Genomic DNA, 144,179 nt, shown 5'->3' on the forward strand with positions numbered 1-144,179 from the left:
CCCACTCCAGTATTCTTGCCTGGAGAATCCTAGGGATGGGGGAGCCTGGTGGGCTGCCGTCTATGGGGTTGCACAGAGTCGGACACGACTGAAGTGACTTAGCAGCAGCAGCAAAGGGCCTAAATGTAATGTATGCAACTCCATTCATTCTTATATAATTGCATTTTGTAGATTTTGGGGGCTCTGTTTCATGGCTTTTTGTTTCCAAGAAAAATTTTTTTCCCATATTTCCAATCAGGTCTTGACTGAATTAGAGAAAAAAAAAATTTTTTTAATTTTAATTTTTAAAATTTAAAAATAGTGTGATAGAGCTTATCCAACTTACTCTTGTTCCCTACCCTGAGCAGCCAGGCTCTTGGATGCAAAGATAACTAAACGTTGAGAACCTGGGCTTCTGCTGGATTATTTCTTTACATTTTTCCAGACAGAGAAAGCTACTTGACTTCTCTATGTGGCATCTCTGTGTGGCTATGAGATACTCAGAATGTATGACTGTGGATTTATTTAAAATCCATTGTCATAGAACTCTCTCATATAGTTTATGTGAGTCTGAACTTCTAAGAAGCATGTTTCTTATGGTCCAGGCCCCTGGGCTCCAGTCCACTAGTGGTATGTCTGAAGTGTTTGCATTCCCAGCAAGAGTCGGAAAAGATATGAAGGATTAGATGTCCCTGATGGCTCAGACGGTAAAGTGTCTGTCTACAATGCGGGAGACCCGGGTTCAATCCCTGGGTTGGGAAGATCCCCTGGAGAAGGAAATGGCAATCCACTCCAGTGCTATTGCCTGTAAAATCCCATGGACAGAGGAGCCTGGCAGGCTGCAGTCCATGGGATTGCAAACAGTCGGACACGACTGAGCGAATTCACTTCACTTCACTTCAAGGCAGTCAGCAAATCAGGCTTCTGGGCCTTAATACTTGTAGTCTGAGCCAATATTAGAAACTGAAAAGAGGAAGTTTTCAGAGTTGAGGTTGAACAGAGAAAGAAGTATAGCCACTATCTCCTCATCCTTGTATCTGCTTGACTTTTCACTCACCTCATCTCGAAATGCAATCTTAACTTCTTAGTAAATCCTTAGGTTAAACACATTCACTAATTCTAATTCAGCGTCTTTTGAGAGAAAATAATGAAATGATTTTAAAGGGAAGTTGATCATATTTCTCTCACTAGGTTTGATGTTCAGAGATCTTTTTGTATACGTAGTAAGGTCGCTAGTGCAAAGAGGAATTCTAAATACTTGTAGCTAATTTGCTTATTAATTGCTTGGTTTGTTCCCTGAAGGATTCAAAATCACTTATACATACAGGAAAAATACATAAAAAATTAAATTAAAATAAAAATTCAGGCTACCGGAAACACAAAGATACAAAAGAAATATGGAGTTACGAGTGAAGTAGGCAGGCAAGGCATATAGAGTACAATCTTGCATGTAGGGTTGATCCTCTTTATTCATGGATTTTATATTTGTGAATTCACCTACTTGTTAAAATTTATTTGTAACTTCAAATCCATACTGACAGTGATCCTGAAGTCATTTGTGGCCATGGACAGGGCAGTGAAAAATTGGAGTCTCCCAATGCAGTCGTGAAGAGATACCCCACACCCAAGGTAAGAGAAACCCAAGTAAGACGGTAGGTGTTGCAAGAGGGCATCAGAGGGCAAACACACTGAAACCATACTCACAGAAAACTAGTCAATCTAATCACACTAGGACCACAGCCTTGTCTAACTCAATGAAACTAAGACATGCCCGTGGGGCAACCCAAGATGGGTGGGTCATGGTGGAGAGATCTGACAGAATGTGGTCCACTGGAGAAGGGAATGGCAAACCACTTCAGTATTCTTGCCTTGAGAACCCCATGAACAGTATGATAAGGCAAAATGATAGGATACTGAAAGAGAAACTCCCCAGGTCATTAGGTGCCCAATATACTCTCATTGGAAAAGACTCTGATGCTGGAAGGGATTGGGGGCAGGAGGAGAAGGGGACGACAGAGGATGAGATGGCTGGATGGCATCACTGACTCGATGGACGTGAGTCTCAGTGAACTCCGGGAGTTGGTGATGGACAGGGAGGCCTGGCGTGCTGCGATTCATGGGGTCACAAGGAGTCGGACACGACTGAGCGACTGATCTGATCTGATCTGATCTGAATGCCCACATTTTCAATCAGTTGGAGCTGAAGAAGCTGACTTCTTGCTCAAGCTCTCCTACTGCAAACAATCCTTTATACATCTAGTTAAGTGTCTTTTTTTTTTTTTTCGGTTAGTCTTATTTGGGATTTAGTTCCCGCACCAGGGATGGAACCTGCAACCCCCTGCATTGGAAGCGTGGAGTCTTTAACCATTGGACCACCAGGGAAGTCCCAGTGCTGAGTTCTTTTGCATTTTTTGCTTTTTGTTGGCTATTTCACTGTTTAAAGTGGCCCCCAGGCATACTGCTTAAGTGCTGTTTAGTGTTCCTAAGTGCAAAAAGGCTGTCATGTGCCTTCCTAAAGAAAATGCACATATTGGATAAGTCTCTTTTATGTATGGGTTATAATGCTCTTGATTGTAAGTTCAGTGATAATCAACAAGATACATTAAGTAATGTGTCTTTAAATGAAAATACACATATAACAAGGTTATGTATTGATCTGCCGATAAAAACCTTGTGAGCAGAGGCTTGCAGGAAAATAATCTTGAATTTTCCTTAGGAGCCATGGTTCAAAAATAATTAAGACAGGTGACTTTTTGAACCTTACCATGAACAATGAAAATCAACTATACTTGCAGGTATGGGTCCGTATTGTACTCTAAGCTTTCTAGCAGCTAACACAAAGAGAAATCAACATGATTAGTTACATGACTCAGACTGCCCATAAAATTATCCTTATACTTTTTACCAGAGCATTTGCTCAAATTTCACTTATTCATTTTTAAATTAAGTCCAGTTCTCTAACTTCTATATAATCAAAACCGACCTTGCTCTGGCTTCAGTTTATCTTTCTAGGCTAAGCAGCTCTTTTGATTCACAAATTTTGCAGGGTCACAGATTGGTGACATTAAAATCAGAGAGACAGTTCTCCCATGGGTTCACACAAAGAGGACACTGTAATTAATACACAACACTAGACAATATTCTTTAGTGAAAAGTGATAAATTTCATAAGGATCTTTCTTTTGTTAAAGATGAAGATAAATTTTAAAGCTCACAAAAAAGAAAACAGAAATTCTCAGAGAATAAGAATGAAAAATAGTCTCATAAAATATTTTTTAACATTTGGAATCCCATTAGAAAGTCATAATGACAACTATTAACTCTGAAAAGTGTAAGATCAGAATGTTATATCCTCATGACTCAATTATAAATTCCCTATAATAAGCAAATGTTCTTTAAAAAATTATTTTATTGAAGGATAGTTGATTTATAATGTGCTAAATTCTGCTGTACAGCAAAGTGATTCGTTACACATATATGTACATTACTTTTCACTATGGTTTATCACAGGATGTGCTATACAGCAGGACCTTTATCTGTTCTATATACGATAACTTGCATCTACTAATCCCCAACTTGCAATCCATCCCTCCCACCGCCACCTCTTGGCAATCACAAGTCTGTTCTCTATGTTTGTGAGTTTGTTTCTGAATAAACACCTGTTCTTGAGTAGGAGAGTAAAGGTTTGTACCTCCTTTAGCCAAAATTTTATCACTAGCAGAGTCGCTGTCTCAAGGAAAATAACTATACTCACATAAGTTTTAGGAACTAAGGTTTCTTGAGGCAGTTGGGTGCCCATCAGGACACAGTAAGCAGCTAAAATATGTTATTAGTATTAATCAGACAAAGAAGGCATGACACGCTCCTAGAATTCATTCTTATCAATAAATAAAGCGTAAGGTCTCTGTTTTTATGATGTAATATGCCATTTATGGGCTTCCCTGGTGGCTCAGACGGTAAAGAATCTGCCTGCAATGCGGAAGACTGGGTTTGATCCCTGGGTTGGGAAGATCTCCTGGAGAAGGGAATGGCAACCCACTCTAGTATTCTTGCCTGGAGAATCCTATGGACAGAGGATCCTGGGGTGCTACAGTCCATGGGGTCACAAAGAGTCGGACATGACTGAGCGGCTAGCGCAGCACACACCATTTATAATACAATAGTGAATGTTTGTTAAGGAGGAAATGAACTTTTTACAGTACTTGTAATCCAATACTACTGATTATATTTCAGATGATAGGTTTTCTGTTTAGAGGGATTCCTGTCTGTTTCTCTAGTGTGCCCATGTCACAGTGTAAATAATTTTATATTTTGTAGGGCTTTTTTTTCCCTTCATATCAAAACTTAAGAGAGCAAAGAAACAAAAGCACCCTCAAACCCCAAAACAACAGCAAGAAATTATCTTTTCCTGTAAACTTAGTTTGGTCTACCTATACAATGTTGAATTTCATCTCTCCTCTTTCTGTGTCTCCCATTTCTGCTTGTAGTTATAACCAGTGAGTCGATACTTGTTATTTTAATGAATAAATGCTTACCTAATGTTGAGAGTTCAGTCTGGAACTGAAGTCTTAAACTGTGTGGCAATGCAGTGTCTCCTTCTCCGTCCAAGGCTGGTTAATTCTTCAACCCTACCTTCCCTAATTAGTTCTACGCGGAAAGAGGAGGGCAAGAGGAAGACAGGGTATCCACAACGGGAGGAAGGGAGGAGTTTATGACATCAGGTGAAAAAAATAACCACGAGTATTTTCATTCCTCCTCTTTCTACCGCATTAAGTTTTATGGTGTAAAAGCACTGAATACTCATTTTGATTGAGAGATGGACGTTTTCTAGACACAAAATCTATCTTTCTGACAGGATACAATGGAAAAGAATAAAGAGGAATGGGACCCAGACAAATAGGATACAATAGGAAGACATTACTGACTGTTTATATATTTTTATCTATTCTGAAGAAAATGATTTTGCTGCTCTAAACTTCCAAGTCTGAAAGAGCGTGATCTCTAAGGAGGCCCCTCATGGAACAGAGTGTTTTTTGAGAATTTTACTTCCTTTGCCTTGGTCTTTCAAATGAAAATTCATTCAGAATTTACTTGGCTCCACTGGGTGCAATTTCAAGCACCATGGGCATCTCAGCACACAATACCTGAGCCTCAGGATAATAAACAGTACGAATGTCTCAGCGGTTTAGAGAGAGAACATCAATGCGGTCACTTGAGAGGATACTGTTTACCATGTTTAAGTCTGACAAAGTCAAGATCAAACCTAGAGATGTTAGGGCATTCTTATTTGAAGATGTTGGTTAAAGTAATAAAATGGGTAGTTGGTAGTTGAAAGTGACCAGAGGAAATTGTTTTAGAGGACAATTACTGGATGTCAAAGTAAGAGCATTTTTGATCCTGGTATACTGATAACTTTAAAAAACAATGTTACCCAGGGCAACCTATACCCATGCATGGTCTTAAGGGACCTATATAAATCTAATCTTTCCTGTACATTATTCGAGGAAAATGGATTTTAAAAAATGAACAGAAGCTGTTATACAACAGAAACTAATTTAGGTATGAAGTATAGTATCAGAGAAAACCTTAAAAAGTCAGGGGTCAAGTTATTTATGGACTTGGAGGGACATATACCTGTCTTCCCAGGTTTAGAGTACGTGTTCCAGAACAGAAACTTCTATTCTTTTTACAAAGTTCTTTGCTCTCTATTAAACATATGAACTAACTAGAATAGTAGCTTTTTGCCATAGGAAAAATAGCTAAAAAGGAAAAATATATCTTTTCCAGGAAAACTGCATTGGATGAAGATAATCAAACTTGAAATAAGTTCATCAAGTTAACCTAAACTTTTTTTTTTTTTACTTTATTTCTGTACAGTCATTAAGCAAGTAGAACATTAAAGACAAATTTTAATGCAGGTTATCTGAAGCAGAAGCTAAGTGATGCAATCAGAAACAAGAATGGGTAGAATAAGACAAAAAAAATCAAAATGAAACATTGATCACAAAATCCCACAAAATGTGAGAATTTGGGTAAATATATATATATGTGTGTGTGTGTGTGTGTGTGTGTATATATATATTTGGGTGTAAAGAAAATTTTTTTCAAATACATTTAATTCTACAGTGGAATGATAGGTTACCAAATATCCATTGCCAAGTGAAATAAATTTTTTTAGATTAATTGGAGGATTATTACTTTACAATATTGTAATGGTTCTTGCCATACACTGACATGAATCAGTCATGGGTGCACATGTGTCCCCTCATCCTGAAACCCCGACCCACCCTAACCTAAACTTTTGACTCTTGAAATTAAAAGGAAAAAAAGAAAAAAAGGGGGGAGAAGGTTTCTAATGTAAATTTAAGATTTTCTTCTAGAAATCCAACTGAACAAATTCATAATACATATTATCAAATATTTGTACATTGCTGTATTAGGATTCACTCACTAGCTTCAGAACTACCTTTTATTTGTAGCTTATCAGCAAATTCCTAAGAAGTCAAAATTAAAATTTTTTTTCACGTTCTAGCTCTATCACTTACTATTTGAGTGATCTCAGTTACTTAGCTTCCTTTGCCTCAGATTATGCAGGATGTGAATAATGCTGATTACTATGGGGTTTGATCCCCATCAGATCAGATTAGATCAGATCAGTTGCTCAGTCATGTCCGACTCTTTGCAACCCCATGAATCACAGGACGCCAGGCCTCCCTGTCCATCACCAACTCCCGGAGTTCACTCAGACTCACGTCCATCGAGTCAGTGATGCCATCCAGCCATTTCATCCTCTGTTGTCCCCTTCTCCTCTTGCCCCCAATCCTTCCCAGCATTAGAGTCTTTTCCAATGAGTCAACTCTTCGCATGAGGTGGCCAAAGTACTGGAGTTTCAGCTTTAGCATCATTCCTTCCAAAGAAATCCCAGGGCTGATCTCCTTCAGAATGGACTGGTTGGATCTCCTTGCAGTCCAAGGGACTCTCAAGAGTCTTCTCCAATACCACAGTTCAAAAGCATCAATTCTTCGGCACTCAGCCTTCTTCACAGTCCAACTCTCACATCCATACATGACCACAGGAAAAACCATAGCCTTGACTAGACAAACCTTTGTTGGCAAAGTAATGTCTCTGCTTTTGAATATGCTATCTAGGTTGGTCATAACTTTCCTTCCAAGGAGCAAGCGTCTTTTAATTTCATGGCTGCAGTCACCATCTGCAGTGATTTTGGAGCCCAAAAAAATAAAGTCTGACACTGTTTCCACTGTTTCCCCATCTATTTCCCAAGAAGTGATGGGACCGGATGCCATGATCTTCATTTTCTGAATGTTGAGCTTTAAGCCAACTTTTTCACCCTCCTCTTTCACTTTAATCAAGAGGCTTTTTAGTTCCTCTTCACTTTCTGCCATAAGAGTAGTGTCATCTGCATATCTGAGGTTATTGATATTTCTCGTGGCAATCTTGATTCCAGCTTGTGTTTCTTCCAGTCCAGCGTTTCTCATGATGTACTCTGCATATAAGTTAAATAAATAGGGTGACAACATTGGTATAAATACATGTATACATGTAATGGGCTTACAACAGTGCCTGGCATGTAGCACAGATCAATAAATATCAGCCACTTTATCACTGTTATTTTTGTTATATAGCTTTCATTCCATTTGAAAATCTACCTTAATTTTAAGGAACTCCTTAGGGGTGGAAATGCTTAAAACTGATTTTAAGGCACATTTGTTTCTATTAGTTAAGAAAAGTTCATTAAAAAAAAAACCCATAATAGTTTTATTGTTTTTTTTTTTGGCCTCGCCATGCAGCTTGTGGTAGCTTAAACCCGAGATGTGGGATGGAGTCTGGGCCCTTGGCTGTGAAAGCACCAAGTCTTAACCATTGGACTACCAAGGAATTCCCACTTTGTTGTATTTGGAAAATGTCCCTCTATCTTCCTCTGTCCAGTTTTAACAAATATGACCAGTGTTTGGATATGGTTTCTACAAGCAGCAGCCACTTTAATGAAAGTGGTGTGGTGGTGAATGGCAAGAAATACATTCAAGGACAGCAACTTTTTGATGTTTTAATTTTTATTGGGGTATAGTTGCTTTGCAATGTTGTGTTAGTTTTTCCTGTATGACAAACTGAATCAATCAGCTATATGTATACATATATCCCCTCTCTTCTGCATTTCCTTCCCATTTTGGTCGCCACAGAGCACACCCTGAGGTTCACTGCATTACTATTTACAATAGCCAGAACATGGAAGCAATCTGAACATCCATCAACAGAAGAATGGGTAAAGAAGATGTCATACATATATACAATGGAATATCACTCAGCCACGAAAAGGAACGAAATTGGGTCATTTGTAAAGATGTGGATGGACCCAGAGACTGTCCTACAGAGTGAAGTTACTCAGAAAGAAAGGGCAGCAACTCTTAACAAGAAAACTAGTTAGCAGGGGAAAATATATCAGTCACTTTAGAAAGAATAAAGTGCACGTGGGAAATGTAAATTTCTCTGTTTTTGCTTTCCTTCTTTCTTCCTTAAAGCTGAATATTTCTTGACAGTGAATGAAATCTGAGAGGATTTAGGAGACTTCTGTTTGGAAACTACACCAAATTAATACTTGAATGACTCAAGTATTAATTTTGACAGGTGCACCTGCATTTATTTTCAGTAAACAATGCCAAGATATTCTATCTGACCAAATAAAAGAAAGCAAATACTTTAATTTTAGGTCACTGAGCAGGTGTCTCATATTTAGGCAAAACCTGTTTGTTAAACATATGCCCAACTAAAAGTTGTGAGAATGGATGAATTAATATAAAATAATGACTTTAAATGACTGACAGTAAACTGTGTTTCTGTTAACGTATCTGTACAGGTTGCACTCTCCCCGGCCCCTACCAAATGACATCATTTGCCCTCCTTCCTTCAGCAGCAATACTGGGTATCCATTTTCCTATATGTTTGGCAACTTTCCTTTTCAGTCTTTTTCAATCTTTTCCAACCCAATAGTTGAAAAGTTTTGTCTTCATTTGCATTTACATGATTTTTAAGGTTGAAAAATCTTCCAAGTATTGATACTTATTGACTACTTATTTCCTTTGAGAATTGCCCATTTTCCTATTGGTATTTAACCTGTTACTGGATTTTAGAGCTTTATGAATAAAAATACTATGTTTTATATATGTTGCAGATATTTTTCAGTCTGTGTTGTCCCTTTGGCTTATTTTTTAAAAAAATTTATCTTAAAAAGTTCAAAGTCTTATGTAGTGACCTACTGATTTTTTTTCCTTTATGGTTTTATCTTTGTTTATATGCATAATACAGCTGCTGCTAAGCCTCTAAGTCACTTCAGTCGTGTCCGACTCTGTGCGACCCCATAGACGGCAGCCCACCAGGCTCCCCTGTCCCTGGGATTCTCCAGGCAAGAGTACTGGAGTGGGTTGCCATTTCCTTCTCCAATGCAGGAAAGTGAAAAGTAAAAGTGAAGTCGCTCAGTTGTGTCCGACTCTTAGCGAACCCATGGACTGCAGCCTACCAGGCTCCTCCATCCATGGGATTTTCCAGGCAAGAATACTGGAGTGGGGTGCCATTGCCTTCTCCGTGCATAATACAGGCATACCTCATAGATTCTGCAAGCTCAGTTCCAGATCACTACAATAAAGCAAATCTCACCACAAAGTCACACCAATTTACTTTACAGCGAATATAAAAGTTCCATTTGCAGTATACTATAAGTCTATTAACTGTACAACAGTATTATATCTTAAAAAACAATGTAGACATCTTAATTTAAAAATAACGGTGTTCAGAAAATGGCATCAATATTGCTCGATACAGGATGGCCACAAACGTTTGTAAAAAATGCAGTATCTGCAAAATGCAATAAAGTACTACAAGAGGAGTATGTCTGTAGGGGTTTAGACATACTAACATCACTTATTCATTCATAAATCCTTTTTAGTTTCTATTTTTTCATTTAATTTTATTTACTTTGAATCTATTCTGTCATAAAGTAGGAATATTTACCACCCCCTGGGCTTTCCAGGTGGTGCTAGTGGTAAAGAATCCCTGACCCCCCGTCAATGCAGGAGATGTAAAGAGACATGGGTTCGATCCCTGGGTCGAGAAGATCCCCTGAAGGAGGGCAAGGCAACCACCCCAGTATTCTTGCCTGAAGAATCCTTTGACAGAGGAGTCTGATGGGCTACAGACCATATGTTGCAGTCAGACACAACTGAAGTGACTTAGTACGTATGCACCCATGCTCCAGCTCTCTCCCCAGTGGCGTTGGCTAGTTTCTTCAAGATCATTTACTGAATATTTTCTCTACATTTTATTTGATATGCTATCTTTATCACAAGCTATATTTTTATACCATATATCCTTTGTTCCAAAATATTTATCTTTTAGAATTTAAAGTTTCTGCCATTGGTACTCATCAGTCACTGAAGAGAACGTGTATCATAGTTGGCATGGCATTTGTATGTGAGAATTTAGACAGATAAGAATATTTCAAGAGGATGACCATCTGCATTACTGGGACCTTGTGTAGCTGAATTTCAATTTTACTTGGGTCTGTTACTAACTCTTAAATTCTTCACAAGAGTACACACCAAAATTCAGCCTTTGAAGAAAATATTGTATATTTTGCCTACCTGCCAGAAGATACTGTAGATATCTCAAAATTAGATCATGTACTTTTTTAAGCTATGCATACATGCACGCAAACTAGCTTCAGTCATGTCTGGCCCTGTGCGACCCCATAGACAGCAGCCCACCATGCTCCTCTGTCCCTGGGATTCTCCAGGGAAGAATACTGGAGTGGGTTGCCATTTCCTTCTCCAGTGCATGCATGCATGCTAAGTCGCCTCAGTCGTGTCCGACCCTGTGCGACACCATAGATGGCAGCCCACCAAGTTCCTCTGTCCACAGGATTCTCTAGGCAAGAATACTGGAGTGAGTTGCCATTTCCTTCTCCATTTCTAAGCTATAAGAGGGTAATCTAGTCAAGGCTATGGTTTTTCCAGTGGTCATGTATGGATGTGAGATTTGGACTGTGAAGAAAGCTGAGTGCCGAAGAATTGATGCTTTTAAACTGTGGTGTTGGAGAAGACTCTTGAGAGTCCCTTGGACTGCAGAGATCCAACCAGTCCATTCTAAAGGAGATCAGTCCTGAGTGTTCTTTGGAAGGACTGATGCTAAAGCTGAAACTCCAGTACTTTGGCCATCTCATGCGAAGAGCTGACTCACTGGAAAAGACTCTGATGCTGGGAGGGATTGGGGGCAGAAGGAGAAGGGGATGACAGAGGATGAGATGGCTGGATGGCATCACGGACTCAATGGACATGATTTTGGGTGAACTCTGGGAGTTGGTGATAGACAGGGAGGCCTGGCGTGCTGTGATTCATGGGGTCGCAAAGAGTTGGACACGACTGAGTGACTGAACTGAACTGACTGAAGACCAGTTTATGTGTGATAAAGAACTACCCCTTAGCAACACTGGTGAACTGAAATTCTTGTTGACTTTCAATCACCTGTTAAACAGACATTCTGACAGAACAGTAGACTTAGTAACTCCTTCATCCCATCAAAAACTATTATAAACATCATGACTATGACAAAAATCAGTGAGTTGGGGCTCTCCTAGCATTCTAAGAAACACAAGATTATTTCCCAGGTTTTTGAAATTTTAAGACATTTTGTAAAATCTTTTAGTTGCTTTTCCTAGCACGTAGTAGACAGTCCAAAGCATATACAATCATGTTCTCTTTAAATGCTGCACTACAGGTTTCCTTTCTCGAAGACCTTCCTTCCCTTAAAATCTATTAATGTCCTTCTTGACCATTATTTCCTAAGAGGATATTGCTTCTGACCCTTTTGCTGAGCTGTCCAAGGTTCCCAATGACTACAGGGAGCACTAAATCCAACCTGTTTAACCCAAGCTGTCTTCCTGGTGGTCTCAGCCTGGAGGGCATTACCAGAATTATTGCACCTTCTAAATTAACTGACTAAACATCCTAGGTTAGACAGAAAAGTAATTAAATGAGTTATTTTATTCTACAAATAATTAAAAGCAACCCAGACGATATCCTGTGATTGGTTAAAAATTATTTTTAATGTATTTAAGTGATAATTTCTTCACATGTATATGCTTATTATCATGAGGAAAGGTTTAGAAAGAAGGGATTTTTGTTGTTGTTGTTGTTTGTTTTGGCATTTATTTTAAGGGAGTAAATGAGCTTGGGTTTCTTTTTAACAATTTTGTGAAGTAAAGGTATGCTCTGATGAGAGTAGAAAATAAATATTCAGCATCTATTCACTAACCTAAACAAAGAAACAAAACTTTCATGCTGCCTTTAAAGTTAAACACACCTGGCAAATGATAATGATGCCACAAAAATTCTAGGGTGTTATGTAAAAGAGCAAAGGCATTTGGGGATGTTGTGAGTTCCACATGACCGGACAGAAAATGCAAGTCATCAGCTAAAGAACAATAAGGATAGCAAATGCTTATGTTTTTATGTGCTAGGCACTAAAAACAATTTACATATATTAAATCATAGTATCATACTTGCTTTGTATTAAACAATAAACAAGCTCTATCCAACCATTATAAACCATCAGATTGTGGCTATTCTCACTTTATGGTTATGGGCACATAACTGGAGATATAGTAACATAAATGTGAGTTCCTAGACTGGTGAACTAATAAAAACAGTCTTTAAGGCCTATATTAGATGCTAATGGTAGATCTATAGAGGTTAATTTTAAAGTGCGTATCTGAAGAAGCCTCAGCCTCTGCAATATCACATAGATTAATATTTTTACAAGTTCACAAACATTAAATTAATATGGGACAATATACAAAAAAACAAAAACAAAAACAGCTCTTTAAGAGGCATCCAGTCTTTTATAGACTTCTTCAATGAAGGTGAACATGTGCTTCATCTGGGATGAATTATGGAGAACTTCCAAGTCCTTCAGAAGCCCGTTCTGATTTGGAATTAGCGTCAGAATTTCTCTCTGTGGGCATGACAGAATAATTTATTTTTTAAATTTTATTTTTTTTTATTGATATGTAATTGACATGAACATTATATTAGCTTCAGGCATACAACATAATGATTTGATATTTGTATACACTGCAAAATGATCACCACAGTAAGTCTAGTTAACATTTATCACCAAACATGTTACAATTTTTTTTTCCTTGTGATGAGAACTTTCAGATCTACTTTCTTAGCAACTTCCAAATATACAATACAGTATTAACTCTAGTCACCAGCTTATACATTACCTCCCCATGACGTATTTATAAGTAACTGGAAGTGTGTGCCTTTTGACTTTACCCATGTAATTAGTTTTTAACCTTTCACTATGAAAAATGTTATATGTATTGATATGTTATTTAGAGAGAATGATATAATAATAATCTTATATAATCACTCAACTGCAATCATCAACTAATTGCTATTCTTCTTTTAAATCTATGTTATTCTGTTTCCTCTCTGCCCATTCCCATTCCTCTCATCCTACATAGATTTTAGATAGGAAAATTTTTGTTACTTTTTGAGAAAACATACAGACTTTCTACCAGGGTAAACAGTGACATTACAGTATCTATTGGGGTCCTTTGAAAAAAGATAAGTTATCAGTGTGCAGCCTACTACAAACAGGACATAGTATACTATTTTAGGAAAAGTTACATGCAATTATTAGAAGCATAAACAAAGCAACTGTCAGAATTTACTTCCAGAAATCTATCCTACAGCCATGACTATACAAATGTGTAATAATGCATATACAAAGGTGTACATAGCATTACCTGTACTAGAAAAATTATTTATTTCCAAAATCTCCACAAATTATATTATGGCACATCTATATAATGGAATGTTATACAGCAACTGACAGGCATGAGATGTTCAAACTATACCATCATATGAGAAAAATAATTTTCCCTTATAGTTTATATCATAGATTTCATTTGTTTAAAATAAGTAGCATATAATGTGTTTATATATATGAAATTTATAACTGGTGATGCAATTAATATGGTAAATTGTAAGTACTTACCTGAAGGATGGGTGCTCTGAGACTCTTTTGAGAAAGTTCAGGAAGAGAGAGTACCCCATTATCTATTTGAAACATCTAAAGTAGAAAAATAAAGCTATAGATTATTTTGTAAAGCTAGACTGTTTCAAAAAGTTGATTTCTTTTATTACACTCAAAAGCTGTCTGGGTAAAATCTAATAATGAAAAATTATATCCAGATTCTAGTAGTAACTGTTTTTTTTTTTTTTTTGGAACAATTACCTGTTTTATCTTCTTTTCTTCTTCTTCTACCTCACTTGTCAGAACATGAACTTTGTTCTTTAGGCTGTGAATATCCCCAGTCATTGATTCTATAGTTGCTACCATTTTATCTGTTTCTTCCTGCATCAGAAAGAGAAAGCTAATGTTTTAAATTAAATATACTATTAAGTAAAAACATCTTACATACTGAAATACTTCTGGAAGAAACTGGTAATTTTCATTTTTCTTTCAAAAAAGTCTCCCTAGAGATTGATTTACCAATGGAACAAAGATGTACATGAACCTTTCCTCAAAAACTTACCAAAGCCGCTGGCATCAGAGATCCTGGAAGACCTGCGTGAATTTAGCAGAACCAAGGATTCACAGCAGCAGGTACAGCAGCATTCCTTAAGCAGTATGTAATAGCAGAGAAACTCTAACTTAGGAACAGCTGAGTGCTATTTTCATTTGCCAAAAGATAAAAGTGCTGAACATTAGGGCAAAGATAATAACAGAAAATGAGTGGCAGTTTCTCACATAGAAAGAACATAAAACGTACGGAGGAAAACAAAAGAGAAAATAAGTGAATGAAATAAATACGGGATTGCCAGGGGTGTACTGACTGCAGGCCACATATAGAGTTAGCCAGCTTCTGGGTTTCTAAATGGTATTAAGTACTGCATTGCTTTCAAATCTAGTCCTAGCAACAGCAAAGGACAGCGCGGCCTCTGGGGATCAGGGAACAAGTAAATAAGCCACACAGAAGCCACACGAAAGTAAGGAAGTAATAACTTTGAAATCCTGATGAGCAATACGGTTGGTATTTACATTTAACATCATTTTCCAAATACTGAAAGCAGAATTGTTACTGTCAATTATAGTAATCTTCCTTAACAAATATATTATGGCTTCTAGAAACCATTAGAAAGGGCACCTGCAGAGGTTTGCAACTGCTCATGGGCTGTTTTTGATTGGTTCAAGAGCTATGAATGATTTTCACATTTCTAAAGGATGTTAAAAAAAAAAAAAAGATCATGCAATGAAAACCAATGTGACTCATAAAGAGCAAAATGTTTATCATCTGATCCTTACAGAAAGGTGCTGATTCCTGAGTACCCAAAACTCTAGGTCTGTGAGCTCAATTTACTAGGCCAAACAAGGTCATAGGATCTGATACAAAACATGGAGAACAATGTATTATATAACTGAAATCTGTATTATATAATTGAAAGTAGAACTTAAATGTCCTTACCAAAAAAAAAACAAAAAAAAAACCAGTGAGGTGACAGATGCATTAATTAATAAGATGGGGGGAAATCCTTTCACAATGTATATATACATTAAATCACCATGATGTATACTTTAGATATCTTACCATTTTGCTACTTATATCTCAAACAAAGCTGAAATTAAAAAAAAAAAAGCCATATTATGCTGCCCAACTGTTCATTAAGTGGGGGAGCTAGTGACAGTACTGAAATATACTCTTGCAAAGTAGCACTGTAATGAAAGTTAAATATAATCTCACACTATGAAGAAAGTGAGAAAACCACTAAAAAATACCACTCTATAAATTTACAGTAGTCATGTATGGATGTGAAAGTGGGCAATAAAGAAGGCAGAGCTTTTGAACTGTGGTGTTGGAGAAGACTCTTGAGAGTCCCTTGGAAAGCAAGGAGATCAAACGAAATCAACCTTGAATACTTTTCGGAAGGACTGATGCTGAAACTGAAGCTTCAGTATTTGGCCGCCTGACGCAAACAGCTGACTCACTGGAAAAGACTGTGGTGCTGGGAAAGACTGAAGGCAGAAGGAGAGGAATGAGATGGTTGATGGTATCACCGGGCAAATTCCGGGAGACGGTGAGGGACAGGGAAGCCTGGCATGCTACAGTCCATGAGGTCTCTAAGAGTCAGACATGACTTGGCGACTGAACAACAACAACGTAAATTTACAATATATATAAATTTACAAAATATATTAAGTTTACAATATATTTACAGTATATAAATTTATAAATCTGAAATTTATAGATCTACAAGTAGATCTGCTGCTTACAAATAAACCCTTCCATTTTTATTCTCAATCACATGGAAAAGCTAGAATGACCTATTTGTGAATGCTGACTCATTGGGGATGCAACCCCTGTTTAAATTACCACCACCTTGCAACAGATTAACAGACTTATTACTTTACAAAGTTGAACTGCTGACAAAGACCAGATCTACAAGCTACTTCAAAACAGCAAAGGGATATATGGTCCAATCTGTTTTAGTTTTAATAATTATCTAATAAGCCCCTTAAGATTGCTTTTCTTAATTGCTAAAGTATCCACTAATTAAAAGCCTGTTGTTCATCCTAACAGCATATATTATCTCTCACTACCTTCCACAGGATAAAGATAAAAAAATCACATGCCCTAAAGTTGGACTAATACGATTGCATCACAACTGTGAGCAGTTTGTCTAAGGTTCAGCTAAAAGTGCCAATATTTCTCTTTTTCACATTTATAAAACATGAAATATAGCACAAGCCTCTTTAAGTCATTAAGGGCTATAATTGTAAAGTGCTTAGAACAGTGACTAGAAGAACATAGAAGGCTCTTGTTACATGTTATCTATAATGATTATAAAAATAATGATGATGATTGTGTTCTTCTTGTCAATAAAGTAGCACTGAAGGACAGAAAAACTCATGTTTTGAAATGCTACAGCATTTAGTGATGAATTCCTATAACTTGCTAATCAAAAATAAAGACAGTTCACTATATTTAAAGTCTGATAAAAAAAATAAGGCTGCTACTTAATTACAAATGTATTAGAAATAGTCTTAACTTTAAAGGACCAAAATTGAAAGGTTTTGCTTTGATTAAAAAAAAAAAAAAGTTAATAAAAAACCTTGTCCAAGATGTAGTACTAGTTACTAGAAGAATAACATAATTTTTAAAACTTTAAATTAAATTAAATCTCTTCCCCTTTCCCCTAATAATGAATTCCCTTTTCAAACTTCATACCTGCAATGATGCCAGACCTTCCTCATTAGCTCTGTGCTGTGCCCTTTCCATTTTCAGTAGACTTGACACACGAGATAAATCTTGCAGCTTTTTGGGAGGGACTTTCAGGGTTTCACACAGTTGCAGCAATCTTTGGGAGAGAATAAAAATATAACTGCTTATTTTTGAGTACCATTAGTATTGTTTCTGATTTGAAATACTGTAGTCCCCTTTTTCTTTCCCTCATATTTCTAAAGGCTGAAATATTCTTTTATTAACAGCAGCTAATCTTAGCAGTAAGCCTCCCCCCCACCAAAAGCCCTGACAAGTCCTCATTAAGGCTTTTGATTGATTAAGATTTACCACAAATCATGGGGTACCTAGGTTGCTTTATAAAAGGAAAAGTTTCTATTTTATACATTTAACAATTGATTATTTATACACGGTTTAAAATAAACTAAAAATTTCCTTGTATCTTCTGAATATGTTTCGTGAACTATTACAGTACATAAGTCTATCATCTAATGTGAATTTCTGGTTAAGAGATGAAACATTATTCTGTTAGTCTTAACTATGACTCTGAACTTTAAATCTCAGTTGTTTCACAGAATGTGACCAATAAAAGAGAATGCCTGTATCAGTTACTCTAAGTTAATGATTTTTTCCTAACTAAAAAAAAAAAACCCCTTCAAATCTTACGACTAACCTCACTTCCAGCAGACAGCAATACAGTTTTCCCAGGTTTGCTTCTTGAGTTCCATGAGGAAGAAATCAAGAAGCAAAATCTAAATTTGGTTCCTTCTGTCTAATAACAGTGTATCTGGATCCTAAAAAAATCCTGCTACTTGAGATTTGCAGGCAATTAGGAGAAGGCAATGGCAACCCACTCCAGTACTCTTGCCTGGAAAATCCCATGGACGGAAGGGCCTGGTGGACTGCAGTCCATGGGGTTGCTAGGAGTCAGACACGACTGAGCAACTTCACTTTCACTTTTCACTTCCATGCATTGCAGAAGGAAATGGCAACCCACTCCAGTGTTCTTGCCTGGAGAATCCCAGGGACTGGGGAGCCTGGTGGGCTGCCATCTATGGGGTCGCACAGGGTCGGACACGACTGAAGCGACTTAGCAGCAGCAGCAGAACAGTGAAACCCAAGATTTGTCTTCCCGGGATATTACTCAAAATATTAATTTTTATAAAGAAAAAAGTAGGTTGTTTAAACTCTATCAATCATACTTTTCATTAAACTGTCAGGATAGACTTCAGCTATTCCCCAAATCATCATTAGCCCATAAGCACAAAACCTGTCTGAATTTTTGGTTTAAGTAAAATAAAGATTCCCTTTATAAACAGTTTTTTTCTAAAACTTTATCAAATCTGTTTTGCAGAAAGGTCATTCACCATTCCAAATGTTCTAAATTTGTAGGTTATTCTACAAAATCTTATTAAACTAAAAATATAACCAGTGTTTATCATGTTACAATATACCTATCATAATACTATGTCAACAACATCTAAGCACCATTTACAACACTGTATACCTTTAAGTCAGAATTCCCTAAAATATGTTCCTCTAGCAACTCTATTGTTTCATGACAAGGAAAAGCATATATGATTCAATCTATATCAATCATAACAGCTCTTGCCACAAAATCAGTACAATGAGAGGCAAATCACCCAAGCCAATCAGAATCCATCACCCAGAATATTGTAACTGAAGCTCAGAGGCTAAGAGCTTTCTTTTGCCTCTTTCTAAACAGGAAGCTATCTATATATACAGTTCTAATCTACTGAGGACAACTTGTCTAAAAGAATGAAGACAACATGCAGACAGAAGCAGAGACGAGACTAATTATAAAATAAAGAGTTCCTGTGGTAAACACAACTTGGAAGATGCTGGGTTGGGAAGATCCTCTGGAGAAGGAAATGGCAACCTACTCCAGTATTCTTGTCTGGGAAATCCCATGGACAGAGAAACCTGGCGGGCTATAGTATATAGGGTCTCAAGAGTTGGACATGACTTAGTGACTAAACCTCTACCACCAGGTTAAACAAAATGAAACAGATTTATTTACTGTAGGATTTTAATATGTAATATACCAGGAAACATAATTCTCTATCACTGTTATTCACAAAGTATCTCTAAGCACAAGTGTTCCAACTATATTTGGAGACATGCTGTGCTGTGCCTAGTTGCTCAGTCGTATCCAACTCTTGGAGACCTCGTGGACTGTAGCCCCTGCCAGGCTCCTCTGTCCATGGGGATTCTCCAGGCAAGAATACTGGAGTGGGTTGTCATGCCCTCCTCCAGGGGATCTTCCCAACCCAGGGCTAGAACTGGGGTCTCCTGCATTGCAGGTGGATTCTTTACCAGCTGAGCTACCAGGGAAGCCCACAGAAATGGTGTTAGAGGAAAATTTGTTCAGATTCTAATTAGAATCAATTTGCTAAGGCTACACTCTGTCACATCAGTGGAAGGGAAAGTATCTTGAGTAGTGTTACTTTGGGAACTAAAGAAAGTGAGCTGTGAAAGCAAAAATGAGGAGACAATAAGCAGTCTTTGAAATATGTATCTCCACGGCTGCTGTATTGTGAAAAAACAGGTTATCTGTTGAACAGAATTTAATCTTTTCTGATGATCCAGTGTGATCACTGTGAAGAATAGCTATTACATACTAAAATATTCTCATTCATACACACCAAACATGGCTACCTGCCCCATATTAAAAAGATCATAAATAGCTACACTTTATTTATTTTTGCTACACTTTTATCTATTAAATTTTTAGTCACTGCTTCTTTACTAACAGGTTGTCATTCCTGTAAACAGTTTACAAGTTCACTACTAGTTGTCTTTCTTTAATCTCTTCAACCTGTCTCCACAAACTCTCATACCATCCACTCCATCCCATCTTACCCTTTCTATTTTCTTACTATTAATATCATTGAGAATTATGAATTAAAAAAGCAGTATTTGTGTTCATGCTTCCCAAGAATAAAGTACTAGGTCACAAACATTTCCAGGCAAACCTGAGGAAACGAAGATGCAGAACATTCTTCTATAAAAAGAAAGCTGGAAGTAGGTGATTTTGATTTTTAGATTCTTTATAAATTCTCTTAAGTTTAACTTATTTCAAAACTTCATGCAGCAGCAGCTTAGGGCAGATAGTAGGAAAAAAGAAGTCACTGAAAATTCTTGGCAGTGGTGACTTTAAAGGACACTTGGGGGCTTCCCTGGTGGCTTAGTGGTAAAGAATCTGCCTGACAATGCTGGAAACGCAGGTTTGACCCTGATGGGGAAGATTCCACATGTTTCGGGGCAACTTAGCTCCTGTGCCACAACTACTGAGAACGTGCTCTACAGCCTGGGAGCTGCAACTACTAAAGCCTGGTGCCTTAGAGCTTGAGCTCTGCAACAGAGAAGCCACCACAATAAGAAGCCCATGTCCTGCAGCTAGAGAGTAGCCCCCACTTGCCACGGCTAGAGAAAAGCCCACACAGCAACGAAGACGCAGTACAGCGTAGCCATAAATAAACAAATAAAATTACTTAAACAAAACAAAACACACTTGAAAAGAAACCTCCATCTGTGACCTGCCAGAAATAAAGAGCAATAGTATCCTGGAAAATTATACTTGTTACAAATAATGCTATATAATATGAAGTGAAGAGAAAACAGGGCAATAGGGTAAGTATCAAATGAGAGTGATGAACTGTTAACTTGCAATTATTTAAAATGAAATTGAAAGGAGTTACAGTTGACAATTTTTTTTTTCAAACCTCAACACAGAAAAGGGAACTTTGGAAGTAGGTGCTTTGATTTTCAGATTCTTTAGAAATTCTCTTAAATTTAACTTACTTCAGAATTCCATGCAGCAGCAGCTTAGGGTAGAATACATATTCCCAAACCATTCATCTTCTTAAAACGACAACAACAAAAGAATAAAAACCCCAAATAAAAAACCTTTATAGTCCATAAATATCTGTTCTGGTAACACAAGAACAGACTGGATTTTTACCAGTTGTGTTTCAACTGTTTTTTTAATTGTGTAACTATATTACCTTTTCTTTAGGAAATTCAGATGATATTGAATTTGTTTATTTTCTCTAATACTGTTACTCAGAATTGATCTAGAAAAGAAAAATAGGGATTGAATAAATATTAGTTTGAAACATTACTAATAAAATCTTTTTACTTTTTCTAATTTCTTTCAAGTGCCCCTTCTTACTAACCAGGCAGAATCAATCACTTTATTTTAGGTCAAAGACATTTAAAGCAGAGGAATAATCTAAGTGAACTAAGATGGACTGGAATGGATGAATTTAACTCAGATGACCATTATATCTACTACTGTGGGTAGGAATCCCTTAGAAGAAATGGAGTAGCCATCATAGTCAACGAAAGAGTCCGAAATGCAGTACTTGGATGCAATCTCAAAAATGACAGAATGATCTCTGTTCATTTCCAAGGCAAACCATTTAATATCACGGTAATCCAAGTCTATGCCCCAACCTGTAACATTGAAGAAGCTGAAGCTGAACGGTTCTATGAAGACCTATAAGACCTTCTAGAACTAACACCCAAAAAAGATGTCCTTTTCATTATAGGGGACTGGAATGCAAAAGTAGGAAGTCAAGATACACCTGGAGTAATAGGCATATTTGGCCTGGGAGTATAGAATGAAGCAGGGCAAAGAGTTCTGCCAAGAGAACACACTGGTCATAGCAAACACCCTCCTCCAACAACAGAAGAGAAGACACTACACATGGACATCACCAGATAGTCAACACCGAAATCAGACTGATTATATTCCTTGCAGCCAAAGATGGAGAAGCTCTATACAGTCAGCAAAAACAAGACCGGGAGCTGACTGTGGCTTGGATCATGAATTCCTTACTGCCAAATTCAGACTGAAATTGAAGAAAGTGGAGAAAACCACTAGACCATTCAGGTATGACCTAAATCAAATCCCTTATGACTATACAGTGGAAGTGAGAAATAAATTTAAGGGACTAGATCTGCTAGACAGAGTACTCGATGAACTATCGATGGAGGTTTGTGACATTGTACAGGGACAGAATCAAGACTGTCCACAAGAAAAAGAAATGCAAAAAAGCAAAATGGCTGTCTCAGGAGGCCTTACAAATAGCTGTGAAAAGAAGGGAAGCAAAAAGCAAAGGGGAAAAGGAAAGATATACCCATTTGAATGCAGAGTTCCAAAGAATAGCAGGGAGAGATAAGAAAGCTTTCCTCAAGTGATCAATGCAAAGAAATAGAGGAAAATAATAGAATGGGAAAGACTAGAGATTTCTTCAAGAAAATTAGAGATACCAAGGGAACATTTCACGCAAAGATGGGCAGAATAAAGGACAGAAAAGGTAGGGACCTAACAGAAGCAGAAGATATTAAGAAGAGGTGGCAAGAATACACAAAAAAACTATACAAAAAGATCTTCATGACTCAGATAATCATGATGGTGTGATCACTCGCCTAGAGCCAGACATCCTGGAATGTGAAGTCAAGTGGGCCTTAGGAAGTATCACTACGAACAAAGCTAGTGGAGGTGATGGAATAACAGTTGAGCTATTTCAAATCCTGAAAGATGATGCTGTGAACGTGCTGCCCTCAACATGCCAGCAAATTTGGAAAACTCAGCAGTGGCCACAGGACTGGAAAAGGTCAGTTTTCATTCCAATCCCAAAGAAAGGCAATGCCAAAGAATGCTCAAACTACCGCACACTTGCACTCATCTCACACGCTAGTAATGTTTAAAATTCTCCAAGCCAGGCTTCAGCAACATGTGAACTGTGAACTTCCTGATGTTCAAGCTGGTTTTAGAAAAGGCAGAGGAACCAGAGATCAAATTGCCAACATCCGCTGGATCATGGAAAAAGTAAGAGAGTTCTAGAAAAACATCTATTTCTGCTTTATTGACTATGCCAAAGCCTTTGACTGTGTGGATCACAATAAACTGTGGAAAATTGTGAAAGAGATGGTAATAGCAGACCACCTGACCCGCCTTTTGAGAAATCAGTATGCAGGTCAGGAAGCAATAGTTAGAACTGGACATGGAACAACAGACTGGTTCCAAATAGGAAAAGGAGTGTCAAGGCTGTATATTGTCACCCTGCTTATTTAACTTCTATGCAGAGTACATGATGAGAAACACTGGGCTGGATGAAGCACAAGCTGGAATCAAGATTGCCGGGAGAAATATCAATAACCTCAGATATGCAGATGATACCATCCTTATGGCAGAAAGTGAAGAACTAAATAAAGAGCCTCTTGATGAAAATGAAAGAGGAGAGGGAAAAGGTGGCTCAAAGCTCAACATTCAGAAAACTAAGATCATGGCATCCAGTCCCATCACTTCATGGCAAATAGTTGGGAAACAGTGGAAACAGTGGTTGACTTTAGTTTTGGGGGCTCCAAAATCACTGCAGATGGTGATTGCAGCCATGAAATTAAAGGACACTTACTCCTTGGAAGGAAAATTATGACCAACCTAGACAGCATATTAAAAAGCAGAGACATTACTTTGCCAACAAAGGTCCATCTAGTCAAGGCTATGGTTTTTCCAGTGATCATGTATGGATGTGAGAGTTGGACTATAAAGAAAGGTGAGCGCCGAAGAATTGATGCTTTTGAACTGTGGTGTTGGAGAAGACTCTTGAGAGTCCCTTGGACTGCAAGGAGATCCAACCAGTCCATCCTAAAGGAGATTAATCCTAGGTGTTCATTGGAAGGACTGATGTTGAAGCTGAAACTCCAATACTTTGACCACCTGATGCGAAGAGCTGACTCATCTGAAAATACCCTGAATCTGGATAAGATTGAGGGCAGGAGGAGAAGGGGACGACAAAGGATGAGATGGTTGGATGGCATCACCAACTCGATGGACATGGGTTTGGGTGAACTCGAGGAGCTGGTGATGGACAGGGAGGCCTGCCGTGCTGCGGTTCATGGCGTTGCAAAGAGTCATACACGACTGAGCGACTGAACTGAACTGAATAATCTAAGTTCTTTTTATCACATTGTATCATTGTAACTAATTTATATGCCTCTTTTCATGGATTTCAGCGCCTTGATGGCCGAGTCCTATCTCTGTATTCCTGCTAGCACTGCTTCCATATAAAGTATCAATTTGAGCAAACCTCTTCCTGAAGTATCCCTCTTGATAGAAAAAAGTTTTAAATTTACAGAGAGCAGATTAGGCCATGTAGATTTCATTTTTATTTCAGCGATAAAATTCCAAGTTTCTGACATTAATAAAGGCTTTTTTTAACTGAAGGCTTAGGCTATCAAAAGACATTAGAAAAACCTTCTTGCGAAAGAGAAAAACACCATATCACCATAAAATAGACAACAATATTTAAAAAGATACTGTTTGTAGGAAACATAAGTAGAAATGAAAACAGTGAAATGGAAAATATTTCATACTCACATTACTACAGATTCCATCATAGTTTGCAAATGTTCTCTGCTACTCTTCGAAAGGGGTTGCCAGGTTTTTCTCTTGTTGGATGCTATCCTTATCTGTTTTAGAGTAGTATGCTTTGCTTGTCTTGTCACTGGTCAAAGAAGAGACTGTGGTTAATCTAGAAAGGTGTATATTTTATTTATAAAGTGATTCAAGGATAAGTTTATCTAAAAAGAGCCAATGGAATTATGAGAACCACAAAACTCTAAAGCTGTATCAGTTGTTTAATTTCTTTTTTTACTGCACAGTCATAAAATGCCAGGTGTTGAATATGTTGTTATTGTGTTAACTTAAATTCTATTAGCTGATATTGCAGACAAAAACGCAAGAGAATTTTAAATGAAGAACCAAGCTGCAATTATTAGGATTCAGCATAAAAGTCTGGTTCTCAGAAATGACCTGAATTAAAGGACTTATTGAGAAGACTAGGAAAATGCTTTTTGCTATATGTTGGATGGCAACTGGAACAAAGGCAATTAACCAAACCAAGAATAGATACTGAGTGTCTAGTAGGTTACTGACATTGTTCTGCTTATAATAAATAAACAAAGGAGATACACTATTGACTTACATGAAAATTCATTTTGGAGAGAAGGGAGATTAAATAATTATAGTTACAGGTATGCAAAGCATTACGAAAGAAAAAGCACTGTTCATTATGTAAGTATAAAACCAGAGGACCTAACCTGTTCCTGGGTAAGGAGGTAGAAAATTCTTCCATGATGAAGTGTAAAGATGATCACTCCAAATTAATTTACTCTAGACAAACTTAGCTCCAATCTAATCTAAACAGTGGTAGCAGAAGAGGGTATTTGAAAGAGAAATCAGTAGGTGTGTCTCCATATCACAAATCAGAATAAGTCAGACTGTTGTATACTTTGAATTTCTCTAGTTCCTTTCAAATTTAGAAATCCACACAGCATTTTGCTAGTGGTGGTAAGTAAAATTTTAGCTGACCTAGGTATCTGACTAACCAGCACTACATATTCTTGCAAAAATGAGAATGCTACCATTTATTACTATGTTTTGCTTATGCAGAATTCATAAACAAGATGCTGAGAACTTTTTCATAAATAGATATAGCTTGAGAAAGATACAGTGAAACAAAACATAGAAAAGAAATACCTTCAGAAGACAGATGTTTTGGATGATTTTTATTTTTTTTCACTGTGTTTCTAACCTAGAGAGAAAAATACACAAACATGCACACACAATTAAGCACTAGATAAAAGATACTGCTTTTGCAATAGATTTGTCATGCATGTTGGAGTGAATTCATACACCTTCCGGAAAGATGAAAAAAAGTATATTGCTACTTCCACAGCAAAAGGTGTGTATTTATCACAAGTGGAGGATATACTAAAGCAACTCCTGAACAATGGTGATAATGTATAACAGAATTTCATATGGTGCTAAAGAATGTTTTAAAGAAATCATTACTTATTTTGCCTGGGAAACAGTGTTAAATACTTTTCCTGCAAAACAAAAAAATATAGGCATTACCTAATACAGAGAAAAAAATGCTGATTATTTCTTTTATAAGAGAGGGACAAAATTATGGCAGGAAGAAGCTAATTCCTCTCCGACTAATTTTTCTCTATGTTAATAAAAATCTCTTCCACCAACTGACAGATTCTCTTGTCTTTTAATATATGAATGCCATATTCACTTTATTACACTTTATTACCAGTATTCCCATTTGAACACCTTAGCAATGTCCCACAGCATCTTCCCCAAAGAATTTTCTGATTAATATTTTAGAAAAGAAGTAAAAAATCTTTATCTGAAAGTTTTTATAAATCATGTTGCAGCAGCTCCCACATAACCATATATATGGAATATAAATTACTATAATTTGTAGTAAAGTTGACCTTTAGTTTTCACATACTCCTTTATACAGAACAGATGATATTTTTACCAGAGTCCTGAATGATAAACTCTTTGAATAAGTCCTGAATGATTACCTTTTTCCCTGGTAATTCTGCTTCTTCATCATCAATTTTTCTTTTTGGATTTCTTTTTAACTGTTGAGACTTTTTCTTGGAAGCATTTGCTTTGCTAGACATCTTGATTTAAACAGAACAATTGTAACAGTTTTTCAAATCTGTAAAGATGAAAAGGACACAGAAAAATGCTTAAGACTTGTTTTATTACAAATACTTTGTTAAAAGGACTACCTATAAATGTTTCAAGTTTGCCTTTAAAAATCAGAATGAAAGTTTTGGGATAGTATTGTGTGTTTTTAAAGCATTTAAACATATTTTAAAATAAATAATGATGCTGCTGCTAAGTCATTTCAGTCGTGTCCGACTCTATGTGACCCCATAGACGGAAGCCCACCAGGCTCCCCCGTCCCTGGGATTCTCCAGGCAAGAACACTGGAGTGGGTTGCCATTTCCTTCTCCGATGCATGAAAGTGAAAAGTGAAAGTGAAGTCGCTCAGTCGTGTCCGACTCTTTGCAACCCCATGGACTGCATCCTACCAGGCTCCTCCGTCCATGGGATTTTCCAGGCAAGAGTACTGGAGTGGGGTGCCATTGCCTTCTCCAAATAATGCTGGTTCTCATTAAAGATGTCTAATTCAATTTCATTAAAAAATTTCTGCCATTTGTATGGCCTTAAAAAGTCATATAAAACCACTTTCACATGTCTTACTTTATACTCCCCCATACAGTAATGTTATCTCCATGCTTAAATCCAAGAAAAGGGAAATAAAAAGTGCTGAATTGTTTTTTTCTGGTCACAGATAATGTCAACTCAGAGTAACATTCAGGTCTTCTTACTTTAGGCTTAACGGATTCATCATTCTATGTAACTCAGCACACACACAGACAGATTTATGCCAAAGATGGGAGGAGATAACTTTTAGGATTATACCATGAGTCTACACTGTAGAAATTCATGTGGTAAATTCCCTCTTAAGGATTTAGGCTATAATTCTTGCTAGGTTGCAAGAATTATAACAAAGATTCTTCGCACCAAACTCACCTCTGCTAAAAGAAACAGAGGAATAAAATACTCATTTCTGCATTAGACCATAAGGAGTAGACAGTTTAGAGTTAGGTACAGTATGTGGACATGCACACACATACCCCCCCTAAATATGTGCGGTATGTACATTACATACACACATACAATTAGATATATAAATAAATCAGTCACAATTTCTTTTCTAAAAATTCAAAGTTAATTACATTAATACAGTTATATATGCAGATTTAGAGACAGACAAAGAAGGTACTCTAAATAAATCAATTCCCTCAAATTTTAAAAGGAAAAGTTCAAGCTTTCCCCCGACCCCCAAAATGGTGGGAAAGAATCAACTGAAAGATCATGAACTATACTTAGGGACTACATGTCAAATCGGGCTTCCTTGGTGGCTCAGAGGTTAAAGTGTCTGCCTCCAATGCGGGAGACCCAGGTTCGATCCCTGGGTCAGGAAGATCCCATGGAGAAGGAAATGGTAACCCACTCTAGTACTCTTGCCTGGAGAATCCCATGGACAGAGGAGCCTGGTAGGCTACAGTCCACGGGGTCGCAAAGAGTCGGACATGACTGAGCGACTTCACTCACTCACTCACTCACTCACATGTCAAATCAGTTACAAAATACAGTTGTTCAGTTGCTCAGTCGTGTCCGACTCTTTGTGACCCCATGGACTGCAGAATGCCAGGCTTCCCTGTCCTTCACCATCTCCTGGAGCTTGCTGAAACTCACGTCCATTGAGTCGGTGATGCCATCCAAGCATCTCGTCCTCTGTTGTGCTCTTCTCCTTCTGCCTTCAACCTTTCCCAGTATCAGGTCTTATACAATGAGTCAGCTCTTTGCATCAGGTGACCAAAGTATTAGAGCTTCAGACTCAGCATCAGTCTCTCCAATGAATACTCAGGATTGATTTCCTTTAGGATTGACTGGTTTGATCTCTCTGCAGGCCAAGGGACTCTCAAGAGTCTTCTACAACACCACAGTTCAAAAGCATCAACACTTCGGCGCTCAGCCTTCATTATGGTCCAACTCTCACATTCAAAAAACACAGTGGAAGCTAAAATACACTTTAACTCTGCTTTTGAACAATGTGGTACCTTATACTATACCAGTCTCCTCTGCTTCATTCTTGAAATGTCTAATTCTCTTAACTGAACACTCATGCCCTTTACTTCCCCTACTTAGAAACCAATCCATATGAGAGCTTTGCTTGTGGACCTCTCCTGGAAGGGCTGCCATGTACAGGAGTTCAGGCTGTTCACTGGAGAAAAGCCTCCAGGTGAAGGAACCATTGAGGGCTAAGATTTACTTCTCATTCCATTCAGGAGACTAAAAATGGTACAAATTCCTTCTCACTCCTATTATTGAGAGGTGTAGTCTATGTCCCCTTGTCTTCAATCTCATAGATCCTGCAGCAGTTTAAGTAGTAGAATATGGTGGGAATGATTCTGTACCAGTTTCCTGGCCAAACATGAACAGATTAGTAGCTGCCACTACCCCTTGCTTGGAATATTTGCTCTTGAAACCCAGCTAACACTCTATGAGGAAAGTCAACATGGAGAGGAACTGAGGACCTACCCAAAACCCAAAGCTGAATTTCCAACCAATAGCTAGCATCAACTTGCCAGCCTTGTGCATGTACCTGAGCCAACAGGCTGCAGCTGATACTGCATGGAAAAGTAAAAAATCAACCATACTAGCTGTTTCCAATTCTAAATTCAGGAAGAAAATAAGTGATTTTTTTTTAATTAAAAAATAAAAACCCTTAAATAATATCCACCTCATAATACCCAAACTCTTTACCATGACATTTGCAGTCCTCAACAATCTAGCCTTGCCAAGCTTTCCATACTTCTCTCCCACGACTCCTCAAATGAATCTCCCTCTCCAGCTAGACTTGATTTTCTGAACACACTGTGAGTAATGCACTAGTTCTACCTGAGCTCCATTCTCCTGTCTGTGCCCACCCTCCTCTCAGATTGTGGGCCATCTGCTTCTGAAAACCTTCCTAACCACCTTCCCTCATTGCTCTCTAAAAGCCTGTGGGCTCTTATGGTCTCTCTCATTTGGCACTTATTTATAGTTTGGTTTTGTTAATCATTTTTCTTGATATTCTTTATTCAACAACATGTAATTTAGTGCTGCAGTCTTTTTAAGTACAGAAATTAAAAATATTTATTTAGAAACTTTTATAGCAACTTGACAACAATTTTAAGAATGTTATGTCTGGTCAAAAAATAACTGGCTTTATTTTTTTAAAGTTTAATTTTTCTGGTAATTTATTTAAAAAGAGACTTTTTAAGATAAGTTTTAGAGAAATTAAGCAGAATTTGAATATAAAATTTGAATATATCCACCCCATCTTCCCTACTATCAATACCCCTTACCAGAGCAGTGCATTTACTACAATCCATGAACCTACAATGGCATATCATATCACCCCAAATTTATGGCTTACACTGGGGTTCTTCCTTGTATGTTTCGTGGATTTGACTAGTAATTTTTTTTTTATTGTATTTTACAAAAGTAGTAGTTGTGGTGACTGATTAAAAATTAAAGCAACAATAACAAAAAAATTGGTCCTTTACCACAGACCATCTGAAAAGCTCTATTTTCATTGATACATACTTGAAGCAATAAGCCATACAGCAAAGAAACTAAAGAGCTTTCTGATGAGGATAAAAGAGGAGAGTGAAAAAGTTGGTTTGAAATGCAACATACAAAAAACTAAGATCATGGCTTCCAGTCCCATCACTTTATGGCAAACAGAGGGAAAAAATGGAAGCAGTGACAGATTTTACTTTCTTGGGCTTCAAAATCACTGAGGATGATGTCTCCAGCCACGACGTTAAAAGATGCTTGCTCGTTGGAAGAAAAGCTATGATAAACCTACACAGCCTATTAAAAAGCAGAGACATCACTTTGCTGACAATGGTCCGTACAGTCAAGCTATGGTTTTTCCAGTAGTCACATATGGATGTGAGAGTTGGACCATAAAAAAGGTTGAGCACTGAAGAATTGATGCTTTTGAACTGTGGTGTTGGAGAAGACTTTAGAGAGTCCCTTGAATTGCAAGATTAAACCAGTCAATGCTAAAGAAAATCAACCCTAATATTCATTGGAAGGACTGATGCTGAAGCTAAAGCTCCAGTACTGTGGCCACCTGATGTGAAGAGCTGATTCACTGGAAAAGACCCTGAAGCTGGGCAAGACTGAAGGCAAAAGAAGTAGGGGGAGGCAGAGGATGAGACGGTTGGATAGCATCACTGACTCAACAGACACGAATTTGAGCAAACTCCAGGAGACAGTGAAGGACAGGGGAGCCTGGTGTGCTGCAGTCCATGGGGCATCAAAGAATCGGATGGTCACGACTTAGTGACCAAATAACAACCACAAGTGGTAGTAGGCAGAGACAGATATGAAAACAGTTTCCGTGTATGGTCAATTATACACAGTGCCACTAATGTTAGACGAGTGCATATCTCAAACTGGCGTGTGCATGGCGGGGATATACGGTACTCAGAGAAAAAAGTAGTATATGAATTACATTTTGAAATATTTAGCCAGAAGAAAGGGAAGTAAAGTATCTGAGAGGAAAAAAGGCCCATTGGCAGGACAGCTCAAAAGAAGTCAGTCTGTTCAGGGAAAATTCAGAGAGGCTTTGACATGTGCAGAGGCAACGGGCAGAAGAAAGACTCGAACTGTAGTCTGTGGCCAGACTACGTACTGCAGTAAAGAATGTATTCTTTACCCTGTAGGAAACAGGGAAGCATTCTAGGTTGTCTTGTTTTTCTTTGTCAGCTTGCTGAAACTCGTGGAAACCACCAACTTAATTCTCTATGTGGGTACAATAGGTGAACACGACGTCTGCCAAAACTTGCAAATACGCAGTGTTTACTTTTTGCAACTGATGCCTCGGGGTAGCGACGCTGCCAACCGCAGTTTCCTTAAGGCTCAAAGGCACTCATCACTAACGCTGCACTTCGCTCCACGACTGACTGCGGGAAAGAGTAAAGAAGCAGGACGAAGATGATGATTCGGGGAAGGGAGGGTGGAAACATGCGTGGCTTCACTCCCTGTTTGCGAATCAAACAGTACTTTGTTTATCCCTGGCTGCGAAAGGCAAACCTGTTCGGATCTCCCACTCTCCTTTTGGAAAACCACCTGAAACTCCTCAAATACAACCCGCCAAGTTTGCCGCAAACGTGTTGGCCGCAAAACTTATCCCCCAAACTGGAGCCACCGGCGAGCGAAGCGCTTTGACTACTCACCAAAAACTGATTCTTGAATCCTTTCAAGAGCTGTGCTCAGAGCATTTCGCGCCCAAACCATCCAAAACTGCGGAAGCCCGGAAGTGAGCACATAGAAACCGGAAACGCCTGAGGGGAGTGGCGGGCATCTGTCCACGCCCCTAACGTCATCAGGAGCGCGCCCACGAGAGCGTGACGGGATTGGTTGGAAAGAGGGCGGTCGGCCGACGCCCCCATTCCATCCCATCCCGTTGGCCTTTGCACTTGCTTGGTCCTGGACCCTGCTTTGGGGACTTTTGACTTGCAGAGCTCCGGGTGCCTAGGTCTAGCCGTCTTCTTCCAAGGCTTCGGTCTGAGACAGGCCGACCCGTGAGTAAGACCGTGCACCTTGAGGTACGTCTGCCTTTCAGATCCCTCCATTCTTCAGGCTCCTCCCCACCCTTAGTTGTTCCCGGAGAAAGTTGTCCTTTCTCTCTTCCCAACTCCCAACTTCCTCCTTCTTTACTGCTGAGAAGGGATCCCACGCTGCTCTATCCTCTTCTTAGGTTTAGATGCTCCACTGTCCTCTCTCTTTCAGTGAGGTCCGTGAAAGTTCGGAGGTACTGCAGAAAAGAAGGTGCTTTTGATGTCCCAGAGGCCATATTGCCGTCTTCCCTGGTTACCCAGGAACCCCGGAGTTCCTCTGGGCAGAGAGCGATTGTAGGGTTCTAGAGGGATATGCTCTCTCCAGAGCTGCCTCTTTCGAGGCCGCGGTGGTTGTGAGGGTTTTTTTTTTTTTTTTTTTTGTGAGAGGTGGCGGAATTGGAAGTTTCTTTCAGTGTACAGATAGATGTAGGTGATGGTGAGAAGTGGAAAGACAGGTCTAAACGTACATGAAAGTGTAAATTGCTAACTTGTTCTCGTTTTTATCTGGAAAGAGAGCAATCTTTTATATGCACCAAACTCTGAGTAATATATTTGTGTGAGTCAAATTTTAAATCACTTGTTGATTTTTCTCCCAGTATTTTATGTTTAAAGACTTATTTATGCTGATACTAAATTTAATTTGCATGCTCTGTGTTGTCCTCTCTCACCTAAGTTGGCCGAACATTGTAGGCGGCTAGCTTTTAAAGTAGAATCACGTGTAAACAAATTTGAAAGGGATTTGATTCAGATCTGTATGTAGGTGTTTTACCCGTATTTTTTTGAGGGTGTGGCAGATGTTGCTTCATCATTAGGGCAAATGTTGCTTCATTGTTGCTCTTTCACACATTTTAGTCACTCATAACTTATTGTATTTGCTTTGCATATTATTTCTTTGGTTGCTGAAAGTGTCTGTTGATGGATCTTTTGAGAAAATTTCAGAAATCCTGTTTCCATCAGCCGAAGTTGTGTTCTTATCTAAAAATGATGTCTATTTCCAGTTTTTACCAATTTGCCATGCAATTTTCAGGAACTCACCTACATAGGGCTGTTTCCTATCATTTATCCAGGTTTAGGAAAGCCCTACCTGCATTTTGTAAAGCCCTACCTGCAACAGTGTAAAGAGCAATACTGCATAGAAACCTGGAATGTTAGGTCCATGAATCAAGGTAAATTCAGCTCTGTTCAGTTCAGTCACTCAGTCGTGTCCGACTCCTTGTGACCCCATGAATTGCAGCATGCCAGGCCTCCCTGTCCATCACCAACTCCAGGAGTTTACTCAAACTCCTGTCCATCAAGTCGATGATGCCATCCAGCCATCTCATCCTCCGTCGTCCCCTTCTCCTTCCGCCTTCAATCTTTCCCAGCATCAAGGTCTTTTCCAATGAGTCAACTCTTCCCATGAGGTGGCCAAAGTATTGGAGTTTCAGCTTTAGCATTAGTCCTTCCAATGAACACCCAGGACTGATTTCCTTTAGGCTGGACTGGTTGTAAATTGGAAGTGGTCAAAAAGGAGATGGCAAGAGTGAACATCGACATTTTAGGAATCAGTGAACTAAAATGGACTGGAATGGGTGAACTTAACTCAGATGACCACTGTATCTACTACTGTGGGCGAGAATCCCTTAGAAGAAATGGAGTAGCCATCATCGTCAACAAAAGAGTCTGAAATGCAGTACTTGGACGCAATCTCAAAAACGACAGAATGATCTCTTATTCATTTCCAAGGCAAACCATTCAGTATCACAGTGATCCAAGTCTATGCTCCAACCAATAAGCTGAAGAAGGTGAAGCTGAATGGTTCTATGAAGACCTATAAGACCTTCTAGAACTAACACCCCAGAAAGATGTCCTTTTCATTATAGGGGACTGGAATGCAAAAGTAGGAAGTCAAGAAATACCTGGAGTAATGGGCAAATTTGGCCCTGGAGTACAGAATGAAGCAGGGCAAAGGCTAACAGAGTTTTGCCAAGAGAACGCACTGATCATAGCAAACACCCTCTTCCAACAATACAAGGGAAGACACTACACATGGACATCACCAGATGGTCAACACTGAAATTAGATTGATTATATTCTTCGCAGCCAAAGATGGAGAAGCTCTATACAGTAAGCAAAAACAAGACCAGGAGCTGACTGTGGCTCAAATCATGAACTCCTTATTGCCAAATTCAGACTTAAATTGAAGAAAGTAGGGAAAACCATTAGACCATTCAAATCAAATCCCTTACAGTGGAAGTGACAAATAGATTCAAGGGATTAGATCTGATAGACCAAGAGTTGCCTGAAGGACTATGGCTGGAGGTTCGGAGGTTTGTGACATTGTACAGGAGACAATGATCAAGACCATCCCCCCAAAAAAGAAATGCAAAAATGCAAAATGATTGTCTGAGGAGGGCTTACAAACAGCTATGAAAAGAAGAGAAGCTAAAGGCAAAGGAGAAAAGGAAAGATATACCCATTTGAATGCAGAGTTCCAAAGAATAGCAAGGAGAGATAAGAAAGCCTTCCTCAAGTGATCAATGCAAAGAAATAGAGGAAAACAATAGAATGGGAAAGACTAGAGATCTCTTCAAGAAAATTAGAGATACCAAGGAAACATTTCATGCAAAGATGGGCACAATAAAGCACAGAAATGGTAGGGACTTAACAGAAGCAGAAGATATTAAGAAGAGGTGGCAAGAAGAAGAACTACACAGAAGAACTACACAAAAAAGATCTTCTTGACCCAGATAACCACAATGGTGTGATCACTCACTTAGAGCCAGACATCCTGGAATGTGAAGTCAAGTGGGCCTTAGGAAGCATCACTACGAACAAAGCTAGTGGAGGTGATGGAATTCCAGTTGAGCTATTTAAAATCCTAAAAAATGATGCTACTACTGCACTCAATATGCCAGCAAATTTGGAAAACACAGTAGTGGCCACAGGACTGGAAAAGATCAGTTTTCATTCCAATCCCAAAGAAAGGCAATGCCAAAGAATGCTCAAACTACTGCACAGATCAGATCAGATCAGTCGCTCAGTCGTTGCACTCATCTCACACGCATGCAAAGTAATGCTCAAAATTCTCCAGGCCAGGCTTCAACAGTATGTGAACTGTGAACTTCCATATATTCAAGCTGGATTGAGAAAAGGCAGAGGAGCCAGGTATCAAATTGCCAACATCCACTGGATCATCGAAAAAGCAAGAGAGTTCCAGAAAAACATCTGCCTCTGCTTTATTGACTATGCCAAAGCCTTTAACTGTGTGGATCACAACAAACGGCGGAAAATTCTTCAAGAGATGGGAATACCAGACCACCTGACCTGCCTCCTGAGTAATCTATATGCAGGTCAGGAAGCAACAGTTAGAACTGGACATAGGACAACAGACTGGTTCCAAATCAGGAAAGGAGTACGTCGAGGCTGTATATTGTCACCCTGCTTATTTAACTTATATACAGAATACATCATGAGAAACACTGGGCTGGAAGAAGCACAAGCTGGAATCAAGATTGCTGGGAGAAATATCAATAACCTCAGATATGCAGATGATACCACCCTTAAGGCAGAAAGTGAAGAAGAACTAAAGAGCTTCTTGATGAAAGTGCAAGAGGAGAGTGAAAAAGTTGGCTTAAAACTCAACATTCAGAAAACTAAGATCATGGCATCCAGTCCCATCACTTCATGACAAATAGATGGGGCAACAGTGGAAACAGTGACAGACTTTATTTTTTTGGGCTCCAAAATCACTGCAGATGGTGACTTCAGCCATGAAATTAAGAGATGCTTGCTCCTTGGAAGAAAAGTTATGACCAACCTAGACAGCTTTTAAAAAGCAGAGACATTACTTTGCCAACAAAGGTCCGTCTAGTCAAAGCAGTGGTTTTTTCCAGTAGTCGTGTATGGATGTGAGAGTTGGACTATAAAGAAAGCTGAGCATCGAAAAATTGATGCTTTTGAACTGTGGTGTTGGAGAAGACTCTCAAAGAGTCCCTTGGACAGCAAGGAGATCCAACCAGTCCATCCTAAGGGAAATCAGTCCTGAATATTCATTGGAAGGACTGATGCTGAATCTGAAATTTCAATACTTTGGCCACCTGTTGCGAAGAAGTGACTCATTTGAAGAGACCCTGATGCTGGGAAAGATTGAAGGCTGGAGGAGAAGGAGACGACAGAGGATGAGATTGGATGGCATCACTGACTCAATGGACATGAGTTTGAGTAAACTCTGGGAGTTGGTGATGGACAGGGAGTCCTGGAGAGCTGTAGTCCATGGGGTCGCAAAGAGTTGGACACAACTAAGCAACTGAACTGAACCTGCATTTTGTATGAAATGATTGTGATATTATCTTCTGCAACGTACTCTCAGGCAGTTTTCAGATTACTCTTTTTAAAATGTATTTTTTATTGAAGTATAGTTGAATTACACTGTTATGTTAATTACTGTGTACTCTGCCTGTGTGCTCAGTCATATCCTACTATTTGGGATGCCATGGACTGTTGCCCACCAGGCTCCTCTGTCCATGGGATTTCCCAGACAAGAATACTGGAGTGGGTTCCATTTCCTCCAGGGATCAAACCCACATTTCTGTGTCTCCCACACTGGCAGGCAGATTTTTTACCACTAGAGTTACCCTGAGTGTTAATTACTGCTGTACAGTGAAGCCTCTCAGTTATACATACATGTACATTTTTTCATGTTCTTTTCATTATGGTTTATCACAGAATATTGAATATAGTCCCACGTGCTATACAGTAGGAGCTTGTTTTTTATCCATTCTATTAGATTACTTTTTATAACATTACTATCCTAGTAGTTCAGTTATAAATTATTTCTTCTCATCCACCTTTTAAGCTAGTACCTGTAGTTTATGGCTCAGAAGAAGATGGATGTCTAGGACCCCATGAATTTAACAGAATAAAAGGCATACGAGTTTAAAAAAATAGGAATTGTTTTTGTTGTATTTCTGTTTAGACTTTGTTCTATGCAATTTTTACCTAGGACACATTTTTTTATCTTTTAATGCTTCTTGAACCTATCTCCTTTTTAAAGACACTGTGCATAACATATTAAATTTTAACTTATGTATAATATGTTATATATAATATACTTATAGGTAAGTGCACATATCATATTTGTAATTGATGAATTATATTTGTAATTTGATGAATTTCCACAAACTGAACACATGTGTGTAATAGGAATTTAGATCAAGACCATCACCCTAGAGCTCCTTTCTTTCTTCCTTTCTCAACTAGTCACCACACATAACCACTCTTCTGACTTCTGACATCAAAGATTAGTTTTGCCTAATTCCTAAACATATTTTTACAGCTACATAAAATTCTATAATTTTTAAATACTGAACTTATTTCTTCATTAATGATGTTTCTAAGTTTTCCTAACTATAAGTAAAACTACTAGGGAATGTGTATTTTGTCTAATAATTTTTCCAGGAGTAATGATCCTCAGTGGAATGGCATGATCATTTCAGAGATTGTGCATGTTACCAATTTGCTTTTTTAAATAGTTAATCTCAGTTAATACTCCCACCAATTGGATTCCTTTTTGTTTTATAATTCCCTAACAAATGTTGGGTATTCTTATTTTTGTTTAAAATTCACTAAATTGATAGATGAGAAATGGTATGGAAAATAGAATTTTGAATTCACTTTACTTGTCTTATGTATTGTAGGGAATCATGAATATATTAATAAAAATTTCCACTCAAAACCCTTTTAAATACTAGGCTCTACATGTTGAGACTGTATGACTCTGATAAGCATTAAATAGAACTTTCAGTTCTGCTTTTCTGTGTGGAATTTTGATAAGCTACTTTATTTCTGTATTTCTTTGGACTTTAATTTCTACATCTGTAAAATGATGAAATTGGACTTAGTTATGTAGTATAAGGCTCTGGGTAATTATCAGGAATATATAGCTCTGATATTAGATCAGTTTATGGAATAGAAGAGAATGTATACATATATGAAATTTTATATACATATATTTTGTATAAACAAAACATATAAAGAAATATATCTTATATGAAGATAAAAAGCAGTGTTCTAATCTATTGAAGTGTGGGAGATGATAGATTTATAAAGAGGGAAACAGAGCTCTGTGGTATGGCATACTGAAGAGGCCATTTAATCCAGCTTGTAGTTTCAGGGACAGGGTGTGAATGTATTAGTTAAATGCTTTGCTTTCCAGGATTAAATACTAGCTCTTCTGTGCCTGAGTTTCCTCATCTGTAAAATGGGGATAATATTAGTATAAATTCCTATTTCTTGGTGGTGTTTTGAGGATTAACATTGCTGCTCTACATAAAGTCCTTAAACAGTACCTGTCACATAGAAAGCCCTGCATACCAGAGGTTATGCCTTAGCCAAAGTAGTGCATTCTAGGTCAATGGAAGAGCAAGGGCAAGTCACGGAACTTTGACATATGCAGGGCACTGTAGGTAATCCAGAATTTCTAGAATACGAAATGTGTAGAGGTCAAAGGAGTGAAGTGAAGTCAGTCAGTCATGTCTGACTCTTTGCGACCCCATGGACTGTAGCCCACCATGCTCCTCCATCCATGGAATTTTCTAGGCAAGAGTACTGGAGTGGGTCAAAGGCAGAGGTAATTCTGAGAGATAAGCAGGGATCAGGGCATAGGGGGCTTAAATGTCTGTTTTATTCACCCCTTTTTTCTCCAGCATCCAGTAAAATGCCTGTCATAATATAGATGTTAAATAAAAACCTTCTGAGTGAAAAATTAATTAGGAGGCTATGCTGCATCCTCTACATGATGCATAGCCTTTGAAAAATCTTCAAAGAAGTGTGACATGATCATCTCTGCTTTGGTGTCAGTGTGCAGAATGGATGAGAGGGGCCTAAGACTGGTCAACACAACCACCTGAGAGGCTCTTGAGGAAGAGGACTAGACTAGAACAATGATAGTAGTTGTGGACACGAGGGACAAAAGTTATAAAATATTACGTGTAGGGAACAGAAAAGGAGAAGAGATGAAATCATACTTATATACTCTTTTCTCTCTTTTTCTTTCTCACCAGTAAGCTCCTGTTTTGCCAGTCTTGCAAATACATATGCACTGTGCTTCTTTTTCTAGGTCAGTTCTTGTTCTTGTTTGGCGTGTTCCATGTTCCATCATGTTGAGGGCTAAGACTCGGCTTTTTTTGCTTTCACCTCATCACCTGAGGCAGCTGAAAGGGTCATCAGGCTCCAGGCTTATCTGGCAACGACTTCTGCATCAGCAACAGCCCCTTCATCCAGAATGGGCTGCCCTGGCTAAAAAGCAGTTGAAAGGCAAAAACCCAGAAGAACTAATATGGCACACCCCAGAGGGGATCTCCATAAAGCCCTTATATTCCAGCCGGGATACCAAGGACTTCCCTGAAGAACTTCCAGGCATGAAGCCGTTCACGCGCGGACCGTATCCCACCATGTACACGTTCAGGCCCTGGACCATCCGCCAGTATGCTGGTTTCAGTACTGTGGAAGAGAGCAACAAGTTCTATAAGGACAATATCAAGGGTGAGATTTTAATGTGATTCATAATATTTATGGTCAAACATCTTGGCTTTTTGAAGGGAGGCTAGTTAATCTCTATAGAGCTAATAGTCACTTTATAATCTAGTAGTCAAGGCTATATTCTCAAAGAAAAAAATGAATGTTTTTCAATTTACATGGTCAAAAAAATAGATAACCCAGAATAAAGTGCTCAGTTCTTGAAAGAAAACAATACCTAAATGCACATTGTATAAAAGGACGTGAAGTTATATGAAGAAAATTCTGAGACATTGCCTTTGCCTTTGAAAAGCTTTTAATTAAAACTGTCAGGATAGGAATGGGAGGGGAAAATGGCTTATGAGACGACCAAAGAAAGGAATAAACAAATAATGTGGTACAGATTTTAGTTTTTTGAGTGGTTTTTATAATTCTATTTCCCATTAAATTTCAATGGCCAAGACAAGCAAAAATAAATGAGCGTACAAGTCTAAATAATGTTAACTGTATATAAACAGCCATATCTTCCCATGAATCTTAAAAATATTTCTATCAAAAATTGTTAAGATAAAAAAATCCTCAGATAGACATGAGATCAATATGTTTTATTCCTTCTATTCTTTATTATAGTGAAGTCTGGAATTCACTTTGTGCATTTTTTTAGTACATGGGAAACAACAGACTCTTAGGAAATAAAGTCTCTTTATATAAGTTTGTTTTGAGCATAAAGATTGTTTATTATCAAAGTAGACTGTGATGAGATGAATCAGTACTTTCAGTAGTGTTAAAATCAGTTTACTTTGATGCCAGACTGTTTAATCCTACCTTATTTTTCTTTATATATTTAGCTGGTCAACAAGGATTATCAGTTGCCTTTGATCTGGCAACACATCGTGGCTATGATTCAGACAACCCTCGAGTTCGTGGTGATGTTGGAATGGCTGGAGTTGCTATTGACACTGTGGAAGACACCAAAATTCTTTTTGATGGAATTCCTTTAGAAAAAATGTCAGTTTCCATGACCATGAATGGAGCAGTTATTCCAGTTCTTGCAACTTTTATAGTAACTGGAGAAGAGCAAGGCGTACCTAAAGAGAAACTTACTGGTACAATCCAAAATGATATACTAAAGGAATTTATGGTCAGAAATACTTATATTTTTCCTCCAGAACCATCCATGAAAATTATTGCTGACATCTTCCAATATACAGCAAAGGTATCCTTTGTTATTATAGGTTTTACTATAGTTCTTAGAATGTAGGAATTTTTATAAAATGCCATAACTTAATTTGAATTTGGTAATTGAGTCTGAGTAGTAGTTATAGTATAGTCAGGATGTGGGATTTGTGTTTGTATGTATATTGTTAATTTTTATCTTTTAGTCTTTAATGTACTAGTTTTATGGTCTGTCATTACCTATAGGAGTCTGAACAGTAGGCCTTTATTGTATTTTCTTTATTGTTAAAATTTTTATTCTCTGATAATTGTTAGAATCAGGGAGGGCTCATTATTTACACTTCTTTATTTCTCTCCAGATTTCAGAATCAATTGTGAATAGACACTGGTGTCAGATAGATGAGAATCAAAATAGCAACTTTGTTTCTGCAAGAAAACGGGATTAGAAGATATCACTTGTATCTTCAACCACAATAAGATCCCTAATATTTCACCCCTGAAGTAGGTTCATTTTCCCCAGAGTGGTAGGAAAAGAAGGTTCTTATAGTATTTCTATATTAGCAGCAAACCTTCAACAGGGAAACATAAAGCTTCTTCATTTCCTCTAAGTAATTCATTTATACTTTCCCCCATCATTCACACTTTACTTTTTGCTGACAATGCTCTTTTCTTATCTACCTTAAAATTAGACCATTATTTCACAGTAAAGGGCAAATCATTATGTCATCAAATCTTTTTTATTTAAATCTCTTTACCTCTTATAATTGCCATTCTCTCAGTACTCTTGCTAGTATTGCCTACTCTCCTCATTTGATATTTAGCCTTTACACTTTTCCATTTTATTTTTTTTTCCATAGATTCCATCTGCCCATGTGAATTGTTTAGAATTATACATGCCTATCACCTTTTTCAATTTCACAGACATGCATAGGAGGATTTAGTTGAGCAGTATATGAAACACACACACACAAATAGCAGTATCTTTAAGTAAATGAAGATACTAAGAGAAGTTCTCTTTCATCTAAGAGAAGTTGGAAGGTAGGCTGCCAAGGTCTTGGTTATATGGAAGCTCCACAGCCATAAGGATTCCAGTCTCCTTTCATTTGGCTTTCTCTATTTTTAGTGTGCCAACTCATGATTAAGGAAGTAGGGAGGTGGACTTTGTTTGGGGAGAGGGACTCCACCCTCTAGTTAAAGGTGAACTTCCAGAAGGAAAAAACCAAACTTCTACTTACATCTCAGTGGACACACAGAGAGGAGATTGGAAATGTAGAACACATTGGCACTCTGAATGCATGGTTCATATACAAGAGGAGAGTGGAGAATGGTTCTTGGGGTAGATAGTAGCAATCTGCTATCATGGACTTGGACTTTTAACCTTTTGAAAGACTCTAATGTCACCTGCAAGTTCAAAATTGTTTTATATAATTCTTCATGTAAGTGATAAATGTGCTAGTTTCAGATATTGATGAAATATGTTATATTGAAGTACTTTGTAAACTTTTATGTTATTCCTTTAAAAAAATTTACTTGTGGCAAAACTATCAGTCATTTCCAAATAAACCATTCAGTGGCTTTTAAGTCCGTTCACTTTATTGTGTAACCATCACCATCATCCATCTCCAGGATTGTTTTCATCTCGCAAAAGTGAATCTCTGTGTCTGTTAAATACTTTCCATTCTCCCCTCCCTTTGGCCCCTGGCAAACACCATTCTACTTTCTGTTTGTACTTATAAGCGAAATCATAGAGTATTTATCTTTTTTTTGTCTGGCTTATTTCACTTAGCATAATGTCCTCCAGGTTCATCTACATTGTAGCTTGTGTCAGAGTTTGTTTCCTTTTTAAGACTGAATTATATTCCAGTATTCTAGTATTTCTGTTATTCTTAAAGAAATTCTGTTAAACTGCTCTCAGTAGGGAAGCACCTGTTTGTTTCCTTGCTGCTTTCTTTGTAACTCTAAATATACTCAAGTAGTCTGTCAAGGCCATGTAATTCAGTCCCCTTATTACTTTGTGATGAATGTTTTTTCAAGAGCTGTTGGTTATAAAAAGTATTTGCAAGTATAAAATACAGATAATCCATACCATACCAACAACTAACTTTTTTTGAATACTTTATATATAGGCATAATACTAAGTGGTTTTGGTGAGTCATTTCTTTTAATCCTACAACTCCATGAGAAAGGTAGAATTATGGTATCTATTTTATACTTTAGGAAGGCACAGGATAACAAGGTTGAGAAACTAGCTTACAGTCCTCTGGCTAGTTAAGTGATATGACTAGAATTTGAGTACTCTGACTTGAGTTCACATTCTGAACCCACTGTAATGAGTGTCTGTGATTTAGTATTTATTATTTATTTTTGATTAATTCTTGGAAGGATAATAGTTTTTTTTTTTTTGGTTCTGCAGGTTCTGTGTGATATGTACCCTATCTAACATGACATTTTAGGGGAATAGTGGATTAGAGATTGTGGTAGAAGGAACCTGTCTGAGATATCCTAAGCATTAAATGTCATAGTAAATCAAACTGAAATCTTTGAATTTTAAGTCACGCGTTTTTCCTGTTTAGTTTTCATATACAGTACTAGCACCGGATCGTTTTCTTTTTTCCCCCCACTGTGTACTTATTCATGTTCAGATAAGATAATTATAACTAGTTAACAATAATTAAATTTATACATCTTCAGCACATATGCCCAAAGACTTGAGGTCTTAGGACCTCATATGAGGTCAGAGGCATCAATTTCTAATTAAAGATGTTATCATTCCCAAAGGTTACATTCCTAATCTCAACCAACTAATTCAATGTTTAACTTTTGGTGCTGATCAATGGTTGATGATTCCTTTTCACTAGGAAATAAAACAGGTACATGTAGTCCTTTGTGGTTCATTGGATGAGCCATTTAAATTGAAAAATGAATGTAACTAAACATTAAATAATTTCAGTTAATATTATATCTAAATTGAACATTATTTTCAAGTAGTATTGTCTCATAGAAAATAAATTTAATAGAACCTTTTTATATTTATATTTAAAGTTGTGTTTTTTATTATTTTATATAGCACATGCCAAAATTTAATTCAATTTCAATTAGTGGATACCATATGCAGGAAGCAGGGGCTGATGCCATTCTGGAACTGGCCTATACTATAGCAGATGGTTTGGAGTACTGCAGAACTGGACTCCAAGCTGGCTTGACCATTGATGAATTTGCACCAAGGTGAGTAAATTAAACTCAAATATTACCTCAACATTAAAAAGTTTATAGGACTATTTTATGAGTGTATAGCAAAATATATTGATAAAATGAATTTGTGTGTATAAATATACCAGATTCTTTTAGGGAATAAGCCAGTACTCTTTAAAATTATTAATAAAATTCAGAGTTAAGTTTGACCATGCTGCTGCTGCTGCTAAGTTGCTTCAGTCGTGTCCGACTCTGTGAGACCCCATAGACGGCAGCCCACCAGCCTTCCCCGTCCCTGGCATTCTCCAGGCAAGAACACTGGAGTGGGTTGCCATTTCCTTCTCCAATGCATGAAAGTGAAAAGTGAAAGTGAAGTCGCTCAGTCGTGTCCAACTCTAGCGACTCCATGGACTGCAGCCTACCAGGCTCCTCCGTCCATGGGATTTTCTAGGCAAAATTACTGGAGTGGGGTGCCATACTTCTTTGTAAATTAGAGGAATTTTGTTCTCTGCTATTCTGAAGATAATTAACTGACACATTTTGAAAAATAATTTAAAAATGTAAATATAATTTTCAAGACAGATTTGTCTTTGTTCTTTTAAAAGACAAGTCCTCTATTATAGGTTTAAGGTTATTGAAGTATATATGCTTTGATTTTAATTCAAATTAAGTTATTTGAAATTAAAAATCTGAGCTTTTGTGTATGTCTGTGTGATGCATTTAGTTTTATTTTCCATTTTATAATCAGATTTTGGACTTAACATTACTATTTTAGGTTGTCTTTCTTCTGGGGAATTGGAATGAACTTTTATATGGAAATAGCAAAAATGAGAGCTGGGAGAAGACTCTGGGCTCACTTAATAGAGAAAATGTTTCAGCCTAAAAACTCTAAATCTCTTCTCCTAAGAGCACATTGTCAGACGTCAGGATGGTCACTCACTGAGCAAGTATGTATGAATTTTAAGAAGTCATTTATTTTCTTCTAAGCAACTTGGCCCAGGCAAGAAATGCATTTAAGAACTTTTCTGCTAATATTTGAAAAATCACAATTGTTCTGAAGTGAAAGTGAAGTCGCTCAGTTGTGTCCAACTCTTAGTGACCCCATGGACTGCAGCCTACCAGGGTCCTCTGTCCATGATTTTCCAGGCAAGAATACTGGAGTGGGGTGCCATTGCCTTCTCCATAAGACCCAGCACAGCTAGCTAAATAAATAAATAAAGTGCAGTAACTAAAAACTGGTCACAATTTGTTAAGTGTCTGACTAAAGTTGAGAAGGTGACAGACACCTCCCTGTGCAGACATCATGCTGCTGCTGCTGCTAAGTCGCTTCAGTCATGTCCGACGCTGTGCGACCCCATAGACGGCAGCCCACCAGGCTCCCCCGTCCCTGGGATTCTCCAGGCAAGAACACTGGAGTAGTTTGCCATTTCCTTCTCCAATGCATGAAAGTGAAAGTGAAGTCACTCAGTTGTGTCCAACTCTTCGTCACCCCATGGACTGCAGCCTACCAGGCTCCTCCGTTCATGGGATTTTCCAGGCAAGAGTGCTGGAGTGGTGTGCCATTGCCTTCTCTGAGTTTTTCTGAAGCATAATGCATATTTAATGTTTTATACAAATTATAATAAAATTTGCTCCCTCTAGTGGTTAACAATATAAAATCATTTAAATCTTAGCTTGCTTGTATGGCTGTGTGTTTTACTTTTTTAACAATAAAAAATAAGTGATGATGAGGAAGAAGTACAGTTATAATTTAATATCATCTTAAGTAATTTTAATGATTAAAATTATTAACACAAAACTTCCTCATTAAAGTTGGTGTTATACATACTTTTTATGTATGTGTTATATGTTTAAGTAAGCATCCATGCAGATAAACCACTTAAAAACTTTTGTCACTTGGATAATCTATTTTCATTTCACTTAATTAAAAAATTATATAGTGGTGATCTTTTTAACATGCATTTTCTTAATATATTGAATTATTTTGATATATCAAAAATAAGTTATAACTTTAAAGTTACATTGCTTTTATACATTTAAAAGCAAATAAAAACTAGAAGTATCCATATTACATATGACTTCAGGTACTTATAAATGGAAAAATACAGATTTCAGTTTTGGAAGGAATTTCAGTAATCTTTTTTGCTTAATCCCCTCATTTTTACAGCTAAGTAAACTAAAGTTCTGGAGAAGGCAATGGCAACCCACTCCAGTACTCTTGCCTGGAAAATCCCATGGACAGAGGAGCCTGGTAGGCTGCAGTCCATGGGGTCGCGAAGAGTCGGACACGACTGAGCGACTTCCCTTTCATTTTTCACTTTCATGCTTTGGAGAAGGAAATGGCAACCCACTCCAGTGTTCTTGCCTGGAGAATCCCAGGGACGGGGTAGCCTGGTGGGCTGCTGTCTATGTGGTCGCACAGAGTCGGACATGACTGAAGAGACTTAGCAGCAGTAGCAGCAAACTAAAGTTCAGAAAGGTCTAGTGACTTGCCAAGATCACAGTTAGGAACAGAATAAACTAGAAGTCATATTTCCTGTCTCATAGTCCATTCTTTATCTGTTTTATTAATAAATCATCACCAGTTTTGGCCACCTCATTAGAGTAGATACTTAAGGTAATTAGGAAATAGTGAATTATGAGATGAAGGGTATTAATAATCTAAGTAGACAATGTATTGCATTCATGATGCTCGTATAGAAGATTATTTAGGCGATAAAAAATAAGCACAACAAATATTTAGTATTTCAAATGATTATAAGAGGCAGTGTTTTATTGCTTAAGCACAGACTAGGCACCTGGGCTCTTAATTCTAAGTCTAGTTTGTTTCCTAATTTGTTTGTTTGATATTCTGAAGACTAAGGCAGATTTTGGCAAAGAAAGTATGCATCAGGCACTCCTAATCGTATCATTATTTACAGCTGCAGTATATATCAATTGGCTTGTTTTGCCTTTTACTAAATGTTTTAGGATCCTTACAATAACATCATTCGTACCACAATAGAAGCAATGGCAGCGGTGTTTGGAGGTACTCAGTCTTTGCACACAAATTCTTTTGATGAAGCCCTGGGTTTGCCAACTGTGAAAAGTGCTCGAATTGCCAGGAACACACAAATCATTATTCAAGAAGAATCTGGGATTCCCAAAGTGGCTGATCCTTGGGGAGGTTCATATATGATGGAATCTCTCACAAATGATATTTATGATGCTGCCTTGAAGGTGAGTTTCTCCTCCTTGAAACTTTGCTTTCAAGATTTACAGATATATGAAGATTTATAGATTTTTGATTTATAAATGAGATCATTTATAGATTTGTATCAGAATTTATAAAGTGAGAGAAAAGGGGAATTTTAGATTTGACTTATTTAGAACTGAAATTTATTTTAAAAATATTTTTATTTATATTATTCAAAGAGTTAAAAAAACAACTAAGGTTAAAAGGCTATAATAAAATAAGCAATCCTTTGTCCTCCACTTGCTTGTTTTCATGCTTCCTTGAGTTAGCTACATTTTTTGTTTGTTTTTGTCTCCATATTTCAAAATTACACGTGTATACTGTTTGTCCTGACTCAGTCCGTTTTAGACCTTATCTATTGCTTTGCTAGTATGGTGGTGTGGTATTTTAGCTGGATCTTGCCCCTTCTTTCCCATCATACCATAATACTCATGTATTATAATTATATCTCAGTGTAAAACCTTCCTGAAGCCCTCTAAATTCTCGTTTGATTTAGACTGGTTTCTCTCTGGACCGTTACTATCCTTGGACTTCCCTTTGTCGTTACTCTGGAAATTCTTTTCACCTCTGCTATGTTGAATCTGTATCCTGAATCCTGTCTCTTTGTTGATTATCCCTTGTTGTTCTGAAGCACATCTTATGAGAACCTCCTAAAAATGGTGCATGGGAAATGAATTATTTGAAACTTTGGACGCTTGAAAATGTCTTTATTCTACTTTCATATTTGATAGTCTGGGTTTGGAATTTTTCATTTGAGAGTTTGTAAGCAAATATGTAAGTTTTCACCTACTTTTTATTCCAGCTTCCAGTATTTCTGCTCAGAAATCTGATGTCATTCTCACCCAGGCTCTTTCCTTCTGAAAGCTTTAGGGTCTCTTCTTTATTTTTGTATTGATTTATCTTTGGTGTGTGTATTTTTCCCTACATTGTCCTTGACCTTTGGTGGACATTTTTTCACCTGGCCGCTTTTTCATGTTTTCATGGCTCTGGGAAATTGTCATGTATTATTTCTTTGGTAATTGCTTTCCTGTCATTTTTCTGTGATTTCTCTTTTTTAGAACTTTAGATCATGTTCTGACATTCTTATAATGCATCTTTGAGGGTTTTTTTCCTGTTTTTTTTTGAAGAGTCCTCAGCTTTATCTTTCTACTTAAATACTTTAAAATTCACATATGTTTTTAGTTTCTAAGAGGTCACTTTTATATCCTATTTTTTCTGCTTGCATGTCATACTATTTGTTTCATTAATACAGAATCTCTTCTTCCTTTTCTGAGGATAATTATATCTTTTGGAGTCTTATAGATCCTGTGTTGTCACTGTTTCTTCAGTGCACCGTTTTGTTTGAGTTTTATTCAGAATGCAGGGTTTTGTTTCATACACATCTTATCCTTGCCTCTTCCGGTACTTGATGTTTCATAGTCCATTGCTTCTCTAGTCTAGTAAGTTTTGGTTTTCCTGACAGAAAGGGAAAAGGTAGTTACGAACTCTCAAGTAGTTTCCATCTTTTTAGCTTCCTAAAAGATTCTCGGCTTCTGTTGAATCTAATATAGGTTTCTCTTTCTTAAATTCGTCAGGGGAAAGCCAGTTTGACCTTGCTCCTTTCTGAAAAGTCATATCCCATTCCACCATCCATCTTCCACTATCTCATGTATATATGAGGCTGTGATCGAAGGTTTAGATGTTTCTTGATGTCAGTAAAGATAGAATTATATCATTACTCTATTCCTCAAATCAAAAATAAAATGGCATTTTGAAATTGTTTTTTAGAGTCTTTATTTATGTAACCAAGGAGATTTTATTTATATAACTAAAATTAAAGACTACACAATTAGTATTATCTTTAGTTGGCTTCTAAAACAAGTGAGAGGTGTTGTGTTTTCCAAAATGGACTTGTTAGTTCTTCTGGACTTGTTAGTTCTTCTGTTGTCTTTTTTGTTTTGTTTTTTTCTTGATTTTGTTTTTGTTTTGTTTTTTTAAATTAATTAATTTATTTTAATTGAAGGCTAATTACAATATTGTGGTGGTTTTTGCCATACACTGACATGAATCAGCCATGGGTGTACATGTGTCCCCCATCCTGAACCCCCTCCCATCTCCTTCCCCATCCCATCCCTCTAGGTTGTCCCAGTGCACCAGCTTTGAGTACCCTGTTTCACGCATCAAACTTGGACTGGTCATCTATTTCACATATGGTAATATACATGTTTCAAAGTTATTCTCTCAAATCATCCCACCCTCTCCTTCTCCCAAAAGGTCCAAAAGTCTGTTCTTTATATCTGTGTCTCTTTTGCTGTCTCACATATAGGGTTATCGTTACCATCTTTCTAAATATCATATATATATATGCTAATACTGTATTGATGTTTTTCTTTCTGACTTACTTCACTCTGTATAATAGGCTCCAGTTTCATCCACCTCATTAGAACTGATTCAAATGCATGCTTTTTTAATAGCTGAGTAATATTCCATTGTGTATATGTACCACAGATTTCTTAACCATTTGTCTGCTGATGGACATCTAGGTTGCTTCCATGTTCTGCTGCTGCTGCTGCTAAGTCGCTTCAGTCATGTCCGGCTTCTGTGTCCTAGCTATTGTAAACATTGCTATAATGAACATTGGGGTACACGTGTCTCTTTCAATTCTGGTTTCCTGAGTGTGTATGCCCAGCAGTGGGATGGCTGAGTCATATGGCAGTTCTGTTTCCAGTTTTTTAAGGAATCTCCACACTGTTCTCCATAGTGGCTGTACTAGTTTGCATTCTCACCAACAGTGTAAGAGGGTTCCCCTTTTCTCCAACCCTCTCCAGTGTTTATCGTTTGTAGACTTTGATAGCAGCCATTGCTGACTGGCATGAGATGGTACCTCATTGTGGTTTTGATTTGCATTTCTCTGATAAGGAATGATGCTGAGCATCTTTTCATGTGTTTGTTAGCCATCTGTATGTCTTCTTGGGACAAATATCTGTTTAGTTCTTTGGCCCATTTTTTGATTGGGTCATTATTTTTCTGGTATTGAGCTACATGAGCTGCTTTTGTATTTTTGCGATTAGTTCTTGTCAGTTGCTTCATTTGCTATTATTTTCTCCCATTCTGAAGGCTGTCTTTTCACCTTGCTTATAGTTTCCTTCATTATGCAAAAGCTTTTAAGTTTAATTAGGTCTCATTTGTTTATTTTTGCTTTTATTTCCATTACTCTGGGAGGTGGGTCATAGAGGATCTTCCTGTGATTTATGTCAGAGAGTGTTTTGCCTATGTTTTATTCTAGGAGTTATATAGTTTCTGGTCTTACATTTAGGTCTTTAAGTTAATTTTTGTGTTAATTAACTTAACATTTTGAGTTAATTTTTGTGTATGGTGTTAGAAAGTGTTCTAGTTTCATTCTTTTACAGGTGGTTGACCAGTTTTCCCAGCACCACTTGTTAAAGAGATTATCTTTTCTCCATTGTATGTTTTTGTCTCCTTTGTCAAAGATAAAGTGTCCATAGGTGCGTGGATTTATTTATGGGCTTTCTATTTTGTTCCATTGGTCTATATTTCTGTCTTTGTGCCAGTACCATACTATCTTGATGACTGTTGCTTTGTAGTAGAGCCTAAAGTCAGGCAGGTTGATTCCTCCAGTTCCATTCTTCTTTCGCAAAATTGCTTCGGCTATTTGAGATTTGTTTTGTATTTCCATACAAATTGTGAAATTATTTGTTCTAGTTCTGTGAAAAATGCCATTGGTAGCTTGATAGGGATTGCACTGAATCGATAGATTGCTTTGGGTAGTATACTCGTTTTCATTATGTTGATTCTTCTGATCCATAAACATGGTATATTTCTCCATCTATTTGTGTCATCTTTGATTTCTTTCATCAGTGTTTTGTAGTTTTTTATATATAGGTCTTTTGTTTCTTTAGGTAGGTTTATTCCTAAGTATTTTATTCTTTTTATTGCAATGGTGAATGGGATTGTTTCCTTAATTTCTGTTTCTGTTTTCTCATTGTTAGTGTATAGGAGTGCAAGGGATTTCTGTGTATTAATTTCATATCCTGCAACTTTACTATATTCATTGATTATCTCTAGTAATTTTCTGGTGGTGTCTTTAGGGTTTTCTATGTAGAGGATCATGTCATCTGCAAACAGTGAGAATTTTACTTCTTTTTTTTCCCTATGGATTCCTTTTATTTCTTTTTCTTCTCTGATTGCTATAGCTAGGACTTGCAAAACTGTGTTGAATAGTAGGGAGAGTGGGCACCCTTGTCTTGTTCCTGACTTTAGGGGAAATGCTTTCAATTTTTTGCCATTGTGGATAATATTTGCTGTGGGTTTATCATATATGGCTTTTATTATGTTGAGGTATGTTCCTTCTATGCCTGCTTTCTGAAGAGTTTTTTTTTTAATCATAAATGGGTACTGAATTTTGTCAAAGGCTTTCTCTGCATCTGTTGAGATAACCATATGTTTTTTATCATTCAATTTGTTCATATGGTGTATCCCATTGATTGATTTGCAAATATTGAAGAAACCTTGCATCCCTGGGATAAAGCCCACTTGGTCATGATGAAATGATCTTTTTAATATGTTGTTGGATTCTATTTGCTAGAATTTTGTTGAGGATTTTTGCATCTATCTTCATCAGTGATATTGGCCTATAGTTTTCTTTTTTTGTGGCATCTTTTCTGATTTTGGTATTAGGGTGATGGTGGCCTCATCGAATGAGTTTGGGAGTTTATCTTTTTCTGCAGTTTTCTGGAAGAGTTTAAGTAGGATGGGTGTTAACTCTCCTCTAAATTTTTGGTAGAATTCACCTGTGAAGCCATCTGGTCCTGGGCTTTTGTTTGTTGGAAGATTTTTGATTAGTTTCAATTTCCATATTTGTGATGGGTCTGTTAAGATTTTCTGTTTCTTCCTGGTTCAGTTTTGGAAGGTTTTACTTTTCTAAGAATTCGTCCATGTCTTCCAAGTTGTCCATTTTATTGGCGTATAGTTGCTGATAGTAGTCTCTTAGGATCCTTTGTATTTCTGTGTTGTCTGTTGTGATTTCTCCATTTTCATTTCTAATTTTGTGATTTGATTCTTCTCCCTTTGTTTCTTGATGAATCTGGCTAATGGTTTGTTTATTTTATTTATCTTTTCAAACAACCAGCTTTTAGTTTTGTTGATTTTTGCTAAAGCCTCCTTTGTTTCTTTTTCATTTATTTCTGCTCTAATTTTTATGATTCCTTTCCTTCTACTAACCCTGGGGTTCTTCATTTCTTCTTTTTCTATTTGCTTTAGGTGTAAAGTTAGGTTATTTATTTGATTTTTCTTTTGTTTCTTGAAGTAAGCTTGTATTGCTATGAACCTTCCCCTTAGCATTGCTTTTACTGAATCCCATAGGTTTTGGGTTGCCGTGTTTTCATTTTTGTTTGTTTCTATGCATATTTTGATTTCCTTTTTTATTTCTTCTGTGATTTGTTGGTTATTCAGAAGCATGTTGTTTAGCCTCCATATGTTTGTATTTTTAATAGTTTTTTTTTTTTTCCTGTAGTTGACATCTAATCTTACCACATTGTGATCAGAAAAGATGCTTGAAATGATTTCAATTTTTTTGAATTTACCAAGGCTAGATTTATAGGCCAGGATGTGGTCTATACTGGAGAATGTTTCGTGTGTACTTGAGAAAAAGGTGAAATTTATTGTTTTGGGGTGAAATGTCCTATAGATATCAATTAGGTCTAACTGGCCCTTTATATCATTTAAAGTTTATGTTTCCTTGCTGATTTTATGTTTGGTTGATCTATCCTTCAGTGTGAGTGGGATATGCTGCTAAGTCGCTTCAGTCGTGTCTGACTCTGTACGACCCCATAGAAGGCAGCCCACCAGGCTCCCCCGTCCCTGGGATTCCAGGCAAGAACACTGGAGTGGGTTGCCATTTCCTTCTCCAATACATGAAAGTGAAAAGTGAAAGGGAAGTCGCTCAGTCGTATCCGACTCCTAGCGACCCCATGGACTGCAGCCTACCAGGCTCCTCCATCCATGGAATTTTCCAGGCAAGAGTACTGGAGTGGGGTGCCATTGCCTTCTCTGGAGTGGGATATAGTCTCCCATTATTATTGTGTTACTGTTAATTTCCCCTTTCATACTTGTTAACATTTGCCTTACATATTGAGGTGCTCCTATGTTGGATGCATATATATTTATAATTGTTATATCTTCTTGGATTGATCCTTTGATCATTATGTAGTGTCCTTCTTTTCATGGCCTTTATTTCAAAGTCTGTTTTATCTGATATGAGTATTGCTACTCCTGCTTTCTTTTGGTCTCCATTTGCATTAAATATCTTTTTCCAGCCCTTCCCTTTCAGTCTGTATGTGTCCCTTGGTTTCAGGTGGGTCTCTTGTAGACAGCATATATAGGGGTCTTGTTTTTGTATCCATTCAGCCAGTCTTTGTCTTTTGGTTGGGGCATTCAGCCCATTTACATTCAAGGTAATTATTGATAAGTAGATCCCATTGCCATTTACTTTGTTGTTTTGGGTTCAAGTTTATAAACCTTTTCTGTGTTTTCTGTCTAGAGAAGGTCTTTTAGCATTTGTTGAAGAATTGGTTTGGTGGTGCTGCATTCTCTCAGCTTTTGCTTGTCTGTAAAGCTTTTGATTTCTCCTTTATATTTGAATGGGATCATTGCTGGGTATAGTAATCTAGGTTGTAGATTTTTCTCTCTCATTACTTTAAATATGTCCTGCCATTCCCTTATGGCCTGAAGAGTTTCTATTGAGAGATCAGCTGTTATCCTTATGGGGATCCCCTTGTGTGTTATTGTGCTTTTCCTTTGCTGCTTTTAATATTTGCTCTTTCTGTTTGATCTTCGTTAGTTTGATTAATGTGTGTCTTGGGGTGTTTCACCTTGGGTTTATCCTGTTTGGGACTCTTTGGGTTTCTTGGACTTAGGAGGCTATTTTCTTCGCCATTTTAGGGACATTTTCAACTATTATCTCAAGTGTTTTCTCATGCCCTTTCTTTTTGTCTATTTCTTCTGGGACTCCTATGATTCAAATATTGGGGCATTTAACATTGTCCCAGAGGTCTCTGAGGTTGTTCTCACTTCTTTTAATTCTTTTTTTCTTTTTCCCTCTCTCCTTCATTTATTTCCAACATTGTATCTTCCACCTCACTTATCCTATCTTCTGCCTCAGTTATTCTACTGTTGGTTCCTGCCAGACTGCTTTTGATCTCAGTTATTGCATTATTCTTTATCAATCAACTCTTCTTTATTTCTTCTAGGTCCTTGTTAAACATTTCTTGCATCTTCTCAATCCTTGTCTCTAGTCTATTTATTTGTAACTCCATTTTGTTTTTAAGATTTTGCATCATCTTTACTATCATTATTCTGAATTATTTTTCAGGTAGACTCCTTGTCTCTTCTTTGGTTTGGTTTGGTGGGCATTTATCATGTTCCTTTACCTGCTGAATATTTCTCTGCCTTTTCATTTTGTTTAGATTGCTGTGTTTGTGGTGCCCTTTCTGTAGGCTGGAAGTGTGTGGTTCCTTTTTATTGTGGAGCCTGCTCCCTGTGGGTGGGGTTGGACTAGTGGCTTGTCAAGGTTTCCTGGTTAGGGGAGCTTGTGTCTGTGTTCTGGTGGGTAGGGCTGGATCTCTTCTCTCTGAAGTGCAATGAAGTGTCCAGTAGTGAGTTTTGGAGTGTCTATGGGTTTGGTGTGACTTTGGGCAGCCTGTATATTAATGCTCAGGGCTATGTTCCTGTGTTGCTGGAGAATTAGTGTGGTATGTCTTGCTCTGGAATTGTTGGCTCTTGGGTGGAGTTTGGTTTCAGTGTAGGTATGGAGGCTTTTGGGTGAGTTCTTGTCTATTAATATTCCCTGGAGTCAGAAGTTCTCTGATGTTGTCAGTTTTGGATTTAAGCCTCCTGCCTCTGGCTTTCAGTCTTATTCTTACAGTAGCCTCAAGATGTCTCTATCCATACAGCACATGATAAAACATCCTAGATGATAGAACATCTTCGTTGATGGTGAAACAATTCTCCACAGTGAGGGACACCCAGAGAAGTTCACAGAGTTACATGGAGAACAGAGGAGGGAGGAGGGAGATAGAGGTGACCAGGAGGAGAAGAGGGGGAGTTAAAAGGGGAGAGAGCAAGCTAGCCAGTAATCAGCTCCCTAAGTGTTCTCCACAGTCTGGAGCACCTGGAGAGATTCACAGAGTTACATAGAGAAGAGAAGAGGGAGGAGGGAGATAGAGGTGACCAGGAGGAGAAAGGGGGAGTCAAAAGGGGAGAGAGCAATCTAGCCAGTAAGCAGTTCCCTAAGTGTTCTCCACAGCCCAGAACACCCAGAGAGATTCATGGAGTTAAGAATAGAAGAGAAGGGGAAGGGAGGAGATAGATGTGACCTGGGGGAGAAAAGGTAGAGTTAAAAGGGGAGAGAGCAGTCAAGCCAGTAATCACACCTCTAAGTGAAAATGGGTACTGAAGATTAGATTCTTAAAGGTACAAAACTGATAACAAATACCAAAAAGCAACGATTAAAACTCTAGAGTAGAGATTAGATTCTCAAAATACGTATTAAAAATACAAAACAAAACCAATCATAAAAATTATAAAATATATATGTATGAAATTTGCTTTAAAAATAGGGTCTTTTTATTTTTTTGCAAGGTAATTGTAGGTTATAAAAATGAAAATTAGAGGAGTAATAAATAATTAAAAAAATTAAAAAGTGATCATAGTAAAAATATATCTAGGAATTTCTTTGGAGCTGTTGTGAGCAGCGTGGGGTCAGTTCAGTTTCAGATAGTTCCTTGTTCCAGCTTGTACTTGTTCTCAAGTTCTATAGGCTGCCTGCAATGCTTAGTAAATGTTAACTACAGGGTTTTAATCTGTTTCACCTGTCACTTCCAGAGCGGTTCCCTTTTGTTTATTTTGGCTTCCTCTGTTTGCAAGTTTCTTCAGTGTCTAAATTCCATCCTGACACAAGGGTGCAAAGGTGGTCACTTATTTAGGCTCACTTGTTCAGTTGTGTTATGGGGCGGGGAGGGATACTGCAAGCAAACATTGCTGGCATGTGTGGGGAGTGCTTGCCGTGTATGGACCACACTGGGTTTGCTCCAGCTCAAGGCAGTGTGTGCTTCCCAGGGCTAAGCCGCTCAGGTTCTGGGGTACTCTCCAAGTGCCCAGACTTGGTTGGGCATGTGTTTTGTGCCCTTCCCACGTCTGAGCAGATCAGGCGACCAGGTGCTTGACGAGTGCATTGTCCCAGGTGGGCCGTGCGTCTTAATCATCTCCCTGGTCTTGGCTGCTTGGTTTCCTGGGTGCGCCAGGAGAGCATTATCTCAGGTGTGCTGTGTGTCTCCCTGGGGAGCTGATCTCAGGCTGTGACCCTCTTGGCAGATGTCAACCATTCCAGGATCCCAGGAAGATGTGGTTAGCAGCTGGGAGCCTGTTCACAGTTTGGTGGAGAATGCCGGTCTCTGGGGCCGAGATTGCAGCAGCCCCTTGCCTTCTGGTTCAGGCTGTCACAGGCCTGCCTCTCTGCATCTGGCGAGGGCTAGGGGCCTGTATGCAGCTGACTAGCTAGCCTTTGGTATTCGCTCAATCCTTTGCTGTGTGAACGGGCCAGTCTGCACATTAGAGCCTTTCGCAGTAAAGCTCTCTTTTTTTTTTTTCCTCTCTGGCTATCCCACAGTTTGGGTTGCTATCTCATGTTAGCTCCCTCAGATTGTCCTCAGGGCATTCATGTCCGGTCCTTAACCTAAGCACCAATTATGCAGCCCATGCCTCCCTGTCCAGCCCCCACTTGCTGGTGGCAGATGCAAGTGTCTGGGCTACCTCTCCACTGGCAGTTGCGGTTAGGTGCGTATTCTGTGGGCTTTTTTTTTTCTTCTCCCTGTTATGTTGCCCTCTGAGATTCCAAAACTCCCCACAGACCCGCCTGTGAGAGAGTTTCTTACTGTTTGGAAATTTCTCCTTCATGCCACCTCCCCAGGACGGGTCTCCGTCCCTAACTCTTGTCTCCCTTTTTGTCCTTTATATTTTGTCCTACCTCCTTTCGAAGAGAATGGGCTGCCTTTCTGGGTGCCTGGTGTCCTCTGCCAGCATTCAGAAGTTGTTTTGTGGAAGTTGCTCAGCGTTCAAATGATCTTTTGATGAATTTGTGAGGGAGCAAGTGGCCTCCCCGTCCTCTGCCATCTTGGGTCCTCTCTTCCCTTCTGTTGTCTTTTTAAATGATTTTAAACACAGAATGTCCTTTTTAATTGATGTAATTTGCATATTTACATTGTGTTAGTTTAAAATGTACAGTGTAAGGTTTTAATATTTGTATATATTGTTAAAAAATTATCTGAATAAGTTTGGTTAACATCCATTACTACACATAGTTACAGATAGTTTTGCTTGTGATGAGAACTTTTAAGATCTACGCTGTTCTGAAGTGAAGTCACTCAGTCATGTCCGACTCTTTGCGACCCCATGGATGGAGTAGCCTGCACCAGGCTACTCCATCCATGCGATTTTCTAGGCAAGAGTACTAGAGTGGGTTGCCATTTCCTTCTCCAGGGAATCTTCCCGGCCCAGAGATTAAATCCAGGTCTCCCGGATTGTAGACAGACTCTTTACCGTCTGAGCCACCCATCACACAGTATTGTTAGCTCTGCAGAATTTCTAATCAATGCTCTTATTACTTCTTTTCTCAAGAAACATTAAATTTACCACTAAAATAATTTATAATTTTATTAACTTTAGTATTTACATAGCATAACATGTTTGTACTATTTATTAAAATATTTTCATATTCTCTTCTAGTTTTATTAATGTATTTTTCTTATTAGCTCATTAATGAAATTGAGGAGATGGGTGGAATGGCCAAAGCTGTAGCAGAGGGAATACCTAAGCTTCGAATTGAAGAATGTGCTGCCCGAAGACAAGCTAGAATAGATTCTGGTAAGACAAAGTAGAAAAGGTTTTATGTGAAATGAAGTATTTAAAAAGAAATATTAATTTCTATTTGAAGGTAGCGCATATAGTGAATAGAACAAAAGTTATGGATAAGTGAAACTTGGATAAAATGTTTCTCATGAATCTATATGTATCTATCTCTGTGTTGTATTTTTGCATGCCTGGATACACATGGGAAAACATGTATAAAGTATATTTGGAGGCATTATAAAGCAGAGTTTGTAATTCTAGTTTATCATTTATAAATTTTAAAGGCTTTTTTGTTGTTGTTGTTTAAAAGTGGTTGGCTGTAAGGGAATTAAACTACTAGAAAAGCTCTTGCACATTTATCTTCTACCTTATAAATCTTAGATGGTAGCTGCTGCTACAGTCTTAATTTTGTAGTGTTAGAAGAGAGTTTATCAGAAGCTCTGGGAAAGTGAGAGAATAATAAAAGCCCTCCCTTTCAGATATTTTGATATATACTTGTCTTTTCCCCTTCTACCCCTATTCCATATTGGTATTTGCTGATCTTTATTGATGTCTATTAAGAGTTAAGAATACTACTTAAAAATATCAAACTTATAAGAAAAGTATGTGGTGATCAGAGCATTACTGTTAGACAATTATGTGTGAATAGAATATACATATTATTTTCCTCTGGGAAATTGACAGGTTCTGAAGTAATTGTTGGAGTAAATAAGTACCAGTTGGAAAAAGAAGAATCTGTGGATGTTTTGGCAATTGATAATACTTCAGTGCGTAATAAGCAGATTGAAAAACTTAAGAAGGTAATAACAGGTATCATATTTTGAGTGTTTTTCTTGGTATGCTGGGCACTGTCCAAGCCCTCATGTGTCCTGCTCTCTTGTTACAACAACCATGTGAGGTATGTATTATTTTCCAACATTTTAGAGATAAAGAAACTAAAGATAAGGGAGATTGAGAAACTTGCCTGGGATAAATAATTAAGCAAGACTCAAATCTAAGTCTGTTGATATTAAACATTTACCTTTTTAATCATAATGTCTGCCTCTGTGAAACTTGTATGTTCTTATTAGAAACTGCTCCATAATAATAATAAATTTATTGATTTGAAGTAAGGCTTAGATGGTTATACAGCTCAAAGTTAAAAACAAGATTAAATTCAGAGTCCATGTTTGAACCCAGGTCTTCTCACTGTAATTTATTTTTGTGTTCCTGATACTACTATGAAATAATTATTTGCTTTCATTTTTTTTTTTAAAAATTAAAATATATTTGAATAGTGTTTCAGTAAGATATAATTTAGAATGAAAGATGTTTATTTTGATTGAAACTAGAGTACTGGTATAATTTTTTATTTCCAGTTTCTTACTGAGAGGAACCAAAGTATACAAAGTACTAAAATAGATAAAACATATTAATTCTTATTGTTGTAACTATATATTTCTATTATATGGAGCTACTTTGTCTCATAATCTCTGGCTTTAGTAATTACTGCTATTTCTAAGGCAGGAAAGTTGAAGTTCCTTAATGGTTTTCTCTGTTTACTATCCTTGTGATTAAGATAGGACTTTCCCCCCCTCAGTTTAAGTATTCTTTTAAGAATCTAATAGACTTTGTCCAGTTAGACTATATGCACAACATTCATCTTCCATTTGTTTTTTCTATTAGAGTTAATGGCAGATGTTTAATGATATTATTTCTTTTTACACCCTCATTCAGGAGTTAATTGTTCCTCTCCCACATTTTTGCCTTTTTTTAAAAAGAGTTTTATTTAGGATGTAGCATTATATTTCTAGTGACCACAAAAGTCTCAATATTTATTATATTTGGAAAACTCCTTGTTTCCTCTCTTTTACTTAAACTTTCTTAAACTTACAGCTTGAGGGCACACAGTTACCATAAATGATAATATAACTTATTTTTAGATAAGAGAGAAATTCAGTAATGATAATGGATGTGGTTTGTTCTTTGCCTTTAATTTGAATTTCCTAATCCCCCTCTGCTTATAAATATGATAAAATTTTAGTGGCATCTTCAGATCAGATCAGATCAGATCAGTCGCTCAGTCGTGTCCGACTCTTTGCGACCCCATGAATCGCAGCATGCCAGGCCTCCCTGTCCATCACCAACTCCTGGAGTTCACTCAGACTCACGTCCATCGAGTCAGTGATGCCATCCAGCCATCTCATCCTCTGTCGTCCCCTTCTCCTCCTGCCCCCAATCCCTCCCAGCATCAGAGTCTTTTCCAATGAGTCAGCTCTTTGCATGAGGTGGCCAAAGTACTGGAGTTTCAGCTTCAGCATCATTCCTTCCAAAGAAATCCCAGGGCTGATCTCCTTCAGAATGGACTGGTTGGATCTCCTTGCAGTCCAAGGGACTCTCAAGAGTCTTCTCCAACACCATAGTTCAAAAGCATCAATTCTTCGGTGCTCAGCCTTCTTCACAGTCCAACTCTCATATCCATACATGACCACAGGAAAAACCATAGCCTTGACTAGACGGACCTTTGTTGGCAAAGTAATGTTTTTGCTTTTGAATATGCCATCTAGGTTGGTCATAACTTTCCTTCCAAGGAGTAAGTGTCTTTTAATTTCATGGCTGCACTCACCATCCGTAGTGATTTTGGAGCCCAGAAAAATAAAGTCTGACACTGTTTCCACTGTTTCCCCATCTATTTCCCATGAAGTGGTGGGACCAGATGCCATGATCTTCATTTTCTGAATGTTGAGCTTTAAGCCAACTTTTTCACTCTCCACTTTCACTTTCATCAAGAGGCTTTTGAGTTCCTCTTCACTTTCTGCCATAAGGGTGGTGTCATCTGCATGTCTGAGGTTATTGATATTTCTCCTGGCAATCTTGATTCCAGCTTGTGTTTCTTCCAGCCCAGCATTTCTCATGATGTACTCTGCATAGAAGTTAAATAAACAGGGTGACAATATACAGCCTTGACGAACTCCTTTTCCTATTTGGAACCAGTCTGTTGTTCCATGTCCAGTTCTAACTGTTGTTTCCTGACCTGCATACTTAAGCAGCATCATATTTTAGACTCATACAGATATGAAAATTTTTAAAAAGTTGAATTTAGGTAACTTTGTTTAGGCATGTGGTTGGGTCCAGAGCTAATAAAGTATTATATAACTAAGATATTTCTAAGTTTGATCTCTTAAGTACTTGGGAGGGTCAGCACTGTTATTGCCCTGCTTGTTTGTGAATTATCAGTGTTATATAGAATTTGGCATTACTTTAGGAAGTTCTTAAGCGTTGAGGGAGTGAATAAATGAAATGAATACCAAATGTAGGATATATGTTATCTCTTTCTCTCTTTTTTTTTTTTGCTTTTGCTTTTTTTCTTTTGCTTTTAAAGTTAGGATTTTGGAACAGTTTCCATATGAAACATGTGTATATATATATATGTGTGTGTGTGTGTGTGTGTATAATCTGATCTCTATTTTATTTTCTAATCACACAAACTGTCCCTTTCCTTACCTGTTTCTGTAAGGTCAAATCCACTAGGGATCAGGCTTTGGCTGAACGGTGTCTGGATGCTCTGACTGCATGTGCTGCCAGTGGAGATGGGAATATTCTCGCTCTTGCTGTAGATGCAACTCGAGCAAGGTAAAGGATATATAAGTTTGAAGTTTTCCAAATACTAAAAGTTGACCAGTTTAGTTTTTCAGAATCAGTCTTAAATAAGAGATTGATTCTATAAACCATGTGAACCTCAAAGAAAATAATTGGAAACCAAAATAAAATTAATTCTTGTTTTTTGTTTTTTTTTAAAAAAATATCTGTGCTTTAAAAACATTCATCCATTTTGCATGGAGTATATTAATAGCTGTATTTCCCTGTGGCTCAGGACATTTGAAGCTCTTGTAATATCACTGATTTACAGGTTCAAATTTGATGTTCTCTCAAGTATAGGAAGACATTATTATGCTCACAGTAAGCAAACCTGCCCTTTGTCAAAGGTGGACAGTATCTCTTTCTTCCTGAGCTGTGTACTATGTAGACATCTTTGAAAAAATAGTCTAGAATAAAGGCAGTTAGTCCTTTGCCTTACAGAACATGCAGAAAAGCAAGTGATCCGCAAAATCTTTTCTCCCAATATATGATAATGTCACTAAAGAAATTGGTTTTGCTTTTATTGTTTATTGCTTAATATAATTAATATAATGAACTTTTAAGTTGTTTCAGCTGCTTAAGGGATAGAATGAATAGTATGTTACTTTTTTGTTTGTTTTTCAGTTTTAATTTCTTAAAAGAAATAAGATGACTTCTCTGCTTAAAATCCTTCGATGTTTTCCCATTTCTTTTAAATTAAAACCTAATCTTACTATGATTTATATGACGGCTGAATGTAACTCTTGCCTACTTCTCTGACCTTGTCTTATCCTGTTTCCTTTATTAGTGTCCCCAATTTCCTTCTTCCTATTTTTAGCACATAAAATATATTTTCCTACTTCTCAGAGTCATTCATTTGGCATTTCCTTTTTCAAACACTTTTCCCTCTTATGTTCCCTTAAGTTTCTCTTTCTCATCATTTAGATCTTAGTTCAAAAGCTGTATCTTCATGTCTTCAACTGCTTTAAAACAGCTTTCCCAAGCACCTCATTCTATTTTTCCTATTTTAATGTCTTCAGAGTACTTATTACCATATGAAATTGATTTATTTGTTTGTTAGTGTACTGTGTGTATATTCTGACTGGATGATATGCTCTGCAAGGGTCAGTCAGTCAGTCAGTTCAGTCGCTCAGTCATGTCTGACTCTTTGTGACCCCATGAATCGCAGCACGCCAGGCCTCCCTGTCCATCACCAGCTCCTGGAGTTCACTCAGACTCACGTCCATCGAGTCAGTGATGCCATCCAGCGGTTTTTTGTTGTTTTTTTTTTTGGTTGTATTTATCACTACATCCTAGCACTTACCAGTGCTTGCCCCATATTAGGCACTCAGTACATGTTGAATGAATTAATAAACAAAAATGGAATATGCTATTAATAAAAGATTTACTTTTTGTCAAGAAAATCACACTGGGAATATTGCTCTTTGCCCATTTATATTGCTAAGCAGTGAATTGCTCAGTAATCTTTAGATACTTGTCTATTAGTAGTTTTTAGGTCATTCGGTCATTTTTCAGTTGACAAATGTTGAAAGAGATCACATTGTATAAAGGCATCCAGAGTATTTTTTTTTTTATAAGTATCCTGAGGAAAGATGCAGTCATGAATGCAGTAAAGAGCATTCAGATTTAGGTTTTTGACAGCCTATTTTTGACAGAGGTAATAAAATATGTCTAAGTATATTGAATATTAAGATAAATATTATATCCCAAATAGTGATATTATCAGAACCTCCATTTAATATTTTAGATGTACAGTTGGAGAAATCACATATGCCATGAAAAAGGTATTTGGTGAACATAAAGCTAATGACCGTATGGTGAGTGGAGCCTATCGCCAGGAATTTGGAGAAAGTAAAGAGATAGCATTTGCTATCAAAAGGTAATGTGTGAGATTTCTTAAACCAGAATGTCATCTTTTCTGTTAACACAATCCTCATGTATCTACTGTGGGCTTAATTTTCTCACATACAACTGGAAGATACTGATATTTGACTTATACTTTGCTCCTTAATCTGTAGCTTTAATAATATTTTGAACTTTGACCATAGTCCCCTTTCAGAGTTTCTCATTTAAAGCAAATGTTTGTTTAATGTTGATATTGCTTCACATCCTCCAGGGACTTAGATTTCAATCTCCTTAAGATGGTACACTTTTATATTTGCTTAAATTTTATTTATATTGTTTAGTCACTCAAATAATTATAAAATCTTTACTTTTCCTATTTGAAAGTAAATATTTGGTTGCCATCTATGAATAAGTTAAAATCAGTCATTGCTGAACTGATAGTAAGTAACACGGTCCAACATGAGTTGGAAATACGAATTAATATAAATTGATCATGTTTCTGTAGTGTGAGTAGTGCCTTCCTGATGATTGGTTTTCTCAACCTCTGTAATAAATTTTCCACAGTTATGTCTCTACTCATATATGAGATAAATATCAAAACAACCAAGGTGAAAGTCATCAAAATGGCACGTGTTTTTTTATTTTAACAAAAGTAAATTTGTTTCTTAGTGCTTTTTCATCTGGGGCATACATTTATTGACTTAAGCAAGAAACTATTTTGATTATACATTATCATAAGATATCACATTGAGGCCACTTGGAGGAGTTCACGCTTGTGAGTGGTAAGTGAGATATGGACAGTCCAAAACAGCTAGTGAGTCAAGTATATGTACAAATAATTCTGAAGGCATTTTTTAGTTACTATTTTACTATTTCTGCATATTGTACTCTGGAGACTGTCTTAAGAAGTTGTAAAGTTGTTTTCTCATATTGCTTCACTGTGATGTTCTCAGTGTTACAGGCTTAGAGTCTTTCAAATTTTCTTCTAGGGTGGGAGATAGTAAACATACTCAGGCTTTAATTGAGTTCTTGATGTAAAACAAAGATATTAATAAAATATGAATAAACAGATTAGTTGTTTTTATATAAACTTGAAAGATATGCTGCAAATAAATTATAGTTTTATATCTTACCTTTGGGCAATTATTATATAACTGTTATATTTTATTTTATTTAATTTTTTGGTATCTAATGCCTTTATTCTCATTTTTATTTGCTAGCCTCTTAAATATAACTCTTCTACAACATCATAATCTTGAAGGTCTGTGATGCTATTTCTTTACTGACTTCCTGTCCTGAAGGTTTCTTTCTAGAAGTGATACTCACACCTGCTAACACTAAACTGTCTTTTCTTTTTTTTTTTTTTAGGACTCTTAAGCCTTAAAATATATTTTAAAATGTTCCTTAGGGTTGAGAAGTTCATGGAACGTGAAGGTCGCAGACCTCGTCTTCTTGTGGCAAAAATGGGACAAGATGGACATGACAGAGGAGCCAAAGTTATTGCTACAGGATTTGCTGATCTTGGTTTTGATGTGGATATTGGTCCTCTTTTTCAGGTATTGAAAACTGTTGGGAGGAGTTTCAAGTCCTGTTGTTATATGCTGCAGATAGGCCCACTGGAATGAAGACTACAGAGTATTCATTGAATTTTTACTGGGAAAGAAGTGCACCTTACTCAAGAGACCCAGCTTTTAAGTCTCTCATTAGAGAGTTTCCCATTTGGGATTTTAAGATATTACTCAGAAAAGCTAGAAAAAATTCTTACGATAGTCCAGACTTCTGGGTATGTGTTCTTAAACTGTATTGCTAGATAAATATGTAAATGTGTTTAGAGTCTCACACATTTAAGGTGAGTTTTGTTAGGAATCTCAACTATATTTAAGATTAAATGAATCATATACAATGTATTTAGTTTGCTTTCAGTCTTTTAAGTTGAATACTTTTCCATTCTACTTTCTTACTCATAATTTGCTATCTCTTTGCTTTAGTTTGTTTGCTTATTTTAAATAGCGATCAAATATAATGCAAATATTTAGTGGTTAGCTTTTAGGAAATTTTTTTTCATAAAATAAAATAATTTTTAAAAATTGTTGTCAGTCATTGGAACCTAAAGGAATTTTACAAATAATTGAAAGTTCATTTCCCCATTAAATACCATCTCTAAAAATTTGTCTTTTAGTACCATCAGCTTTGTTACCATAATTCTGCATCATTTTTAAAAATAGTTATAGTTATCTGTGGCTGAAGGTACAATCATGTAGTACTCTGATGACTGATTTAATAAAAATAATAGATTTGATGTTTTTAAAATTGAAACATTTGATAATTTCCAGTTTGACTTATATAAACATAAGGCATGGAACTGAATTATTCAAATGGAGTTTTAATCTAATAAATTTTGGTGGCATGGATGATATGAATAACAAATCATGCTTAAATTAAATGCTTTATCTTTAAGAAATGAATAGCAAGAATATGCACATTTTTAAAAGGTTTTAATTTCATGTTAATATTTTTTGCAGACTCAAGGTTTTACCAATATATGACTTTCCTCGGGATCTTCTTAAATGTAGTTCCATTCATGAGTATAGAATCGTTTGTTTTTGCACTAAAACTATGAGTCTTAAAATCTTGCCAAACTCCAAGAAAATTCACAAATTTTTATAGTATTTTTTCTGCTTATAATTATGCAGTGGTTTCTCAGATGGCCTTATCCTTCCCAATTGTCTTGATTTACATTATATGTACCATGAGAGATATGTAGGTACTTTTTTTTAATATGAAATGATTTAAATTCATGTACATTATCAAAGCAATGTCATGAACTCATAACAAAGGAGATATGATCTTTGTTAATTCATAATTGAATGTTTGAAAACATCCTTTATAATTTTATATCCCAGTAGTAAACTAAGATAATAAATACGAGACATGGCCTCACCTGAACCATCCCTTCTCTTGTTTATGCACTTCCCTGGTTGCTATAGCTCCTTAACTAGTTTCTACAGTTCTGTTATTTTGCTCCATGAAGTGAAAATGAAATTGTCAGTTGCTCAGATGTGTCTGACTCTTTTTGACCCCATGGACTGTAGCTTGCCTGGCTCCTCTGTCCATGGAATTCTCCAGGCAAGAATACTAGAGTGAGTAGCCATTCCCTTCTCTGGGAGATCTTACTGACCCAGGGATTGAATGTGCATCTCCTGCATTGCAGGCAGATTCTTTTACTCTCTGAGCCACCAGGGAAGCCCTATTTTGCTCCATATATTACCGTTAATTTCATATTTCCATGGGAGAACAAGGTCCTGGTGCTTCGTAGTCCACCATCTTCTGTCTTCTCATTCAGTTTTAATCCTAAGGTTCACTTTTTTATGTTGCATTTTAAGTTCAGTCTTTAATTCTTTAGATCCTATCACATGTTACCTCTCTTTAATGTTGGTAATGAAGACAACAGATGTATTTTTTTAAAAATTATGATGACGAGATAATATAGTTTGCCTATATCTCCCCTTTATCTTAAAGATTTTGCAGGGAACTTCATCTTGATATAACTTAATTGGTAAATGGTAGAGCTAGAAGCAGACATAGCACTGGTGTTTATATAACAATTGGATGAGGTGGTATTTGAGAATGGTGAAATATGAAGTTATATTCACATCATGATTTTTAATGAGCACAATTTTGGAATGTCCACCGAAGTAGTTGTAACACTTTAGAAACACTTTTTGGGATTAATAATGATTTGCATCTTTACTTTGTAACTGTTCAGACTCCCCGGGAGGTGGCCCAGCAGGCTGTGGATGCAGATGTGCACACTGTGGGTGTGAGCACCCTCGCTGCTGGGCACAAGACCCTAGTTCCTGAGCTCATCAAGGAACTCAACGCGCTTGGACGGCCAGATATTCTTGTCATGTGTGGGGGAGTGATACCACCGCAGGTATTTTCATCTCCTGCATTTTCTAGTACTGTACTGGGACTGCTGAGTAACAGTAGTTTGTATGTAATTATTTAATTTACTGTATATTTTCTCTAAAAATGTGTTGCAGAGTTAGAGTCAAATTAGAACCAAATTATTTCCTAGTGCTTCTACTAAGTAAATTCTATAAAAGTGGTCAATGTTGTTTTCTCTTTAGACTGTATTGTAATTCAGTATGCATGCATGCATGCTAAGTTGCTTCAGTCGTGTCCAACTCTTTGTGACCCCATGGACTATAATCCGTCCTCTGTCTATGGGATTCTCTAGGCAAGAACACTGGAGTGGTTGCCATTACCTCCTTCAGGGAATCTTCCCAACCCAGGGATCGAACCTGTGTCTCTTAGGTCTACCTGCATTGGCAGGCGGGTTCTTCACCACTAGCATCACCTGGGAAGCCCTCAGTATGCATAATTTAATAATATATAATGCTTCTATGAGAGAGTTGCCTCCCTACAAATTAGTCACCTAGATAGAGATCTGTCTTCTTCATATTCAGTAAGCACCGATGGAAAAGGAACAGGCTGAAAGTAATAACATCTCACAACTGGAATAGAGAAGAATGGTGAACGCACAGTGAGGATATCAGCCCTCCCCAGGGACGGAGTGAACACCCCTCGTCCTGGCAGTGGAGTCAGTCCCTTAGTTGATCAGCCCGTAGCACTAGCTTCTGTTGTTTCAGAGTTGCTACCTTCTTCTTTTCCTCCATATCCCCATCCCTGAATGCTGCCCTAACTTAGCACTCTTATCAGTTACATGGTCCTATAAAACCCCCTTTTTCATGAAGCTAATTCAATTGGGATATAGTTTTCTGAGAGCCAAAAACACCTAATTCAGACATAAATGGAATAGCCTGTCCTGAAAATTATGTGAATGGAGATGTGGATTCTAGAATAAGAATGTGGATCCTCTTAGGAAAAGATAAATGGATGCTAGGTAACAATAATGTTAATTAATTTATTAAGGAGACAGGGACGCTGTCCATATATGACCTTGTGCTGTGAGGGCTTAGTTGCTTAGTCATGTCCCACTCTTTGTGACCCTATGGACTGTAGCCCACCAGACTCCTCTGTCCATGGGGATTCTCCAGGCAAGAATACTGGAGTGAGTTGCCATGTCCTCCTTCCGGGGATCTTCCCAACCCAGGGATCAAACCCAGGTCTCCCACATTGCAGGTAGATTTCTTTACCATCTGAGTCACCAGGGAAGCCTGTGAATACTGGAGGGGGTAGCCTATCCCTTTTCCAGGGGATCTTCCCAACCCAAATATATGACCTTACCAATCAGTTAAAATAGTTAAGATATAACCTGGGTCTATTTCCAATCCAGTTTTTAATGATATCAAATTGTGTTTTTACTGAGAATGGAAAAAATATAGAGTTACAAGAACTATATATGAGATTGCTCCTAAGTAAATGACCGTACGTACTACAAAGACCCCACCATTATATAGCAGGAATCTGTCAGTGAAGTGTGACCTTGTGCCCATGTTTTCAGTTTTTCTCCTTCTGTTACACTTCAGAATATAAAATAATGAATGTATACACTACTTATGAAATGAGAAAATACATATGTATGAGCTTGTGAGGTTGGTTATAATGTGGGACAGGCAACCCAGCTGTATATTACTTCTTTCTAACAACGCAGTACTTAATGTGGTATAGTCAACACAAAAGTGATTTTGTTCCCTGGTGGCTCAGATGGTAAAGGATCTGCCTCCAGTGCAGGAGACCCACCCAGGTTTAGTCCCTGGATGGGGAAGATCCCCTGGAGAAGAGAATGCCTACCCACTCTAGTATTTCTGGAGAAGAGAATGCCTACCCTCTCTAGTATTCTTGAGAATTCCATGGACAGACGAGCCTGGTGGGCACAGTCCATGGGGTCACAGAGTCAGATACGACTGAGTGACTATTTAGTTTTTATTAGTCAACACAAAACTATTTTTGTTAGCACCTTTGCCTCTTATTTTGATAAGTATAGTTTATTATTTGAGAATATAAAGGGCTTTAATTCTTTATTACTGTCTGACTATGGAACACTTGATCTGTATTGCAGTTTTAGAGCCCATAATATTAATACCTAAGCTCTTAGGCATGATATTAAAATGTAAGACTCAAAATAATTAGGCAGTACAAAGTAGTGGCATTGAAATACAAATTTATGCCAGCCTGGATGGTAGGGGTTTTGGGGGAGAATGGATATATGTATATGCATGGCTGAGTCCCTTTGCTATTCATCTGAAGCTACCACAACATTCTTAATTGGTTATACCCCAAATAGAAAACGTTTTTGATGTTAAAAAAAAAACAAATTGAGAAGAAATGCAGGCCTGTAATACAAGGGGCTGACACTTTCAAGACATATATATCATATAAGTCTCTGGATATTTAAATTACCTAGAACATCTGTGGAGAAGGCAATGGCACCCCACGCCAGTACTCTTGCTTGGAAAATCCCATGGACAGAGGAGCCTGGTAGGCTGCAGTCCATGAGGTCGCTAAGAGTTGGGCACGACTGAGCGACTTCCCTTTCACTTTCCACTTTCATGCATTGGAGAAGGAAATGGCAACTCACTTCATTATTCTTGCCTGGAGAATCCCAGGGACAGAGGAGCCTTAGTGGGCTGCCGTCTATGGGGTCACACAGAGTTGGACACGACTGAAGCGACTTAGCAGCAGCAGCAGCAGAACATCTGTAGGTGTTTGCCGTGCTTTTTCCTCTTGAGTTTAAAGACGAAGGATCATTTTTTTATAATGACACACTTGTGTGTTAATGTGGGCATCTTTTTTTAATATAATGATATCAGTTAACACCCATGCATATTTCTCATTACTTGTTTTCAGTAAATGTATAAAATGTTGCTATTATTCAGCTGAAAGTCTCTTAGCTTTTAAATTAGAGAGCACTAATGTATGGCTGTTAATCAATATGATTTAACCGTTGCCATTGTGGAGCTTATAGCAATAAGACATGTAAAGTGCCAATGCAGACTTATGGTATTATAAGAATATTACAAGGAAATAATAGAGACAGAATAGAAGTAGTTAGGGGATAATTGGCATGACCATGTAATCTATCATCTCATGTGATCAATTTTGAGAATGAAAAATGAATACTACTGAAAAGGGTGTTGCAAAAACAAATAATTCAATTAAAAACTGGGCAGAGGATCTGAATAGACATTTTTTCAAAGAAGACAAATGGTCAACAGGTACATGAAAAGATGCTCAGCATTACTAATTATCAAGGATGTGCAAATCAAAACCACAATGAGATATCACCTCATATCTATTAGAATAGCTGTCATAAGAAAACAAGAAATAACAGGTGTTGTCAAGGATATGTAGAAAAGGGGACTCTTATGTGCTGTTGGTAGGAATGTAAATTGGTGCAGCCACTATGGTGAACAGTACAGAGATTTTTCAAAAAGTTAAAAATAGAGCTACATATGATCCAGCAATCCTAATGCTGGATATTTATCTGAAGAAAACAAAAACACTAGCTTGATATATATTCACCCCCTCCCATGTTCATAGCAGCATTATTTACAGTAGCCAAGACATGGAAATAACCTAAATGTCCATCAGTAGATGAATAAATAAAGAAAATGTGACACATACACAGAGGAATATTATTCAGCCATAAAAAAATTCTTGCCATTTATGACAACATGGGTGGACCTTGAGGGCTTTATACTAAGTGAAATAAGTCAGACAGAGACATACAAATATGGCATGATCTTACTTATATGAAAGAACAGTTGCTAGAGGCAGCAGGTAGAGGGTGGGTGAAACGAGCAAAGGGGGCCAAAAGGTACCGACTTTCAGTTATAAAATAAATAAGTTCTGGGAATATATGTACAGTGTGGTGACCATGGTTAATAGTACTACTAAGTTGCTTCAGTCATGTCCGACTCTGTGCAACCCCATAGATGGCAGTGCACCAGGCTCCCCCGTCCCTGGGATTCTCCAGGCAAGAGCACTGGAGTGGGTTGCCATTTCCTTCTCCAATGCATGAAAGTGAAAAGTGTAAGTGAAGTTGCTCAGTCATGTCTGACCCTCAGCGACCCCATGGACTACAGCCTTCCAGGCTTCTCCGTTCATGGGATTTTCCAGGCAAGAGCACTGGAGTGGGGTGCCACTTCCTTCTCAGGGTTAATAGTACTGTACTGCATATTTGAAAGTTACTAAGCGAGTAGTATGTAACTAAGTAACTAAGTAGTAACTTAGAGAGGAAGGACTAAGGACATTGTTGTTGTTGTTTGGTTGCTAGGTAGCGTCCGATTCTTTTGCTACCCCAGGACTTTAGACTTCCAGGCTCCTCTGTCCATGAGATTTCTCAGGCAGGAATACTGGAGTGGGTTGCCATTTCCTTCTCCAGGAGATCTTCCTCACCCAGGGATTGAACCCACGTCTCTTGCATTGGCAGAGGGATTCTTTACCACTGAGCCACCAGGGAAATGCTTAAGGACATAGTACTAAGAAACTAAGAGAGTTACCAAGAGCTCACAGTGTTAGTCAGTTTTCAGTAAATCTTAAAAGTTCTAAACTCATATGTGCACACACAAAATTTTTTTACTTATTTATGGTAATAGATGTTAACTAGATCTACCATGGTGATCATCTTACAGTGTATACACATACTGAATCATTAGGTTGTACACCTGAAACTAATGTCAATTATAGCTAAAAAAAAAACCACAAAAAACAACAACAAAAAAAACTCATGGAAAAAAAGTATTGCAATAGAAAGCACAAGCCAGGATGTCCTGGAAATATGATCACCCTAGTGAATGAGGATTGGGGCTTTAAAGCATCTCCTCAACTTGATGATATAGCTACAAATACGCTGATGTTGAAACAGTCTAAAGCCTGGAACGGTATTTGTGACCTGGGAATCTTTTCACTCAAACTTTGTCTTTAAAACAAACAAACAGCAGCAACAACAACAGAGAATTTTTTTCAAATGAGTTAACATGAGTTTGAACAAACTCCAGGAGATAGTCAAGGATAGGGAAGCCTGACGTGCTGCAGCCCATGGGGTCACAAAGAGTTGGACACAGCTGAGTGACTGAACAACAACAACCATTTTCATTTATAGAAAATCTAATTCCAGCATGAAGCCAAATTCAAAGTACTGCCATTCCCTAACTGCAGACAAAGCACCTTGGAGGAAATAAGTAGCCTTGTAAATCTGAACCTATAATGTGATACTGAATTTAACACAAGTAATGGCAAGTGGTAAAAATTTAGTTAAGGTAATATGGTGTAGGGTCCAGAAGTTTTCAGCTGGTGGACCATGCAGCTTCCCACCACGAACAAAACACTGAGGTATTTGGAAAATGAGCAGAATGTCTTTTATTCTTTTAATATCTTGGAGGGTAAGGGTCAGGGTTAGGGCAGGCCCAGTCATGGAGGGTTTTTTCAGCCCCACATGCCAGTAGTGTATCACATAACAAAGTTTGAGGCACTGAGGATAAAGAAGAAAGGACAGCATTCATTGTCCTTTTGTTTCACTTTCTTGAAATAGAAATATTGTCTCTTCTATTAATAAAATAAATTCTTTCAACAGGATTATGAATTTCTGTTTGAAGTTGGTGTTTCCAATGTATTTGGTCCTGGGACTCGAATTCCAAAGGCTGCTGTTCAAGTGCTTGATGATATTGAAAAGTGTTTGGAAAAGAAGCAACAGTCTATATAACATCCTGTTTTGGGGTTAGCTTTTTTCTGATCTATTCTTTCAGTAATGATCAAAGAGGCCATGTTCTTCAAATTATTCAACACCTAATATGTGCTTTCCTGAAAGCTTTACATGAAAATACCTGACTTATAAGAATGCTGTCATGCTATGTATGTGTATAGTTTCACTTTAATTTTAATTTTAATAATTAAAATTATCCTTAAAAACTCTGTAATACATGCTGAATACTTTGTCAGACACTTGAGAGAAAGGTATTATTTTTAACAGTTGTGATATTTCTTTGAAATATTTCTTATAAATCTGCTTACTTTCTATTTTAAGAATTAAACAATACCTGAAGCAATCTGACTAGTCCTGTTCTTTCAGTTTAGTTCAGTTTAGTCGCTCAGTCATGTCCGACTCTTTGCGACCCCATGAACCACAGCACGCCAGGCCTCCCTGTCCATCACCAACTCCCGGAGTCCACCCAGACTCATGTCCATTGAGTCGGTGATGCCATCCAACCATCTCATCCTCTGTCATCCCCTTCTCCTCCCACCTTCAATCTTTCCTAGCAAAAGGGTCTTTTCCAATGAGTCAGCACTTCACATCAGGTGGCCAAAGTATTGGAGTTTCAGCTTCAACATCAGTCCTTCCAATGAACACCCAGGACTGATCTCCTTTAGGATGGACTGGTTGGATCTCCTTGCACTCCAAGGGACTCGCAAGAGTCTTCTCAACACCACAGTTTAAAAGCATCAATTTTTGGGCGCTCAGCTTTCTTTATAGTCCAACTCTCACATGCATACATGACTACTGGAAAAACCATAGCCTTGACTAGTCCTATTCTTTAATTTAGTTTTAACTGACTTAAACACCAGAAGATATAATCCATATGTAAATCCAGTAATTATACCTATCTTGGCAAAAATAGTAGGAGTATTTATGATGGGAATATATTGTGATTGTGGCCCTCAGTCAAATTCTACCAGAATTACATTGATACAGGTATTAAGTCAGACCCGAAGTTGGAATGGGGAGGCAGAAAAGAAATGGCAGAAATTCTTCAGGTGACTTTGCTTTTATCTTAGACATGAACATGTGACCCTGTTATTTCTGGGCTTGGCTTAAGACCCAGGAGAGTGGATCTTCATGAGTAGTCCCTAAAATGAAAGTTCTTAGGCTCTTAGGATGACTTCCTCCAGAATGACGATATGAGCTAGGAGTGTAGAAGGGCTATTGTGTATGTATCTGAAAAGACAGTGATATGATTCAGTCTGAGTCTGAAGGCTTGAGAACCAAGGGAGCCCATGGTGTAAATCTCAGTCCAAGGGCCAAAGAAGATGCAGTGTCTCAGCTCAAATTAGTGAGATGGGATAAAAGTGGTGAATTCCTTCTTTCTCTACCTTTTGTTTTTGTTCAGGTCTTTAGCAGATTTCATGGTGCTCACTCACATTGGGGAGGGCAGTCTACTTTGCCAAGTCCACTAATTCAAATGCTAATCTTATCTAGAAACACACTCACAGACACACCTAGAAATAATGTTTAATCTGGGTACCCCATTGAGTTAACATGTAAAATTAACTGTCACAGAGCCCTTTGACACTGCCGATGGAGATGCACAATTATGTAGCTACTGTAGAGGAGGAAATGGCAAATCACTCCAGTATTTTTGCCTGGAGAATCCCATGGACAGAGAAGCCTATTGGGCTACAGTCCATGGGGTTGCTAAGAGTTAGACACAACTTAGCAACTAACCACCACCATCGAAGATGACAATGCTCAAAAAAATTAAACAATTACCGTATCATCCAGCAATTCTACTTCTGGGTATATATCCAAAAGAATTCAGAGCAGGGACTCAAATAGATACTTGTACATTAATATGTGTGTATTAATGTTCATGGCAGCATTTTTACAGTAGCCAAAAGGCGGAAGCAACCAAGTGACCACTGAGAGATGAATGAATAAGCAAAATGTGATAAATACATACAATAGAATATTATTCAACCTTAAAAAGGGAATTCTGACACATAACAGATGAATCTTGAAAACATTATGCTAAATGAAATACTTCAGTCACAAAAGGACAAATACTGAATGATTTCACTTATGTATGCACGCATGCTAAATCACTTCAGTCGTGTCCAAATCTTTGCGACTCTGTGGACTATAGCCTGCCAGGCTCCCCTGTCCATGGGATTCTCCAGGCAAGAATACTGGAGTGGGTTGCCATGCCCTCTTTCAAGGGATCTTCCCGACCCAGGGATTGAACCTGTGTCTCTTATATTTCCTGCATTGGCAGGCAGGTTCTTTACCACTAGCGCCACCTGGGAAGCCCAATTTCACTTATATGAGGTATTAAACCTAGAATAGTCAAATACATACAGCCAGAAAGTAGAATGGTGCTTGCTAGGGCCTGGAGAGAACAGGAAATGGGGAATTAATGTTTAATGGGTATAGAGGTTCAGTTAAGGAAGATAAAAAAGTTCCAGAGATGAATTGTGATAATTGCACAGTATAAATGTATTTAAAGCCACAGAAATACATGCTTAAAAATGGTTAACATGGTAAACTTTATATTGTGTATGTGTGCTGCATGCTAAGTCGCTTCAGTCATGTCCAACTCTTTGTGACCCTATGGGCTGTAGCCCACCAGGCTCCTCTCTCCATGGGATTCTCCAGGCAGGAATACTGGAGTGGGTTGCCATGCCCTCCTCCAGGGGATCTTCCCAGCCCAGGGATCAAACCCACGTTGACAGGTGGGATTTTTACCACTAGTGCCACCTGGGAAGTGCTTATGTGGTATGTTTTTACCACCATTAAAAATATTTAGGACAGTCCTGGCATATGGCATCTGTTTTATAAACGTTAGGGTTATTATTTTAAAAGGAATGAATGCTAAGGCATGAAACTGGGAAGGTAGGCAGGGGCAGCGGCTTGTACAGTTAAGGGATTCAGACTTTATCCTGAAGATAAAGATAATCATATAAGGATTTTTACCAGGGAAATAATCTGATGAGATTTGAGTTTTAGCATAGCAGCTGTGTGAAGGATGCCTTTTAATGGAGGCAAGACTGGAGATAAGAATTAAGAGACTGTTACAATAATATACCAGAGAAATTTTAAGTATCTAAGCTTATCTGCTTAGGTGCTGTTCAGAGATGGAAAAGATGGAGAGGCTATGATCTTATATTGGAATATTGAATTGACAGAATCTGACTTTTATCTAAAAAAAAAAAAAAAAGGTAGGCTCTTGATCCTTAGGTATTTGCTGTGTGGAATCTGCTGTTCCATCACTCATTTTAGTTGTTCTTTTGTGGACTTTTTTAATGTGCAGTGATTTCAGAGCTGGATACACAGACCTAATGTCAACATTAGGAAAAGGTTGAATTATAGGATTTGTTTTCTAATGATTTTTTGGGTCAATATCAGAGCTTTAGAAGCTTTTCTTTCTTTGGAAGTGTGTCGGGCTTTAGAATGATGTCTAAATACTTCCCTGCAATTTAATGGAAATTTGTGTTATATAAATATTATAGTAGTAATATCAAGCAGAGGAGAGGTTTGAAGAGGAAACCTTCAAACTTTCTGATTAAAACCTGCATGGAATCAGGAAAGATAAAGTAACATGAACAAAGGACGAATTCCCCTTCTGATTTCTGTTTCAGGGAGTGGGGAGTTTTGTAATGGAGATGGGGGGAGGGTTGTGAACAGTTGTATATTCACAGACAAGACTATGTCAGATGTAACTACCACCCTCCACTAGTATCTGTAAATTCCTATCTACTTTATACTATTAAACAATCCGTTTTAAAAAACAGGTCCTGGTGGCTGGTGGTTTAGTTGGTAAGTCATATCCGACTCTGCGATCCCATGAACTGTTGCCCACTAGACTCCTCTCCATGGGATTTCCCAGGCAAGAATACTGGAGTGGGTTGCCTTTTCCTTCTCCAGAGAATTTTCCCAACTCAGGGATTGAACGCGAGTCTCCTGCATTGCAGGTGGATTCTTTACTGACCGAGCCACCAGGGAAGCCTATATTAAGGCATAAATGTGCTAGCATAAACCATGTTTGTTCTACCAGAATTATTTTTATTTTAAATAAGGGAAAAAACTTAGCAAAATGACGAACACCTAAATAAACTTGTTGCTATTTGATAGACACTCAGTAAAAATGATGGAGAAGGCAATGGCACCCCACTCCAGTACTCTTGCCTGGAAAATCCCATGGACAGAGGAGCCTGGTAGGCTGCGGTCCCTGGGGTTGCAAAGAGTCGGACATGACTGAGCGACTTCACTTTGAATTTTCACTTTCATGCATTGGAGAAGGAAATGGCAACCCACTCCAGTGTTCTTGCCTGGAGAGTCCCAGGGACGGGGGAGCCTGGTGGGCTGCCGTCTATGGGGTCGCACAGAGTCGGACGCGACTGGAGTGACGTAGCAGCAGCAGCAGCAGTAATAATGATGAAGAAGATGATGATGATGATGACAGCAACTAATGTTATTTCTACCAATCAATAAATCCTGACCCATTTCCAACAATTATGGACCATGCTTTAGACCATTTGCCAAAATTTGATTTTTATAACTAGCCTGAAGTTGAGAGAGAATATATATATACACATTCGTTACTAAGATATTCTTGTCTAATTTGTGCTTATTATAAAAAATGTTCTCAGCATTCAAAAGTATTTTCAAAGAAAATTATTTTGGTTTTCCTGATTAAATATTGTTTTCTGACTCTCAGATCCTCCTTTTTATTTTATTTTATCAACTGTACCTGTAGGTGTCTCCCTAAGTTCAGGATTATTCTATTTCTCTGAAACAATATTTGAAATGATGCCCATTCTGGCAACCCATAGGTGCTATAAACACTCTCAGAAAATCTCTTTGATTATCTATTTAGATACACCTAATGTCATCCTTGGTGATTGAGATCTGTGATAAAAGTAAATGTTGGTGATCATTTATGAATTGTGCTGCATTTGTGCTAACATGATTAGTTCATTAGTAGAAGCTAGACTATGACCTTGAATATGAGATTATTATTGACTTCTATTCAGTAAATCCATCCCTAATTCACACTAACATTTTAAGTTACTAATTCTTCATGACCTGTTTCCTCCCTCTGCACTCAAACCTCTTATTGTTATATTGACCTTCTCTTACTATTTACCATGAGATAGGAGAGTGATGATAATAACGGCATTCACACACAACAGAGTATACAAATTGCTTTAAAAAAAGAGAAATGCAGACTTGAATAACTTCTCTCAGGATTATTCGAATATCCTTTTGATTCTGAGATCATGGACAAAATATCAATTTGGATAAATGCTGTGAATTTATGTAATGTATGGTTCTATTGGTTGACTTTCAATTGTTCTAATATGATATTACTTTTAAAAAATAAAAATGTGCAAGATTTTCTGTGAAATAATCAAGCACTAAAATAGCCTCGAGCTTGTAGTAGAGTAACTGATGATATTCTCAGATTTTCTGGCCTATCTTTACTTCAAACAGCCTGTCCTATTAGTCTCCTTTAGTTTTCGCATTCTCATTAGGCCATATGGTCATCAGAGCAATGCTAGTGACAATTTTCTGTCAGATTAAATGGTTACCTGGACAATAAGTTTTGAAGGACACTAAGCAGATGGCTGTCTTTGCCTATAACATGTTCTTTGGTTCAAGGCATCAAGACCTCTAAAAATATTCTTCAAAATTGCCAATACATCCGATCAGATCAGGTCAGATCAGATCAGTTGCTCAGTCGTGTCCGACTCTTTGTGACCCCATGAATCGCAGCACGCCAGGCCTCCCTGTCCATCACCAACTCCCGGAGTTCAGTGAGACTCACGTCCATCGAGTCAGTGATGCCATCCAGCCATCTCATCCTCTGTATTCATTTTATCGTGACTGCACCCCTCCTATTGTCTTGTGGCTTCTTCGTCGTCTTTGCATGTAGGGCATCTTTTTTGGTGGGTTCCGGCAGGTTTGTGTTGTTGTTGATGGTTGTTCAGCAGTTGGTTGTGATTTTGGTGTTTTTGTAAGGAGTCAGCTCACGCCTTTCTACTCTGCCATCTTGTGGTCAATCCTCAAAAGCCTAATATTCAGTTGACCATTATATTTGTTTCTGAAAGCATTGACTGAGAAGACCGCCACTAATTCTGCATGTGTTGTGGCACTGCCCAACTCCAGGGAGAGGCTTCTACTTTGTAGCTGTGAGTTTTCATAGCCTTGCGTACTTGGTATTGCTGTTTTCCACCTTGAAGGGGCAATAATGGCAGAGCCCATGTCAAATGTTTGTCTTAAGGATTAAATGAGATAATGCATGTAACGTGCTTTGAACTGTGCAGCTCACAGTGAAACACCAATGAGTGTTTTTCTATAGTAATTATTATACTTTATGCTAGCCTCACTTCTAGCTCTTGGAAATAAAAATAGTGTATACATATGACGTGGCTCTTCTCAAGGAGATGGTAGCCAGTTTGCAGGAGACGAACTCATAGGAAGCTTGTAACTGCATGATGTCAAGGAGATCTCACGTCATTTGTCTGAGAACACAAAATTTCTGACTCTCATCAAAGTCACTATTCAGTTGGACAATTACTTCGTAGACCAAGAGAAGAAATAATCAACTAGTATGATGTCACAGATGCCACCCCCAAATACACTTTCTTGCATGGCCAGTAGTGCTAGAAATGCCTATAAAAGTAGGCCACATCTTTAATTCTAGTTAGAACTGAGAATAACTGTAAATAACTCTGGGAAACGTGTTGATAATTCATATTAGATGCTTTTACACACACGCATTTTGATCTGGGAGAGATTATAAAGAAACTAAGAGAGTAAAATGGGTATTTGTGTGAGTAATAGAATGCGGGGAGTAGAAAGAGAAGAAGGGAAAATTGAGGCACATCCTTTTTTTTTTTTCAAATTCAATCTTAGTCTCCACCAGAGAACAAACTCAGGCTTGGAGCAGTGAAAACGCAATCTTAATCACTGGACCACCAGGGAATTCCCAAGCCACATTCTTGCAATTGGTTCCCCTAAACAATGGGAAATTGGCAAAGTTTTTTGTTTTGTTTTTTTAGTTACCTGTGTATAACTTATGCTCTCATCCATCCTGCTATCCCACTATTCCCATTGGGTTTGCTGAGGCCAAATTTGATTCAAGAACCAGGAGACCCCAGCATATGTCCAAAAGGACACTTTCCTAAAGAGAATGTCAATAAGAACTGTGTGCTCCATAGAGAACCAAGGATGGAAAGAAAATATGTATGCTAGAGAATGCTGTATGTACATCTCCTCAATATAGACACATTTCCTCTATCAAACTCTTTATTTGCATTAAATAGTTTGAGTATTTTTAACATGTATGTGTGCATGCATATGTGTGTGTCTGTGTGTGTGTGCACACACAAGGGTGAAAAAACCTCTTTTACTTCTTTGCTGAGGGTCCAGTAAATGGTATTGAAGACGTACGTGCAGGTAATGTGGAAGCAAACTAATTGTGGGTACTGATGGGTATAAAGCTTTCTATTAAAAAAATTTTTTTTAATTCAATAGTACACATTTATTGAGCAGCTTGGGTGTGCCTGCAGCCTCTTCAGGGTCCCTGGGAAATGGATGATGATAAGAGAACAGAATCTAAGCTCCCTTGACCTGTGTGCCCCGGGACGATAGGTCAGGGCCATTTGGGTCCCCGCTGGGCCCCTAAGTAGGGCTCTCCAAGTGGTTCCAGAGGGAATCGAAGTGCCACACCCTGCCAGGTGGAAACAGACTCGTCGTGGCCAAGGCGTCTCAGGGCTTCCAGGATCCCCAACTGCGGCGCGGGAGGCCTGGAAGAGACTCTAAAACAGGCTGTACCCATGTCCTGGTGTTCTCCCCGGGGCCATCGCAGCTCAAAAGACTGCTTGAGGAGAGTGAGCCAGGTTGGGGTCCCTGCCACTAGCCCCGAAGCTCTCTCACCCCGCCACTGCACCTTTCCCGCTTTTGGCTCCGACTTTTGGCACCTTCCAGATTCCATCTGCCTGCCATCTTCTCCATCTCCTGGTCTCCCCTCTTTTCCATCTTCGATTCCCGCTGCCTTTTGGAACCTTTAGCTCGCCTTCCCATATGTGGGCACTCCGTCCCAGGCGGGCCGGCGGGGACTTCTGAATCCTTGTAGCCTATCCCGCGAAGCTGGAGCATCCCTCCCTGTGTTGCTCAAACCTTTCCAGATTCCTGGACAGCAATACAGTAGAAATGAGTATCTTCCACAAGACTCTTATACAAGCACAGAATTTTATTAAAAGAGATAGCCTGTGCACAAGGGAGAAGAAAGCAGGGGGAAGAAAAGTGCCAGCTCCTTAGGGCAAGTTGCTTTTATAACACATGGAAGGATTTGTCTCATAGTCACTGGTAATTTCCAGAAATCATCATACTTCTTTGATCAGCCTCAAGGGCCTCCAGGGTGGCTATCAGGAATGGGGAGTGCTTCTGTGAGGGGAAAGAAATGCAGGAGAATTTTCTGCAAGAAAGCACAGGAAGAGATAAGGTTAAAATCTATAGTTGAGCTTTTTGTCTTGGGGCAGCTAGGTATACTCAGTAGTGTAACAGAGATAAAGTTAATCTTTTAAGCCTGTTTTTCCCTCCTCTGCGACTCAAGCCCCCCAGCATCTTTATTCTTTAGCTTGCAAGACCTATTTTGCCCACGATCTTTTCTGGTGCTTTCCCCAAATATCTGTGCTCTTGTCTTTCTGTCTCAGATGCAGTCAGCGACTCCACTAGAGCCTGGGAAAGCACTCCCCAACCCCACTCTGGGGACTTGGGCTGGGGAGGGGTGGCACCAGGGCAGAGGTCACCATCTGGGGTCCTAAGTTTCTAAGATTCAGATTCCAATATGAAAATGCATTTCTTTTTTTCTTTTCCTTCTGCTGACCAAAGGGCTTCTCTAGATGTGTGGCATTTTTTAAAAAAAGTATTTACTTTTTTTTGAACTGTACACATACATACATACATTCTTTTTCAGATTTTTTTCCATTAAAGGTTACTGAAAGAAAGTGAAAGTGAAAGTTGCTCAGTTGTGTCCGACTTTTTGCAACCCCATGGACTATACAGTCCATGGAATTCTCTAGGCCAGAATACTGGAGTGGGTAGCCTTTTCCTTCTCTAGGGGATCTTCCCAACCCAGAGATCGAACCCAGGTCTCCCGCACTGCAGGTGAATTCTTTACCAGCTGAGCCACAAGGGAAGCCCAAGAATACTGGAGTGGGTAGCCTTTCCCTTCTCCAGCAGATCTTCCCAATCCAGGAATCAAACCAGGGTCTCCTGCATTACAGGCAGATTCTTTACCAACTGAGTTGTCAGGGAAGCCCTTATAGGTTACTGTAAGATATTGAAGATAGTCCCTGTGTTACACAGTAGGTCCTTAATTGTTTGTTTACTTTATATATAGTATAAAAAAGTTTATTTATACTATATAAAGTTTATTTACTTTATACTATATAAAGTTTTTTTACTTTATATATAGTATAGTGCTTGTGCTTAGTCACTCAGTTGTGTCCGATTCTTTGTGATCTCATGAACAGTAGCCCACTAGGCTCCTCTGTCCATGGGATTTTTCAGGCAAGAACACTGGAATGGGTTGCCATTTCCTTCTCTAATATATAGTAGTATGTATATGTTAATCCCAAATTCCTAATTTATCCCTCCCCTCATCCCCTTTGGTAATCACAAGTTTATTTTCTATGTCTGTCAGTCTATTTCTGTTTTGTAAATTCATTTGTATGATTTTTTTAGGTTCCACATATAAGTGGTATCATATAATATTTGTATTTCTCTGTCTGACTTACTGCACTTGATATGGTCACCTTTAGGTCTGTCCATGTTGCTGCAAATGGCATTATTTCATTCCTTTTTAATGACTGAGTAATATTCTATCACACACACACACACACACACACACACACACACCCTCTTGAGGCTTTTATGATTGTGTACCCAGGAGGTAGAGTCTCAGATCATGCTCAGTTAATCATGTCCAGCTGCGGAAAGAACATGTACTTGGGCATTAGACTGACCCAGATTCTAGTTTATTGTCTTTCCAGATGTTGGGTGGTAGGTAACTTCATCTACTTGTCCTGCTGAGTCTCAGTTTTCTGTATACTTTAATGCCCTCTTTGAATGTTTTGTATATGAATACAGGTCTCAAAGTAAACACTGAAGAATGTCAGTTTTACTTTCTTCAGGGAGAGGGAGAAAGCACAGTGTGGGTTGTCCAAGAAGACAATGGACACAATTTTTCATTCATTAAGACTGGAAGGAAAAAAAAATCAGATTGTCTACTTCATCTTGACTACTAAATATATCAAAAGACATTGTTACATAAGATATGATATTTATTTAGTCTGTTTCCAAGCTGTGGATTTGTGATATATAGAAATCTACAGCAACTAAACTGAAGTAGGTTCTGAAATTGGATTTGATTTGTCTCCTTGTCAGTTTAGAAACAATATTATGAATATAAGTGACAAAGTTTGAAGGAAAGGCAACAACATGCCACTATGCTAGCTTTCACAAAACCTAATTTTCCATGCAATCTGTAGTGCATTAAAAAATGAAATGTAACATCAGTGTTGAAGGGTGTTTCCAGATGGCCTTTTATTAGCTTCTGAGAAGGCTGCTTTTATTCTCCATGAACTGTACACGTTGCTCAACAATTCTCACCTTTATATACAATAAGGCATCACTGTTGTACAAAATGCTAAATGCCAGTTTGAGGGCTGGTCCCTGAAATATTTTTTGAAAGGCCATGTGCAAGGCAGAGTTCGCATGATCCCAAATCTGGATTTGCTTTATTTATTTGAGGGTCAGATAATGTTGGTTTGCAACCTTGGGAACTTGGTGGGTGAAATCTGAAATTGGCTCTTATACACAGAGGGCAAAGAGAGAATGCAGAAAGAGGTAGATCACTTCAGATTGGTAGGTGGCAGTTTTAATAAGGTAAGGAACTTATATATGAGACTTGTCTTGGAAGAATGCAAGATAAGTAGATCTTCACACACATCTATCAGAGTCTTCCAAATTTATAGAGGCCTTGATTAAGGAGGAGAGTGAAAAAGTTGGCTTAAACTCAACATTCAGAAAACTAAGATCATGGCATCTGGTCCCATCACTTCATGGGAAATAGATGGGGAGAAGTGGAAACAGTGTCAGACTTTATTTTGGGGGGCTCCAAAATCACTGCAGATGGTGATTGCAGCCATGAAATTAAAAGACGCTTACTCCTTGGAAGGAAAGTTATGACCAACCTAGATAGCATATTTAAAAGCAGAGACATTACTTTGCCAACAAAGGTCTGTCTAATCAAGGCTATGGTTTTTCCTGTGGTCATATATGGATGTTAGAATTGGACAGTGAAGAAAGCTGAGTGCCGAAGAATTGGTGCTTTTGAACTGTGGTGTTGGAGAAGACTCTTGCGAGTCCCTTGGAGTGCAAGGAGATCCAACCAGTCCATCCTAAAGGAGACCAGTCCTGGGTGTTCATTGGAAGGACTGATGTAGAAGCTGAAACTCCAATACTTTGGCCACCTCATGTGAAGAGTTGACTCGTTGGAAAAGACCCTAATGCTGGGAGGGACTGGGGGCAGGAGGAGAAGGGGACGACAGAGGATGAGATGGCTGGATGGCATCACTGACTCGATGGACATGGGTTTGGGTAGACCTGGAGTTGGTGATGGACAGGGAGGTCTGGTGTGCTGCAATTCATGGGGACGCAAACAGTCGAACACGACTGAGTGACTGAACTGAACTGAACTGACCGGATTCAGTCATGTATTCAGTCAAGATGGTCTCAACAACACAGTGCTCTCTCAAGAAATGTCCTTGAAATATCTCGTGAGCACATCACAACAGCTTAAGAGTAGAAGTTCCTTTGTGAAGGCAAGTCAATTTTTAAAGAATATTGAAGGTAGAGAAAATGTTTAATTTCACTTTTTATTAGTTTATAGAAAATCTTTGTCCACTTTTCATGAGCTTTCCAGCATGTTTTCTCAGCACTTTGCAGCACTTCTCCATGTTTCTAATTGTATCACTTTTATAAGGATCGGCAGAGAGCAAATATATTCAGGGTTTCCCAGTGGTACAGATTTAAGGAAAAAACAAAACAAAATAAAACTAGAAAGATGTTAAAAAGTTAGGGCTAAATAACTATATTTTAGGTCAAATTTTGGATAGATCCTATATCTTGACAATGTGTTGATTTACATGGTTATTAAGGATTTGACAGCCAGGTCCATAAGCACTTGATCTCAGTAGGAGAAATTGAGGGTCACAATGAACAAAATATGTAATGAAATGGAGGCCAAGGACTCTTCTGATCAGCTCATTACAGTCCTCCAAGGGGGTCTACATGAACCATGGGATATGTCTCTCCACTCATACTTGTATCAAACATGCACGGGTCTTTAAGAATATGGCACCCTGGCCCATATCCATCCTGGCTGGTTGGTGTTCATGTCAAATGATCTGGGAACAAAAATTCATTCTGTAGGAAGAAAATGAATTCTCATTAACAATGAACATCTCATGTGGAGGGAGAAGAGAGCTAAATAAGAGACTGGGGTGTCTTACTCTATAAAATCTGCCTACTTTCTTTTATCTTCCCTCAAATGTTCATGAGATATTGAACTTCATGTTTCTATCAGAGCGTTTACTAATTGGTGCTACATTAGACTCTGCTCTCAGATCACAGAGACTAAGTCTAATTCACATTGATTTTCTCCACAGTCTAACTTTACACGAACAGTAAGTGCCCAACAAATACGTAGAATTAAACTTCTCAGTTGGTCTTGACTTCATTATCCCTGTCTGAAAATTAACCCTTTCATTGGCTACTCATTTTTTCATGTCTGCTCATTCCATCTTCTCTTAGACTATTTGCTAATTTTTGCTGGTGATATGCCTACATGGTCCTGATTTCCCTGACTCAGTCTCTGGCTTTCATATCTTCATTCCAATTCTGTATGATCCCCATGATTTATAACTTTGTATACTAATAGACTTATGAGGTTGAAGGAGGCTTAATTTGTACTGTATTACTAACCTTTTTGCATTGATCGCTGAGGAAGGCGCTTACTCCTTGGAAGAAAAGTTATGACCAACCTAGATAGCATATTCAAAAGCAGAGACATTACTTTGCCAACAAAGGTCCATCTAGTCAGGGCTATGGTTTTTCCAGTGGTCATGTATGGATGTGAGAGTTGGACTGTGAAGAAATCTGAGCTCTGAAGAATTGCTGCTTTTGAACTGTGGTGTTGGAGAAGACTCTTGAGAGTCCCTTGGACTGCAAGGAGATCCAACCAGTCCATTCTGAAGGAGATCAGCCCTGGGATTTCTTTGGAAGGAATGATGCTAAAGCTGAAACTCCAGTACTTTGGCCACCTCATGCGAGGAGTTGACCTATTGGAAAAGACTCTGATGCTGGGAGGGATTAGGGGCAGGAGGAGAAAGGGACAACAGAGGATGAGATGGCTGGATGGCATCAGTGACTCGATGGACGTGAGTCTGAGTGAACTCCAGGAGTTGGTGATGGACAGGGAGGCCTGGCGTGCTGTGATTCATGGGGTCGCAAAGAGTCGGACACGACTGAGCCACTGAACTGAACTGAACTTACCTTTTTCTATATTGAGATTCAGTTTCCTCCTTAAAAATATGGAAAGTGTAATTTAATCTATTTTGAAGGGTCATGTGATGATTAAATGAGGTAATTTATTCGATAGGGTTTTGTGAACTGTCAATCACCATACAAAACGGTATTATTGTTAACAGTCAGTTGTAAGCTCTTTGAGAGTGAAATGCTCCTGGTCTCGTGTGGCAGATCATGTTGACTGCTCATGTGTATTGTGGGCTTCTTTCTGTTTCCTTGCTGCCAGAATCTTTCTCCTGCTGTCAAGGCTGAAAATGCCTAAATACTCCCTTTAGTGCGTCTCTGGCAGCTAGAACTTGGTCAGGGGACCTAATTCTAGTCTGTAAGCCCATCACTTCATGGCATATAGATGGGGAAACAGTGGAAACAGTGGCTGACTTTATTTTTCTGGGCTCCAAAATCACTGCAGATGGTGATTGCAGCCATGAAATTAAAAGATGCTTACTCCTTGGAAGGAAAATTATGACCAGCCTAGACAGCATATTAAAAAGCAGAGACATTACTTTGCCAACAAAGGTCCATCTAGTCAAGGCTATGGTTTTTCCAGTGGTCATGTATGGATGTGAGAGTTCGACTATAAAGAAAGGTGAGCACTTTAATAAAGAATTGATGTTTTTGAACTGTGGTGTTGGAGAAGACTCTTGCGAGTCCCTTGGAGTGCAAGGAGATCCAACCAGTCCATCCTATAGGAGATCAGTCCTGGGTGTTCATTGGAAGGACTGATGTTGAAGCTGAAACTCCAATACTTTGGCCACCTTATGTGAAGAGCTGACTCATTGGAAAAGACCCTGATGCTAGGAAGGATGAGATGGCTGGATGGCATCACTGACTCAATGGACATGGGTTTGGATGGACTCTGGGAGTTGGTGATGGACAGGGAGGCCTGGCGTGCTGTGGTTCATGGGGTCACAAAGAATCGGACACCACTGAGCGACTGAACTGAACTGAACTGAAGACCTGAATGGAGATCAGCTCTGTGGTTCCTGGGCAATATTTAACTCTCTGATTGCAAGAAATGCACAGAAATAAAATTTCCAGTTTTCTGCCTGGATCTCTGATGGTTATCCTGCCACTCCAAGGAGAAATGTCAAAAATGAGAGCCAGTAATTTAAGGGTGGCAGAGTGGAAAGCTGTATGGAACACAGGTCTCTTATTATATTGACGAGTGACCACACTGACCCTGGAACTGCCTGGCCTCCAGGACTTTTGTTACGGGGAAGAATAACTGTTCTGACCTATTAAACCAGTTTTAGCTGCATATTCTGTTTCTTGCACCCAACACATTGCAACCAAGATATATTTCTCTTGTATCTTTGATAGTGCCAAGACCAAGTTTAGGTTCTTTTTCAAAAACTTTTTTATTGAGGTATAATTGATGTATAATGTTATATAACTTTCAAGTGTATAACATTGTGATTCACAATTTTTGAAGGTTATATTCCATTTATAGTTATTATAAAATATTGGCGATAATTCTTGTACTGTACAATGTATCCTTGGTGGCTTTTTTTTTTTTAATATTTATATATTTGGCTGCAACGGGTCTTAGTGCAGCACCTGGGATCTAGTTTCTGCCCTAGGGATTAAATCCACACCCTTGTCTCAGCCACTGAACCACCAGGGAAGTCTCCTCGGCGGCTTACTTTATACACAATAATTGTACTTCTGAATTCTCTATCCCGTATTGCCCCTCCTGCTCCCCACTGGTAACCACTAGTTTGTTCTCTATATCTGTGAAAGTTTAGGTTCTTAAATACTTCCTGTTTGATTATAATTATATTTCTCTTTATCGCATGTTTTTGCATAATGGGTACTTATGTTCCCAGGCTCCTTGCAAAGGCAAAGAAATTGCACCCCAGGAAAACAAAGATTGTTCAGATTATACAACCCTGTCATTAGCAGGACTCCACAGGCCAGAGGCCTGAAATAAACTAGACTTAAATTGAAAGCAGACATGCCGTAGGCAAGATACAAAGATTCAGTGGAAATGGAAACCATGATTGAGGACAGTGCTTCCCAACTGTGACTCTGAAGACTAGAAACACAAAGCTTCACAGCTTCTTGCTTAAACAGCCCCACACTTGCTTCATTATGGTGATGGCTGTTTCTTCTCCACTTCCCCCTTCTCCTCTTTCTCACTCCTGGGGTGAAATGTTTGTCATTAAATGGGCTCTATCACAATTTAAATTCAGAAAGACTGGCCATAAATTTGCTCAGGAATGCTCAAAAATCATGTACATGCTTTCTAAGGGAGTGACCCTTAGAAATTCCAAGACAATCATGGAATATCTGTGCTACCTAAAATAATCCATCCAAAATTGTTTATCAGGCTATGACCATAATATAAATGGCATCAGATGCATTTTACCAGTTGGATAGTTTTCACTGTTAAAGCTTTGCTTTCTAATTCTATCCTAGTCAGCTATTAACTCTCAGCATGAAGAGAAAATACTGCTGGTATGACTGACAAATGCCCTTATCAAGTGATTGTATTGGGCTGGTTGTGTTGCTGGCAAGAAAGCTGGCTGGCCATTAGTGGCTACAATAGTGTTATGACCCATGAAATTGCTTGGTGGTGGAGTGATGTCCATAAGGACTGACCAAAGCAAGGTTCTGTTTCCCACCACAGCTGGAGACCTTTGGAGCCTCCTTTTAGATGTTAGGACATAGCCCCCTTACATTGAGAGCTCCCTGGAGTGACAAATGGAATTTCAGTCATCCAAGGGCCCAGCCTTCCTTCTCTCATAACTGATATTGCTGCCAAATTCGTCTGGTGTGGAGACTCATAATGATCAAAGCCAGCTGTGCTGTTCAATTAGGCAGAAAGGGGACAGAGATGAGAACAGAAAGGCACAAAACCAGGGAACACAGATGAGAGTGAGAAAATTCAAATCAGTGATGGAAACCCTGTCTGGAAAAAAACTCTCTGAGTCTAAAAATGTCTACAGCAGAGAAGTCTCCAGTGCCCACAGCTAGGTGATGAACGAGCTCTTGAGAATGCCTGTGCATGGTGAACTTGGATTTGGATAGTGGCAAGACTGATACTAAGGACATTGAGGATTATTGGTAGTGGGTCTCTAGCAGCGTTAGCCTCTCAGGCACCTCTGGTCGTCTCAGTTCATCTGCATCATGTGAAGAGACAACAGGTTGCTGTCTCAACGATTAAGTGTCTCCAAGGGATGAGGTGCAATATCAGAAATGGCCAGAAGAGGTCAGCATTCAGGAAGCTATAGGAGGATCTGGCTATTTGGAGACGCCAGAGGCAATTCAAAAGTGATGGGAATCTCCGACCCAGAAAGGAAAGGTTTGGCTTTCTCAGGAACTTGAGCACACGATAGGTTTTTGGTGAGTATCGCACGATAACACTGCATGGCTCCAGTAGTTTCAAGGCCCAAGAGTGGAGCTATTTATTGTCTTTACAATTGCCTACCTCCTGCTACTCCTATTTCTTCTCAAAATGTATACTCTTTTCCCTCCTTATCTTTCTGCTATTAATGTTTAGCACTTTATATCTGTCTAATACATAACACACAGATAAAGACACACATGCATGTCTATATATGGCACAGTTGGATTTGTTTCTGACAGTGTTTATTCTGAAATTTTCAACTAATATTGTCATGTCATTAAATACTTTTGAAAACATAGCTGTTAATGACTTCTTCCTATTCCATTGACTGCATGTAAGTAATTCACGTAACTATTTCTTTAATGAGTTTTTATATTGTTTAGTGTGGGTTCTACTTGACCTCAGTGCCATTCTCCTTAGGGAGAGGGTAAGCTGACACACTTCCTGTGCTTTGAGGACAGGAAATCAAGGAAACAGCTTATTATAGTAGAACTTGCTCAGGATCCATGCTCAGCAGATCTAGATTTCCATCTGAGGTCTATCGTCTCTTAGACAATCATTTAACTTCTTTTAACTCAGATGGTAAAGAATCTGCCTGCAATGCAGGATGCCCAGGTTTGATCCCTGGGTCAGGAAGATTCTGTGGAGAAGGGAAAGGCTGCCCACTCCAGTATTCTTGCCTGGAGAATTCCATGGACAGAGGAGGCTGGTGGGCTACAGTTCATGAGGTTGCAAAGAATCAGACATGGCTGAGTGACTAACACTTTTATCACATATAAAAATAGGATTAACAATATGTGTCTTCTAAGGTTATTATTAAGTTATATGGTTAAATTATGAAGATGAATTAAACTTTGGGAGAGCAGTAGCACTTAGAAATGGTTAAAAATATGTATTTATTTTAGGAATTATAAAGGCTTTTCCTTTCCTAAGCAAAAATCATTAGGAGAGGAGGAAAAGTAAACACCAATAATACCAGTACCAGTCAGGGTTCCTGGTTACCAAAAAACAAACACCAATCCTGCCTAAATGGGATTGACTGAGCGGGTAATACAGATCACTGGATTTCAGGGAGGACTGAAGAAATAGACTAAGAAAGTGGACCAAAATTTGAAGCTATGTCAAAACCAAAATTTCAAGCTATGTCAAAACCAAAATTTCATCCCGCATATAGGAGCATTCTTTGTTCTGCTGTCACTGGACTGACCTCTAGAATGTCAATAACCTCAGATATGCAGATGACACCACCCTTATGGCAGAAAGTGAAGAAGAACTAAAGAGCCTTTTGATGAAAGTGAAAGAGGAGAGTGAAAAAGCTGGCTTAAGACTCAACATTCCAAAATCTAAGATCTGGTCCCATCACTTAATGGCAAATAGGAGAAAAAGTGGAAGCAGTGACAGATTTTATTTTCTTGGGCTCCAAAATCTTTGGGATTGGTGACTACAGACATAAGATTAAAAGATGCTTGCTTCTTGGAAGGAAAGCTATGACAAACCTGGACAACACATTAAAAAACAAAGACATCGATTTGCTGACAATATCTGCATAGACAAAGTTATGGTCGTTCCCGTAGTTATATGTGGATGTGAGAGTTGAACCATAAAGAAAGTTGAGTGCTAAAGAATCGATGCTTTCAAATTGTGGTGCTGGAGAGTCCCTTGGACTGCAAGGAGGCCAAACCAGTCAGTCCTAAAGGAAATCAACCCTGAGTATTCACTGAAAGGACTGATGCTGAAGCTGAAGCTCCAATACTTTGGCCACATGATGGGAAGAGCTGACTCATTGGAAAAGACCCTGATGCTGGGAAAGATAGAAGAGAAAAGGAGAAGGGGTGGCAGAGGATGAGATGGTTAGATGGTTAGATGCCCAACTCAATGGGCATGAGTTTGAGCAAACTCTGAGAGATAGTGGAGAACAGAGGAGCCCAGTGGGCTGCATTCCATGGGGTTGCAAAGAGTTAGACCCTGCTTAGCCGCTGAACAACAACAAATGCAATATCATGTTATTTGAAAAGGGGACAGTTTTGCTTGTTTTTTTTTTTTTTTTTCCAATCTTGTTCCCCTTTATTTAATTTTTCTTGCCTACTTACCATGGCTACAATCTCAGTATGATGTTGAATAGAAGTGGCAAGAGTGCACATCTTCATCTTATTCCTGATCCTTATGGGAAAGGAATTAAGTCTTTCATGGTTAGGTCAGTTTTTCCATGATTCCATTTATCAGCTTGATATAGTTTCCTTCCATTCCTAGTTTGTGGAGTTGTTTTTTTTTTTAATGAGATGGTATTGGATTTTGTGAAATACTCCTATTATGCAACTGTTGCGATGATCATGTGGCTTTTGTCCCTTATTGTACTGATACGGTGTATTACACTGATTGATTTTCAGATGTTAGGCTAGTTGGTCATGGTGTACAATTCTTCTCATATATTGCAGATTCTCTTTTCCAGTGTCTTCAGATCGGATCAGTCGCTCAGTTGTGTCCAACTCTTTGCGACCCCATGAATCGCACCACACCAGGCCTCCCTGTCCATCACCAACTCCTGGAGTTCACTCAGACTTACATCCATCGAGTCACTGATGCCATCCAGCCATCTCATCCTCTGTCGTCCCCTTCTCCTCCTGCCCCCAATCTCTCCCAGCATCAGTCTTTTCCAATGAGTCAACTCTTCGCATGAGGTGGCCAAAGTACTGGAGTTTCAGCTTTAGCATCATTCCTTCCAAAGAAATCCTAGGGCTGATCTCCTCCAGAATGGACTGGTTGAATCTCCTTGCAGTCCAAGTGACTCTCAAGAGTCTTCTCCAACACCATAGTTCAAAAGCATCAATTCTTCGGTGCTCAGCCTTCTTCACAGTCCAACTCTCACATCCATACATGACCTGAGATCTTAATTTCCTCTGAAGTTTTTTGTGTTCCTTTCTCAAGGTTCAAAAATTCAGTTGGGACTTGTGCTGCCTAAGGTTATGTCTGCTACCCATGCCCAACTTCCAGAGGGCTGGGAAGGACAGTTTTTTCCTTTTTTTTTAATGAGAGATGGAATCCTACCTCTACTTTGAGATCCCCCTCAAACAGAAAAAAAGCTTGCATATTAGATATCTCCAAAATGACAAATATTCATTTTAACATTCCATAAAACAACCACATTTTGGAAGTCATTATTTTGTGTTGTGTATTCACATTTATAAGTGTATACAGAATTACACTATGAAAGGGGAAAGGTTTTTGATTTCATAAGCTGAACTGAATCACACCCTGTCTTGCATTTTCACTTTGATGTGCAGCCTCTTCTGTGCCTCTGGGCTAATGATGTAGGCACGAAGAGAGGTTCACAGCCTAAATTATGGGATGCCAATGCTAACACTGAGGGTGACTTTTGGTGGCATGAATATATTTCTAGTGCTAAAGAGCTTCTCTTTCTACTTTTCTTTTCAAAGCCATTGCCTGCTGCTCGGTGAAGATAGTTACAATCCATCTCAGGAGAGTCAGAGAGTCACCCTTTTATCCCCACTGAGTTTCCATGCTTCTGTATTAATTCTTCCTCTTTACAGTATCTTTCCACTCTCAATCCACATACCCACGTGGAGTGGGGAAGGGAGTGTGGAGACCCTCACTAGCTCTAATGAGGGATTTGGAAGGCGAGTCAGACGGAGGTACAAACCTAAGCTCTTCCAGCACAAGGAGAAATCAGCAATCGAGGTATCAGTGCATGCCTGTGAACGGACTGCCTTAAGCATCGTGATTTAACACAGTGAAGCCTTCCCGGAGCAATAGCAAGAAAGATGGACGTCTTATATTGGGCTGAGCAGAATTTGCTTTTGAGTTTTAGGTCCCAAAACCCTGGCCCTGGAGCTAAGGAGCTCTCGTCTGTTACCTTTCAGTTTATACTCTACCGAGGGCAAGGCGCCACTGATAATTGGACACATTCATCTTTTGGTGACAGGATGATGCTATTTAACATCCAGCCTGACTCCTGGTGTGCTGTTCAGAGTGAATGAGCTCATTCTCTGATTACAGAGGAATGTAGGATAATCGTGTCTCGTATTTTAAATCAAGCCTTGCATTTGTTTTTCTTGGAAATTTAAAATGATTGGATATGTGTTTAACAGAGGAAATGCGTCTGATTCTTGCTGGGAAAGCATTGAATGAGGATTCCATTATTAAGATGGAACAGAGGGATCTTGAACTGGTCCAGGAAGCTGCTAGTGAGAGCTGGGAGATGTTGATCAAAACTCCCTCAGAGGACAAATGCCAGCATTTATGGGTACCATCACATTTTGACGTGAAGAATAGGGAAGCAGGAGACAGTGACAAAAATCTCCTAAGGTCATTTACAGTGTTTTTTTTTTTTTGTCTTTTACAAAGAGAGCCATTTATGTTCAGGCCAATAGGAGGAGCCTGTTTATGGAATGGAATTTGAAAAAAGAGAAAAGCGGTTTGTGAACTCTGTGAAACCGCATTAGCTTATCAGGCATAACTCTTCAGTGATACTCTTTTCAGTTCAAATATTCCTGGGAAAGGAAACATGTGAAATCTTAGTTAGCTTTTCTCCACTTCACTTGAGACAGTTTCCTTTTTCCCTCATTTATTTAAGAGCCATTGTTTGACATCAACTGCATAGGATTTCTTGGTGTGTGTGTGTGGGTACACAAAAAAAATGTAGAAGTTTTCCTCTTTAGGGTATAAAGGCTAGTTACAAAATAACACATATGATAAATAACTTTCATATAACCACATGGTGACATATACCTTGAACAAAGTAAAGATAAATTTTAGAAAGGAGAAAATTTCCTTTGTTCTTATATGCATTTATTAATTTTAAAACTTCATTCAGTTGATATGTATTAAGCTGTACTATGTGCCAGGCTGTGGAAACTGGTGAGACAATGCTAGAACACTCTTAACACCTGTATGTGCTTTGCAGTCATCTCCCCTCACCCATGGGAGAAGAAAAAGAATGGTGAAACTGATTCAGTAAGAGCTCAGGAAGCTTGAATATCAGGTATGGTGCAGAGGGACTGCTGCTCTGATTCTGTAAGAAAAAAATACAAATACAAGTTACCATATGCTACAGCCAAGGTTACTGGAGCGAAAGTGTTCTCTAGGTTACATATGTAAGCATTCCTGAGGTGGCTGAAAATATTTTCAGACAGAAAACCGTGAAAAGGGAAAGAATACATGTTTGTCAGCAGGTGGACCTGGGTATTTCTCCCTGAGGGAGCTGGGGGTAGTGCAATCTGGGGCACAAGCATGGGATACACTCTGTGGTTGATCATTTCCATACTTCAGAGCATTCGGTCTCTAGAGAAGAAAGACAGCGCCTCCTCAGGGTTGAAATGTCACTTTCAATCAGTGTCAGGAGTGCTCTTTGGAGATGTTCAATTTGTAAGTCTGTCAAGGGATTGGATATTTATCTGAGCCCGCTGGTGTTGCCAAATAGTGGTGACACCAGGTTGCATGTCAGCAACTTGAGTTTTATGTTGGGTTCTGCCTTTAATTAGCTGGTCATCTGGACTCCCTGGTCTTCCTTCATCACTAACTAGTTACAGATCCTTGGATAAATTCTGAAGCTTCTTTGGTTTACTTTTTGTGAAACATATAATAAAAATGTATCACAGAGATGTTGTGAGGATTGAATGAGTAGTATATTTAGGACAGTGTGTGGAATATACACAAAAGATCTCAAGTGAGTCTACACAGTACCCCCTTAAGGTATGATTTTGGGGTAAGAAAAATATATGTGAACATTTCTTATTATGAGACTTCTTACTAGTGAAGAATCCAAAATCTAATGATCTTCAGCCTCTGCGATATCACCCCCAAGGATGAAGCAGGTGCCATTGTGAAGTAAGATTTAATTGGATTATCTTCCTAAGAAGGATGTAGCAGTCAGTATTCACAGCACCAGAGTCTAGGCTGAGCAGTAAGAGATTGGGACATCTGTGGAAAGAATATTTGAATATAGAAAAGGTGCATTTCATCATATATGGTTTCGATTGATCTGTATTTTGTGTGTGCATTGTGGTGTCTTTGGAGATTTCTGTATCTTGTAACTGAATGAAAGTGTGAGATATCTGGAGGGATGAAAAAGTGCTAGGAATATAATAAAATCATTATTTCTTACAAAAGCTAGAGAACAAGAGCAAATGTCAAGTCATAATTATTACCCCTGAAACTAACATGATATTTTAACATGAACTATATTTCAATATAGTTAAATAAGTAAATAAAAGAAATTCAGGTTTGGTAATACCACTTGGGTTTCTCAGGTGGTGCTGATGGTAAAGAACCTGCCTGCCAAGACAGGTAGATATCAGAGACACAGGTTCGATCCGTGGGTGGGGAAGATCTCCTGGAGAAGGTCATGGCAACCTATTCCAGTATTCTTGCCTGGAGAATCCCATGGACAGATGAGCCTGGAGGGCTATAGTCCATGGGTATGCATAGACTCAGACACAATTGAAGTGACTTAGCATGCACAATACCACTTGATTGCTTTAAACCTTTCAGTAACTCCCCAAGGATTTGAAATTAAAATATTCTTGCTGCTTGGAAGAAAAACTATGAAAAACCTAAACAGCATATTAAAAAGTACAGACATTACTTTGCCAACAAAGGTCTGTATAGGCAAAGCTAAGGTTTTTCCAGTAGTCATGTATGGACCATAAAGAAGGCTGAGCACTGAAGAATTGATGCTTCCCCCCCCCCCACCCCGTTAGGATGACTTTTATTAAATAGAAATCACAAATGTTGTCAAGGTTGTGAAGAAAAGGAAATATTTTTACACTCTTGGTAGGAATACAAACTACAATGGAAAATGCTATTAAGTTCCCTCAAAAAAATGAAAAATAGAAATACCATGTGACAAAAGAAAATTCCACTTTTGGATATATACCCAAAGTAAACAAAACCATATCTCAAAAAGATATATGTACTCCCAAGTTCACTGAAGCATTAGTTGCAATAGCCAAGATATGGACACATTTAAATGGCTGTCAAGGGATGAATTAATCAAGAAAATGTGTGTGTGTGTGTGTATCTTGTGGTTTGTGACATGTATGAACCTGGAGGACATTATGTGAAATAAACCAGGCACAGAAAGACAAATACTTCATGTTATCACTTACATGCAGAATTTTTAAAAAGCACAAAGTCATAGGAACAGAAAGTAGAGAAGTGGTTGCGTGGGCTGGGGTGTGACCAGAATAAGGAGAGACTGGTAAAATGGCACAAAGTTTCAGGTATAAAATGAATAAAAGATGAATAAGATCTGAGAATCTAATGTATACCTTGGTGAATATAGTTTATAACACTATGATTGTATAATTTAAATAGAATTGATGCTTTTGAACTGTGATCTTGGAGAAGATTTTTGAGTCCCTTGGACTGCAAGGAGATCAAACCGTCAATCCTAAAAGAAATCAATCCTGAATATTCTTTGGAAGGACTGATGCTAAAGCTGAAGCTCCAATACTTTGGCCACTTGATACAAAGAGCTGATTCATTAGAAAATACCCTAATTCTGGGAAAGATTGAAAGCAAGAGGAGAAGGGGACTACAGAAGATGAGATTGTTGAATGGTATCACTGACTCAATGGACATGAGTTTGAGCAGGATTTGGAAGATGGTGATGGACAGGGAGGCCTGGTGTGCTGCAGTCCCTGGGGTCTCAAAGAGTCAGACATGACTGAGTGACTGAATAACAACAACTCTCCAAGGATTAAGTCATTCATGTACCAATATTCTCATCTATCGTCTACCCATTGCCTAACTGTATCCTCTTCATATCTCTTCTTTCTCTGCTCTATAATTTATTGTCTGTCATTTTAAAGTTTTTCATAGTTCACCATTGCATTTTCTCACTGTTTTGTTTTCATTCATATCACCCCTTCTCTCCAGCATGTATTTCCCACCTCTCCTTCTCTCTACACCCACCCCTTTGCTTCGTTAAAAACTATAGAACTTGATCTCAGCTCCAGTAGATACTCAGGAAGCCCTTCCAGTACCCCAGTATCCTGAGTTAGCAGTCACCTCCTACTGAACATAGAATACATGTGCATATCTCCATCAGCATACCTATCTCAAAATCTTATTTTTGTCTGTTATGGTCTGTATTCTCCATAGACCATAGGTTCCTCTGAGAAGAAGCTGTTTATTATCTTTGATACCCTGAGCCCAGCAGAGTGCTTAGAATATCAGTTTAGTTTGTGCTTTATTAGTGTCTCACAAAAAAAGATTTCTTAGGAGAAATCACCTCTCTTTGTCTCATTCTGGTAGACCTTTTTGATCTTGTGTGTTTTCACAGAAGCTCAGTCATGTCTGACTCTTTATTGGACTGTAGCCTGCCAGGTTCCTCTGTCCTTGGGATTCTCCAGGCAAGACTACTGGAGTGGGGTGCCATTTCCTCTTCCAGGGGATCTTCCTGACCCAGGGATAGAACTTGATATTTATCAAGTTCTACCAGACACATTTATTTTGTACTGCTTGTAAGGATTAAAGGTTTTGAAGATATAGATAAGAAATGAGAGAGTTGGTAAAAAAATAAAAGAAGTGAAAAGGTATACTCTTTTGTGTAGATACATAAGAATCCAAGACATTTGTTTTACTCTGAAATGTCTGTCATGACATCATGCCATTTCCATTTGTTAAATACTATAGGTGGTACTTCTAATGTCACTGTCCATGCAATTCATGATGTAGGAAAAAATTTCAAGTTCCATTCTTTGAATGGAACAGTTTTATTTACCCTGTACTTGAAAAACATTCAGGGAAGGAATAACCTGGATTCTCTCACTTTTCATCCCAACCTTAATAATTTATGACTTATTTCAAAGTCAGGGCAGGGACTTCCCTGGTGGTCCAATGGTTAGACTCTGAGCTTCCACAGCAGGGGGCATGGGTTCAATACCTGGTTGGGGAACTAGGATTCTACATGGTATGCAGTGTGACCAAAAACTAAAATGAAGAGCCATAAATTAAAAAAAATACAAACTTGAAGCCAGGCTTCCTCGCTTAGAATCCTAGGATGCTAATGTATCCGTTTGGTTCATTTCAGTTGCTCAGTCATGTCCGACTCTTTGCAACCCCATGGACTGCAGCACGCCAGGCTTCCCTGTACATCACCAACTCCCAGAGCTTGCTCAAACTCATGTCCATTGAGTCAGTGATGCCATCCTATCGTGTCATCCTCTGTAATCTCCTCCTCCGCCTTCAATCTTTCCCAGCATAAAGGTCTTTTCCAATGAGTCAGTTCTTCTAATTAGGTGGCCAAAGTATTGGAGTTTCAGCTTTAGCATCAGTCCTTCCAATGAATATTCAGAACTGATTTCCTTTAGAATTGACTGGCTTGATCTCCTTGCAGTCCAGGGACTCTGAAGAGTCTTCCCCAACACCACAGTTCAAAAGCATCAATTCTTTGATGCTCAGCTTTCTTTATGGTTCAACTTTCACATCCATACATGACTACTGGAAAAACCGTATCTTTGACTAGACAGACCTTTGTTGGCAAAATAATGTCTCTGCTTTTTAATATGCTCTCTAGGTTGGTCGTAGTTTTTCTTCCAAGGAGCAAGTGTCTTTTAATTTCATGGCTGCAGTCACCATCTGCAATGATTTTGGAGCCCCCCAAAATGAAGTCTCTCACTGTTTCCATTGTTTCTTCATCTGTTTGCCATGAAGTGATGGGACTGGATGCCATGGTCTTAGTTTTTTGAATGTTGAATTTTAAGCCAATTTTTTCACTCTCCTCTTTCACTTTCATCAAGAAGTTCTTTAGTTCTTCTTTGGTTTGTGCCATAAAGGTGGTGTCATCTGCGTATCTGAGGTTATTGATATTTCTCCTGGCAATCTTGATTCCAGCTTGTGCTTTGTCCAGCCTGGCATTTCGCATGAGGTACTCTGTATATAAGTTAAATAAGCAGGGTGACAATATATAGCTTTGACATATTCCTTTCCCAATTTGGAACCGATCCGTTGTTCTATGTCCAGTTCTAACTTTTGCTTCTTGACCTGCGTACAGATTTCTTAGGAGGCAGGTCAGGTGGTCTGGTATTCCCATCTCTTTAAGAATTTTCCACAGTTTGTTGTGATCCAAACAGTCAAAGGCTTTGGCGTAGTCAATAAAGTGAAGTAGATGTTTTTCTGGAACTCTTCACTTTTTCAATGATCCAGAGGATGTTGGCAATTTGATCTCTGATTCCTCTGTCTTTTCTAAATCCGGCTTGAACATCTGGAAGTTCATGGTTCACGTACTGCTGAAGCCTGGCTTGGAGAATTTTGAGCATTACTTTGCTAGCGTGTGAGATGAGTGCAGTTCTGCAGTAGTTTGAACATTATTTGTATTCCCTTGCACAAATTATGAAATCTCCTTGTCTTGGATTTCTCATCTGTAAAATGGGCATAATACAACGTCTTTCACAATCCCTCATTCAGAAAAGAAGAGCCAACTTCCAATGAAAATCAGATTCTATTGTCAGCCAAGACATGTTGGTCAAAGACAAAAAAAAAGTCAGAGCATATTTAGGACTATCTGCTTAGATAGTAGGAAGCTGTAAATTGCAATATTGTTAGAGCTCTTTAATTCATAGCCACATTCTTGAGTAATATGGTAACTGGTATTATAAAATTTATTCTAAGTCCCAAAGAGAAAATCAACTACTTCATCTATGCTTTTGGATAACCTTAGCCTGACCTACTTTCTGAGTATATCCCAGCATTTACGTATGAGTGTATTTTTTTTTTATTAAAGCTATCATAAAATTCAGGCATAATGCCCCAGAGATAACACTAATGGAATAACTTTGAATTATTAAGAAACTTCAGAAAACCTGGGGGACTGCTTTACATCCATGATTTTTGCTAATGCATTGAAACAAAGGGCCTGTCTCTTGTGATTCATTAGAATCATCATGAATCTCCTCTGATTGCTATTTCTTTCATGCACCACTGGGGTGCATTGCTGCCAAATGAAAGAGGACATAAGATGAAAGAAAGAGGTTTCTATCCCTAAAAAATCACCTGGGACCGTCATCAAAAAATTGAGGTACTAACCTTAATAAAATACAGGGCAACCAAGATGAATAAGCCTGGATATTACCTAAAAGTATCTGCCCTTAAGGCAGCAGTCTCTATGACAGTTCTCTTTAGTGGTAATAATTCAGTTCCCACCTGGATATATCAGCCAGGGAGAACATTCTTGCTCCTAAGATGCATATTTTTTATACATATTTTAAACCCTTGCTTATTGTGTATTTTATATATCTTCTTTTTATTTGTTTTATATTAGTAACTTTAAACTTCCAGGTCTAGCTGGCTTACACCTTTCCCTTTATCTCTTCCATTTAACAGGTTTGAAATTGTAACACCAAGATGAGTTCGGGATCAGACAGATGTGCATCTGAATCTTGTGTTCTAACTGAAGAACATGAACTGTGCAACCTAATATCTTTAAGCTTCAATTTCTCATCTGTAAAATCGGGGAGAGTGACAATTATGGAGTTGTTATAAGAATTAACCTTGATTACTACTTCCATGTTATTAAAGACATACACTTCTTTATTTAGAATTGGGTACCCAGAAGTATCTGACCCCTCTATCTGACCTCAAGTTGCTCAGAGTTTACTGAGGAGAAGCGATGATAAGCGTTGATTGGTATAATGCTGTGTGTTACTAGAGCTGTGCACGGTGCAAGCCTTTATGTCCATGTGCCAGTTCATCAGCCTATCCATAATTGTTTAAACGCAACTCTGAAAATTTTAAAAGTTCTATCTATATTTATATATCATAAATCTTTGAAATTAAAGATAATCAGAAAGAGGGAAAAGAGAATCAAGCTCTTCTCAAAGCATTATTTTGTATTTATTTTCAGACTTTTCTTCTGTGTGTTATATAGATATATTATACCTATTCCTAGATATTATATATTTGTAAATAAATGGGTTCACATTAAATACTGCATTTTGTGAACTTGCTTTCCCCCTCAACAAGGGACTTGCTTTCCAGTACCACAGTTTTTTTTATTTAAACATAATTTATTTATTTATTTATTTTTGGCTATGCTGGGTCTTCTCTGCTGTGCGGGCTTTTCTCTAGCTGTGGCAAACAGGGGCTGCTCTCTAGCTGTGGTGTGCAGGCTTCTCACTGCTGTGGCTTCTCTTGCTGTGGAGTATGGGATCTAGGGAGTGCAGGCTTCAGTAATTGCAGCTCCTGGGCTCTAGAGCACAGGCACAATAGTTGTGACGTATGGGTCTGGTTGCTCTGTAGCATGTGGGGTCTTCCTGGGTCAGGGATCTGACCCGTGTTTCCGGTATTGGGAGGTGGATTCTTTACCACTGAGCCCCAAGTTCCCAGAGCCACAATTTTTAAATGCCCTTTTGTTTGGCATTTAAATGCTATCTTGTGGATAACTCTCATCCTCTACTTCACTGTTTCCTTTTTCAAGGTTTCCCAGGGGGAATTCAGTGATCTCTCTACAAAGGTAATTGCTGCCAGGGCTTGGTTATAGCAGATTGTTGTGGCATTGTACTAGTGAAGTTTGATTCCCAGATTTCTAAATGTTACTTTTAATCTCTGCTCTGTGGTTGGACCTTTGGCAAAAAAGGATTAAATACTGGACCAGGTTGCTCTTCATCGTCCCCTCTTACCCTCTTCAACACTGTAGCACTTAGAACACAGTGAAGAATAATTTCAGCTCTACAGTTTTATAAAATCTAATTGACTTCTCTGGCTTGTATTCCAAACTAATTCAGAAACAAGGCTGAATTTTCTTTTTCATAGTCTACACAAAAATGTTTTTTACACAGAATACTAAGTAATAGATTCTTGAAAAGAAAATTATTTTCATGTCTTCTGGGTGCATTATTTAGTCACAAGTATCATTTATATACATATATTTTAGACACTTCAGCTTCCCACTTCATGTGTCTACTTTCAAGAAATTCTCTCTGATTCCCATTCAGGGTGAGCTGGAAAAAGGAGTGTCTAGATCTGTGCAGCTTGGTGTCTAGGTCTTTGTTTTTCCTTCCACCTATAGCTGAGGAAAAATAAGGACTAGTTTTTACATGTTATCTGCACAGTTGGTTAGCAGGGTTGGTTCTGAAAATAGTCAAAGAAGTTCTTTAAATGGGTAGTGTTTTGGGTTGTGCCTTTGGTTATTTACTTCAAGTTGGAAGAGAGCTTGAGGTACAAATCTACAGTGATTCAAGGGAAGAAACTAATAGGTTGGTCAAATGGTCATGGAAAGAATAGGTTGTAAAACTGGCAAGAGTGTTTGGCTGTGGGGTTTATAGTATGGGTACAGAGTATGATGAGAACCGTATCTCATAGAAGTGCTTCCCAGAAATCTTCAACTGATGACAAGGTCCCAGAGGTGGATTGTCCAGTTCCTCCTTCAAGTCAATATACACATGCCCCTGATTAAGGTGAGTGTTGGCTGCTTCTTTTCCTCAGAATTACCATGGGAGTGTGAGTGCTAAGTCCCTTCAGTCATGTCCAACTCTTTGTGACTCTATGCTCCTCTGTCCATGGGATTCTCCAGGCAAGAATACTGGAGTGGGTTGCCATGCTCTCCTCCAGGAGATCTTCCCAATCCAGGGAATGAACCTGGGTCTCCTGCATTGCAGGCAGATTTTTTACCTTCTGAACCACCAGGAAAACCCCAGAATTATCATAGTTGATGGCAAACGACTCATTCAAGAATAGTTTCCCTCTTCAGGGGCAACCCACTTCCAATTACTATTAATAATTATTAATAATAGAAAATGTATTGGTAAAGCCTTACCCTTTACCTCAATTTGAGAAAACTTTCAAGGTCTCCAAATACAGAAATTCCTGTATAGTTGGCTGAGACCTCCATTTAAACTGTTCTGTTTCTTTCTTTAGAATCTTCAAAGCAAAGAACCTACAGATAAAATGACTCAAATAGTTCCTAACTTCATTTGATATTTTAATTGATTATATGAATATGTGCATCTCTGAGTTTGGGTAAGGCTGACTTCATGGTTCAGAAGAGATGTGCCTACCTATAAATGGTTAGGTTTTTGTTTATGAAGTGAAACAGTTTCTAAGCATCGACTTTGCAGAACTGACAGAATTAGGGAAGTTTTAAAAAAGACTTAAAGGAGGTTGTTTGTAAATGCAGTTAAGATTTGTCAATTCCAACCCAGCTGAGAAATAGAGCTCGTAACAGATCCATCTGACTATTTGGAAAGTTGAGGTACTTTCTCTAGAGCTGTCATCAGCTATGACCATTCCTAGAACTTTCGAGAAGCACGTGTATTATTAATGTTAGGACAGACTTTCAGAGCTTCTTAGATGGTTGTCATGTGTTTGTTGAGAAGGAGTAATATAGTTAATGAAAGAGTCATTTTATGAAAAAGAAGGGGAAGAAGGTAAGCCAAGATCATTTAAGTTGCTTCATCAGGAAGTCTCTTCTTTGACTCTGTAGCACATGTGTCTTAGGCACTGGCTGAGTGACATTTTAAATTTTACATTCACTTATCCTATTTTATTTATTGCATAATAGATTCTCTCACATTGTGTACAGAAATCAGAGGAGAATACCATTTCAGAAGCTCATAATTTTCTTAGGTGTAGTTTTCTTCTACCAGTATCACTTAAGAATCATGATAAATGCTCAAATAAACAGCTATCCTCATTCAATAAGTTTGTTACAATATTTTTTTGGTAGTTACATTATATATGATTGTGCACTAGGGATTGCATTTGGCATGATGTAACAGAAACCTAACTATCATTGTTGTTGTTTTGAGTCGCTCGGTTGTGTCTGACTCGTTGAGACCCCATGGACTACAGCACTTCAGGCTTCCCTGTCCTTCACTACCTCCTGGAGTTTTTCAAACTCATGTCCATTGAGTTGGTCATGCTATCTAACCATCTCATTCTCTGCTGCCCACTTCTAGTTTTACCTTCACTCTTTCCCATCATCAGGGTCTTTTCCAGTTAATTGGATCTTTGAATCAGGTGGCCAGAATATTGGAGCTTCAGCATCAGTCCTTCCAATGAATATTCAGGGTTGATTTCCTTTGGGATTGACTGGTTTGATCTCCTTGCTGTCCGAGGGACTCTCAAGAAGCTTCTCCAGTAATGCAGTTCAAAACCATCAAATTTTCAGCACTCAGCCTTCTTTATGGTCCAACTCTCACATCTGTACCTGACTACTAGAAAAGCTGTAGCTTTGACTATATGGATCTTTGTCAGCAAAGTGATGTCTCTGCTTTTTAATATGCTTTCTAGATTTGTCATAACTTTCCCTCCAAGGAACAAGCATCCTTTAATTTCCTGGCTGAGGTCACTGTCTGCAGTGATTTTGGAACCCAAGAAAGTAAAATCTGTCACTGATTCTACTTTTCCCCCTTCTGTTTGCCATGAAGTCATGGGACCAGAAGCTAGTGGCTTAGCCAAAAAGGGATGAATTTTTTGTATAATATAAGAAGTATTGAGGCTAATGGTTATTGAGGTCTGAGGTAGCAGTCCCTTGAGATCACTCATGCATGTCTCAGTCATCCTATATTTTTATGCCCCATCATCTTAGGTGTGTGGCCCTTGTACTTTTGGTTCCACGACGTGTGTGTGAGTGCACATGTTCAGTCATATCCGACTCTTTGCGACCCCATGGACTGTAGCCAGCCAGGCTCCTTTGTCAATGGAATTTTCTAGGCAAGAACACTGGAATGGGTTGCCATTTTCTACTCTGAGGGGAATCTTCCCAACCCAGGGGTCAAACTTTCCGTCTCTTGCATATCCTGCGTTGGCAGTCAGATTCTTTACTACTAGTGCAGCTGGGATAGCTGCTTCAGGTCCAGACTACATTACAAGCGTAAAAAGGAAGGAACAAAAAATTGCTTATCTCAGTAATACAAAGCATTTCTAGAAGCCTCTGGCAGAGTATGGCTTATATATTATTGTCCAGGAACGTGTCTCCATCATTGCTGCAAGGCAGGCTGAAAAATATTGATTTAAGTTGGCAAATTGCCTCTACAACATTCGTCAGAATGAAGGGGAGAATGGATTCTAGATAGCTAAACAGTGGTTCTAACAAAATGGACTTGTACTGTATTTTACCTTTCTTCCTTAAACTCTGCCTGCCATGGCTAGATTTTATTGACTTACAGCATTGTCTCCTCCAACACTGAAAAGTTAATGATATATTTCTCTAGAGTAATTCTTTGCATATAAATGAAATTTGAATATGCATAAAAATCTTATGAGGTTTTCATGAGAGCCATTTTCAGTGAAGAGGTCGCCAAATTATCCTCTTAATAATACTGCCAAATATATAATAATGTTTCACTGCTAAGAAAATTATTGTATTAAGCATGATTCTTGATTAACTAACTTTGAAAACTCACCTTTTGATGAGTGCCATGTAAATGAAATTTTTCCTTGGACCCGTGAAATCATCTTTACCCTATATGATTGTATGCCTATTTAAAAAAAATGGATAAAGTGGGTTTTTCTTGCACCTGATAATCCTCAGATTGGTAAGGGCAATTTTAATTTTCCTGTGGCTCAGTCACAAAAGTGATATCTCTAGCTTTGTTGGCAATAGAATGACTTGCTTCCTTAAGGGAAGACTTAATTCCTTCCTAAATTTCACTGGTGCGCTCTTCCAAAGGAGGAAGTCTTCAAAGGACAAACTTTCCAGATTGCTAAATTTCATTAAAAAAAAAAAAAGAGTCCTTTGGGAAGGAGACACTTGAAAAGAAGTTCAATATTTGCTTACTGCCATCATCAACTCTGCCTGTCACAGGTGGAATTGTAAAAAAAAATCAAACAGAAGCTCAAAGCCTTTCAGATCCAAAGATGAGAGCCTGGTTGATTTGTTATTTGCCAAAGGAAAAAAAATATAGGGCCAAAATGTTGTTGCAACTGAAATAATAGAGCTTTTAAATTGGTTTGTCATTATTAATTCAGTGGTAAAGTTTTGGATGAGTCCTGAGGGACATTTTAGCCGTAGAATGTTGATGTTTTTTCTTAAAGAAAGGCATTAGAACTGTTGTTAAGTAAAGTGGTATTTAAAAGTACAGAGGAATAGTAGACACAAGAAATGCAGCGGGAGATAAAGGCAGAAGAAAAAAGACATCCTAGGTAAATTTTTATTTGATTTGTGTTTAATAAGCTATCTAAATTCACTCAGCTTCCTTTTTTCCCCTCACAGTTATTTCTTGATAGTGAATAGCTATATATTTAACTGAGGAGAAAGACTGATATTAAGTTTAGCATGTTGTTCTCAGTATGGAAAAAAAAATTAAGGGATAACCTAGAAAGTCACATTTCCTAGGGAATGAAGAATTAACACGGATTATTAAATAAAATTAACCATTTATTTATTATCTTCTCTCAACAGTTATTTAATTAGTTTCTGGTCCAATAGAGCTTTAATTAAGGGCATTAAAGTAACTTGTCAATTAAGAGTTTTTGGAGGTCTTGCTGGAGGTAGAGTGTTTATTGTCAAAAAAATGTAAGTAATTGAAATAGCTCTTGAGATAATAAACACAGACACACAGACAGTAACAGGGGCTGAACACGTCCCCAGCCTCTTCATGTAAGCACCTGTGACTCTTCGGAGCAGGGTAGACTGCTGTGTGCTCAGTCTACCAGGCTGGGAGTTCTGGGCAGCAAGGCCCCTAGCAGCAGCCTTCCTTAATGATGATGGGAATGGGAGGATAAAAACCTTGGCTTCCTTGGGTGGGATAAATATGAGGTGATTTCATAGCTTCTCCCAGAGGTCCCTAACGGAATTGACACCCAGCCACCGAGAGCACTAACTGGTTCATTGGCACATCCTTTATTGTCCGCCTTTCCTTCCTATTTCGCTTTGCCTTGCCTATACTGGGGCTTCCTAAGGTCACCTCACAAATAAACTACTTACCTTCAAGTTCTTGTCACAGAGTCTGCTTGTGGGACAATCTCTCTTAAGATACATCATCCCAAATGAAATTACTTGACTTTTATAGGAAAAATAGTGAGTTTTAAAACTTTTTTCTAATTGTCATGCTTATATTTGTTTTTACAAGAATTACTTAGTTATAGTAATCATTTGCTTTTATTTTAGAGTGCCAAAGTGCAATATTTGTTTTTATATTGCTTTTCTACTCAGTGGGGAAAAAAGAGAGCTTCATAGCTTCAAATGTCTATGAAGAAGCAAAACAAAATGAGAAATCTCTACTATTTTTGTTTTTTTCTATTTGCCATTCTAAGAATTTTACTAGAAATAGCTACAAAAATGCTATTGTGAAATAAATTGATGTGATTATGTTCACTTAAGAGATATAAATATTCCCACTTAATGGTTTATCACTCAATTTTCTGCCATGCAAATCAGGTGATCAGAAGAAGAATTTTTCCTTACAAAGTCAAACATTTTATAAAGTTTGGGTTCAGTGCTTCTCTTATGCTTTTATTTCCTAAATTAATACTGCTATATTCAAGAAAGTGTGGAGAAAAGGGAAACCCCTGCACTGTTAATGGGAATGTAATTTGGTGTACCCACTATGGAAAGAAGGTTGGAGAGTCCTGAAAAACTAAAACTAGAGCTGCTATATGATCCAGCAATCCCACTCCTGGGCATATATCTGGAGAATGCTAATCCAAAAAGATCCATGCACCTCTATGTTCATAACAGCATTATTTATACTAGCCAAGATGTGGAAGCAACATAATGTCCACTGACAGATGGATGGATAAAGAATATGTGGTATAAATACACAGTGGAATACTATTCAGCCATGAAAAGAATGAAACAGTGCCATTTGCAGCAAAATGGGGGGACCTAGAGATTATCATACCAAGTGGAGTCAGACAAATACCATATGATATCACTTATCTGTGGGGTCTAAAATATGACACAGTTCAGTTCAGTCAATTCAGTCACTCAGTCGTGTCCGACTCTTTGCAACCCCATGGACTGCAGCACGCCAGGCCTCCTTGTCCATCACCAGTTCCTGGAGTTCACTCAAATTCATGTCCACTGAGTCGGTGATGCCATCCAACCATCTCATCCTCTGTCATCCCCTTCTCCTTCTGCTTTCACTCTTTCCCAGCAATCACTTTATGAAACAGAAACAGATTTACAGGCATAGAAAATAAAAGTATGGTTACCAAAGGGGAAAGGAGGTGGAGGGGGAATAAATTAGAAGTTTGGGATTAGCAGATACAAACTACTGTATATATAATAGATAAACAAAGCTCCACTGTATAGCACAGGGAACAATATTTGGTATCCTATAATAAACCATAATGGGAAAAAAATTAAAAATATGTTTATATATATATATATATACACACATACACACACATGCGTGTGCGTGCACGTATAAATGAATCACTTTGCTGTACACCAAAAATGAACACGACATTGTAAATCAACTATACTTCAATTAAAAAAAGAAATACTCCCATATTTTTTGGTTTCTATCACATTATAATCTTTTTCATCCTTCTGTCTACCCAGTGAGAGGGTAATAGTTAGGAAGGCCAGGGGTCTCTAAACAGAGGAAATAGGCTGGAAGTGTCAGACATTTTTTATCTCTCTCTTAAGTGGCAGGAGTAAACAAACAAGTGTTAGATTTTTTTCCCCCTTCTCTATACAAATTAAGAAAGAGGTTTCTTTTAAAATTCTGTGTTGCCATGACACCTGGCTCCACCTGAACTTAACTTTTCTCAAACCTTGAGCTAACCAATGCATTTTTCTGATGGAAATGTTTGTCTTAAGCTATGTTAATGAACTATGTATTTGCCCTAGACTCTGTCTTTCTTCAAGTTCTGCTTAAGACTCAGAACTGGTAAGGGCTCAACAAACTTATGTGTTTTACTCATACCTTGTTCTCCTAATCTATGTTAATGAAACTATATATTTACTTGAAAACTTGCCTTTCTTCAAGATTCATGTCAATCATTTTATGGCCCAGGATGACTCACCTGGTGCCAATGTTATCTCAAAATGCATGTTGTGGTTGAGGGGCCTGATGCCATTCTGAGTTTTGAGACATCTCCTTTCTCTAATTAACAGCTTGCTGATAGGTATATCAGAGGATGAGATGGTTGGATGGCCTCACTGACTCAATGGACATGAGTTTGAGTAAACTCTGGGAGTTGGTGATGGACAGGGAGGCCTGGCATGCTGCAGTCTATGGGGTTGCAAAGAGTTGGACACGACTGAGTGACTGAACTGACTGATAGGTATATAACATACTGCTAAAGGCTGGCAGAGGGGCACTCTTTCTGCCCCCTTCTGATGTCTATGTCATAAGCTTTCATGATCTCTTTTATACTATATTAAAACTTTATTACACAAAAGCTCTGAGTGATCAAGCCTTGTCACTGGCCCTGGATTGAATTCTTCTCCTCCAGAGGCCAAGAATCCCAGCCTCTTTTGTGGTTCAGCAACATTTCACCAGTGACCGCAAAGAAGAGTCTTTCTCTAATAGACACTTTATAAATATGCTCTGAATAGCTTATTGTGGGGGTAGCTTCTTGATCTTCTGTTGTAGCAAGATTGTGCAACCTTGAATCCAGAAGCTGCCTGATTGTGGCAGGATTTTCCTGGAAATACTTTCTGAAAGTGTACCACAGAGTACTATTCTAATCCTCACAACAATTTTGTGAACATCTTCTTCCCTATATTAAACTTATTGCTATTTAAAATGGGCTTTCCCCTTGGCTCAGTGGTAAAAGAATCTGCCTGCAATGCAGGATTCGCAGAAGATACAGGTTTGATCCCTGGGCTAGGAAGATCTCCTGGAGGAGGGCATGGCAACCCACTGCAGTATTCTTGCTTGCAGAACCCCATGGACAGAGGATCCTGATGGGCTGCAATCCAGAGTTGCAGAGTCAGACACAACTGAAGTGACTAAGCACACATTCACTATTTAAAATACCCAGAGTGTCTTCTGTTTGAGTGAACCAATACAGCTTCTGGTACCAGAGCACGCTGCAAGCAACAGACCTCAAGATTGGTAATTAAGAATTTATTATTTGACTGAGTTGGATTTGAAGGCAGTGAGAAGCAGGTTATCATTAGAAAATGGCCCATTATTCCATGACATCAACTATTAAAATAGACCAAGTGATGGTTGCCATAACATATTATGATGAACATAAATTACACAAGGACTATGGCATGGAGATGGTTTCTGCACACTCTCAGTTCAGTTCACTTCTCTGTCGTGTCTGACTCTTTGCAACCCCATAGATTGCAGCACGCCAGGCTTCTCTGTCCATCACCAACTCTCAGAGTTTGCGCAAACTCATGTCCATTGAGTTGGTGATGCCATTCAACGATTTCATCTCCTGTCATCCCCTTCTCCTGCCTTCAATCTTTCCCAGAATCAGGGTCTTTTCCAATGAGTCAGTCCTTCATATCAGGTGGCTGAAGTATTGGAGCTTTAGCTTCAGCATCTGCACACTCTGCTAGAGAGAAAATGATGGAATCAGGCAGTATCAACTGAGTCAGAGGGTTTCTATGATGACCCTAAAAAAAAACAAACCTCTTATATCTTGTAGTCACAGCGTTTAGGTAAGTAATTCTCAGGTGCAGGATCTGATTTTGTAATTTCTTAAATTTCAACAGATTTATTTTACATTCTCAACATAGCACTTGTGGAAGTTAAGATTTATTTGGAAGAAGGGATGTTGGAATATGGAATGGAGGTATTTTGGAGGATTCAGAGACATCTGAGTACCTCAAACTCCAGAATTTCACAGAACTTCCCATATCAGTAGAAATTGCCCTTCTTCATATGTCTGAAGATCTGGTCTACACTGCTTGGAAAACCTTGTGTTAAACACACGTGAGCTTGCTATCTGGCAGGTAGAGACCATTTCTGGTTTTCAATGCCTCTCAATTCCTCATTGCCTTCTCCTGTAACTAGAACCAGAATGCTTGTTGGTTGGCAATCTGTCCCTAGTGCACAAAGGCAAGGGAGAGTGAAGGAAGAGGCAGATTACTCCAGAGTGGTGGGTGTCAGAAGTGGCAACTTAGGTATCCTTTTCTTGTGCACGCTCAATTGCTAAGTCGTATCTGACTCTGTGACTCCATGGACTGTAGCCCGCCAGGCTCCTCTGTCCATGGGATCTCTCAGGCCATAATATGGTGAAAGTGAAAGTGAAACTGGAATGGGTTACTCTTTCCTTCTCCAGGGGATCTTCCTGACCCAGGAATCAAACCCGCATCTCCTGAGACTCCTGCGTTTGCAGGTAGAGTCTTTATCACTGAACCATCTAGGAAGCCCCAGCTTTCTTGTACTGTTTCCTGTATTTTCGTATTTTCTCTTTGTATTGACTTTCAGAAAATTCTCTTTGCTCCTACAAAACAAAACATATAAATGAATTGTTAGAATGAAGTGTTTCTTTTCTCAGGATATTTTCATTTTTGCATGATTTAAACCTCGAGTTATGAATATATGATAATCAAACTTCAGGAATCAGAGAGAATTTTGAGAAAAAATTCACTCTAAAAATTCACCTGTGATTGTGGTGTGATGCAAAAGGTATGGGTTTCAGATTCTAAATTGTGAGGTTGATTTGGTGAAAAGTTTTAGATGGGGAAAGGCTGCTATTTTCTATTATACTTGGAGGTTAGCAGTACATTTTTAGTTCCTTAATAGAAGCCAATGATGTAAATGTGATTTACAAGTAGCGTATTTCAGGAATGGTGAAATACATAAAGACAGCATGATTCAGGCAACTCCATCATAACAGTATGACTCCCTTTGGCAAAATTTCTTTCAAAGGCTTATGAGCCTGATAATTCTTCAGTGAAAAGATTCTACCAGACAGGGGCTTAGGTATCTCTAGAAGGCCCAAAGAGGCAAGTGCTGAATAAGATGTAATCTTAGGGTTTTAAATTAAATTTAACAAAGCCTGTAGGATGATTGAGTCCAAAATTCTCTGCAAGATTAATGTTTGTGGCTCTAAGAAAAGATTTCTGTAGAGATTAGGCTCTCTTTGGGGCAGAATGTCATTACAACAGTAAATACATAGCTGGAGAGAAACCGAAGTTCATGGGTGTGTTTCAGTCCCATAGGTTGAGTTATTGCTGTAACTCTTCTGTCTTGCATTCTCTATATGGAGGCCTGGAATTCTTTGATTTCCTGAGTAAAAGGTCTGATACTGACAAATAAAAACTCTCCCTATACCCGGAGGATGAAATTATCTGAGTTGTTAAGAGCAAACGTCACAGACCACTCTGCTGTTTGAATTATAGAAAATTATCAGAGCAAAGAAATGATATGGCTATAGAGCAAAGTGGACACTGTTAGGTCTAAAGTAATGATGATCACGCCTGTATTGGACATGTCACATTGTCACTGTTGACCCAGTTTTGTTTGATCGGGGGATGCAGCCAGCCTTGGGCTTGGATAGGTCTTTGCTGTGTATTTTAGAATGAGGTCTGCAAGTTGCCATGGAACGCGGCTTCAATGATTGTGAGGCTTGGTTTGTTTGGCTTCCCTTAAGCTGTAGTAATAAACATGCATGGCATGTTGAAAAATCTCCTTTAGGTTTCCTCACTAGTCAGACTAGAGATGTAAACATTGCACAAAGCCTACTGTGATCTTCATAAGACTCAGTTGTCAATCATATGCATTCCTCTCCCCCAGTTAATCAAACTGTTCAAGCATCTCTCCCACAGGCCCCTACTGAAATAAGTCATCTATAGAATGAGATAGCTGCTCACCTCCTGTCTCTCCTAGTAGATGTGGGGAGTTTAAACTGTTTTGACCGTATCTGCATCTACATGGCATCATATCTGGTGGCACTCTAACTTCTGGTCTTTCAAATGATACTCAATTAATACGCTATGGTAGTTGCATGATAAGAGCTTCATAAAATGGTGTCTGGTATCTGTTCAGTGCCAGAGTCTCAAGTTGAGGAAGTAAAACATGGTTATTACCTGACATCTGCTCTTACCAAATGTTTCCTATTTCTTTCTCTTATACCTACTCTCTATTTATAGATCACAAAGAAGAGATTGTGGTCCCACATTTTACAGTAATTTGACTGGGGCTGTGCAACTGAAATTGGACAAATGAAATGCTTTCTTTTTGTTACCTCATACCTACATTCCCTGGTGGCTTAAATGGCATAGAATTTGCCTGAAGTACAGGAGAACCAGGTTCAATCCCTGGGTCAGGAAGATCCCCTGGAGATGGGAATGGCTATGCACTCCAGTATTCTTGCCTGGAGAATTCCATGGACAGAGGAGCGTGGTGGGTGACAGGCCATGGGATAGAGTCACTCATGACTAAGTGACTAACACTTTCTCTTTCACACTCTAGCTAGAGGGTCAGAGCAGAGGTTATATACCCCAAATTACCCTTTGCTGCTCTTCTTTCTGCATTTAATCTAAAGAGGAACGTTGAAAGGAAACATTCACTAAGTAGTGAAAGAAGGTGTGGCAGATAGACCTTATGGTGTCCCCCCACTATTATTCTCCTGAAACTCTTGCCTTTTTATAATCTGTGGGCTGGACCTGTGCCTTGCCGCTAATCAATAAAATAAGGCAACCATGATGGGATGTCATGCCCTTGATTGTTACGTTATAAGGCAAAGGTGAAAAGATTTTGCATATATGATGCAGGTCCCAAATCAGTGATTTTGAAATAATCAATAGGGAGCTTATCAGGTAAAATGAGGTGAAAACCCTCAAAAAAGAAACTGGGCCTTCCCAGAGTAATAACTCTCCTGCTGGCCTTGCAGAAGCGTGCATTGGGATGGGATTGCCAGTAGAGAGGGCCATGTGGTGGTGAGCTGGCAGCACCTTCCGTGAGCTGAGGTTTTCAACATTGAGACTGTGAGGAACTGAATTCTGCCAGCAACCTCATGGGCTCGGAAGAGGACCCCTCATCTCAGATGAGAAGGTGGCTATGGCTGCCACCCTGATTATAGCCAGTGAGACCCTCAGCAGAGGACCCAGGTAAGACTCCTGACCCACGGAAATGGGGAGATAATAAATGTGTGTTTGAAACTGCTAGTTTTGTTATGTCCTAACAAACAAAACCAAAAAACTTCATTCAGAGGTAATGTATGAGGTTTAAAATTTTTATGACTGTAGATTCAAGTGTGAGGGGAGCACAGACTTTCTGATCACATAAAACAAAGAAAGATGAAGGACACCCTTTTTCACATTTGCACCTGTGACGGGAGACTTGCAGCCAGGTAGGCTCAAGTTATTAATCTGCCATTTAGCAAAGGATTAGCCAAATGATTTGGAGCAAGTTCTCTAACTTCTTTTAACTTGTCTCCTCATTAGAAAGGGAGAATAACCACCACAACAACTGTGTAATATTGTTTTGGAGGGTAAAAGTAGTATTTGTAAAATGCCTAGCCTATAGTTTATTAAAAATAAAAATTCTATCTTGAAATTCATCAAGCTGTTCTTTACATTTGCAATGCTCCTCTTTCTTTTGTGTATATCTTCACATCTCACATATACTTTTAGACAGCTCACGTTGCTTTGTGATTACATTTTGCCAGTCCCTAAACTAGACTGAAAGCTCCTGGAAGGCAGGAACATGTCATATTCTTTGTGTTCCTAGCATGTAGCCCAAGCCTTGGCATCATGGAGATGCTCCTGTAACACTGCAGCTCACCTGGATCTTCCCTTCTGAACACAGATGTGTTTGTTGTCTGTATCACTCATTTGGTAATTAAGGACTATCTTTCCTATTTTTCAAATGTTAATTATATTCTTGTTATTGAATTTTCACACTCAAAGTTCAGTTAGCAAACAGATTATAAACACCTTCAGGCAAAAAATGACACATATTATATCTTTATACCTCATACTTTGCCTATAACAATGAAAGCACATGGTCCATTTGTTATAAGAATAAAAGACTGAGGAACTTGGGTAGGGATATTAAATTAAATGGACCTAAATTAAATACTTGTGGGTTAAAATAATGTGAATTTTTACTTAGAGTCTAAATACTTTGAAGGTATGATATTTGCTATATCAGGTAGGTTTATTGATGTCCCCTTTTTTGATACACTGAAGTATCAGTGTATCATTTCACTTCAGTGTATTGTACCAAACAATTTTGTGGTATTATGAGGTGTGAAATCTAGCCTGGGAATTTTAATGAAAAAGTAGTCCTGAGGAGCTTTTTGAATTTGATATTTAGTTAGAACTCATCTTATTTGCATTTTATTGCAGATTAATTTTGAACTAATTTAGGATTAAATGAATGAGAATAATTTTAAAATCAAGAAACTAACTTAACCATAGGAAGTAGTTACTTCTCAGTGTGAAATAAAATATTATTTTCATCTCAGAGGTCATTCTATCAGCTAAGAAAAAAATTTTTTAAAAGGCTTCCTGAAGGAAATTAATTTATATTAAAGAACATATGTTAACTTAACATATTAACATATATTAATATAACTATTAGATAACTAATTTAACATATTAAAGAACATATGTTAATTTAACTATTGATGATAACTAGTTAACTATTAACTAATTTAACTATTGAAAACTTGTCACTTGGATTTACTAACTGAAGAGATGTAACCAAATATCTCTTTGTCTTCATGATTTGTCTTCATGATTTATCTCCAATTATTGTCCAGTCTGTTTTCATATTTTCTAATTGTCATGCATAGGCTTCTTTAGAAATATTCTATCATTATTTATTAGATATATAGAAAGCTATTAAGATGTCATGAAGTTTTCTCTTTGTTAATTTTATATAATAATTTCTTTTTACATGCTAAACTGTTGAGTTATCAACTATCTATTTAACTTTTTTTGGTTTTATTATTTTGTTTGTATATTGATCTTGTATACTGGGATTTTGATGGATACACTGTTTCAAAAGACTTTTTTTTTGATTTATGGTAATTCCTGGGTGGTCCAGTGGCAGTGCTTTCGCTGCTGGGCCTGGGGTCAATCCCTGGTCATGGAACTAAGATCCCTCAAGCTGCAAGGTGCAGCCAATAAGTAAATAAACACATGAATAAATAAAATAAAATTCCTTTGGATTTTCTGCCTAGACAGTCAAGTCATGCCAAAGAGACATATTTGCCTTCCTCTCCAATAGGCATGTCTTTTATTTTTCTTGCCTTTATGCAGTGGTCAGGACTGATGATAACTGGGAGGGTTGAGGACAGATATCCTTGTCTCATTCCCAGTCTTAGGAAGGAATCATTCAATATTGCATTCCTAGCTTGCTGAGACTTTTTCTAACGAATGGATTTTGACTTTTGTAGTATACCTTTTCTGCTTCTTGCTCATTATGAGAATGGTTGCCTGGTTCCCCTCAACCTATGCAAACAGAAATGCCCATTATTTATATTTGAATCCCCTTAGGAAACATGTGCCTCACCTAGAAGAAAGTATAATTTTTCCATTTTCAAAACCAGAGCATGAGAGAAAAGAAAATTAAATTGTTACTCTCTCACTGACAATGAGTAAATTTTTTACTTCATCTACAAAAATACTGAACTAGCTATCTTGTAAGGTCCTTTTCAAGTGTTGTACTTTACAGTGCTAAGGAGGTTTAGTGCTTCTATGTTTGCAATTGGAAATCAGAAAGTTTTTAAGCAAGCTAGAACTGCTCTGAAAATATAGGTCTAGGTAGGGCAATAGAACAAGAGGAAGTAGGCAGTGATGGACAGCATGAAGGTACTAGGTGCTTAAGAAACCGTATGTGTACAAAACTGGAATGCTCAAAAGACAGACAAAGGAGCATTAAAAGAAACACTAAATTTCATGAATGACTAGGACAATTATCTAGCTTATCTATGTCATAACAGTTATAATCATTCAAGTATATCATATGTTTGAAAACATCAATTACATTAATGCAAAGACATAAATTCTTATTGTTAAGGTATTCTGTAAGAAGCTAATGGAATATATTTTTACGTGAAAAGAAAACAGGTTTTCTACACTGAGAGAGATACATTATTTTATATTATTCAGCCTTTTGGAGGAAATTTTGTCTTACTTCCAAAAGGTCCAGGTAAATTCCCAACTTCACTTTCCAAATTTGATAAATTACACAAAAGTTTCCTGGACTTTATCTTGGTCATTAATTTTTTTTTTTATCTGAAGATTTCCTAAAAATGCTTTTGCTTTATAGATCTTTGTGGATTTATTATTAGGTAAAGTAATTTCCCTGGACAAGGAAATGGCAACCCACTCCAGTATTCTTGCCTGGAAAATTCCATGGACAGAGGAGCCTAGCAGGCTACAATCTATGGGATTGCAAAGACATACACAACTGAGTACACACACAAAGCAGTTTACCAACTCATTTATCATTTTATGGCAATTTGTTGTGTTTCTTCGTTTGTTAACAGTTAAACTAAAATCAGTGATTTTCACTGGAGCAAACAGACTTAGATTCCAGTGTTTTATCAATAGCCAGATTTATCTCTTGAGTTGTAGCTTACTACCTTGTCAGGCAGTCCAAATGGCCTCCTGGTAAAATGTATTGTGTTATAATGATTTTAAGAGTTAACCATATTCTGGGTCTGAGATATTTTGAGTATCTAGTATGTTTTTAAATTTTTAGTCGGTTGCTTGAGAAATTTTAAAAGTTGGATAGATAGCTATTGACTGCTTGATATACCATCTATGAGGAATTTGGAAAATGTCTCTTAAAGAAAATGCTTTATTGAAAAACTCCTTTATGGTATCACGCAGGCCTCCGTCCGCCTCCTCTGAGGAGCCGGTGTTCCGTCTCGGCCTCTTAGGGTCGCGAGCGCGCAGCAGAGCCAGCTCCGCCCTGTCGCCCGCCCGACTGGTGGCCGGGGCGTCCGATCCTCCGCGGGCCCGGGCGCCGCGCTGCCGTCCAGAGTGAGCGTGGACGAAGTCGCCGAGCAGACTTCTCGCCTCTCAGTCTCATGACGAACGCTGTTTTCCAGAAGCACTTCGTTCCCAAGCCTTCTCTTCACCGGACAACCCCATCTTCAACGTAGGACTTTTTAAAAAGTCGAAACTGTTTGATTCGTCGAGTCGATGTGTGTCACAGGATGGAGCACGGGTTTTAAAGCAGGATGCCAGAAACGGAGGGTGTGTAGTCGGCGAGAGGACCAGGGCTCAAATGAGACCTCCACGTTGGAGGAAATCTGGTGGACACCGCAGTCCAGTGAAGCAAAACTTGGAGGTTACCATTTGTATCGGACAGGACGTATTTACATCTCTACCAGACACAAATAATTTTGTTTTACTTAAACCAATCTTCTACAGATGAGCATGTCAGTGAGCAAGGCTGGGCCCTGGTCATGACTACGCCATCAGTACTCCGCAACCCCCAGCATCAAATGGCCCTAAGGTGGCTTGTTCGATGACGTCCTAGTCTAATGTGACGTTGGCAGGGCAGAAGTCTCTCCGGATAACTTTTCTTAATATTTTTTAAGAAGAAAAGGACTAATGTTCCAGGGCAGATACCATGAATTTTAATCTGGACTTGAACCTATTTATTAATTCTTCGTTTGTTCTACTTTTTGATCCTCCTCTTCTAAAAAGACAATAAACCCTAAAATGGTTGGGGAAAGCAAAAAAAAAAAAAAAAAAGAAAAACTCCTTTATGGTATCTATACATTTTTAAGAAGAACCACAAGTGATAAGAGTTACTTTTAGTTGACTTTTTAAGCATTAACCAAAACTTAGAAGATCTGTACTGTGGGTCTGTAAGATGGTAAAAAATGTGTTTTGCTGCATAGTCTATTAATAGCTTTGATATGTCTTAGTGAAACAATTCTGGGAAGTGGAAACTTAATTAGCTGGCTGACTCAATTTAAAAGAGATTTTCCAAATGCTATCCCCCAAAGCATTAACTTCAGAAAGTTCCAGCTGGAACCCAGGATTTAGCCGAGGTACATATTTTATGACAATTATCCCATAATAAATATGCAAAACCACAGTTCATAGATGCTTTGTGCTGCTAGTTTCTATACTCTACTGTAGTTGCTTAGCGCAGAAAATCTGCAATGATGTGGGATTGTGTTTACGTCTACTGGTTTGAAGAGATGTAGCACTCTGCAAAGTGAGGCCCTCACAGATGGTCCAGCCTTGGGAAGGGTCAGTGATTTCTCCCTGATCAATATTTTCTACAGTTTTGTGTTGGGAAGGCCTGGAGCTACTGGGGAGATTGACTCCTGAGAAATAAAGAAGGTTTCCTCATCCAGGCTGGAGCAGAAAGTTGAATATATGCCAATGAGCTTGGGGAAACACATATCATGGGAAGTTGAGGCCATTTTTTAAAAAAAACTACTAAGGACAGAAATGTTTTTTCATCTAAGAAAATAGGTTCATTTGAAAAGTACAGTAACAGTGGTAGTAGTAATGTGGGCTCATTCTTTCTTCCTCCTGATGTTTCTGAGGGGGCTGAACTTGTGAAACACTATGTTCCTCCCCACCTCTTAGCTACCTACCTTACTCCAGTTGAAAGGGGTGCTCATGTCTGGCGAATTTATGAAGACATTAAGCCAGTAGTGAATACCCTCTGCTCCTTTACTCAGGAAGTCTGAACATAGTCAAGGTCTTTTTGTGGAAAGGCCATTTAGTTCTTACATTAAGTTCTCCACTCCAATTTAGTCTTTATGAATTATTACAGTGATATTTTGGTTTTTACCAGATTCCCTTTCTTTTATTTCTAAATGCGTCCAGAATCTGGACACAGAAGTATATCCTATTTCTTGGGCCTCCTGGGAGACCCTAGCAATAACATCAACTTACATGTACAGGGTGGTTCATGGGCGTCCAGTCCCAAGTAGTCCTTGTTACTCATGTCAAGATAGAGATCTTCCTCACACTTGAAGTATGCCCAATGCCTTTATCCTGCTGCTGCTGCTGCTGCTGAGTCGCTTCAGTCGTGTCCGACTCTGTGCGACCCCATAGACAGCAGCCCACCAGGCTCCCCCGTCCCTGGGATTCTCCAGGCAAGAACACTGGAGTGGGTTGCCATTTCCTTCTCCAATGCATGAAAGTGAAAAGTGAAAGTGAAGTCGCTCAGTCGTGTCCAGACTCTTCGCGACCCCATGGACTGCATCCTACCAGGCTCCTCTGTCCATGGGGTTTTCCAGGCAAGAGTACTGGAGTGGGGTGCCATTGCCTTCTCCAGCCTTTATTCTAGGTAGCTGTAATTTTATAACCTTAATATTTTAATTTTAATAAGGGCAAAATCTCCATAGTTAGAATAGAATTATAGAGTTTTAAGGAATAGATACATGTTTTAAGGAAATATCGTTTTATGCAGAATTTTCTATAATGCATAATTCTCCCCGAACCCAAATCTCCCACATAGTTCACACATTGAGCAAACACGATGCTTTTTGTTGATATTTCCCAAAGCCATAACATCAATTCCATGTGGATTGCTTTCTTGGAACTCAGGGCATTATTTCTTTTGCTGAGAAATGGAGTAATCTGTGAACACTTATTTTTTTGGTGGCTTAAAATTATTTTTTTCTGTTTTTCCTTTTTGAGAGATCCATTAATTTTTCTAGGTTCAACAAGTACAAAGTCTAGGTTGTGGCCATGTACATGGTACTATCTGCCTATCTGCTGGGACTGGCTGCTGGGTAGTTTTGGCTTAGAGTCTCCCATAATGTTGCAGTCCAGTTGCCTACCACCTATAGTCCTCTGAAGGCTTGGCTGGTCTTAGAGGATCTGCTTTTAAGATCACTTACATGGTTGTTGGCAGAAGGCCCCTCAGTTCTTCACAACATGGGCCTCTGCATTGGGATTTTTATGACACGACTTTTGGCTTCTTCTGAAGCAAATGATCCAGGAGATAGAAGAAGCAAGATGGTAGCTGTGATGTCTTTCATAACCTAATATTAGAAGCTAAATGTCATTACTTCTGCCATGTTCTGTCGATCACATAGAACAACATTAGTATAACACGAGTAGGAATTACACAGGGACTTGAATACAAAGAGGCAGCTGTCATTGGGGTCATTTTAGAAGAGGCTATCATATGGATTTAGGATTAAGATAACTAGTTTTCAGTTTTAGCTCTCCCATTAACTATAGCTCATATGATTGTTTGTATATATGCCCTTACAAAGAGGTCATTTTTACCTCTTGGCTTCTCAGCCATGATTTCTAGGAATGCCCTTTCTAAAACATTTGTTACCAGGCTTCCATTCTTTTACTGTTTTGTCTTTGGCCTAATAAGAATCACATTATAGCAACAGTGGCCGTCATTGACTGTGGGGACAGGTCAGGAACAACACTCAGAAACAGAAGATATTTGAAACCTAAAATGAGTTGCAAAAGCTGATCATATGCATTCTAAATATTAGTCTTGAAACTAATAAGATCATTGCCCTAGAGTTGAATTTCAGCTTAGGAATTTTCTCTTGTAAATTTTCCAAAATAGTTTTATAAACATTGTCCCTTAACTCAAATTTTATTCAGTACATAAATTTTGCTGAGTCCAGACCTCTTTTGAAAATTGCCCTCATATTTATCAAAGTGCAGAACATCCTAGATATTAGTGGCAGTTAATAGTTAATGAAGTTAAAACAAGAAAAACATCATTATCTTTTTCACTTTAACTTTATCTTATTATCTTTTATTCATGGTTTGGTACATTTGCTGGACATTTTTGATATGAAAATCTGCTCAGCCTGTTATTTTTCCTGTACAGCATATTCTCTGATCATGCCTCCCCCCTTCAATGAGGCCCAGGAGATTTTCTTTAACATACAAATGGAAGAGCAATTTAGCTCTAAATTACAATCACTAATTTCATGAAAATTTGAGATAATGAATGTTTAGGATTTTTTTAATGAGTAATAATAACAAATAAGGAGAAATTGTAGAATACTCCATGCCTTGTTAGTGTTCTCTTCTTAATTATTTTTAGCACTCTGAAGTCTTTTTGCTAAAACACACATATGAACCAGACTAATTCAACTAATTTGTGCATGTTTTAGGAACTGCATCTATTAAGCAAAACAATGCCAAGACTCTGATAGAGTTTAAATAGCTGTGCTTAGAAGATAACAGCATTTCTTTAACTATAATTATTCCTAAGCCTTAAAAGTGATGTATATATAGCAAGTCATTTCTTCCTTTCTGTAAATCTTTATGTGGAGGAAGATAAATATGATTAAGAAGTAAAATAATGAAATGTCACTTGGTTTTTATTTATGGCCATTTTATACTAAATTTTGATCTGAAATATCTCTGAGAGTTTAACATGTAAAATTTGGTATCATTAAGAATGGGGGCATCCCAGGTGGTACAGAGGTAAAGAGTCTGTCTGCCAGTGCAGGAGATGCAAGAGACCTGGGTTCAATCCCTGGATCGGGAAGATCCCCTGAAGGAGGAAATGGCAACCCATTCCAGTATTCTTGCCTAGAAAGTTACATGGATTGAGGAGTCTGGTTGGCTGTAGCCCATGCAGGTGTAAAGAGTTGGACACGACTGAGCAGCCATGTATACACTCATAGTGAAAATAATATGTAGAACATACTAAGTGCTTTGTAAAATAATGAGTCAGGGAAACTATCTATGACCCTGCCTCAAAATAAACAGAGATATATAGCCTATAAATAGTAAATAACTGAAATGTATAGTATTAATATTGGAAAGTGGGGAGTTGAGTTTAACAATGGGTGTTAAAAACGTATTTCAGATAAGAGGTGAAGGATCTTTCATTTGGCCTTGGGAGGGCAAATGAAATGTGTGGCCATACTTCTATTTATAGGAGGTAGCTGAGTGTTTGGAGGTGGGTGGTACCAGGTCTAAATGTCCTCTAGTTTCTCCTACCTGTGAATAGACTTGTCCTAGAAGACAATGGCAAGCCACTCCAGTACTCTGGCCTAGAAAATCCCATGGGCAGAGGAGCCTGATAGGCTGCAGTCCATGGGGTAACTACGAGTCGGACGCGACTGAGCGACTTCACTTTCACTTTTCACTTTCACGCATTGGAGAAGGAAATGGCAACCCACTCCAGTGTTCTTGCTTGGAGAATCTCAGGGACGGGGGAGCCTGCTGGGCTGCCGTCTATGGGGTTGCACAGAGTCGGATACGACTGAAGCGACTTAGCAGCAGCAGCAGCAGCAGCAGTGATATTAAACATGTCCAACCCTGTGGGTTGGAAAGACCTCATTTGGCATGAAGATTGGTAAAACTAAATATGTTTGGTAAGATTTCAGTAATATTCTTCTATTTACTGGTTATATGACCTTAAAAAGAGGTCATTTCCCCTGGTTTGCTACTTAGTCTCTTCATTTGTATAATGAGGATTTTATTGCTTGTTGCGAAGAACAAGGCTTTTATTAGGCTTTTATTACTAGGAACAGTGTTTGAAAGGTCAACAAATGTTAAAGATAGAAGAAAAAGGACCTTTTTGAAGATGTGATTTGTAAAGAGAAACTTCTGATCCATCTGGGGGTAGGAAACAGAAGTTTCAGGGGGAAAGAGAGAGAGAATGAATCACAGAATTAAAATAAACTTTTAAATGTTTTTATAGCAATCAATGGACAATATAGTTAAGATATTTTTTCAATAGCCTAGAATGAAATTATCTTTAAGTTGTCATCTAAAAAAATTAATTTAGGCTAATTTCTCCAAGGAACAAGTGAAGCAATATGTTATATAATTATCTAGTGAATATTATTTTTATTATAAATTATACACATTATTAATACCATATTGTTTCTCACCTATTTAATTTATTCTTAAATTACTTTCCTAAGCTTTAGGTTTACATATTATTGTACTCTGAGGTACTAATAATAGTACTTTTCTTTCTTTCTCCTACTCTAAATTTATGTCTGGTTTATTTCATCTAGCTTCTTTGACTGGGCCCATGAACTGATGTCACAGTATCAATATATGCAATCTCCATGACAACTAGTCTAGGAAGTTTCTACTGACATACCTTTAAGCAATCTGATTTTTTCTTTGGCTCTGTCCAGTCTACTGATGAGCACATCAAAGCATTTTTCATTTCTCTTACAGTATTTTTGATTTATGTCATTTTCTTTCTATTCTTTCATAGAGTTTCCATCTCTCTGCCTATATGATTTATCTTTTCTTGGATATTATTTACTCTTTCCATTAGGAACCTTAGCATATGAATCTTGTGGTTTCAGAGTCCCTATATGATAATTCCCACATTGTGTCATATCTGAGTTGGTTCTGAAGATGGCTTTGTTTTTTCAGATAGTTTTTTCTTGCCTTTTAGCACGCATCTGTTTCATTCCCTGTTGTCAGGGTACAGCCCTTCAGGGACTTCAACTGATCATCTGGTATGGTTATAGGAGCCTGTTCCTCGGAAGGCTCCTGGAGCCTTTCTTTTTTTTTTGTATTAAAAATTTTATTTTATTTTTTTTAGAGGTATACAATTTTAATTTTTTTAATTTTATTTTATTTAATTTTACAATATTGTATTGGTTTTCCCATATATCAAAATGAATCTGCCACAGGTATACATGTGTTCCCCATCCTGAACCCTCCTCCCTCCTCCCTCCCCATACCATCCCTCTGGGTCGTCCCAGTACACTAGCCCCAAGCATCCAGTATCGTGCATCGAACCTGGACCGGCGACTCATTTCGTATATGATATTATACATATTTCAATGCCATTCTCCCAAATCATCCCACCCTCTCCCTCTCCCACAGAGTCCATAAGACTGTTCTATACATCAGTGTCTCTTTTGCTGTCTCGTATACAGGGTTATTGTTACCATCTTTCTAAATTCCATATATATGCGTTAGTATACTGTATTGGTGTTTTTCTTTCTGGCTTACTTCACTCTGTATAATAGGCTCCAGTTTCATCCACCTCATTAGAACTGATTCAAATGAATTCTTTTTAATGGCTGTGTAATACTCCATTGTGTATATGTACCACTGCTTTCTTATCCATTCCTCTGCTGATGGACATCTAGGTTGCTTCCATGTCCTGGCTATTATAAACAGTGTTGCGATGAACACTGGGGTACACATATCTCTTTCCCTTCTGGTTTCCTCAGTGTGTATCCCCAGCAGTGGGATTGCTGGATCATAAGGCAGTTCTATTTCTAGTTTTTTAAGGAATCTCCACACTGTTATCCATAGTGGCTGTACTAATTTGCATTCCCACCAACAGTGTAAGAGGGTTCCTTTTTCTCCACACCCTCTCCAGCATTTATTGCTTGTAGACTTTTGGATCGCATCCATTCTGACTGGTGTGAAATGGTACCTCATAGTGTTTTGATTTGCATTTCTCTGATAATGAGTGATGTTGAGCATCTTTTCATGTGTTTGTTAGCCATCTGTATGTCTTCTTTGGCGAAATGTCTATTTAGTTCTTTGGCCCATTTTCTGATTGGGTCATTTATTTTTCTGGAGTTGAGCTGTAGGAGTTGCTTGTATATTTTTGAGATTAGTTGTTTGTCCGTTGCTTCATTTCCTATTATTTTCTCCCATTCTGAAGGCTGCCTTTTCACCTTGCTCATAGTTTCCTTTGTTGTGCAGAAGCTTTTAAGTTTAATTAGGTCCCATTTGTTTATTTTTGCTTTTATTTCCAATATTCTTGGAGGTGGGTCATAGAGGATCCTGCTGTGATGTATGTCGGAGAGTGTTTTGCCTATGTTCTCCTCTAAGCGTTTTATAGTTTCTGGCCTTACGTTTAGATCTTTAATCCATTTTGAGTTTATTTTTGTGTATGGTGTTAGAAAGTGTTCTAGTTTCATTCTTATACAAGTGGTTGACCAGATTTCCCAGTACCACTTGTTAAAGAGATTGTCTTTAATCCATTGTATATTCTTGCCTCCTTTGTCAAAGATAAGGTGTCCACCAAAAAAAGAGCACAGAAGTGGCACGAGGGAACCAAGCAGCTCATCAGGCAGCTAGGAGAGCAGCATTACAGAACCATGACCTAATAGGGATTGCCACCTTAGTTCCACAGACTAATTTGCCAGAAACTCCTTCATATACTGAAGGTGAGATTCTTAAAGCTAAGAGCGAGGGCTTTCAAGAAGATCATATGGGGTGGTTCCAAAAGGAGGGACTCCTTTCTCTGCCTGGAAACCTCCAATGGAAGTTGGTTAACTCCTTACATGCCACTACTCATTTAGGAGAAAAGGCCCTCCAAAGATTACTAGAAAGGTCCTTCAGAGGAACAGGCCTCCAAACAACTATAAGACAGGTGGTCTCCTCTTGTCCCACTTGCCAATTAAACAACCCTCAAGGAGCTCGAAGACCCCAGCTGGCCCAGCCTCTCCAACGACGTGGGGCCTACCCAGGAGAGGACTGGCAGATGGACTTCACCCAGATGCCAGTTTCTCAAGGGTATAAATACCTATTAGTTATGATAGATACTTTCACAGGATGGATTGAAGGCTTTCCCACCTGGACCGAGAAGGCTGAGGAGGTAGTTAAAAAACTGCTCCATGAAATCATTCCAAGATTTGGTCTTCCCAGGTCATTACAAAGTGACAATGGGACATCATTTACTTCTAAGGTCACCCAAGGAGTCTCGAAAGCATTGGGCATTACTTATTATCTCCATTGTGCCTGGAGGCCTCAATCTTCAGGAAAAGTAGAAACAGCCAATCAATTCTTAAAATCAGCGATAAAAAAGATAACCCAGGAGACCTCCCTGGGATGGAAAGAGGCTTTACCAATAGCTCTCCTCCGCACCCGCATTGCCCCTAAGGAACAGGTTGGTCTTAGTCCTTATGAGATGCTATATGGGAGACCTTTTGTTTATGTCAATGACCTCTTCCTAGATCCAGAGGTTCAGACCCTCCAGTCCATAGCCATTGGGCAATTCCAACAGGATATACACTTGTGGGGGTATGAACAAGGACCCAAAAGATTCTAAGGAGTCACCACTATGTGCTCCAGGAACTCAAGTCCTAATTAAAGTCTGGAAAGATGGGTCCCCAAAGGCTCAACTCCAGCCCACATGGAAGGGCCCCTACCCTGTAATACTTTCTACCCCCACAGCAGTCAAGGTACCAGGACATGACTCCTGGATTCACTACTCACGTGTCAAGCCATGGAAGAAAACAGAAGAGGACACTCGATACACCTTTGAGCCCCTGGGAAATCTGATACCTATTCAGAACTACCAATGAGTGCCATTCTAATGAACACCCCCAAAATCTGGTTTCTGGGGATAAGATTTCTCAGGATAACTCTAAGGAGCCAACACAGCTTGACAGAGACTGTACTCCAAGACAGACAGGAGATAGATCTTCTGATCCCTGAACAAGGAGGGACTTGAGCTATCCTGGCGACATGAATTTAAAATTGACCAATGTCCCTACTAGTCCTTATTATGCTATATTGATGATGATTATGATTATTCCATGTACTGTCTATTGGCTAACCTGTTTTGTCTCTGCCCAGGTCAACCAGCTACAACATGCAGGGCCAGTTTAACAAAGATATAAAACTGCTGCTGACCACAGAAAATATCACACACCCTTGGACACCGCTATAAGGACTCTGAGGCTTAAGACTAGCAAGAGGGGGAGGCCCAATACCCCTCGCTGTCCCAGTTCAGCAGGAAGTAGCCAGAAAGACCTCGACGCCCCTATTCCCAAAGAATTGGGCCTCCCATCTCTTGAGGGGGAAATGTTAGGTAGGTAGAATAGGGAAAAGGAGCCACCTTTTCCAAAATGTTAGGTAGGTAGAATAGGGAAAAGGAGCCACCTTTTCCAAAGCCACCAAAATGGCGGTGGCTAAAAGACAAGGAAGGTCCGAGGACCAGAGTGAAGACTTCAGGCAGAACAAACAAAACAAACAGCACTCCTGGCTAAGCCCAATTTACATAGGGCAGGCCCAGGTGGAGGAAAAAACATATAAAAGGAGGAGCCAAAGCGCTTTCTCACAGACTCTCCTGCGTGCGTGCGCTCTTTTCTTTCTCTCTCTCTCTCTCTTACTCTCCTGCTATCTTCTAAATAAAACAGAGCTGTAACACTGATTTGCCTAAAAAAAAAAAAAGATAAGGTGTCCATAGGTGCGTGGATTTATCTCTGGGCTTTCTATTTTGTTCCATTGATCTATATTTCTGTCTTTGTGCCAGTACCATACTCTCTTGATGACTGTGGCTTTGTTGTAGAGCCTGAAGTCAGGCAGGTTGATTCCTCCAGTTCCATTCTTCTTTCTCAAGATTCCTTTGGCTATTCGAGGTTTTTTGTATTTCCATACAAATTGTGAAATTATTTGTTCTAGCTCTGTGAAGAATACCGTTGGTAGCTTGATAGGGATTGCATTGAATCTATAAATTGCTTTGGGTAGTATACTCATTTTCACTATATTGATTCTTCCAATCCATGAACATGGTATATTTCTCCATCTATTAGTGTCCTCTTTGATTTCTTTCACCAGTGTTTTATAGTTTTCTATATATAGGTCTTTAGTTTCTTTAGGTAGATATATTCCTAAGTATTTTATTCTTTCCGTTGCAATGGTGAATGGAATTGTTTCCTTAATTTCTCTTTCTGTTTTCTCATTATTAGTGTATAGGAATGCAAGGGATTTCTGTGTGTTGATTTTATATCCTGCAACTTTACTATAATCATTGATTAGTTCTAGTAATTTTCTGGTGGAGTCTTTAGGGTTTTCTATATGTAGAGGATCATGTCATCTGCAAATAGTGAGAGTTTTACTTCTTCTTTTCCAATTTGGATTCCTTTTATTTCTTTTTCTGCTCTGATTGCTGTGGCCAAAACTTCCAAAACTATGTTGAATAGTAATGGTGAAAGTGGGCACCCTTGTCTTGTTCCTGACTTTAGAGGAAATGCTTTCAATTTTTCACCATTGAGGATAATGTTTGCTGTGGGTTTGTCATATATAGCTTTTATTATGTTGAGGTATGTTCCTTCTATTCCTGCTCTCTGGAGAGTTTTTATCATAAATGGATGTTGAATTTTGTCAAAGGCTTTCTCTGCATCTATTGAGATAATCATATGGTTTTTATTTTTCAATTTGTTAATGTGGTGTATCACATTGATTGATTTGCGGATATTGAAGAATCCTTGCATCCCTGGGATAAAGCCCACTTGGTCATGGTGTATGATCTTTTTAATGTGTTGTTGGATTCTGATTGCTAGAATTTTGTTAAGGATTTTTGCATCTATGTTCATCAGTGATATTGGCCTGTAGTTTTCTTTTTTTGTGGGATCTTTGTCAGGTTTTGGTATTAGGGTGATGGTGGCCTCATAGAATGAGTTTGGAAGTTTACCATCCTCTGCAATTTTCTGGAAGAGTTTGAGCAGGATAGGTGTTAGCTCTTCTCTAAATTTTTGGTAGAATTCAGCTGTGAAGCTGTCTGGACCTGGGCTTTTGTTTGCTGGAAGATTTTTGATTACAGTTTCAATTTCCGTGCTTGTGATGGTCTGTTAAGATTTTCTATTTCTTCCTGGTTCAGTTTTGGAAAGTTGTACTTTTCTAAGAATTTGTCCATTTCTTCCACATTGTCCATTTTATTGGCATATAATTGTTGATAGTAGTCTCTTATGATCCTTTGTATTTCTGTGTTGTCTGTTGTGATCTCTCCATTTTCACTTCTAATTTTATTGATATGATTTTTCTCCCTTTGTTTCTTGATGAGTCTGGCTAATGGTTTGTCAATTTTAGTTATCCTTTCAAAGAACCAGCTTTTGGCTTTGTTGATTTTTGCTATGGTCTCTTTTGTTTCTTTTGCATTTATTTCTGCCCTAATTTTTAAGATTTCTTTCCTTCTACTAACCCTGGGGTTCTTCATTTCTTCCTTTTCTAGTTGCTCTAGGTGTAGAGTTAGGTTATTTATTTGACTTTTTTCTTGTTTCTTGAAGTATGCCTATATTGCTATGAACTTTCCCCTTAGGACTGCTTTTACAGTGTCCCACAGGTTTTGGGTTGTTGTGTTTTCATTTTCATTCATTTCTATGCAAATTTTGATTTCTTTTTTGATTTCTTCTGTGATTTGTTGGTTATTCAGCAGTGTGTTGTTCAGCCTCCATATGTTGGAATTTTTGATAGTTTTTCTCCTGTAATTGAGATCTAATCTTACTGCATTGTGATCAGAAAAGATGCTTGGAATGGTTTCTATTTTTTTGAATTTACCAAGGCTAGATTTATGGCCCAAGATGTGATCTATCCTGGAGAAGGTTCCATGTGCGCTTGAGGAAAAGGTGAAATTCATTGTTTTGGGATGAAATGTCCTATAGATATCAATTAGGTCTAACTGGTCTATTGTATCGTTTAAAGTTTGTGTTTCCTTGTTAATTTTCTGTTTAGTTGATCTATCCATAGGTGTGAGTGGGGTATTAAAGTCTCCCACTATTATTGTGTTATTGTTAATTTCTCCTTTCATACTTGTTAGCATTTGTCTTACATATTGCGGTGCTCCCATGTTGGGTGCATATATATTTATAATTGTTATATCTTCTTCTTGGATTGATCCTTTGATCATTATGTAGTGACCATCTTTGTCTCTTTTCACAGCCTTTGTTTTAAAGTCTATTTTATCTGATATGAGTATTGCTACTCCTGCTTTCTTTTGGTCCCTATTTGCATGGAAAATCTTTTTCCAGCCCTTCACTTTCAGTCTGTATGTGTCCCCTGTTTTGAGGTGGGTCTCTTGTAGACAACATATGTAGGGGTCTTGTTTTTGTATCCATTCAGCCAGTCTTTGTCTTTTGGTTGGGGCATTCAACCCATTTACGTTTAAGGTAATTACTGATAAGTATGATCCCGTTGCCATTTACTTTATTGTTTTGGGTTCGAGTTTATACACCATTTTTGTGTTTCCTGTCTAGAGAATATCCTTTGGTATTTGTTGGAGAGCTGGTTCGGTGGTGCTGAATTCTCTCAGCTTTTGCTTGTCTGAAAAGCTTTTGATTTCTCCTTCATATTTGAATGAGATCCTTGCTGGGTACAATAATCTGGGCTGTAGGTTATTTTCTTTCATCATTTTAAGTATGTCTTGCCATTCCCTCCTGGCTTGAAGAGTTCCTATTGAAAGATCAGCTGTTATCCTTATGGGAATTCCCTTGTGTGATATTTGTTGTTTTTCCCTTGCTGCTTTTAATCTTTGTTCTTTGTGTTTGATCTTTGTTAATTTGATTAATATGTGTCTTGGGGTGTTTCGCCTTGGGTTTATCCTGTTTGGGACTCTCTGGGTTTCTTGGACTTGGGTGATTATTTCCTTCCCCATTTTAGGGAAGTTTTCAACTATTATCTCCTCAAGTATTTTCTCATGGTCTTTCTTTTTGTCTTCTTCTTCTGGGACCCCTATGATTCAAATGTTGTAGCGTTTAATATTGTCCTGGAGGTCTCTGAGATTGTCCTCATTTCTTTTAATTCGTTTTTCTTTTATCCTCTCTGATTCATTTATTTCAACCATTCTATCTTCTAATTCACTAATCCTATCTTCTGCCTCTGTTATTCTACTATTTGTTGCCTCCAGAGTGTTTTTAATTTCATTTATTGCATTATTCATTATATATTGACTCTTTTTTATTTCTTCTAAGTCCTTGTTAAACCTTTCTTGCATCTTCTCAATCCTTGTCTCCAGGCTATTTATCTGTGATTCCATTTTGATTTCAAGATTTTGGATCAATTTCACTATCATTATTTGGAATTCTTTATCAGGTAGATTCCCTATCTCTTCCTCTTTTGTTTGGTTTGGTGGGCATTTATCCTGTTCCTTTACCTGCTGGGTATTCCTCTGTCTCTTCATCTTGTTTAAATTGCTGAGTTTGGGGTGTCCTTTCTGTATTCTGGCAGTTTGTGGAGTTCTCTTTATTGTGGCGTTTCCTCACTGTGTGTGGGTTTGTACAGGTGGCTTGTCATGGTTTCTTGGTTAGGGAAGCTTGTGTTGGTGTTCTGGTGGGTGGAGCTGTATTTCTTCTCTCTGGAGTGCAATGAAGTGTCCAGTAATGAGTTATGAGATGTCTATGGTTTTGGGGTGACTTTGGGCAGCCTGTATCTTGGAGCTCAGGGCCGTGTTCCTTTGTTGCTGGAGAATTTGCTTGGTATGTCTTGCCCTGGAACTTGTTGGCCCTTGTGTGGTGCTTGGTTTCAGTGTAGGTATGGAGGCTTTTGATGAGCTCCTGCCAATTAATGTTCCTTGGAGTCAGGAGTTCCCTGGAGTCAGGGTTTGGACTTAAGCCTCCTACTTCCAGTTATCGGTCTTATTTTTACAGTAGTTTCAAAACTTCTCCTTCTATACAGCACCACTGATAAAACATCTACGTTAAAGATGAAAAGTTTCTCTACCATGAGGGTCACCCAGAGAGGTTCACAGCGTTACATGGAGAAGAGAAGAGGGAGGAGGGAGTTAGAGGTGTTCCGAATGAGATGAGGTGGAGTCAATAGAGGAGAGAGTGGGCTAGCCAGTAATCACTTCCTTATGTGCACTCCACAACTGGACTGCTCAGAGATGTTCATGGAGTTATACAGAGAAGAGAAGATGGAGGAAGGAGACAGAGGTGGCCAGCAGGATAAAAGAGGGGAGTGAAAAGGAGGGAGACAGATCCAGCCAGTAATCAGTTCCCTAAGTGTTCTCCACCATCTGGAACACACAGAAATTCACAGAGTTGGGTAGAGTAGAGAGGGGTTAGGGAGGAGACACAGGCGACCTGGTGGAGAAAAAGGAGAGTCCAAAGGGAGAGAGAGCAGTCAAGCCAGTAATCTCGCTCCCTAGTGAAAAATGGGTACTGAAGATTGGGTTCTTAAAGGTACAAAATTGGCAACAAACACATAAAAGCAAAAATTAAAAATCTAGAGTAGAGTTTGGAATTTCAAAAATACAAAAAAGAAAGAAAGAAAGAAAGATCGTAAAAATAGTAAAAATATATCTAGGACTTTCTCTGGTTTTGTTGTGAGTATTGTGGGTTCAGTTCATTTTTGGCTAGTTCCTTGGTCCGACTTATATTTCTCAAGATCTATAGGCCCCTTCCTATGTAGTAGGTGCTAACCACAGGGTTTTAATCTATTGCCTGTAGCTTCCAAGGCGGTTCCCTCTGTTATAGCTTCTTCTGTTTGCCGGTCTCTTCAGTGTCTGGTTTCCGCCCTGACACAAAGGGGATGGTGGAGGACACTTTTTTTTTTTTTTTCTTTTTTTTTTTTTTAGGCTCACTTGTTCAGTCGCGCTGTGGGGAGGGAGGGAGGGAGGGATGCTGCTGCAAACAGATAACACTGGCGTGCGCTCGCAGTGCCTCAGCCACACTGGGTCTGCCCCCGCTCACGGCGCGTGTAGCCTCCCTGCCCACACTGCTCAGGCTCTAGGTTGCTCCTCCGGGAACCATCCGTGGCCGGCCCTGGGCTGCCTGCATCTCCCAGGTCCAAGCCGCTCAGATTCAGGCACTCGGGTAGTTCTCAGAGCCCCAGACTCAGTTGGGCCTGCGTTTTGTGCCCTTCCCAGGTCCGAGCAGCTCAGGTGATGAGGTGTTTGGTGAGCGCGATTGCTGCGACTTATCGCCTCCCCACCGCTCGGTTATCTAGGTGTACAACTGGCGCACCTTCTCAGGCACATGTTGACAGTCCAGACCCCCAAGAAGTTTTAGTTAGCAAAGAAGCCTGCTTACAGTTTTATAGATAATGTCTCTCTGGGGCTGTGATTGCCCCCTTCTGGCTCTGGCTGCCTGCCACCGGAGGGAGATGGTCTGCAGCCGGCTATCTCTGTTCAGTCCTTTGTTCCGTGTGCGGGCCTGGCGGTGTCTTAGGTTAGGGCTGGCTTTTAGCATGGTAGATATCCCACAGTCTGGTTTGCTAGCCCAAATTATTTCGCTCAGATAGCGCTCAGGGTATTCAGGCCAGATCCTTACTCTAAGCGATGCAGCCCGCGCCGCGCCTCCCTGCCCAGCCCCTGCTTGCTAGTGGTGTGTGCAGGCGTCTGCGCTGCTTCTCCGCTGGGGGAGCTACCGTAGGGCTCGCAATCTGCGGGTTTTAATTGTTTATTTATTTCCCCCCCTTTATGTTGCCCTCTGTGCTTCCAAGGCTCGGCACAGATTCGGCAGTTAGAAGGTTTCCCGGTGTTTGGAAACTTCTCTCTTTTTAAGACTCCCTTCCCGGGACGGAACTCTGTCCCTCCCTCTTTTGTCTCATTTTTTGTCTTTTATATTTTTTCCTACCTCCTTTCGAAGAGTTGGGTTGCTTTTCTGGGTGCCTGATGTCCTCCGCCGGCATTCAGAAGTTGTTTTGTGGAATTTACTCGGCGTTTAAATGTTCTTTTGATGAGTTTGTAGGGGAGAAAGTGTTCTCCCAGTCCTCCTCTGCCATCTTAGCTCCTCCTCCTCAGTGTTCTTTATAGTCCAACTCTCACATCCATACACGACTACTGGATAAACCAGAGCTTTGACTAGATGGACATTTGTTAGCAAAGTAATTTCTCTGCTTTTTAATATGCTATCTAGGTTGGTCATAGCTTTTCTTCCAAGGAGCAAGTGTCACCATGTGCAGTGATTTTGGAGCCCAAGAAAATAAAGTCTCTCACTGTTTCCATTGTTGTCCCATCTATTTTCCATGAAGTGATGGGACTGGATGCCATGATCTTCATTTTTGAATGTTGAGTTTTAAGCCAACTTTTCCACTCTCCTCTTTCACTTTCATCAAGAAGCTCTTTACCTCTTCTTCGGTTTGTGCCATAAAGGTGGTGTCATCTGTGTGTCTGAGATTATTGATATTTCTCCCGGCAATCTTGATTCCAGCTTGTGCTTCATCCAGCACAGCATTTCGTATGACGTACTCTGCATATAAGTTAAATAAACAGGGTGACAGTATACAGCCTTGATGTACTCTTTTCCCCATTTGGAACCAGTGTGTTGTTCCATGTCCAGTGGACCAAAACCACGTTGATGTCAGTTCATATCATGCTGAAGTCATTACAGAGCATCACAGTTTAGGATACAGGGATGTAGGGGTGTCAGCTTACAAGGCGACAGTTTTGTTGTTGTTCAGTCGCACAATCATGTCTGACTCTTTGCAAACCCATGAACTACAGCATGCCAGTTTTCCTGTCTTTTACTATTTCCTGGAATTTGCTCAAACTCATGTCCATTGAGTCAATGATGCCATTCAAACATCTCATCCTCTGTCGTCCCCACCTCCTCCTGCTCCCAATCTTTCCTAGCATCAAGGTCTTTTCCAGTGAGTCAGGTCTTCACACCAGGTGGGTCAAGTATTGGAGTTTCAGCTTCAGCAACAGTCCTTACAATGAATATTCAGGGTTGATTTCCTTTAGGATTGATCTCCTTGCTGTCCAAGGGACTCTCAAGAGTCTTCTCTGTCACCACAGTTTGAAAGCATTAATTCTTTGGTGCTCAGCCTTCGTTATGGCCCAACTTGTACATCTGTACAGGACTACTGGAAAAGCCATAGCTTTGACTATATGGACCTTTGTTGGCAACAGTAAAAGATTTTAATATTCACTGAGGAGATTAGATGAACCATTTTGAGAGTTGGCTAGGGGTAGGAGGGCTTTTATAGGGTGAGATGAAAAGACTTTGCTTCCATTGTTTTCTCTAGTGGATGTACAAACTATTATTAATAATATCCATAGTTTTGGTTGTATTCTTCAAGGTTGCAGTGGAAATCAGAAAGATATGACACGTGAACTTGATTAAGTAAGAAAATTACAAATTAATTTTTAATTTTGTTTATTTACAAAATAGGAAGCAGTGTGAGATCATTAGTTAAATGTTACAAATGTGACTATGGTTGAGTGTTTCTATTTCATTTATTGTTAAAACTATCTTTTGACATCTCAAGATGAAAAATCACTCAAAAGTACAAATCATTTTTAACAGAGTCAATGATTAAGCCTGAAGGTACTAACAAAGCCTTGTTACAAAGAGTCTGGTATATATGATGGTATTCCCTGGAGTGTTTTTTTTTTTTTTTTTTTTGATAGATCTAAAGACTTGAATTCTAAAGGCTTAGAATTTGTTTTGATCATATATTGCATTACTGTTAAAAGCCCAGGCAATAAAAGTTATCCATTCTGTCTTCCTGGAATATTAAATTGATGACAAAATTGTAAATTTTTGTAGAACGTTCATCTGATTGATGTTACATTGTCAGATGTGTCCATTTAAAAGTAGCCTTTTGTGGACTCACATTATGGGCACTGCCCAGTAATATTCTGCTTCCTTAGAGGGGAGAAGGATGACATTTCTACATGCTTCTCCTTTTTCTTCAGACTTCTCCTGTTTTTCTGGGACTAGGGGCCAGTGCACTGGGTTAACCCAATTTTGGTCTTTCAGCATTTTCCTAATAGCAGGTTATAATCAGAGTCAACATGCCTGTATCTCCAAAAAACTGCTCTGATTATCCTCTCCTCCTGAAGGAGCAGAAATAAGATGCTTTAGGGTCTTGAGGATCTTATGCAATTCACCTATGAAGTTTGTCACTAGACCTACTATCTAGCTAGTGAGCTAGTCTTTGAGGAGCTACCTTGTTAGAACTTCAGAGATATTGCCCTTAATGGCTGAGATAAATCACTTAGAAAAATATCCTTAACACATAACTTTATGACCAGACTAAATATCTGTTTCATGAATAGTCAAAAAGAGATAAGAGGGTGGGGAGAGAAAGATTAGAGAAGGAATGAGAGATTTAGCCAAAGAGGAAGTTTAAGTCAAGTTGATTTATGGGAGGCATGGATTTTAATCCACAGATGATAAGGGTCCTGACAGCACACTAGAGATAAATTATTTCTCAAAAAGAAATGGCATTGAGGATTTCCCACTGATCAAGAGAAATGAACAGCATAAGGAATAAAAAATTGAGGGAGTTACCCAAAAGAAATAAAACCTCACAGAAAATAGGTTTGGTGTTTACAATTGCTATTCATAGATACACATCTTTTAGAGATAAAATGAAAGTGCTGTAAATATCAGAAAATTATTTTACCATTTTATCTGTTAGTTAAACAGACCTCACATAAAAGAGGCTAGGAAACTCTATACTATTGAGTCTTGCATGAAAAAAAAATCAAGGGAATATAAATCACAGTATACAGCTGAGTACTTGCTTATTCAGGAGTGGATGAAAATTTCTGAATTATTTATGCTCCTCTGTGAGGAAAACCCCCTGCCTTTCAACACATATTATATTTGTGTTTCAGAAGACTGGCTGCCAGCTTTGGTTTATTAACGGTACATGATTACTTTTGCATTTGTCTAAGAAGTTTGGAATTTATGAGTGAGGGACCACTCACGCCCCCAGCAGGAAACAGCACACTCAAAAGGGTTTACCTAGAAATAACTTAATTAAAAGCTATTTATTAATACAGGAGTGAGTTCAGGGCAATGGGAACAAGTAAGGATTCATCAGGCAGACAGCACTAGGAGCTGCAGAGGCTATTATAATCCTTAGGCAGGAAGCAGCAGCCTTTGCCCAAATTAAGCTGGGAGAGGGATGAGATGTGGGTCAGTAAGTACCCCAATTCCTCTTCTTCCCAGCCTTTGGTCTCCTTTCAGCATCCCCTATTGGTTAAACCCAACAGAAAGTCAGAGGGAAGAGACCCTGTTTAGTTTGTAGAGGTTTCAGCCTCTGAAATAGAGACATAGGAAGAAGATTCATTTGGTAAATAAGATCCCTGATTTTGGGACATAATTTACTTGATGCACCTATAGTAATCCAGGTGGATATTTTCAGTTGAAGCAGAAAAAAAGTTAAGACCAGGAAAATAGGTTTAGAGGGAATCACAATTTGCCATTACACTCAGCTTCATACTCAGGGTTCTGCCTGAAACATTTCCATTTTTCTTTCTACCTGTAAATAAAAGGAATGAGTCTGTCCACGTTCTTAGCTTAAATTTCCATTATCACACATTATTATGTGGTCAATTTATAAAGTCTGTACTTGATATAAATGTATATTCTATTTGAACGTGGTGTTATACAAACAGTAACATACATTCTTGACAATTCAAGTTTTTCTAATTTTTGTACTTCAATGCTTTGATATTATTATTAATGATTATCTCAATTACTGATAGGTATTTTAAAAGTCCTCTAATAGACTGGAATTTGCCAAATTTATTCTTATGATTTTTTTCTATTTATTCTTTATATATTTTGAATATGTGTCATTGGGGAATAAAAATTGAGATTTTTATATCTCCTGTGAGTTAAATATTTTTTCATAATGGAAAACTTTGTTATGCCTAACTACTCTTTTTACCATAAATTTCCCTTTGTTTCATGTTAATATAGTCTGAAAGACTTGTCAGAAATATATGTTATATATGAAAGCAATTGATAGAGTAAATCCTAAGAGTTCTCATCACAAGGAAAATACATTTTTCTTCTTTTTAAAAAATTTGGTAACTATGTGAGATGATGGATGTTCACTATGTTTATTGTGCTAAACCTCTCATGATGTAAGTCAAATCATTATGATGTACATCTTAAACTTATACAGTGCATATGTCAATTATATTTCAAGAAAATTGGAAGGGAAAAAATGTGGGTTGTTTTTTAGACATGAAGTTTGTGATACTTTGTTCCACAGCAGTAGATAACTAATATAGACATTAATATTGCTTTATTCTTATTTACTTTTGTCTACTAATGAACCCATCAAAGTCACTCTTCATTTCTCTTACAATGCTTTTGATTTCTGACATTTGCTTTTGATTCCTTCTTAAAGTTTCCATCTCTCTGTTTCCATTACCTAGATGTCCTTGCATGTCTTGATGTCTATTAAAGTTTAGCATATTGATCACAGTGGCTTTAAATTACAGCTTGATAGTTCCAAAATCTGTTATATAGGAGTCAGGTGCTGATACTTTGGGTTTCTTTATATAATATTTTTGCCCTTTAGCATGGCTTAAAGTTTTTGTTGAAAGCTGTCCATAGTGTATCAGGTAAAAGAAGTTGAGGTAAATAGGTCTTTCGGAAAGTTTAGGAACTAGCTGTATTTATTGTTTGCTGTACCTGTAGGTGTCAGAGGTTAAATTTTCTGAGTGTCCCCCATTCTATGGATTTCCTGAGACTGTTTCTTAAGTTGGGTATGAGCCTTGCAGTTCTTTTAGCTGTAATCCCCTGTTATCTTCTAGGAACATGATTGATGTGATGATAAGGTGTGAGGACAGGCCAGGTGTTACGTAATCCTGTGATTAGGTCCTGGCCTTTTAGTGGGCCTGGGCTCCCGGGCAGTGACTTTCACAAGACTTTGTTTTTTTTTGTCTTTTGTTTTGTTTTCCTTTGGGGGAGGGGTGAGTATATCCGTTTTCCCAGACTGGTTGTGAAGTGAAGTGAAAGTCTCTCAGTCGTGTCCAGCTCTTTGTGACCCCATGGACTGTATAGACCATGGAATACTCCAGGCCAGAATACTGGAGTGGGTAGCTGTTCCCTTCTCCAGGGGATCTTCCCAACCCCGGGATTGAACCCTGGTCTGCCACATGGCAGGTGGATTCTTTACCACCTGAGCCACCAGGGAAGCCAGGCTCTAGTAAAATTCAAGCCAGTTAGTCAAAGTGGATTAAAGTCCTAATTGAGAGGCTGGACACTGTACAACTCCTAGAGGAAAACGTAGGCAGAACACTCTCTGACATAAACTGCAGCAATGTGTTTTTCGATCTGTCTCCCAGAATAATGGAAATAAAAGCAAAAACAAACAAATGGGACATACTTAAACTCAACACCTTTTGTACAACAAAGGAAACAATAAACAAAATGAAAAGACAACCCACATATTGGGAGAAAATATTTGCAAATGATGTGACCAACAGGGGATTAGTCTCTAAAATTTACAAACAGCTCAAGATGCTTAACAGCATCAAAACAAACTACCCAGTCAACAAATGGGCAGAAGATCTAAACAGACATTTCTCCAAAGAAAACATACAGATGGCCAAGAGGCACTTGAAGAGATGTACAACATCACTAATTATTAGAGGAAAGCAAGTCAAAAACTACAATGAGATATCACCTCACATCAGCCAGAATGGCTATCATCAAAAAAATCCACAAACAATAAATGCTAGAGAGAGTGTGGAGAGAAGGGAACCCTTCTACACTGCTCAGGGGAATGTAAATTTGTACAGCCACTATGGAGAACAGTATGGAGGGTTAAAAAACTTAAAAAACTAAAAATACAGCTACGATATGACTCTGCAATCCCACTCCTGGACATGGATCTGGAGAAAAACATGATCAAAAGGAAATGCACCTCAGTGTTCATTGCAACACTGTTTATGATAGCCAAGACATGGAAGCAACCTAAATGTCTATTAACAGAGGAAGAGCTAAAGAAGATGTGATATATATATATATACAATGGAATATTACTCAGCCATTCAAAAGAATGAAGCAACATGTAGCAACATGGATGGACCTCGAGACTGTCATATTAAATGAAGTAAGTCAGACATAGAAGGTGAAATATCAGGTGACATCCCTTAAATATGGAATCCAAAAAAGGACATTGAATTTCCTTTTGTTACATGGCTATAGGTAATTCCATTCAACATCTGTTTAAATGAACAAAACATGTGATTTTTTTGAGGGGAAATGGGCAAGGAGCAAAGAAACACTGCCATTCTGAACTATTTTAGGATAAATTCTGATGGAGATTCACAGGAATGTACATGTAGTATAAATAATTTTAACCCACAAATATGCACAGGTTCTGAGCCTCAAGGGAGAACCTGCCTCTCACTACTTGAAATGGCCAAAGTTTAAGTAGAATTTATTTGAAGTCCTCTTCTATATGTCAGCTTATTTCTAGTAATAGTTTATTTTTATTTATTCCTCTTCAATGGTACCAACTTTATTTATGGATTTCCTATTAGGTCCTGTCTGGCTTTACATGTAGTATCCCATGCCATATGTGATCATCAAAACTGAAGCTGCAGTTTGTTTTCTAACTGTCTGAATTTCACATTCATTATATTCACTTTTGGTTGGTCAAGGAAGGTGTTAAAGGTATCTAAATTTGTACTCAATACACAATTCTCTTAATTTGTAAATAAGGATATATAAATGAGGAACACCTTCTAAACTCACAGAGAGGCATTTCTAAATGAGAAAAATATTTTGAAGCTGACTTCTGTTTTCAATTAAATATCCTTAATGTATTAAAGACTATTCTGATAGTACTGAAAAAAAGAAATTTTCACTAAGAATATTAGTAATCATTCTTTATAAAACTTTTTAAAAACTCGAAGTAAAATGTATATTACATAGTCATGTATATTACATACATGACTATATAATATACATATAAAATGTATATTACATAGTCATAGTATTTACAATGTGCTAAAGAGAAGGTTTCAGTTTTCTTAGAATAAGCATGAATCAAGCTAGTTCTGAAGAAAAATAATCACATGTTTATTGAAACACTAGAGGATTTTGTTCCCAGTGCCTATCATAGAGGTAAGGGAAGTCAATGTTTTTGTTTTTTTCAAATAGCTGCTCAAGGCTGAAATATAACCAAGATATGAACATTAACACTGTGACACATTATTCTAAGGTTTTGAATAATAATAAGGCATTGAAAATAATTTCAATAAGGTATTGGAATTATTGATGGTTTGTTAATATTGCTTGAGCATTTTATTCTCTTTCCTAAATTCTGAAATTCAATATTGTCTTCTGTATGCAAAATAGTTGAGAACCACTAGTTTAAAGAGGGAAAAAGACCCCCTTGTTTTAAAAAAATTTTTAAATGTTTTAATATTCATGAAATATTAAAAATTTCATGAAATGCCAAATACAGTTTTCATTGTTTAAATTACCAGGATAGGCTGCAAAGAAAGAGTTCCGGCCATGACATTCTTCACCTTAAAGGATGAGAAATGATGATCTGATGTATTATTAGTTTTCCTTCCTCTTTAGAATTAATTTTTTAATGCAAGAGCTCTTAGAAGTCTGAGGTAATTATGTTATGGAAAAGTTATGATGTGGAAATCTAAGTGTCATAGGAGAGGCAGGGGAATAAATTTTAGAGTAAAATTATTCATATAATCATTTTCCTTTATCATCTCAATGATTAATTCCATAGGTATAATTAAAAAAATAAGTGTTTACACAATAGATCTACATTTAATCCACGAGTATATGGCTCTTTTCATCCAGGTCATGTTCAGGGTAGGTTATTACTTTTAGATTAAAGTTCATATTTGTGAGACTCATTTTCTACAGTTATTTTATACTCATAATTTTTATAAATGGCTACCGAATGAGTCCCTGATCCTATCATAAGAGTACAACTATCTTGATTATATAGAGATTGGCTGATAATTATATTTGAAATGGGCATTAAGGCATGACATAATTAAATTTAAATAGTTTATCTGAAATTCAAGCATACCTGGGAATCCTGTGCTTCATCTGGCAACCTTATCTCTGACATCACTACAACTGGTCCCTCTCTCTCTCTCTTTCTCTAACTTGGCTGTAGTTCCACTGACGTCCTTCCTCCAGATAAACTTTTCACATCTTGGACCACGTCTCCTTTGTCACCAGAGGGTAGGAGAGGGCCAGGGCTGGGAGATATGGCTTTGGCAGTCTCTCTCCCAAATCTTGAATTATATCATCCACTCAAAATTTTCATAAACACACAATCATAATATTGATTCATTCAATTCATCCAAAAGATATTTATTGAGTACGTTCTACGATCCAGGCACTGTTATTGCTCTGAGGACATAGCACTGACAATGCAGGCAACAGTCTGCCTCATGAAAAATGTGCTTTAGCGGAGATCTGTGTGTGTGTGT

The 144,179-nt window shown here is 38.4% G+C and overlaps 2 protein-coding genes across 5 annotated transcripts; one reads left to right on the forward strand and one right to left on the reverse strand.

The window, feature by feature from the left end:
• Positions 1 to 12,071: 12,071 nt before the first annotated feature.
• CENPQ (centromere protein Q) lies at positions 12,072 to 32,140 on the reverse strand. Of its 3 annotated transcripts, none has more exons than XM_006041279.4 (9): positions 31,999 to 32,139; positions 26,707 to 26,846; positions 25,868 to 25,922; positions 24,707 to 24,833; positions 21,324 to 21,392; positions 17,284 to 17,413; positions 14,292 to 14,411; positions 14,052 to 14,126; positions 12,072 to 12,998 (listed from the first exon to the last, which is right to left on the reverse strand). In XM_006041279.4, exons 2-9 carry the CDS (start codon positions 26,806 to 26,808, stop codon positions 12,867 to 12,869), a joined length of 810 nt encoding a protein of 269 aa, XP_006041341.3. In that variant the 5' UTR covers positions 26,809 to 26,846; positions 31,999 to 32,139; the 3' UTR covers positions 12,072 to 12,866. The 3 variants fall into 3 exon arrangements, with proteins under 3 accessions (XP_006041341.3, XP_044785116.1, XP_044785121.1); XM_044929181.2 differs by lacking the exon at positions 31,999 to 32,139 and adding an exon at positions 31,479 to 31,631; XM_044929186.2 differs by lacking the exon at positions 21,324 to 21,392 and having other exon boundaries at positions 31,999 to 32,140.
• A 76-nt stretch (positions 32,141 to 32,216) lies between these two features.
• MMUT (methylmalonyl-CoA mutase) lies at positions 32,217 to 73,860 on the forward strand. Of its 2 annotated transcripts, XM_006041278.4 has the most exons (13): positions 32,218 to 32,370; positions 39,482 to 39,906; positions 40,728 to 41,095; positions 44,123 to 44,280; positions 45,023 to 45,194; positions 47,218 to 47,466; positions 58,288 to 58,399; positions 59,069 to 59,184; positions 61,881 to 61,996; positions 63,750 to 63,881; positions 65,256 to 65,403; positions 67,614 to 67,781; positions 73,389 to 73,860. In XM_006041278.4, the coding sequence occupies exons 2-13, from the start codon at positions 39,522 to 39,524 to the stop codon at positions 73,515 to 73,517; spliced, it is 2,253 nt and encodes a 750-aa protein (XP_006041340.1). In that variant the 5' UTR covers positions 32,218 to 32,370; positions 39,482 to 39,521; the 3' UTR covers positions 73,518 to 73,860. The 2 variants fall into 2 exon arrangements, with proteins under 2 accessions (XP_025124502.1, XP_006041340.1); XM_025268717.3 differs by lacking the exons at positions 65,256 to 65,403; positions 67,614 to 67,781; positions 73,389 to 73,860 and adding an exon at positions 65,404 to 65,667 and having other exon boundaries at positions 32,217 to 32,370.
• The last annotated feature ends 70,319 nt before the right edge of the window (positions 73,861 to 144,179 follow it).

Source organism: Bubalus bubalis, chromosome 2 (genome assembly GCF_019923935.1).
Source record: "Bubalus bubalis isolate 160015118507 breed Murrah chromosome 2, NDDB_SH_1, whole genome shotgun sequence".
NCBI lineage: Eukaryota > Metazoa > Chordata > Mammalia > Artiodactyla > Bovidae > Bubalus > Bubalus bubalis.

Bases quoted from the DNA above. Each gene is read 5' to 3' on its own strand.
- CENPQ (XM_006041279.4), bottom strand. From the start codon at position 26,808: ATGTCTAGCAAAGCAAATGCTTCCAAGAAAAAGTCTCAACAGTTAAAA. The intron at 25,923-26,706 runs GTAATCATTCAG...TTTTCTCTCTAG, and splicing joins CAGAATTACCAGGGAAAAAG to GTTAGAAACACAGTGAAAAA. The intron at 12,999-14,051 runs GTAAGTACTTAC...TCATGCCCACAG, and splicing joins TCAGAGCACCCATCCTTCAG to AGAGAAATTCTGACGCTAAT.
- MMUT (XM_006041278.4), top strand. From the start codon at position 39,522: ATGTTGAGGGCTAAGACTCGGCTTTTTTTGCTTTCACCTCATCACCTG. The intron at 58,400-59,068 runs GTAAGACAAAGT...GGAAATTGACAG, and splicing joins ACAAGCTAGAATAGATTCTG to GTTCTGAAGTAATTGTTGGA. The intron at 61,997-63,749 runs GTAAAGGATATA...TTAATATTTTAG, and splicing joins GTAGATGCAACTCGAGCAAG to ATGTACAGTTGGAGAAATCA.